Here is a 144,179-nt window from a genome sequence, read left to right as displayed (position 1 = left end):
ATATATATATATATATATATATATATATATATATATATATATATATATATATATATATATACACACACACACACACACAACTGGCTCTTTCTGCATCCTGGAATCATAAAGGAGTGATGCATAGGGGATAAACCCTCTTTGTGAGCTTAAGACACCTATTTATGTACATTAAAAGCAAAATACACCTTTCTGAATGAAGTATAGCTTCAACTGTAACTCAGTGAACATTTGGATTTTCAATTTAATCATTTTTGCTTAAGTTGATGTTTACAAAAGCCAAATTCTAAAATGAAGGACTGCTTGTTTTAGCGCTTGTCCCACCCGTGTGTATTGGAGTCTGTTGGCTTGGATGCATGTTCATGTTTGTGTGAGACCTCTCGAGACACATCAGACGTTTTTGAGAACAAGCTGTTAAAATAAAACAGGTTTAGCAGAGGAAACCTACAAAAGCAAAATCACATTTTAGTGTGTGAAGCACAACTTCAGGGACACTGTGCTGAACTTGCAGACGCTCTGTGAGTCCAAAAGATCCCACGAGCATTTTTATTCATCTTGGCATCCAGGAAGTTGATGTCTCGATTTTTCTTGGGTCCAGACTAATGCTGCACAGAACGCCGGTGTAGGCTCGTCTCTATTTTTAAAGGAAAGATTCCCATTTCAAGTTATATTCCAACAGGTTTCACAGAGCGAATGATACGTAGTGAAATGATGCATCAGGAATACATAAAGAAATACTGTGTATATAAAACCGAATGTAAAAATCAAATGAAAGTATTCATCAGAAATATGAGGAGGAGTAAAAAGAGAGACAACTGTCATAACCATAACTCTTCAAAGTGGAAGCAGCTTGTGGAAAAAATATGATGGCAACTTGCCAAAGAAGCCAGTCTGGCCAAGTTGTTTTATAGACAACCAGTGAAGGATGTATTTTAACCTGACACATGGACATGGCTAAGATGGACAAAGTGACTCAGGTGCCTCTTTTTTTTTTGGTACAGTTTACACCGTGTCCCCGGTGCTGGATAAGTGTGTGTGTGTGTGTGTGTGTGTTTGCATGCGAGTGTGTGTGCAAGTGAAGGGGAAATGAGACTGACAGAGAAAGTGAAAAGGGCAAAAAAGCAAGACAGGAGGAGAGAAATAACACGCGAGTCAAAGAAAATAAAAGTGGACGGGTGGTCAGACTGTCACGGCAGCCGGGTTATTGTCTGTGTGTGTACATACTGTATATACATCATATACTACGATGTACTTCAAGATGTGTTTGTAGGCTTGTGTGCATCACCATGACTGTTTGGTTGTGTTTCTTGGCCAAAGCTCCTGGCTGCGTGTGTGTGTGTGTGTGCGTGCGTACGTCTTAGGGCTGTGCCCTTTGGCTCCATCCTTTAGCTGCAGAGAAACTACACACATGGAACTTTTAAATCACTCACATACATTACAACAAAAATACCCTCAACTATGGGATACAGCAATGAAAGTAAGCTCGTGTATTTATACTATTGGGCCATATATCAATATTTAATCACAGTGTCTTCAGGTACATTTGAAAAAATCATGTCAGCTTAATTTGAGCCGATTAGTCCTGCGTCAAAATGAGAAGTGGGATTCAACTTTAACAAGTTTTTCCTTGACATTTTTATCATTTCATAAGTCACATGGGAGGATAAAAACGTCCTCTTTTTCTTTTAATATCATAATTTCAGGCGGTTATTCTTGTCCAGGTAGATCATCTGCCTCTGTGTTTTGGGGTTTGGTGTGGAAGGCAAGAAGAGTAGCTGACAGGTTGCATCAGTTAATGGAAATGGCAAAAGAAATCTTCATCTTGATGAAGGAATCCAGCCCATTTGAAGGTGAATTTGATTGAAATTTATATTTTACCTTTGTTCAAAATTATCTAATACATTGCAGTCCTCCATTTTCAGAATTTCTTTTGGAATTTCTTCTGTTGGCCATGATGATTGCGTGGTGAAAATTGTGGCAGCCCGTATGTCAATGTGTGTTTATGACTTAAATGGATTCAACACGCATTTCTCAGCTGCCTATAAGTGTGAGAATGTAACGGTCAACCATCAATACCTAATTGTTCCGAGGCTGCACATCATGCCTGAGATTACATGTCTTCACTACTTATTCTGGCTGTACAAAGGGAGCATTCCTCTCCTATCGTGCTCCACACAAGCTGTGAAGTAGCCCGGCCCGGCCCGTCTGCTCTCCATCACATCCCTGTCCCCCACAGTCGGCAGCTCCCAGCTCCTAATTTGTTGCCTGGAGTTAGCGGGCAGTGGTCTGGCTAGTGTTAAACCACTGAATGATAAGACCCAGGTCCTTGTCCACTCCCCCCCCACCCCCACCCAACATGAACCAATAAGCTCTTTTGTTTGAAACATAGTCAGATGACAGTTGGCAGACACGCACGGACATTGACGGATGCACTCATGCACGTCTGAAGACCCAGATACCAACACAGACCGGCCCTTAGAACCTCAGAAGACAGATGACTTGTCTTCAGTTTGGGAACTGTCGAGGTTCCTGCAGCAGGCATCAGAGTGGTTTACAGATGGTGTGTGTGTGTGTGTGTGTATTCTGAGCGTGGTTCAAGTATTCTGAGTGTGGTTCAAGGCTATGAGTTTTCAAGTAGATTTCCAGTACATCAACATGCACTGTCCCGCAAAGAAACTTTTCTCAACTCAACACCTTTGATTTCAAGTCTGATCTTCCAGCTCAAGTTTCTCTTACCTTCATATATTTGATTGTTTCAATCCCCTTTTATATTTAGGCAGGAACGACTTTTGTACCCCAATCTAACAAAACCCACGAAAGTTCAGACCCCGCAAACTTCAGGCATCGATTGCGATTAACAGATTGTTGATGGTTGTTGTGAGCTGGAGAGGAAGATGCTGCATTACTCTGGTTTCTGCTGTATTCTTTTTTGTTCTGACTGAACCTCAGTCATTGAATATCGCTATATAATGTATAAGAGATTACTATTACATAATACTGTTGTTTTCAGAAGGTGTGGGTTCAAAATAATAGTAAATGAAAGACTTTAGAAAAATGCTCACACGGGGTTGGAGTCCAAAAAGACAAAGTCCAGAAAGTGAAATCCAAACAACAGAGTCCTAATGATGAGGTTGAAGGCGGCTGGCAAAGTACAAGCTGGTACAAAGGACACACGAGGGCAGAAGACAAAATGAAACAGGACATAACAAAGACTCCAACAGAGAAAACCCCAGCAGGATACAACAGTGCATTGATTTGAAATCGGGCTAACTGATTGGTTCACAAGGGGAAAAGTTCAGACTCCCACCAATCAGCTGTTCATTCACTAATCAGTTCCCAGAGGAGAGAAAGTACATTTGAGCAAGATGAGATGGAGATGGAGCGAAAGATGCCTGCGGCAGCCCTGTCGCTCTCCTGCCGTCCTCCGACTGCACAATGTGAAAGATCTTTTTTTTTCTAAGGCTCTGACTGACAGATGACCAACTTTGTCTGCAACCTTGCAGGTGCTCGCCACTTCCACATTTCTCAGAGACCCATCACAATGACCTTCAAATTCAAACGCCAGACCAAAACTGCCTGAAAGCTTCCTTTTATCAGGTGCCAATCTCCCAGTATTCCCCCCTCAGAAAGCATAACAGGTCGGCGTGTTCACTGCGCCCATGAATCACTCTCTGCAGTAAAAGCCCATCTTTCATCCCTCGAGTTGTTTCATTACTGGCTGATGAAGTAGTCTAGCCTCGTGAAATGGGGGAATCTTGTTAAACTTGGCCAAGCCTCCTTTACCTCGTAAATTCATGAATACCATATGTAAAATCTTTCATATATCATAAATCCACCCAGAACTGTTTTTTTTTGTCATACTCTGAGCAAGAGCGAGTAGAGCAAAAATATGATAAACTTCCCATGTACGTGTACTCCTTTTTTTTTTTTTTGAAAGGAAGAATTGCTCTTATCACTGAAGGAGAAGCTCTCAAAGGAGTCGTAGAGGAGAGAACTATCTCAGAAATCTGAGCTCAAATAACCTCCAACAGTGACTGTCCTTCTGCTGACACACGTGTCTGTTCATATCCGTCTCCCCCGTCTATGTCCAACCAACTGTACGGCTCCACTGCTGCGGTTCGCGCTCGTTCTGTTCCGTCTGCCTGACTCTTCGCCTGCATTCCTGCCCTCCTCCCTCCATCCCTCCGCTCTCCCAGATCCAAACATGTCACTCCTCCACAATGAGTGTCCAGAGATACCCTTTGAGGTAACACTCCCAGGGCCTGTTTCATCTCCACACATGTCTCAGCTTGCTTGAAATCACATGAATGGGGGTGAGAATTGCTTCAAAATAAAAGCATCTACAGAAGTAGTGATTGTGGTATTATCAACCATTCGAACAGGCTCACACATCAAAAGCTGGGAAGAGGATTTATTTTCGTAATGAGATGGAGAGATGCCCCATGCATATCACAGCTTGGGCTTTGATTTATGCCACTGAATGAGGTGATGCCGTAATTTGTGCACGAGGGGAAAACACACACAGCCATTTAGTGATGGGATCCAGCTCTGTTCAGTGGCGCTCTCCCAGCCCATCTGGCTTCATTTACAATCCAGTTGGAGTCACACACGAACATTATACTTGGCTGTCTTCGTTTTTATTGGTCAGCCTTGATTTATGACCATCAAAGTGCAAAATAATTGGCTGACACTGGGTGTCTTTTATAAGTCGTGTTCAGGGGGCAAAGCTTCGGCGGCAAAAAATACTGGAAAATGAGGGAAAACAGAAGGAATGCATGACGTGATGCCTTGAGAAGGAGCAGCAGAGTCTCCCGAGCCGAGCTTCCACTTGTGTATTTTTATAACAGGCGCCTCCGTGGCCAGCTATGTATGGTTGTGCCAAATACATGTGTACACAGGGTTGGCCAGGTCATGTAACTTGTAGATGAAAAACATCTCTTCCAGGGTAAATCTAGTGACGAGCAGTAACACAGAAGTGCTGCAGAGCTTAAGGCAGAAACTCAGCGAGAAAGATCGTGAACTTTAAATCTGCTACATTATTAAGCTGATTGGAGATTAAGATCTGCCTAAAGGCCATTTAACGTGGATCTCTCCTTAAGCCTTTGCCTTTTATCAGCTAGTCCACCCACCTCCTCAGCATCCTGGGGACTGACAGAACCTGCATCTTTAAGTGGAAGTAACATCATTGTAAACCTCAGCAAACCATGACCATGACCTGACTGTTGTTGTTATATCAGAAGTGGTTTCAACTGACGTGTGGTCGGGAGTTGTGTATTTTGTTGAAATGTACCTGCTCTGTAATTGCGGTGTTGTTGGTGACATGCAGGTGAATTGCTCCCGTGCTGCTGGCGAAGGTCGCAGGGCGGTCTCAGAGAGCATCCATGAAATGACCACAACCTCCTTACGGGGTATTTTATGTAGTTGCGTGCCAACACCCCACCACGGAAACTGTATAAATCAATTATCCAACTACCCTTTTTCATAGCGGCCACGTGAGGGCAGGTCCAGGTTGGTTACCAGCCAAGTCAGAACACATTAACAACATGACCCTGATCGATTATCTTGACCTAAGCACGACCAAACGCTAACTGTGTTCATATCAATCAACAGCTTTATTTTCCAGCAGTAAATATTGTTTTTAGAAGCTGTTGTGACTGATCACATGCACAACTGATCATTACACCCACAATCCGATCTGATGCTGCTGGGCAGCTCCAATGGAGCAGTCGGGGTTAAGGGTGTTGCTCAAGGGTGATTCATCCTGCTGGTCCTGGGGATTGAACGGTCAACCTTTGGTCACAAGCTCACTAACCTTGAGGCTATAAAGCTTTCTAAACTATAAACTAAAAATGTAACCGTGTTGTGTTGTGCTAAGACTCACTGGTCATACATTGAACACATGAATATGTGGCCAGTAGCACGTAAGCCCAGCGAGCAGAGTGGCGTGCAGGCAAACCGCTTACATAGTTGCTGTGTTTTCCTCCTCAACTGAGGGTGGACATGAGCCATGTGCCTGGCGACAGCTGATGGTGGCGCTGATCAGCCGGATGCTGAGAACCAGAGCAGGCTTCTGTGGCCAGAACCCTACGACCAGTGTGGTTGTTGTCATGATAGTTACCTCAGTGCACATTGGTGCTGCATCCATGTTGATCAGTCTGATAACTTGCAGTGTAGAAAAGAAGATCCTTATTTGTATATCAAAGATTAGCAGGAAGGACAACTCGTCTTGCTCCAGAAATGAACTGTACAGCAGTTTTGATGTGCAACTTTACTCACACGGTCACTTTGAAGAGACAGTACCTTCCTCCCAAAAATATAAATTGTTTTTTCAATGAAAATAGACAGGATTTGTATTTCAGGATATGGTTTTAAAAATCTGTCTCCATTGTGATTACACAAAGAATGCCTGGATGGCTATTTTATCAAGTTTCCTGCAAAAACATCCTTGAAAACTCAAACTTTTGTAAATGAAAAGTCATAATTGTGTCTAACTTGAGAGTGGCAGAGAAGCTGGAATTACAAAAAAAAATGAAAAAACAAACAAAACAGAAACAGGTAATGCACCAAAAAATAATGAGAGTGGGTGAGGTGAGCCAGGCAGCCATGATTTTTTTTTCCCTTCTGCCTCCACCTTTTTTTTTTTTTAGTTTTTGGAAGGCAGCCTAAACGTGTGTCTGTCGCAGATGTTTGGACAGAAGGTGTTTGCATGCTGTTCATTTATACAATGCCATACGGGACACAGTATGACCACCACAATAACCAGTAAGTAACACTCTCCATGTGCACAACGCCTCGCCAACTTCTACCTTCTGTTTTTGGAGGGAACGCGTACCCCTGTGGATTGAGACGTACCTTCAAGCTCCAAACTTGCCCCATCGCCACTGATAATGAAGCTGGGACGGTAATAGATTTTGTGCTAGCGATTACTTCTCTAACCGTGTTTATAGGCTTTGACTACATGTGAATGTGCACACGTGTAAAATGCTGCAGACTGTGAAAACTCTCATGCATGCAAACTTCTCCATCATGGCACGGTTGCTTTTCTCTGCTAAGCTGTACTGCAGGAAGCTAACTGGCCCACCTGTCATTCTACACATGAAGGTGAACAGACTGCGAGTCTTAACCAGTTCCAACTTTCTTATGCTACCACTCCCACTGCATATTGCCAGGGTACTGCATCACTGTCACCGGCTTCCTGCTGCATATTCATCAGTTTGTCATCGTTCTAACCATCAACATTGCTTCCTCTCAAATTAGCCCAAATTAGAAACCTGTGACGCACAATGGAATATTAACAGGCCTCGCTTCAGTGTGTTTATCGTTCACACTAATGAGTGAGACGTTCAAGAATTAGAATTTCATTATTGAATGAAAGCCATCAGGGGCTGACTGTTGGATGTGGCTGTATTTGGAACTGATACGATTAAAAAAAAAAAAAAATCTAAATTTACAATCCAAGCTCCAGCACAAACCTGCTGCTGAACGTTGTTTAAGTGCATTGCTTAAATGATGCTGCTGATAATCGGCCAGGTGGATGATCGGACGACCCCTTTTTAAAAAAAGCATTGTGTATGGGACAAGAGTGCTCTTTGGTACGAACAGCGCCTCTGTGTCATCACATATTAAGATTTCACCTGTTTTTCTATGCACCTCATCGGCCCAGTCAGTTGACGAGGACCGGCTCCCCCGATCCTCAGCTGCAGTTTCCTCACTGAAATCTGGGATCATTTTACCATAAGAGATGATATTAAATCCATAGAGTCTCGTATCAAGGCAACAGTGCAACCCACCAATAGCACTTGTATAAGCGTCATTTTGGAGATACTGTATGAGAATAGACATTTCTATTCCGTGCAGCCTATTGTTCCAAATAACTAATCTACTGCCCCAATTCCACTGAGTGCAGAAGCCCAAAATCATGCAGCTGCATTAAAATAAATAAATCAAATTAACGTGTATGCATGAACCTGTAGTATCCTCGAAAACTCCAAACTCCTCGGGAAACATGTCTTGTGCACCGCCGGCGTGTAACAAAGACGGAGCTGGTGTAGCGATGTGCTGCTGGTGTATTATAGTTGTAACAGCTGGGATCTGTATCTGGTTTACTGTCAGCTTTGTTCGGTTTCTATGGCGATGCAATCTTCCTCATTGGAGACATTAGCACACCTTCTGCTATCCTGATTATTAAAGCCTCTCAAGTACACATCACATTTCCTCTAAATGATTTTTTCTTAATGTGCAATCATCTTAAATTAATTAAGATTCAAACCCAAACTTCACTAAAATGTAGTTACTACTTTGATCTGAAATGTAGACCTTTCCTGAAATACAGGCCTTTAATTAATTAATTGTTGAATTTAAAATGCGTATTCCAGTCTGAGGGTGATGGGCCTCAGTGGCTGATGCAAAGCTTTTTTTTCTTTCTTTTTTTTTCCACTCAAGCTCAGTTTTCTGTTTTTTATTAAAAAAAACAAAAGCAATTAAGATATTAATTTTTTTTTTTTTTAAGAGTAAAAACTAAAAGTTGTGGGTTGTTTTTTTTCCTCTGCCCTACCAATGTTTTAGTAACTTCCTGCATCTCTCTGAAGGTCTTAGATGTGGTCAAAAAAACTTCCCCTGAAAACCGAAACAGCCCAGAAACTGAGTGAAACTTTGAGGCGTCGCAAGGGACAAGAGAATTGATAATAACGGGGTATAAAAAGTTCATACCTCAATTCATTCATAGATGCAAACTTCGTAAATTGTTGCGTGCTGCTGTTCTTCTTCCACGTTTCTAGGACTTATAGCTGGTTTGTGTCATAAAAAGTAATTGTATAAAATATAAAGCTTCAGGAAATATTTTTAAAACACATGTTCAGCCTTTTTTTGGGGGGGGGGCGGTAAAAAAAACCACTTCCATCAAAACATTGATTGAAATGTTTTGCTTTAACTAATTTTTCAAAATGACATTAATCTTGATTTGAGTTCCTGTGTCATTTTTCTTTCATCATAGTCCTACTGGGCTGAACATTAAAGGGAGAAGAAAAAAAAAAACCAACCCTATTGTATGTAACTGAATAAGCTTTGCCCTGAATAACCACTGTAGAGTACTGTACGGCTGTGAATATGGATGGTTCTGTTTTTCAGTGGGAGCAAGTCCAAGAGGCAGTGAATAACACTCTTTGTTGACTCGGCCAAACCTCTCACAAAAATTCAATTTCGGAAACGACGTGAATGAAAGAACAGAAATGTGAAAGTCAGCCAGTCAACGTTAGTTTCAAGGCTATTTTTTTCATTACTCAGGCAGCAGAGGGAAAGGTTACTGTAAGTTTAACCCTTTGGTAGTATTTTAAGGTTCTTGTTGTCACTATTGAGCGAGTTTAACCCTTTGCTAGTGTTTTAAGATTCTTTTTGTCTCTATACATTTCTTAACTTCTTCTTGGAAAGTCGTACCGGAGACGCTTTTAACCTGAAGCAAACAACCACAAGAGGACACGATTTGGACTTTTTGGAACAATTTTGTCTTCCCCTCCGCTGTGTTTCCACTGGAAGATTAGAATTGGACACACTGCATATTTGTTTACCCCTACAGATTTCTCATTGACATGCAAATGCTCCCCCACTCTCGGAAAAAAAAAAAAAAAAGGAAAAGAAAATCAGTTATTAAAATTCAGGTAATGTATTCCTGTTTCTGAATTCTATTTGAGAAACGTTATTAATTTCATATATCAAGTTCGGAACGGCCATCTGTTCGCTGTGCACCGCTGCACCTCCCTCCATCTGCCCCTGAGTTCCCTGCACGCCATTCTGCTGCCACCGGCTCCAAGTTTTTATGCACTCTGGCTTTTTGATTTGTCACTCATCGCCACCTAGGCCCATGTGACCAGCTGAGCGCATTTGCTCCGAGATGGCAGGGGCCTGTCGGGGGCATCCGGCAGTATCACTGATGGTGACGTCTCCGGTGATTCAAGGCACAGATGAGGTTTAATAAGTGACTTTGACCAGCTGTAGCCTCGGTTGTCACCAGCTAGCTTTTCTTCTTCCTCTGGTATTCTTTCCACCTCTTCTCCGTCCTTTGCTTTTGTCTCCTGTCTACCTCCTCTTCTTCTCTCCCTCCTTTGTGTAACTCCCTCTCTCCCCTCTGTGTTTTCTCTCCTCCAGCTATAGCACCCTTTCCCTCCCTCCTTTCTGTAAGTGGAGGAAGCAGATTGCACAGTCGGCACAGTGCGACGTGTCCCTGCCACAGTTAATTTAGCATCTGTGCCTTCATGAATATGAATACATTTACACGTCCAGGATATAATTAGGTGTTGGAGTGTGGAGAGAGTTCACGACACTCCAGGTGGGTAGAGAGAGAGAGAGAGAGTGTGTATGTGGGGTGGGGGTGGGGGGTAGTGAAGGAAGAGAAACACACAAAAAAATGGAAGTGGTGAAGAGGAGCAGGTAGGGCTAAAACAATCTCCCAGGCACTGTGACCTCTGTCGCCCAGCTAAGCACTCACATCAATCACACAGAAATAGCTGGAACTGCAGGACGGGGGGGCAGTTAGATGCCTGGCGCAGAGACGGGGATGCAGATACCAAGTCAGGCTGCGAGGCCACTTAAGCTCACAGCAGAATCTGTAGTTGTGATGCCAGTAGATGATTGGCTGCAGACTGTGTGTCTGTGTGTGATTACACGTGTGTATAGGAAGGCTTATGTTACATGTGTTTAGGCTACCAGCACAAGTCTATCTAGAAGCTTCACAGGACCATTTAATGCCTTGGTTGTCGCACAGCGTCTGAGACCTTGTTTTCAGCCCACTGATAAGGCAGCTAAAAGGTTTGGCCAAGTTTACGTCTCAACATTTACCATGCAACAGTCAGCCTGTACCAGCCACCAAATGACTGCATCACTGACACGGTCTCAGTGTGTCTACCAACTCCTACGACTCAACTCTCCTCGTCACTGAACTGATGACAGACCAACTGTTAAACTGCTGGGAAGCACACGCGGCCACACAACAAAATGCGCCTTTTCAGTGGAGGCAGTGATGGACAAAATAAATGTCTGGAATTTTGGGGAAAGGAATATTTTGGAATTCTATACAGTCCACGACTATTGTGTATGTCTTTGGCGCAGAGACGTGGACACAGATGCTGAAGCAAGCTGTGCACAGTTGTAATAAGCAACCAGAAACAGATCGATGAACGGCATTGTACGTGTGAACATATACTGTACGTTCACATTGTGTAATTATGTGCTGTTTCTATTTAAGTTATATTTACTAACATGTTTTTGCCTCGGTTTGTAATGCAAATTATGCTCATTTTGTGTGCTGCTGTGTTTGTCACAGCAAAACATGGCTAAGTAGCTCAGCTTGGCATGCCAGTCTATAAGTCATTCACACTGCGTAATGGTTTATTTGCCAAGGCACTGTGCTATTTGGGCACAAGGGAGGCACAGGCTCCAAAATGTTTAATGTTGTGTAGTTTAGCCATATGCCACTGTTTTACAGCAAGCATAGCCTGTGTCATTACACCCCTACGAATTGGGCGCTTTTCATAATGGATCCATAACTAGAAGCTGCTGCAAATGAATTGCCAAACATCTTTGGGGATGTTGTTTTTTAACACAGGTGGTGGTGAAAATGTGGTGGTGAGATGCCTGATTAGTGGGTAAATTGCAGGGCAGTGTTTTTCGTGTGTGTGTGTGTGTGAAGGAGGTAGTTGTTTCTGTCTGCTCGGTTCATGCAAGGAATCAGCGAGGAGGGACGGCAGCGTGGGGGCTTAAGAAGTCAAGTTTTGCATTCATGTCTCATTTCTGTTCTATAACCTGACTGACATCAGAAAATCACTCCTTCTAACCAGCTTTCACAGCGAGTGATTTGAATGAAGGAATGTTTTGAAGACAGCCTCCTCATCCATAAAACACGACATCGCTCCGGTATCAGAGATGTCCTTCAAAGTGTAGAACAACATTGCCTTTAAGGTTAAAAGTTTGTGATAGAGCCTGCACACTGTGCCACTCTGTTCCTCGCCAAACGCTCGCCAGGGGAGCAAGCAAAGTAATTGATTTTGGATGCAGTCATGCAGGGGTAGTCCCAGCCGCCGTAGATAAGAAAGAATTTCAAATCAGAATTATGTCTGCACTATGCATATGAATCAGATCAGGCCTAATAAAATAAAGGTATTAGCGGCGAGGGAGGGAGAGAAGTAATTAAAGCAACTCACCAGGCGCCGCTCTTGCTTCGCTCTGGAGGACTCAGCACCTAGAGGTAAGTTAAAGAGCTCCTCACTTCTAACAGGAAGCTCAGAGGTCATCTGACTTTGACTTCATGCCAACTTTTCAAGGGGGTTTGGCGATAGGGTTCACTGGTGTGCATCTCCTATCACAAGTTTCCACCGTCAAACCAACCAGGGTGCTTTCACAGAACGACGCACCCACAGATGAATAAGGAGACACTTCATTTAGGTGCAGCTTGTTTGGGTTCTGCTCTTTATTTGTGATATTGAGACTGAGAGCTGCGCTCGTGAAACACACACCTGATGGAGGTGACAATAATAGTTCAGACTTCCAGAACAAAGGCGCGCGCACGTGTGTGTGTGTGTGTTCCTCTCCACAGGGAGGATAGAAGTCTAACTGTCATATAAAATCACCCCACAGTCCTTTTGGATTGATTATTTGCAAGAATCCAAGCAGGTCATCGAGGACATGAGTTCTCAGTAGTTTACACACTAGAAAGAGATTCGTTCTCATGGTGTTGCAGGGTTGAGTTTGACCTTAACAATCGGTCAATGGTCCCGCTGGGTCCGTTCGGCTGTGACACGCTGCAGGAAATTTATTTCCTTATGTCTGCGTCTGCATACAACCTGATGAAAGGCAGAATAAGTGACCAGCTCTTAAATATTGTCACCCAACACTCTGCTTTCCTTTCATTCATAATTCTGATGTCACTTCATTTGACCTTTGCCCCTGTCAAGGCTCCTGTTGCCGATCGTGCCATCGCTATTCGATCTTTCTTGTCTTGTAGAAATGACTTCCTCCTCTTGTAATTGGTTTGTTTGTCTGTCAGGTTTATTTAAAAAGAGAGGATTTTTTCACTGGACTCGGTGATTGGTTATACCATGATTGAGGTGGAATACACATTTGGGGAGATTTGTTTAATATAATGAAGAAAATAGCATATTTTTTTAAGCCTTTTTTTTTCATTGGGTTTGAATAGGGACGTCCTGGTGAAAGTACAAGCTGTCCGAGTGCCCTTTAGTTTATGATGTCATCAGCAACGCTCAGCAGCTTCATCATTCACTCAGGATTCTACTGACAGTCGTGGAGGGAAACCAGTGTGAAAGAAGCCCTCGATAGGCTGTGGAATACTTTGATTATTGCGTTAACTCAGTGTGCAAATTCGCTAATTTCTGTGTGGCTCACAGGCACCTTGAAACGAACAACTCATCAAGGGACTGTTGATTCTCTCCTATCGGACTCAAATCTCCCCATCACTCTCTCTCTCTCTGTGCGCCAGCCACTCCCACATATCCAATCCATGCAAGAACACACACACACACACACACACAAACAGATGCACGTGCACACATTCTCTCACTTCTATCAGCAATTGATTGACCAGTCATTCTCTTTGCCTGGATAGAAGTCATTCTCTTTGTCTGTGATTGTGAATTCTCTGGAGAAGAGGGATTATTCATCTCTCTCTCTCTCTCTCTCTCTCTCTCTCTCTCTCTCTCTCTCTCTCTCTCTCTCTCTCTCCCCCCCCACACCCCTCAGGGTTTGTCTTTGTGTGTGTGTCCCTCGATGTTTTTCTAGTAGCCTGCTTGATCTACACCCCTCTGCAGCCCCTCTCCCATTTGGCTTGTTTTTTTTTCTGTCATTTTCAAATATTTTTTCCAACTTTTCTCTTTTTTACATCCTCCCAGCCAATTCCTTCTCAAGTATTCCCTCTGTTTCCTTTTCACCCCCGCCCCCCATCTGACTGTGGCATGTTGTGCCTTGGGGGTAAACACTATTTCTAGACACTTATGCAGGTGATGAAGGCTTCAACAGGTGTAACAGGCCTGGCATGACTCTCCAGCCTTTCCAGCTGGAGGACACATGGTGGCGGGGCAGCAAGGCACGATGCAGGAATGTCTTTCATCACAGCAGCAAGTCCGGCATCATCCTCACTCAAGCCTCCCAACACACCCTTTAAAAAAAACAAACAAACAACAACAGGAGAAAAAGTCCGGCAACGTCACTAGAGAGCCACGTTAGTAAGTGTTTTGGGATGAAAACAGAGACCAAATAATGAGGCACAAATTATTAATAATCAACAAATGAGGGAGTTTTGTGTGTGTGTGTGTGTGTGTGTGTGTGTGTGTGTGTGTATTCATATGAATGTGTGTGTACATATACTGTACACACACATTCCTAACTTGTTTCATGTGACAGCCTAGACAGTCCTTTTATCCCAGCTGGATTTTATCTGCTTGCTCCAGAATCAGTCCAATCCAATTTATTCCGTCCTTCACCCTCGCCGAGTCATTTACGCCTACTCTAATTTCCGTATCATTTAATTCTGCTCCCTATCTTCATCACCCCCACCCATCACCCCCCTCCCCCATTTTCTCCTGACACCACACTCAGAGTTTTGATAAAGAAGAACTCGCCTGAAAAAGTTGACACACACACACACACACACACAGGCTGCACACTGGTTTGTGGAGGTGGAATGGATTAATGTATGTTTAGATGTCAAGACCACCGAAGGTCACCTTGTCGTGGGAGGATAGTTTACTGGCTATTTGCTGCATATTTAGTGATACGGCAGTTGCCAAATTGCTAAAATACTTTTTTCTTACCATCAAAATTATTTATCGTTCAAAAATATCATTTTTCTACATGTTTGATCGTCACCTCAAGAAGAATAATTGACTTGTTCCTTCACAAATGTAATGTCCTTCTCTTTACAAAGGGAATATTAACATATAATTTTGTCTGTAACCTGACACAACCCTCTGTATGACAACACACTGAGTAAGACAGCGGCACTTTCTGATGACCTTGAGGCAAATAAGGTCACAGTCCATGAAAGCAGTAAGTCTGATCTTAGTCTCATTGTTGGTGATTTGTTGACATCTATGCACCTTAATCCCACTGTGAAAGCTTACTGGGGTTTTGCATTTTGTAATGAATGCTCCAGCATTCAGGAGTTACAAATACTAGTAACACTGCCAGCATACGACTGGAAGTGTGCAGAAGCTGCAATTTTGACTCTTCCCCTCAGGCATTTGCACCTTAGTTGTATGTCTTTTTTTTTTTTTTTTTTTAATGTAGCTTGTACTGTCATATTTAAGATTTAGGACAGTCTAAGTATGACAGAACAAATACTTCCTCTTGCTAAATCCTTGAAAATGACAAATGAAAAGCCCCAGTTTGGTTAAAAGTACAGCTGGTCCAAGATCTCCGTAATGACCTCCAAAAGTTGCTCCTTTGTCCTGGGAGATAGTGGCGTGCCAAGTCCCCAGTCTGCGCGCCCTGCGAGCGAGTACGAGCCTGGCAGCGATGCCAGTCCTGAGACTGGTAGGAGTTCTGTAGGCCATCTGGGAAAGCTCCAGGAGGATGCTGGGAGAGCCTGCCACCTGAAAGTGCACCATAATCATAAACAGACACAAAGAGACTGACATTCATGTAAGTTACAAACACCAAAATACCAATATCTTCTCATGTTCTACACTGTAAGTGAGGATAACTCAATTACGCGTGTACCTTAGTCAGTGTTGGCACTGAAGTTTCAAATTGTGTGGTGTTTGATTCACCTTGAGAACGCATCAGTGAAGAAAACTCATTCCTGACTTTGGCCATCCAGACCTCTCTGACTGTGTTTGCTTACAGCTTAAACTTTCCCTCAATAGATTTATCCCATGAACATGATTCACAGGATGAAAGGGAATTTTTAAGATGCCAAACTCATTTTTTTTTCTCCTAATGGTCAATTTAAGCGGTACTTAAAGACCGCATTTGCTTTGAAGTCTTGGAAATTTTAATGATGACCTTGATTCTTGTGTGAATCAAATGCTTCAAAGGAGAGTCGAGTGCACATGAGTGTTTCTCACTCACGGTTAACAGCCCCACCACTGAAAGGACTAAAGTTTGGTTTGTCCAATAATGTCTCCAAGGACGTCAGCGGGTGGTGAATGTGGTAATTAATTACTCAGTGAGGATGTAAAGTTTCTTTTAGAAGTTGCCATTACACCAACTTTATATTTCATTTTGAAATAGTTAGTGCTGATATCTGAGTTGGATCCTCGATAATATCGTATAATCAGAGTCATAAAATAAGAGAAAAATATATACATGAAAGCCCCATTCTTTAAACTCGCAGCCTTTGGCGTCATTATCTATCAGACCAATTCATTGTTTCACTGATTGTCTTTTCCAAGAGCCCATCTCAGATTACTCATCTCTGCTCTTTCATCTCCCTCTAGTCCTCAAAGGGTCTATTGATCACACAGCGCTGTGGTCAATGTTACAACCAGCCCCCCACCATCTTTCCTTAATATAGTCAATTATCGTAATGGTGTGATCAGTGCGGCCCCCCGTGAAATGGCTGCACAGCTGGGATCACCTCATTTGACTGGTGGGAGATAGAAAAGAAGCGGGGAGGGAGAGGGGGAAAATAGGTGATGAATAGTTGTTGGGATTGATGGATGGAGGAATGGATGAGTGATGGAGTGAGTGTGCATGCATGGAAGCGTAAGATTTCATTGAGAAAAGTGTAGGGGAATAGAAATGTCACTGGTTTACAGTGTAACAGATGGGAGGATTGATGGAACGATTGGAGCCAAGAAGGGTAGAGAAAGAGGGGGGATGGAGGACTCTTAAAGTATAGCAGTATAGGCGTCCCACAAGCGGGAGATTAATGGCGTGTGCCTCTTCGTCACAGTGGCACTTTTCTGCCAGGCGCCCCCTCGTAAAGCACGCCCCGCACATCTGGCATGAACGTGGGGCCACGGGCCACCTCTCGGTTTGACATTTATGCTTCCCACGGAGGAAGGAAGCTCCTCGCGCACTGAAAATCTCCCCTAGTCTTACTTCTGTCCATCCAATTCCCATGTGTTCACCAAATATCTGTCAATTGAAGTACTTAGTAACCGCCCTGTTGGGCGTGATGCTCCATGGTACCCTCATGTACACAGGAATGCAATTATCCTGTTAGTCACTGATAGAATTACTCTCATATTAAATACAGCTGAATACAAACAAGTACATGGTTTAGGTCATACTAGTTACCGTTGTTACAAACCGTCAGCGTTCCTTCCCGGTAAGGTTGATTACATTGGATCGGACTTCAGGTTTCAGCAACTAAAACCGAGAGATTTTGTTGGCTGAAACAAGATTGAAATAAACATTAAGAATAAGTATGACTTCATTGTGACTTGTAAGTGAAAAGATCAAGATTAAAAAAACGGAATCAAAAATCAGCTGCCCGTCAACCCTGAACAGACAGGTTAAGGCTCGCCACTAAGACATGGAGGTCTAAACTTTGGTGTTGGGGTTTTCTCGGCCCACACTGGAATGCTTGGACATTTTTAATCGCAGTCACAATCATCAGTAAACTGGAATAGAAACAAAAAGTGGATGAGAGTGACTAAATATGACGACTTAAAACTAATAAGGATTGTGACGGAGGACTAAGTCTGCTAGCATACTGACTGTGAAAGCTGCCAGCCGCCGTACACGTAAATGTGTATGCGTTAAAACACACGTGTACCTGCCGAAGCATCTTACAATGATGTTCGGGCGCTAACAGAAAGGTACACTCATTTATTGATGAATCTGTAACAGACCTGGGTCGTGGTCTGTTCTCTATAACCTTAACTATGTGTTTGAGTTCCCAACAACATAGTCTTAAAATAGGGGCTCATGCTTTCACAAGAAGAAAACGTGTGACATCCACTGACGGGACAGTTGCAGACACATTTGCCATAAATGTTTTATTATTGTCATGGAACCCAGGAGCCAGATTTACTGTCGCAAATTCAATGAAACCCTGAGTTTGACACAAGCCACTTGTCACAGAGGTTTTGACTTAAACACTGTATGAGAGGTGTTGAAATGTGTGTGGTATTTGTGAGTCAAGTGCACACGTGTGTGTGTGTGTGTGTGTGTGTGTGTGTGTGTGTGTGTGTGTGTGGGAGGGTTGGGGGGTTTGCAGCACACAGCAAAAAGGGATGTAAGTGAGATCTGAATGTGTGCGCCCTCGTGGCCATGTGTGTGTAACCTATCTGAGGGTTGGAGGCGTCTGAGTCTCTGGTGGATTCCTGTCGGCGCTGGAGAGCGTGAGCGTTGACGGATCGGCCTCCCCCACGCTCGAGACACTACGTTCCTACACAGATGGCATAATTAAAGGGAGGCGAGCCAGGGAGGGAAATTTATCTTTGATCAGCACCTTCGCGCCAGATTGTCATCTATGTTAATATGATGATAGCATCAGTGCGCACGCGTGTACTCACACAGCAAGAGATGGATGGTGGGATAATAGTGCCTAGGCAGCAGTCAGCCCTGAGGATATAGGGTTATGTGTGCTGTCACACACACACACACACACACACACAGAGTCTCCTCCTAATCTTTTGTTCACTGTGTGGCACTGCACTCCCCCACTGTGAGGAGCGCTGCGATGATCTTTGGAGGATACCTCAGACGGAATCATGCATACACACAGCTGCATGTTTGAAGTCTGTATGCGACGATCAAGAATACTGCACTTCAAACTACTAGTACCCTTTGTCAGATAGTATGGCTGCTTCAAGCACTCTACGTATATACACAGACGTACCATATACCGTGTCAGCCTCTACAAACTAACGTGGTACAGTAAACCTTTTGGAGTTGAATGTATTGGTATTTATGTGTGTATGGCATGTTGTTGTTCTGAATAAGAAATAGTTTTGTAAGTTTTGCTCCAGGATGCAATGGTCTTTTCATCATGGCCTCTATCTCTTCTGGTCGAGGCAGATGGCCGCCCACTGGCCCGGCTCCCGTGTTTCTGACTGTTAAAAGGCAGTTTTTCATCCCCGCGATCAGCGAGTGTTTGCTCCTGGCTGAATGTTGGCTCTCTCCAAACGAAATGAAATGAAAAAATGTGGTTGTGGACCTGCTTTGTGAGGAAAATCAAAAGACAACAGCACTGTATGAATATGACTGTTGTGACTCCACCTTACCTCCGACTCAAGCTTCCTGTGCTGATAATCCAAACTCTAAAAGTCAACTTTAACACTTTTTGTTGTGAAGACAATAGCTGTTGCTGCCTCTGTGAATTTCAATGTCATCTTCGACCAAAAAAGATTACGTTTGTCCGGACATTGTGTGTCTAAAGGTGTGCAGATGATGTCCATGATTTGGAAAACCCAATTTAAATCTATTGCCCTCAAAATAATCTCTTAAACTTATATTCAGTAAAACACTGCGAATTACTGGATGCAGTTTCCTGAAATACAAATTCAGTTTCTAGCAAAATTTATTTCTGAAGAGAGGTGAGATTTAGAGAACCGATATAAAAGGGAATTTGTTGAGGAGAGACGATAGGATGGGTGGTAAGTTTGAGTAAATGAGAGGGGGTGGGAAGGTGAGCGTTTTCAACAAACTGACAGGCAGGAAGACAGAAAGCAGGAGAACAAAGGCTGCATTCCTCCACCTCTCTCTGCTGCTCCCCGTCCATCTGCTGCTGCTGCTCGCAGCCACCGATCTGTTTCACACTCATTTTCAGCATTCTCGCTCCTCTCCATCCTTTCCTCCCTCTCTCTTGGTGTCCACACCCATCTTGTTTTCATCACCGACTTAAACCACCCATCCTGTTCTCACCTTAGAACTTGAAGTAGCAACGTTTCGACCCTCAGCGTGTGATGCGTGGCACCCCTCTGCATCTGTAGGAGATGCTGCAGGCGGACCGTTCACTCGGGTGGAAAGCCTTGTCGTTATGAGACGTGTGAGCAGTGCATACATGACCTTAAAAGAGGTGTGTGTTTTAACTGCTGTGGCACCCCTGCCCTATTATTATTATTATTATTATTATTATTGTTACTATTTATTATTATTATTGGGTAAAGAAGCAGGTTGACGTTTCTGCAGCTTCCTCTCTGGTTCCGTCTCTTGTACGGAGCTACATTGATGTAGTTTGGTGTTGGTGTGCTCCTGATGTTCCGCCCTGCTTGGATGAATGACTGCTGGTGGAGACGTTGCTGCATATTTTGTCGTCAGTGTGTGTTTTGTTTCCCTTTTTTATAACTTTTTCAAATACAAAGTTTTTCATCATCCATAATAATATCACAGTTTAACATTTTCTTCATTACTTTGCTGCATTTATTTCATGTTGTTGTTATTATTGTTTGTTGTTCGTGATGATTGTATTGCCGATCTACCACAAGTGGAAAAAAAAACAACAAAACAAAACAAAAGGGCTTCCCCAGTGACAGCCCCTAATACAGTGTGTAATCGGGGATATTTGCTTTCATGAGATAAGCTCCGGGAATGTTTGGACCTCCCATTTAGACTCAACAGGAGTTTGGCAAAGACTCCACACAGGTGCAGAGTGATGGAGTGAGAGAGAGAGAGAGAGAGAGACTGGGCCCTGTAAACAAATTCAACATCTGTGTCAATGGCTGTTGCACAAATTTTTACTCATAAAAAGAAAAGCAAAGGAAAAGAAGATAGTCAAACAGAGAGGTTGGTAGGGGGGGTTGGATGTAAGGGGGGGGATAAAGAGTAAAGCTGAGATTCAACATCTGTCAGTGTGTGTTATGCTTTCTACTAAATTGAGAGCGAAACAGAGAGAAAAGGAGGCAGGAGCTTAAAATAGCCCACAGAGAAAGTTGGGGGCACGCCAAGCCTGGATGAAGCAATCCACCTCCAGCTGTTGTAGTGTGTGTGTGTGTGTGTGTGTGTGTGTGTGTGTGTGTGTGATAGAGAGAGAGAGAGAGAGAGAGGACAGAAGGGGAGGCAGAGAGGACAGGACAGTACCAGTGATGACCTGGGATGATGTTCATATTTCAACAAAACTGATACTCTTGTTGATGCATTTAGCAATAATTCTCGCATTTGTTGATAACGACATGTTTGCCTGTCTTAAGCGGCCTTGATTATTTTCAGACTACTTTTTTTTGGTCATTTTCACAGAAAGAGTTGAATAAACTAACAAAATGAATATCAACAATTTAGTTTTGCCAGGGGCAACAATAACATGAGTGTTTTGTAAAAAGAAATATGATGGATTGATAAATAAGCTATTGTGGCTACGTACCCTGGTTGGACCCTGACCTTGGTGATGGTGAACTTGCGTGTCCAATTGTTTCTGCCGCCGAGTCACTGAGCCTCTCTTCTGACAAATACTGAGAACTTGGTATATTTTCAGGTCGTCGAGGTGAAAAATGTCAGTAAAAGACAGCAGAAGAGCAGAAATACCACGAAGATGAAAGAGTTGTGAATTCTGAACAGAAATAAACAAATGTCTCACTCCGATAAAAGGAGCACAATCATGTCTATGTGGACTGAGCCGGGAACTCTTAACCCTGGACCGAGTCCAGTTTTTATTATAATTTTGCCTTTTTTCATGATGAAGATGATGATGATGATGATGAATATCGGTCCAAACTCTCCCGCTGGTTAGTTGGCGCTGGGATGTGGTGCCTGTGGGGCCGTGAGTCAACGCCAGTCACCCTGGAAGAAATGCTTCATCATGGGAGGAAAGTGATCAGTCAAAACAAACTTGTATTGATTTTTAATTACCTTCCCTCATGCCAGTGCCCCCCCCCCCCAAGCATAACACAGCCTCTCATTCCTCCAGTTAATTTGTCACATGTCTGTACTCATTTGTGGTTTGAGTCCTTTTTAACACCTTCTGTCAGTTGTATCTTGTTCTTTTATTCAATCCACATAAAAATGTGTGTCTTTGTATGTTTTTTGTTAACCACCCCCCAGGCATGGTGGGTGGATAAGCGGGAACCGTCACTTGTGCAAAAATCAACAGGCTAAATTGACAGGCATGAATCGGAAGTGAACAGGTGGAACGTGGTGCACTCTTGATGTGATTGCACGTGTCAGAATCGCACGCGAGCGTTTTTATGAAGGGCCAATTCATCTGAGATGTTTGATTTCACAGTCAAAAGCCTAAAATGAAGCAATTTAAAAGCTGAGTAGCCTTGAGGGACGGAGGAGGAGAGCCCTCGTGGGGGGCCCTAATGACACATCTTCCACATTTTTTTTTTAAATTTTTTTATTTATTTGCTTGCAAAATTTTTAACTGTATCACCCCAGCAGCTCAATACATCCGATGTTATGTCTGCTGCTCGGTTCAAACTATTGTCGTCTCCAACTCCTGGAGTTTCTTGGACTTATTTCAACACCCAGCCAGAGCTTTGTGTTTCGGTCTCAACTCACTGAACAATTTTCCCTCCTTTGAAACATCATGTATCAACAATACCAGTCAAGATTGCTTCCTGGCTCTCACCCATGCATAGAAAACGCAGTGGCAATGTTGTGCACTGCAGCCAATGCATAGAAAGTGGGTACGACTATTGTTATGTTTGGTGGCATGTTTCTGAATCTGTCAGTGCCGATGATGATGGCAGGCTTTTGTAGTTGAGGACAAAGTGTGTTTGTGTTTTTGAGAGAAAAATAGAAATCTTTTTGTTTGGATTTCATCTCCGTCTGTGGCAGATGAATATTTTTTCTTCTTTTTCCAGAGTTTGTGTTTTCACATTTAACGAGCAATAAAACTGCAGCGGCCGCTTTTTAACTAAGGCAGCATATTTGAACATTGTTGAAAATCAAAAAGTCACATGGATGGAGATTGGTTATTAGCTTGGACAGATTTATTTTAATTTCATGACTCTATACTGTATATGTTTTTGTGATTGAACTGAAGTCGTGTGTTGTGGAGTTAATGTACGTGTAATTGTGACCAGGTCAGTGGGGCTGGAAAATCGAATGTGCACCGTATGCATACGCAAATATACTCATACTCTGGACTGCTGTATAGTTCATCACATTACAACCGCAATGTCAGCCTCTGCAGTTTATAATTGGAACAAAAAATGCCAAGTTATTTTGTACAGTATTTCACAAATGTTGCAGAAATGGCTTTGTTTTAAAGGACATACTTCTTCCTATTGCTCAGCACGGTTAAGCAAAAATGACTGGTTTTGTATTTTTCATGGCAGTTTAGGTTTGTGTGATTGAGTTGAGAAATACTCGTTTCAAGAATATCCCTAATTTGAGTTTTTTTTTGTTTGGGGTTTTTTTTTGCGAAAGCAAGCAATACTGTATCATGATAGCATTTATTCTATGACAACAATAACAGACAAATGTTTTTCTCAGCAAATTGTGCAGCACTGTAGTTTACTATACACAACAACTGTACTAGGCTGCTGCCACTAACAACAACAATAATAATAATGATGATGATGGTGGTGACGTCAAATAAGCTAAAAAAAAAAGAAGTCAGTATAGCCCAGGAAGAGAAAGTTGTATTTGTGTATTTATGTTCTTTTGTCTTTTTTTTTCTTCTTATTGGTGTCTTTGCCGGGGCGGCACGGTGGTGCAGTGGTTAGGACTGTAGCCTCACAGCAAGAAGGTTTGGATCTTTCTGTGTGGAGTCTGCTTGTTCTCCCTGTTCCTGTGTGGGTTCTCTCTGGTACTTCAGCTTCCTCCCACAGTCCAAAGACATCAAGAGGGGACGAGGCTGATTGATACTCTAAATTGACCGTAGGTGTGGCTGTGAGTGTGAATGGTTGTCTGTCTCTATGTGTTGGCTCCAGCCTTAACAGGATAAGAGGTAGAAAATGGATGGATGGGTGGCTTTGCCTCCTGTTTGGCTGCACCCAGACCTGTTGGATGGTAGTTGGTCCATTGTGAATTATCCAGACCTGATGATGTCGTCTCACCTTGGTTGAGGTTTGCTCTCTCCCTGCCCTCCAGTATCATAGTGATTCAGGTAATAGAGTACCGCCTGGTAACCCCTCCAGCCTGCTGCCCATCTCCCCGCCTCAGTTTAGTAGAGCTGATCTTCATCATTGGAGGCTGACTTGTCCATGTAAACAAAAATACACAATTAAAGCCAATTGTGTGATGTCACTTATAACCATTCATTTGTTTAATAAATACATAAATAATATTTAATAACAGATCGAATTCAAAACAGCAACAAAAACAAGAGTGTCACCATTCATTAATTACCAGGAAAGAGAGGAGAAAGAGATGTGTGCAGGTGCGTGGAGATGATTTGTGCGAGCGCGCAGTAATAATGATTATGACATTTAACTTGAGTAGGAAACACGCAGGTAAACTAATGAATTTAGGTGAATAGTTGGTGACAACAGTCTGATGAGGAAACAGATGAACATGACAAACAAGGAAATGAAAGAGCGATGAGAGAAATATTGTGTCTGTGTGACCTCGTTTAAGTGTTCGTGTGTGTGGATTCATCTGTTTCCTATGAGTGGTAAGACGAGGCTGAAATGAAACGGTAACGTTAAAACAGAATTAGGAGTGCAGGAAGTTAACGAATTGACTTGAAATTGAACTGGGATCTACTGAAATATTATTGAAAGTGGTTGACAAGTCCATCAGTCAATGATGAGCAGCGCTGGATGAGAGTCGTACTGGCAGAAGTTGGATGAGCGTTTTTGTGTGGCTGGTATGTGTCTATAAATGCAACATCTGTATGCCATCTAAGGTTTTATTTGGCCAACAGCCATCGCTTCTCGACACCTTAAGAGACATGCTGGCAACAGACACCAGCACCCAGGGGTTTTAGCCTCCGTGGTAGCCTGCCCGGCTCAAATGCTGTGGTCGTGAGTTCAGACTGTGTTTTTTTTTTTCTACTTGATCCATTACAATACTGTAGAACTGTGTGAGAACCTTAAGTAGAATGTCACATATTTATTTTATTGTCAATGGAAATGTGATATTTCTAAGTAATTGTTACAAGAGTTAGGAACTGTTCACATTTGAATGATCAGCAGGACACAAACAGGCTCTCACAAGCGAGTCACATTCAATAAAAATCAGAAAGTCCTGCTCTTGTTCTCTCTCACAGTCTCCATGGTGCGTTAAGGGACTGAGCTTTGTTACTCTTGGATTTTATGTTAAACGGTCCCCTGTACTTTTAAGTGCATCACATTGGAACAACAGAGTTTGATACCCAACCTTTTTTACAGCGCTATGATTAAGAATAAAAATGAATTAAATAAACAACAACCGCAAAAAAGGCCCAGTTTGGTAACCAGAGCAACAGCTATAAATGGCCCAAAGTCATTGTGGTTTTGTTGCCAGAACAACAGCTTACAATATCTCCATGTCTTGCTAAGAAGACCTGGTTTTGTTGCCAGAACAACTTTTTAATATATTCCGTTGTCTTGCTAAAAACATCTGGTTTTGTTACCAACAAACCAGCTGAAAATGTCCTGTCTAACTTAAAACTCCCAGTTTTGTCACAAGGAGCACAACTGGAAATTTCCAGACGCGACCCTCCCGGCTCATGGTTACTGTATGTGTGTCATCGTGTTACATTTCTGACGTTAAACTACAGTACCAACAGTCAATAAGAACAGCCAGATGAAGGTTTTGTTCAGATAATCTGATTAACACGCACCAATGATAATTCTACTCATAGCCTCGTGTACTGTAAATTGTTTCTCAGACACTATCAAAGCTGTGCGCCTCCCTCTGTCTCTGTGCATCCTCTGTACTCTAGTAAAAAAAACACTGTTTTATTTGAATATGTCTCTTCATTAGGATGCGTAGAGGCACTAAAAATGCTCACACACACACACACACACACACTGATGCAGGTGATGCATGACACTTCTCCCAATTAATGAGATCAAGAGAGGCAGTGGTTGTCAATGCAGAGAACGTGTAGGGTTGATGCATTAAAACATGTAGAATCATACATCTCTCGATCATGCTGCTACATGTTTTAATGCTTGCTGAGTATACATCCACTGTTTCTTAACTCCTTTCTTCCACACATACACATGCAGATATGCTTTCAGACACACATGCTCCTGTCCTCTACACAGGCTATTATCCTGTCTGCTTTCTTCAGAATCTCTATAATTTGGCTGTCAATTATTGCAGTTCTACCTGTTGGGAAATGGCAAGAGAAAAAGTCTGCAGCATTCATTCTGGACCCCCAAAACTGCTACCACACAAGCTAATGTGCATGTGACTTTCTGGACGTGCTGCTGGTTTGATGTTTGCGAGGCCCGGCGCGCTGAAGGGAGTAATTTTATATGCAGTGATGAGGTGGACAGAAAGGAAGGGCTGGTGTTCACTTAACAGTGCAAATGTTGTAATGCTAAGCCAATAAATTAGCGACCACTTGTATTAATGAGGACAGATGGTGAATTCATATGCGGTATAAATGGAGCTTTGATATTTAAACAAAGACTGAGAGTTTCATTGAGTTGCACCTGAAACCAGGTTCAGCCAAGTGCAGTGCCAACGGACCTGTAGTTGTGAACCTTCAGTTCCACCTCTCTCTCTCCACACAGGCCTGAAGAATAACTCAAAGCACCAGCTGCTAGAATACTCAAATTGCCAGACTGACTAAAAAAGCCTACTAAAAATTAATTGGAGTTTTATGTTTTTCTGGCTTTGCAAAGGTGCATAAGATTGTGTCTTTTCAAATGTTTTCATTTTTCACGTCTTCATTTTATGTTTTGCTTTCATTGCATTTTCATAAAACACAAAATATTTTGTCGTTAAAAACAAACTAGAAAGCATTCAGAGCGCTGCTAAAGAGGCTACGTGGACACAAAATATGAACATCATATCATTATAATTTGTTCAATACTTTTTCCTCCCGGTCACCAGAAATAGGTCTTCTGGGTTACCAGTCCAGATCTCGATCAGGACCATGTCCAGGAGAGGTCTGTCCATGCTGCAGCTGACAATACTCAGATGTTTTGGCAATATTATACTGAAAAAAGGCTTTATGGATCACATATTTAGAACGCAATCAGAATTTGATCTAAAATTCAACTATGACATGTCAGAAGTAGCGCTAAACTATATATCCTGTCAGTGGCCTAGAACAGTGATCGGGATCCAGGATATACAATTGGATCCAGATCACCTTCAAGTTAGTTACCTGTTTCTTGTAATATCAGCAATCCTCTCCCAAAGTTGAACCCAAATCCCTCTATTAGTTTTTGAGAGATGCTGCTAAAATACAGACACACAGCAGTGACCATCTGTGGTGGAGGTAAACATTTTTGAAAAAGAAAAGATACACGACAAGGGAGAAAACATGGGTATGATCAAACGATGTATGCAGGAGTGTGTACTGTGTGTGTGTACGAACGTTTTTGTTTTGTGTGTGTATATCTATAAAATTACACCAAAAATAAAATGGAGTGATATTGGAAAAAAAAGGATGAACATTCCAGTCCTTCCTTTTGGGCTAATACGAACCATATAGTCTCCCGCGACAGCTCGCCAAGAACAAAATGGTAATGGTGGAACGTTGAGGGGGTGCACTTGATTATTTATTTGTGTTTCAACAGGGGAAACCGGAGCTCCGTCACCACTATGATGTTATGAGTCATAAAAGCCTGTTTATTTAGAAACCAGAACTTGCTGCTTGACAGGCTGTTACATCTGGTGGCAATTATATCATTCAGTTCTTCATCCCACATGCTGAATTCAAGTCATATGTGGGACTCGCGTCACATCAGAGTGTTTGTGTTGTACTGTATGTGTGAGCTCCACGGTTTTACTGGCCATCTGAATACAAAACAGGTTGTGAGTTCAGAGAGGAGTCACATTTCTACCTACTCATTAGTTTGCAAGTTATTTTCTGTCTGGTACTGGATTCAGACCCGTGAGAGTTGAGTCTTTGACCCCTGATGTGTCCACTGTGTCCTTCAGGTCAAGAATTTTTACATTTTAACACAGAAGAATGGAAATGTTTTCTATTGAGGCTTCTTTTCCCCCTGCAACAGCTGCTTCCCGCCTCCCTTTGGCCATTGAGGGTAAACATCTTGTTTCATTTTAGTTGCTATGTTGCTAAAGAACTCGCTCATCTGTCTGCCACTCACTGGCCGTCTTCTGTCAAGCTTCTCATCGGGGGTGAACTGGAAGGTGTGTGTTTTCTGTGTGTACCTGCGAGAGTTCTAAATGGACTCGGTTGTGTGTACATGTGTTTCCATGTGACTCAGTGTGTGCTCTGTTTAAATTCACTGTCTCCAAAGGCTTACCAGGCTCCCTGCGTAGAACTAGTAAGCTGTTACTTTCTGCTCGTTGCCTTTGACAGATATAAATCAGAGAGAAAAATTCAGACCTGCTGATAATGACAGCAACAATGGGTGCCTTATAGTTGTCAGCAATGAGAAGTCAGACATTACGAGGAGAGAGAGAGAGTTGAAACATCTTTGCACATCTGTAGGGTGATGAATGTTCATTTTGAGGTTACAAACCAGGTTTAAGAAGGAATGAAGTGTACAATTGAGGGCAAAAGCCGTGACCCCAGTTGGTAAAATGCTGATTGCTGGGTCAGTGAAAGCTGTATTCAGGTATACAGGAGGGCAACTCGGTGCAGTGGATATCGCGTCAGTGGGTGTTGGGGGTGTTTTGTTGTCAGAGAGACATAGACGCAGTTCTGTAAAACCGCCAACTAGCTCGCTAACGTTGCACACGGCCACAGCTACACTCTGTCATCACTGTTGCTCTGCTCTGCAGGTGTGCTCGCGAGGATGTGTGCTAGCTGCAGGCACGCAATGTAAAACTGTCACCTGTTGGCATTAAAATTGTTGAGCATTGTGAGGCTTGAACTTATGTGAAGTTGCACACTGTAGTTTCATATTAAGATGTAAATATACCAGAAAGGACTCAAGTAAACACGCAGGGTGGATGTGTGTCTGTCAGTCAACCATTTCTGACCCTGTGATAGACACATAGATAGTTGTGTAATGGCAGACCTCATCATGCTACCACACTGGTTGATTCAAATTACTCTGTGTGTGTTTCCATGTATGCAAACCCAATGGGGTGCGGTCTGCAGGGCGATGGCATTAATAATGTGTGTGATTTACCGTACATTACACAAGGGAGAGGGGAGTTATATTAGCACACAGCCCGCACACTTGAGCGGATCTACACACCGCTAATTAACCCGGTGCCTCTCACAGCTGCTGGCCCTGACTTTGCTCCTGCCAAGACGGACGTGGGTGGCTCCTCAACCTAAATCAATCTGCGCTAATTGCCGGTCTATGCTCCCCTGCTTCCATACCTTGCTGCCTGTCAGTGTCCTATCTACCTGTCTGATTTGACAGGTACCTCCCACATCTCCGGGCCACTGTGATCTCTCAGGAGGATTTTAATTTCGACACAGTGTCAAGACATTCTGGCGCTGAACGGTCTGCACTCTCATCTCTGATCTCTTACAGTCATGTAGTTGAATGAGATAATGTGGTTATATTCATGCAAAGCTCCTCTGTGAATCCTCAACTTGAAGTAGGTGAACTTTTTCACTTCACATTATCTACTTGCTGTGCAGTAATTTACACCAGGAGTTCATATTAAGGCTGCCTAAACTATTCACTGTATCAGGGCTGACAGAAAGCTTTTGTGGAGTATGTTTGAGGTTTGGAATGGTGGTTTGAATCGAGGTTTAGGTGACTCCTCTCTTGCAGCTTTCTGCCTCTTTTACAGCCTCTCTGGCACACCCTTCTTGTTGGAGATCCCCATGATCCGTTGCACCCACACCATCCACCACTTGCAAACCAACCAGGAATGGTCTTGTCATCAACAAGCATGTTGCCAGGAGCACAGGCTTGAGAGTGAACTCCAAGAATGGAGGTGGAGCAAACTGAATTTACATGTACTGAAGCCGAGCTCCACACAGCCACCAGAGCCTTAAAAGGGAAAAGGTATGAGGAGAAAATAGCTGTTCTGTGTCATTTCCACAAGAACAGACATTTGTCTTCTGTTGGCTTTGCTCCCCGTACTGATGGAGATGATGACTTTGCGTTGTATAAAGCAAGAGCACAACAGTGTCTGTCAACATCAATACTATGCTATAAATGAGCATGACTAAGACTAGAGAAGACAGGTCACCATATAAACTAGAGAGTTTAGCCGACTGATGTCATTATATCACAAAACCAGTTGTGCATAGAAAGTCTATTAATACATTTGAGATATGCGACTTTGACTTGGTATTAGTCACTTGAAACTAAATTTTCGGCTTACGGTAGATGTCTGGGAGGGACAATAAACATTTTCATTTCTGTAGAAGTTGACCTCGTCTGTTTTTTTAAAACTTGAGTAGCTCATTTGATTTCTAACATCGCACACAAACCTGGAAACCTAATAAGAAATTGCAGACAAGCAGAGAGCCAAGCTAATGCAAAAGGCAGCAATCATGGAAAGAGTCTGTCCAGAAATGGTGCAGTGGTTCACCTCACAGCGAGAAGATTCTGAATTCTAATCTGTTGACCAGCTGGAAGCTGCTTCTTGTGTCTTTGTCGGTTCTATCTGCGTGCTCCAACGTCCTCCCAAAGACCAGAAACAAGCAAGTCAGGTTGGTCGGAGACTACTGGCGCGCTGTTTCAGACAATCAGGGACTTCCCGATCCTCAGATTAAGACTTGAGACTTCTGCATTTTCCCTCCACCTTTTTAGAATACACCTCTTCTTACGACCACAATGAGCCCCCTTATTAGCTGAGGCCTCAGGTGAATGCAGTTGGCACAGAGGAGAGGGGGCTACATGAATGTGTGTGGCAGAAATCGGGGCCCCACGGCTCCCTCCACCTCTTCCTTCAGATGGAGCTGTACTTTAAACAGCTGGAGGGAGGTCATAGAGGGGCTACTGAGAAAAAAAAAAAGGCTCCAAAGAAAGGCGGGGCATTGCTGCACCTTTAACTGGAGCAGTTCTGCGAAACTATAAATCCATCAGCTATAGTGCTGTGAGGCTGGCAGCACTGAAAGACGCAGCCAGTGAATATTTTATTAAGTCTATGATGAACTCAGGGAAAGAAGACAAGGGGTATTGTGATGGTGTCACACCAGCCAGTAAAATGTGGTTGGCAGTTATGAGAGGAAGTGTCTGCGTGGAAGAAGACATTCTGTCGCCATCCCATAATTCCTATATTATGTATAATGCTGTAAAATGAGCTCATCTGGATTATAAGGAACCGTTCAACAGTTTCAAACAAGTCTAGTTTAGTTTGCCTGAGGAAGCAAAAACAACAGCATATTTTGAAAAAATAGCAGGAGAGATAACCAGAAAGCGGGGGGGGTATTTACAGCTCTCTGTCCTGATGTTGGCAAATTCCATTTATTCGAACGCTGAGGTGAAAACATCAAGATATTATTGTGATTTAAAAAAAAACAACACAATTCTGGATAGTGATTGGATTGAAGCCAAAGCCAGAAGAGCGTCAACATGTTTTTCATCTAGAAAATCTTTCTGTTTTCTGCTCCTCTTTCAAAGAGGAAATGCTCTCCTCTCCTTGCGGCACTGATGATAACCTTCACACAACGATCTTGCTATTGGTTCTCCTAAACCACACCCCCTTTCTCTTCCAAGGACATTGATTGGTGGTTGAAACCAAAACCCACATTGTAGCTTGAGCCCTGACATGATGGCTACTCACCTGACGCTGTGACAATAGTATCGGGTTTCTTTTTTGCATGTAGCAGCTTTAGGATCAAGCTGACCAGCCTGGAGTCAGCAGGTCATTCCTCATCCATCCATCCATCCATCCACCTTGAGGCTGTGGCAGAAACAAGTCAAGAGGACAGGGAGAACCAGGCTCATAGTTGGAGACCAACTCCAGAGGATGTCTGGTACACAGACTGCAAACCCAGATGGGCTTTGATAAACTTGGGCCCTTTTCATCTGATGTTATGGTGGCAGGACAGAAGTGGAGGGAGAGGGTGTGAGAAACGGGAGCAGGAAGGAGAGATTTTGAAGTGAATACGCTGGTATCGTGATCAAGGAACAGTGGAGCAAAGCTATGCTCTTCAGACTTGTCAACCACTGTTAAACTTGACTGAACATCTAGAACTTATCTACGGGAATAATTGAGCCCTTTAAAAATCAGAAGAGCAGCATGTCTTATCCAGTAAATCCTGAGATACGAATAATACTAAATACATAACTTCGGGTAATGCATTTGGAAATGTATGCGTTTTTACATGCGACGCCGTGTTTCTTTATATCACGTAGAGGAGCCCTCACGTGACTGAGGTCAAAGCATGTGTTAACATGAGTGTGTGTTACAGAGAGAGAGTACGGCGTGTGCTCTGACATCTGTTTCGGGTGAGGGATAAGTAAGTCCGTCCCAGGGTGAAAAAGAACTGGACTGTGTGACCGTTAAATCAGCCCACCTTAAAAGCTGCCATCTAAACTGAACTGTGAAGGTGTGTGTGTGTGTGTGTGTGTGTGTGTGTGTAAGTGTGTGTTTGCTTTTATCATAATGTGACTACCCACAAGAAATAGATGTGAAGTGTTGATATCAGAGACTGAGATCAAGTAAAAGCTATGCAACATAGGTTATATCAGTGTGATGTTCATGCTGTCCATGACAGTGGGATGTTGGGAATGTAACTCTTTTATTTTGGACTGCTGGCACCACCAGTAACACAGGCAGGTATTGTACAATACATTTGTTATACCTGTTTTACCAGAAGTCCAGTTTTGTCTGTCATACTTTTTTTTTTTTTTTTTTTTTTAAATTAGCTCATTGAGCGGTAAAACATTAGCAAGGAAGCTAATGTTACTGTATACTCCTTAAAGGGTTACTCCACCTCATGCCTGAAAACAAGGTGTCAGTCACCTTTGGCAACTTGGCATATCGAGTCTTCAGCGCACTCGGATTACTTCAGACAAGCAGTAAGGACGCAGTGTGTGGTTTTGCTATGTAGTTTTTATATATCTGAAAATTGTTCACCGCTTAAATTGTTTGAGAGATTACTGCAACACCTTTTCCCGTAAGACTCCACCAGTGATTTGAGGAGTGAAGAATGAGGTTGATTAAATAGTGACTGAATTTTCATTTTCTAAATATATAATCTTTAAAAGACCCCAAAAAATCTACAGTTGACAATTTAGCAACCTCCATTTACTGATGAAGTTTGGGCTTTGTAATTAAAATCCCGATCCTAAGGGGACATTTTAAGCGAAATACTGTACATTCATTATTGATTTTTTTATTTTATTTTACTGTAGGTATAACCCTGATATTAGATAAGCTCCTTTCAGCCTGAGTCTCCACAGTAGTGGGTGGCATGGATGCGTAAAACCGTACATGTTTGAGTAGCGAGAGCTCTGAGGAAAGATGAAAGATTAAGTCAAGAAAGTCGACAACCATTTTAAGGAATCTGCATCTCTCTGCTTGAGTAGCACTTCCCTCTCTCTTGTTTTCTCTCCTGTGTGCTCATTTTCGGTGGAAGCAGTAGTGACAGGAGAGAAAATGCAAGTTCCAGATGTGGAGTCGCTGCTGCAGATGTGCTCACTTCGAAGCCAAGAAACGCTAATATGCCAAACCGTGTACACACACACACACAGACACAGACACACACACACACACACACACACACACACATACAGAGTGAGTACACAGAGGAACTAAAGACACACTTTTAGAGACTGTTTCTTTATGTAAAAAAGAAGTACAAGGGACAAAATGCATCACTTAAATCTGCAGGAAAATCACTCTCCATCAAGGACTTTTAGTACAAAACCCCTTTTTTTTTTTGCGTTCTATTTTTATTCAGCAGTCACTATCTCCTCGCTACTTACTGACCCTATAACACACACATGCATGTACACCCAGCAAGGCTAATGGTTTTCAAAATGGTTTAAAATATTAATGTTTCCTCCATTCACTACTTACATGCCTTGTAGCCCATTATTATAGAAACAAGCTGCATTCAAGAGGCCACGGAACATCTTGTCCAAGGACTTGATGCTAATGAAATGACTGTGTGTGTGTGTGTGTGGGGGGGGTCCTGGTGTGTGTGTGTGTGTGTGTGTGGGGGGGGGGGCAGCGCTGAACCACTTGCATTAAGGCCATTAAGAGAAATAAAATAGAAGAACAGCCAGGTACAGGAATCCAATTCCCTCGCACAGTCTGCTCTGCTATCAGGCAGTGGACTTCAAATTACGCTTCATTCTATTACAGCACATTCACCTTTAAAACCTCGAAATGACTTTGAAAATTATCTCTACCTGTTTTCATAATGCTTTTGTGGGACAAAAAGAAGAATTTAGCAAAAGAAAGAACCAGGACTTGGCAAAGGATTGTTGGAGGGAAATGATGAAAGTGAATGTGTAAAGTGCCGACCACACCTTCGTTTTGACGTAATTTTAGGGTTACGATTTGAATTGGTGGTAGGTTCATTTGAAGGTGAGGTTTGGGGTTCTGCTTTAGTTTTCATGCTTTGTGGTCCTGCTTGTGTGCACGTGTCTGGGGGCTGTAGCTCTTTAACTGCCATCGGGCAATGTTCAGTATGGAAAGGGCAGCTAGAGGTTACAGCTTTCTTTTGCAAGGAAGGCAGAGAGGTTACTAAAGGGGCTCTTTTCTGTCTTACAGGCCCAGCAGCACAATCTGGGACTCCATCAACATGTTGGTGCTGGCTCCTGAGAAGCGGTCAGTGGTGCCGAGGTCCTGCAGCTGATGTACTTGGGACCGGTGCAGTAGTACTGTAAGTTATAGCTTTCCTCCTGGCTTACAAATGAAGGGCTGCAACGCCCTCTCAGTAGAGCGCTGACAGCAGGTTGAAAGCATCAGCAAAGTCAGATTTGGGTATTTCCGTAGCAGGCCGGTTGTTAGGACAACACGGATTAGAAGTCCAGTGAACAGATCAGTCAGGCTGTCAGGTCCATGGGTATTCCAGGAAAGGTGACATCATTTTCCAAGAGGATTGATTAATCATAGGTGGAGCTTTTACACATTTCCATCTTGTATCGAGTACATATCCTGCTCTAGAGCGGGTTAGGTTTGCATTATAAGTTACCATGGTGATGTAGCCTGGTGACAAGTGAACCACCTTTGAGGAGTCAAGCCGGATTGTTTTGATAGTGTCTGGAACACAGAAACCAGGATATGCAGCATGTGAAGTCCGTATCCAGGTGTTCTTACTGAGACACAGTTGGACACAGATGATTTGAATCTGGAACTTCAGGCTTGTAATCTCACTCTTAAAAATTCTTGGATGTGTTGAGGAAAGTGGACCCCAGAAGCTCAGTCTGTCAGTACAACTATACTTCGTTCATAAGCAAGATGTCGTTTCCTTCAAAGCAATTTTCTCCCCTGTGGAGAATCTCTTGTTAATAATCGCCGCTGGAGTACTTACAAGTCAGATCTCCACTGACTTGTTTATGCCTAAGAAAAAACAGAATCTACAGTATTTATTACATCTATTGAATCAGTTTCTTTCTCCCATTGTGGTCGGATGGTTACAGATAAAAACACACTATTCATGGTGTTGGTGCAGGATTTGGAATGCTGCCGGTTGGCGTGCAACACCGGCCTCCTGTTTGTTTTCTCTACAAGAGAAGATGAGTCAACTGATTGGCAGTCAGACGGCACGCTGGATGATAGCGCTAAACCTTGGCCCCGTCTAGCTGTTCAATTATTTACAGAAAGTGCAAGAAAGAGAAAGGAGAGGGAAAAAAGGGACGTGTCTGTGTGTGTGTGTGTGTGTGTGTGTGTGTGTGTGTGCGTGCAAGAAAATGAGAGACTGGGGAGAGAAACAGAGCAGTTCAAAGGCTGAGCATTACCTAATATTACCAATTGAAAAAGATGCCTCATTTTATCACCCACCTTCACTAGTGTGGCCTAATTCCTTAATCTAGCTGCTAGCCACTGCCACCCACCACAGTGTGAGACACAATAAAGTACCACTACCTCTGCCAACACACACTCAACCAAGACACACTCCAAGCGCTGCAGCATATGGGTCAGATCTAATCGCAATAATTTCATTTCCCCCCTCATCAGCTCCAAGCCAGATAGACTAAGTCCCATTTGTAACCACTGCAGCACTACTGGAAGGAAATATGACAGATAAGAGGACTCTTGTAATAAGCCGGCTGTGTGGATCTGATAAATGAAGAGAGCTTTTGCCAGTTAGCAGGAGAAATATATTACGGGATGGCGGAAACCCAAGTGTGGTAGCTTGAGGATTCATAAAAATAAATGGGGAAACAAATTAACTTTGTTGATTAGTGGCGAGATGGAGGAAGCTGCTTGGAAATGACTCGACGCCGCTTGGGAAATCTTGGGTGTGCGACGTAGCGTCCTGATATCAAGGAGAAAGGCAAAAACACAGATGCGTAAGATACTGTAAATCCTGGTAGGCATCTTTTCAACGACAAGTTACTCCTCGCTATTTCAGTAACAAATCTCTTTATCTCACATTAACACACACACACACACACTTTCTGTTTCAGCTGTTTCCTTTTTTAAGCGACAGATGTGCAGCGCTGCTTGTGACAGGAAGTGTAATGGCTGTTTAGAACAGGGGCCTGCATCATGCCCATATGGTTTTCAGTGGGAAAGGTGGAGTCGCTCAAGCTGAATCTAAAACAAAGGATTGTGGGAGGTGGTTAATTTCAGCTGCTTCCTTGGTAGGTAAGCTGCGACGCTGTGAAGTTTATCTCCGCACAGCATGGAAAATAATGGTTGACATGCTTTGATTTCTCAAATTTGCTTGGAAGAAGGTTTAGGAAAAATAAATATAATATATTACCTTAAAAATTGAATAGCAGGACTGCTTCAGTGGCTGTAATGTATTTATTTCAAAGTTCCTAAGAAGGCATTTGTCTTAAGTAAGATGTTTTCCGGTCTATATTAATAAAAACAGGTCAGAGGGAAGATTTGAGGTTGTTTCTCATGTGTCAGGCTCGCCCCAGCAGAAATGCTCTGGTGAATCTCGGACTCACCCATGCGAAACCCAACAACATAAACAGCAACCTTGTCAGTCAATCAGTGAGCCTGTAAAGCGCTGTTCAGCAAACAGCCTCCAAGCAGCCATCCAGTGAGCCAGTCACTGATCCCACTCTGGACCTTCTCCCCAAAACTCCTCTACACCAGCCGGGCTTCAAAGACCTGAACTACTCAGTTCAGACTCCACCCGCTTGAGGGAGTCACAGGTCAGGGTGGCTCCTCATCAGTTGGTCAGAAGTATTCCTGTATTCTCGATCTGCTGATGGTGCATTTGTCCACCGATCCACTGCCTTTGTTTTGCTTCTGGCCACATTTACACACCTGATATTCCTGAGATCTCCCTCATGGCGGATGTAGTTTGACATGGACTGGCATACACAGCTGATGTGGCCCACAGTCGAAGTGGACGAGGGGCCAAACCTGCCCCAGGAGTAGGATGTTGAAAGTATGTGGTTGTGGTTTGGCCCGTGCTAACCCTTTGAAATCATAAGATAAACCAGCTTTGCTATTGGTACCTGAATGTAGCTTTTGCATTTTCACTTGGTTTTGATGATTATTCTCCTTACCTGGATTCTTGCTGCGTTGTGAATTCTGCAAGGACGTGCTCGCTACTGCTACTGCTTGTTGTGGAGCTTTTCCCAGGCCACTTGATCAAGAAGAATTAGTTAAAAATAGACTAGAGCAGTGTTTGCGTTGTGTGACATCACATTACCGCGATGGTTGCTGGCTTCCCTCAAAAACTGGACTTTGTCGTGAGAGACAGCTGATTGATTCCCACAACCACAGCTCATCACTGTAAGGGCCACTTTAAGTTTCTAATGTGCAACAAGTCACTACTGTGGTTGATCGTTAGCAGTACATGCATTCACTTTTAATACAGATACTTGTTGTTGTTTTTTTTAATTGAATATTGATTGCAAGTGTCGCAGATGGAATTATCATCTTGGCTTGCTTGTGCTGAATCTGATTTATCGCAGCTCCTGATTTCAAAACAAAACCTCATGATTTAACATCCACTGTATCTTACCCACCAACATCAGTCTGCAATGCAATACAATAAACCAAACAGGAAGCTGTATCTGTATTATTTAAGGCTTTTCTGACTGTGTGTCAATTCAGGCTCAAAGAAAGAAGGAGAGAACTAGTTTCTGTCTCTTTTCTCCTCTGTTGAAAATTTTACTGTTCTCATGAGGCCACTGAATTGGCATAATTACATGGGTTTAAATGCAAATCCACAATGTGCTTATTAATTCTATTCTGCTCATTTCAAATGACTGACTGCACTTAATTAAATCAGATTGATTAGACCTTTTTAGACTTTCCTTTACAACCACATAATTATGACAAATAGAGCCACTTGACACCAAATGTACAGCAGAGGACTGAGTCTTTCTTCTCTCTGCCACTCACAGACTTTAAAGCCTTGTGCTGGATCTACACACCAGTCGGAGAAACGCCAAATGGGTCACCACATTATCCGGAGCCAATGCTGTTTATTTCTGTTCTGACCTCTTGTTCGTTTTTAACCTCAAATGGAAGATCAAGCATCTCCTCCACCCACACACACACACACACACACACACACACACACACACACACACACACACACACACACACACACACACACACACACACACACACACACACACACACACACTCTGTTCCAGACAGAACCCTGGACAGAGAGTGCTGGTTCCATTTCATAATCTTCCTCATCAGTGCATGTACTGAGGAACTGGGTGACCACACTGGTTCAAGGACTAATTGTATTGCAAAATTTTCAGCTGCCTAACTGGAGCCAGAGTGTATGAAATATTGAACCAGCTTCCTTTTAATTTGAAAAGATCTCAGCATGCGCGCATGTTCCCTCCATGACCTGCGCTGGTTGTATTTGGATGCACTTATCCAGGCTAATGAGCAAACATCACTTCTTGTTGTTGACAATGTCCTTCTCAGAGTGAAAGAACTACCTGAAGAAGAAAACAACCGAGCCAGCAGCCTCTCCGTCAGTGTGACCCTTTGTCTGGAGGCAAGGTCAAGCAAGAGAGAGGAAACGGGCGGGGAGGGGGGATTCAAAGCATAAAACTTTTTAATATTCTTTTGTCAGTGCAGGTACTCAGCTTGAATATTGATCAGTGCCAATGTTAATGATGAGAGGATGTGAAAGAGAAATAGGAATAACAATTAAGAGGGGAAACATTCAAATAAATGTAATATTTAAAAAGCAGCACCACAGGACCAGGTGAGTTAATGGCTGAAAAGGCTCCTGCTCCTCAAGTGTTTTTCTGAGCTTTGATTGCAATTTGGAGGAAGAATTATCTCATCGGGGTGCGTGGGTGGAGGGAGGTCGGATCTGGCTGTGAAGTGTTTGTCATTACCGAGGTCTCTCCCCTTCTATTTTCTCTTGTACCTTTTGTCTAACTCTTTTCCCCTCTCCCCTTTGTCTCACTCCTGCTGCAGATTGATGGTGTCAGAATTCTGCAACAACACAACACACATGGTACACAATTACCATTCATTGGTATTCAGCAATGTGCTGAAAAAGTTATATTTACAAGTTTATTAGCACGCCACACTAAAGGTGGCGGTGAGTGTTCAGTTGGAGCACAATCAGGAATTTAAATCAAGGTACCGCAATGTGTATTTGTAAATTTTGACACGAATTTTTCATTTTATTTTATATAAAGAGATGTCTCAGAGTGTGATGTCATGAGAATTTTCCTTTAATGTGTGGACATTTGGACATTTGTTCATGAAATGTCTTTTGGACCTGATTTCAGTAACCGACACCTGTTTTTAATGTATATATGTACATATACATACATACATATACATACACACACATATATATATATATACACATATGTATACATACACACATGTGTGTGTGTGTGTGTGTGTGTATATATATATATTATATATATACACATATACATACATACATATACATACACACACATATACATATATATACACATATGTATACATACACACATATATGTGTGTGTGTGTGTGTGTATATATATATATATATATATATATATATATATATATATATATATATATATATATATATATATATATATATATATATATATATACACGTGTGTGTGTGTAATTAGGACAGAACATTCTTCCTTCAAGGCTCTGAGGATGTTTTGATGAGGCCATTGAGCCTCCAGCAGATTATCAAGTGTTCAGAATTCAACAATGTCCCAAAGAATGTACTCAAAATGATACATTTAACACGTTTCGTCATATTAAACGTTTAACCATAAAGGAGCTTTATTTGAAATCGTTAAAATATTTGAACGAACACACACACACACACACACACACACACGTGCCCCTGCCTCTGTCTCCATCATGACAGGTTCATTCTCCACATTCTTCCCTCCTCCTTTTCTATTGATTTGAAAATCACTGTGTAATCTCAGGCTTATAAATTACTCTCTTTTTTTAATTGCTATGGGTACTCAGGCCAGGATATTTCTCTTTAATTACCCTGCCACATTATCAATACATATAAAGCACTTCCCACCTCTCTTGCACGTGTAATAATTATATTGTTGCGATTGCCATGACACCTCCTTTCATTAGCTTATGCACTTTGAGTGCGTATGTGTGCATGAGCAGGGAGAAAGGAGACAAAGACCAAGAGAGAAGGAAAAAAGTGAAATCAGATGCACATTCATCATTAAAGAGTAAACACACAAGTTCCACAAGCAAGGAATTAGAGCAACAATAGCAGAATAGATCATGTGAATGGATTTCTTAAAGGAGAAGTGACAGCTCTTTAGATTACATGCAGAACACTTGTGTGTATGAAAAACCTTGAGCTTCAACATGCCAGCGTCCTACAGTTTATCTCCTATTAACATTTTAAAAACAGCATTGTATTGCAGACAGGAAGCAATGGAATTCTGTCTCATGGTCATCAAAGTTATCAAGCGCTGCAATTATTATTATTATTTTTCTTCTAATCCAAATGCATTTAAGTGACAAACCTTATCTGTAACCAAAAGCAGAAGTATTCAGCCTTCTCTTTCCTGGTGCGCTATCACCGGTGTTCGTTGACTACCGGGGATGTTTAGAATACGTGGCATGACTGTCAGACTCTGAGCATCGACACCATTATTTCAAAAAAAATTTTTTTGTATTCAACTGTATTTCACACACTCGCATAGCAGCAAGTTTCAGGTTAGGTGGAATTGAAAGATTTCTCTCGTGTAGTTTAACTGCTGAATTTAGTTATGCGTTTGTTTGCAGGGAAAATAAATGCAATAAAGATGTCTGTCTACATATGTGTTTATTTCTCTAATTCATCTTAAACATGAATATGTGGATAAATGTGTGTAACAAAAACACATCTGTTTTTTTGTTGTTGTTGCTTTTTTATGAATTAGCTAAACTGATGAATTGTACCATTTGGAGCCACAAATTTAGAGTATTACTCACTATGTGCACAGTGTTTCCTTTAATTTGTTAAGTTGCCTCACCATGATAACTCGTGTTGGAAATAAAACAAATGTGTTGTTGGTATACAGTTAATAGCACACAGGTAGAATTTGCAAAAAAAAAAAAAAAAATCCAATTAAAATGTGTTTTATATTAATATTTATTCATACAGTACCTGCACTTTATCTGTTTAGCTTGAGATGAGACGTTGAAATTCACCAACTGAATCTGAGCTTTACCAAATAACCACGTAACGTGGTCTTTGCTTTCCACTTTAAACACCCTAAATTCCCACTAACACCTCATTTTACTTGTCACAGTGTTCACAAACCACTGTGAGGTCTGTTCCACCAGTTTTTAGTGTGGGATGGGGGGAAGGGCTCGGGACCGCGGTTCCACCAGGTGGGCTCTTTGCTAAATGGCCATCGCTCACCCAATGTGCCCATTAAAGGCAGTGAAGTGGCAACACTGCTGGCTACCCCTCTCCTGCGTGAACACTGTATGAACCCGGGTGTGTTCACATCAGCGGTCTCTATTCCTCCTTCTCCGCGGCTCTCTGTAGCTGCTACACACCAACAGCCTACTCTTTAAACACTTTGCGTTGACGCTCTGTGTCTAAGGAACATTTGTTTATGTGGTGGAGGGCAGAGGAGACATTTTAAAATTGTCTTTTAAATGAATAACATATATTTGTAACACTTGTGGATGTTATAATGTAAACATATCAGGTGTGCTTGGACTGATAAATATATATGCTGTGTGTATTTAGCTTTGTGCCATGAAGACAGCAAAAGGAAAAAAACTTAATTAGGTTTGGGTGTTTTGTGTTGAGACAGAAATCAGGAGGAGCAGAAAATCAGTGAATAGAAAAGCTTTCTTTTTGTGTTTTGTGTGGGAAGAGTTGAAGGTTAGAACCTTTACAGTCTTTGTTTATTATGTAAGCGAAATACATCTTATGTAAAATGAATACAGTTACTTTTCACATTAACTCTCTCTACATTTAGCTAATTTTGGGAACTTGATGGGGTGTATCTTCTCCTCGAGCATGTTTCCACAGGCATGTGCTATTGTTATACACATGCAATTTACAGTAGTAATAGAATTATGTAAGGGATAATCAACTTGTAGGTGTGCGTGAAACGGTTTTAAGGCACAATGTGGAGGCGAAGAACCACCCGGTGCTTGGTGGAGTGCCTTAAAACGGTTAAACATACACCTACAAGTTGATTATTGTTTTTATACTGAAGCATTGGCCTTTTTAACATTTGGCTATTTACCTTCAGTGGAAAATAGAAGCAGTTTTTGATGAGAGTATTGAACTCAGATCTAGAAATTCTCTGACACAAGCTTATTTTTGTTCAGACGTGAAGTAATTGGTCCCTTTTAGGACCGAGTTGTTTTGTTAATTGAGCTGCAAATTGCAATTCTACTTCATAGACATTTACTTGATTTTTTTATTTAAACTGATAAATTATCAGTTATGGGTTTACAAGGGAATTAATCGAGTTGATTGTTGTTTTTCATATAGAGTCACGCGTTGGTTAACTGACAGCAGACCAGGATTGGAGTTGTCATGTTAATGCTAGCCAAATTAGCCATTAGCTAAGCAGCTTTCCTATTAATCTAACATAACCAGATAACAGTGCAAGCTAGCATGCTAAAACCACTGTTGGGTGAAATACTACATTCCAGGTTCAAGATATTGTTTTGTCACTAATAGTAAAAGTCACGTCACTGCTGCTTCTACAAATATTAGTATTAGGTCTGTACTGTACACCTGTTTTGTTAAAGGCTAAGTGATGTTTATGTTGGTACCATAATAATATTATGAGTTTTAAAATGAAATACACTGTGGATTTCCACACATCTTTTACTGTACTAAAGAAATTCCTAAAGCCTTTATGCAGTATTTTATATGTATAATATTAGAACTGCAGGAATACAAATGTCTTAAATATCTTGCCAAATGTATGTCACAAAGACTTTCCAAATCAAACCTACGCTCCTGCATTCAGTCATATACAGTATGAATTACATTACAAGGTTTGTATTTGATTAAAATAACAGTCCCCAACATACATCTGCCAATACCTTAAATATCCAAATACTTTTGATACCCCATAGTACAGTTAGGGTTTTATCTTTGGGGAGAACAAAATTTATATATTTATGACAAATAAGCTTTATTAATTCATCAGAATGCTTTTACATCATCAGCAGGTGGCTAGTCTGAACTCATTTCCATTTATCCATAGGCTATTACTCTCTTTTGAAATGGGAAAATAGGGGTGTATAGCTCTTACTTATGTTACTATAGCGACCAAAGCACAGCTAACCATCCAAATGGTGTTCACATCACATGTACAGTATCATGAAGGCATTGGAACTAGCCAAGGTCACTTATAGGCACAATACCCTCCTAATATAATGCAAGACTTTGCCTGCAACTGCCTGCATGCTTGTAGAAGTGGATGCACTTCTTGACAGTGATGGGAACAAGATGGCTGAGGTGGGAGGCTGTTTCTGTTTGCCAGGCTGGTTGGATCAGTGTGTGGGCACACGTGTCCGTACGTTTGGAAGCAGCAAAACGAGGTGAAGTGAATACAAGCGCGTGGGGGGCCCTGCGCGCCTAAATATGACTTGTGTTGCTCTCAGCCTTTGATGACCTTTGCGTGTTGCTCCTGTGAGAAGAGTGACCCGGCTGTACTCATTAAAACCAATGGAACGGATCATTCCCCACTAATTGTTTTCCACTGACAAATGACTCCTCTGACTCCCGGAGACTGCTGCAGGGACCCTGCCTGCCTAGAGCACACCGACTCCACTAATGAGAACCGCCGCTCTGAGTGAGTGTGTGTGTGTGTGTGAGAGAGAGAGAGAGAGAGAGAGAGTGAGCATTGGTGTAAATATGTCTGAGAGAGTGTGCGTGTATGTGCATGCGAATTTGTGTATGCCGTATTTGTGCTGCTTGCCTCCCTCGCTGTGCACTGGCGTGTGTACAGTCGGAAACACTGCTACATTAGGCTCAACATAAGCCATTAAGGCATTTTTCTCTTGTCAATCAAACTAACACCAAGATATTGTTAACAAGTACTGTATCCCACTGCTTAAAAAAGTCAGTATTTGCAGCTGAAAAGATCCCTGTGTGTAGATGGCAATCCTTTAAGGGAGCTATTGGCCAAGTTGGCCTTATTTACACTGTAAGGTAAAATATAGACATGAGCTTTGGTGACTGCTATCATGAGAAATCGGGAATGAGACACAAATTCTGATTCTCCCTTCTCCGAAATAACCTCTTCTCTATCTCCCTCTGCATCAATGGTCAGACTTGCAATCGTACACCAGATCCATCCAGTCCACCCAGCATGTCTGCCCCCCAGTAGATTTGTGTTTTCCAAACTGGCCCCCGATCACCTTCACAAAGTCAAAGTTCCAGACGGAATTTATGTTGAAGTTTTACAAGGTTCAGTCTCTAAAACGACATCACTTGTTGTCACTCACTCTGGTGATGTCACTCATTAAACTGCTGGGCCTTGAATTATATACGTGTTGATTTTAATCTGCATATGAACCATGCTGGCTAAGAAGCCAGAGTCTGTATCTATATTATTTCCTACAGCATTATATAGTTTATTGCATTTCATGCTGCTGAATTCCTGAAAATGAAATACATTTTAATTGCAACTCGACTATTGTAGCACTGCAGGCAACTTAACCGTCACTAACCCCTATACCAGCCACTATTCAGTCCAACGTTAGCAACCGTAACCAAGCACAGAAGGACTGACAAGTTCACGGAACAAATGAAAACATGGAAACGGTATATCCAATTATTTGGATTAATATATTTTGTACTTTTTCACTGAAGCCAAAACGCTGGAACGGAATGAGGTGTCAGATTTGAGCCAACACTGTGGAAGCCTCATTCCACTGTTGCCCTCATCACCTCAGCAGCACACACCCACGCCAGCGTGCTCTTCACCGCCGATGATCCCTATCGACACCTTTGTTTGTATGCATCCTGCAGGTGTTGCAGAAGAGTTTGGTGTGCTTTACAGTCATTTTTAAGGGCTGAATCAACATAATTGGTAATCAGAACTCCTCTGGCTTGCAGTCGTGTGTACTCATCTTTACTTTTCTACCATGTCTGTACAGTAACTTTCACTTCTCATCCTATTGCATCCTTCCTTTCCCTGGTGTCCTGCTCTGCTTCCACCTTTTCTACGGTTGGCTTATTGACTGTGAATCCTTTTCTATGACACACCTCAGCTATATACCCCCCCCCCCCCCATGCTACACTACCTGGCACCAATCCATCAGAGGGGCAGTCAGGCTGCGCACCTCCTCGCCACCGTCCATCCCCGATACCCACCAGTGCCCAGTGTTGCAACAGGCCCCAGCTGGGGGACCGCCAAAGCTCGGTCATTATCAGATGACGGATAGCTTCATATCAGGTGTAAAGTGGGCGAGCGTCTGCAAGGGCCATCTGGACAATGATTTGGGGGAAGTTGGGGAGTCAGGTTTGCAGGCGAGGTAGAGCAAGGTGGGTGATGATGATGGATGGGGCCAAGGGCATCGCTGCCAATCACGGCAAACCTTGGCAGCCATTAGACATAGAAGAACAGTTTCACAACCACATAAAGATGCAGGCCATGTTGTACACCAGCGGCGGCTGATGGATGAGATACACTATGAAGCAAAGTTGTGAGCCCAAAAAATGCTGACAAGAATTTAAGTTTTTTATATATATATATATATAATATAAATTTTTTTTTTAAAGTGGTGGCATCTGCTGTGGGGAAACTCTTAATAACTCTGCACATCTCCATCTTTACTTTGCAGTTCATCTCCTGTTAGTTTACGGTAGGCCCACATTATATTTTGATTCTGTTTTCCACTTTAAGGTTAATTTATATGACATTATGTCATTGAGTCATTTTGTCCAAAGCAACTTAAAATTGCACATTTTGTCAAAAGTGGAACCAACTGTTGATCGTGTGCCTCATCATTTAGGACCTGGACAGTGACTCGGATGTTTACCTCCCAATCACCTCTTCCCCTTCGTCTGCCTTTTATCGCTCTTCTCACACCTTCCTGTCTCCTCTCTGTGCAGTACATTTCTGTCACTATTGTCAACTGGCAGCAGAATTTTAGAAAAGGGAAACTATTACATACTATTAAAACTACCATTATTATGAAATGGAAAAAAATTATCCCCCCTTTGCCGCCATTGCTGCAATGTTAGTAAATGTACTGTTTTTCACTGTATTGCTCACACATCAAAAGGTATTTAATGTGTCCTTGCAGGAGAAAATGTTTTCTTGAGACGTGTGAAACCAGCGAGTCAAGAACACACTCGAGACAAAGCAGCAACATTAGGTTGTTAATTACTTTCTGAGTTGACCGGGAGCCTCATCAATTGAACGCCACTGTACGTTTCACCGACATCAAGCGTCTCAGAGGATGATTCATCAAGCAAGTGACATTGCAACAAAGGGATTAGCACAGCTGTCGAATGGAAGAAATGGTAGAAATTACAAAACCTTCACAGAAAGGAAATGCATGTATTGCAATTTCAAAACTGTTGAGATGAGGGAACTTTTTTCACAGTTTTCTTATTTGTGCATATCTGGCGTCTTTATTTGACTCTCTTGAGTTTACTGTAAAGGTCTCACTGACTAAGTGCACTTCCGGTTGTTAAAACATGCTCCCATCTTGGCAAATTAATTCATTCCATCATCCCTGGTGTAAAATCAAGGCTCTACTTTCAGGTTCAGCTCACTTCGGAAAATCAAATCAAACATTCTCGCTGTCAAAGCGACTGATGAGGAAAGCAACAGAACATTTCTTGGTTCTTCTCTGTCGACTTCTCTTTTGTTTTCTGCGACCAGAGGGAACACAGAGCAGGTAGGTGGTGGTGGTGGTGGGTGGGGGCTGTGGGGCTAAGAGATGCAGCGCAGTGGTTGGCCAAGATGTGTTTTGCATGTATTGACATCAAATACATATAAAACTACAGCACCTCAAAGAATTATGGGATACCCTCCAGGCCTCAGCAGTGGAGCGTTGACAGGCATATATATATATATATATATATATATATATATATATATATATATATATATATATATATATATATATATATATATATATACCTGCCATGTTGAGGTTCGACGTACAAAAAGAGAATACAGTGGGGATATCCCTTTCTCCTTTCTGATGCACAGTTTTATTCATATATGGAAATATCTCATACATCACGTAGTCTTGCTACAAAGCACCAAAAATTGAATATAGAATATGCAGTTACTATCATCAAATCTCTTCATAAATGTTCTTCCCATCCACCAAATACAAGAGAAATAGTTCATAACATCTCCAGGAGCCTAAAGTGACACTGCACGTATATGAAAGCAGGAAGAAAATCATTTTTGGATGAAGTATTGCCGCAATACTCATCTGTCCAATTAAAATACAATGCATGGATGAAGTTCTTTTTGAGAATATGCTCAAATGTTTCAGTTAGATCAACCTTTATACCAGCAAGTAGCTTTAGAAACGATTAAGATGACTTCCAAGACTAAGGGAAGTTGATCAGAATTCATCTGACATGTCCAGACATATCGCTTATATCCTCCTAATGACCTGGAACAGTCTGCAGAATCCAGGATCCACGATTTGATCCAGTTCACCTCCAAAGATTGATCACTTGTTCAGTCATTTTACTTATTCATCCACTAAATTGAATCAAGATCCTTCCAGTAGGTTATGATATAACCTGCTAACAAACAACACCAGTGATCACATGATCTCCTTGGTAATCCATCCATCCATTTTCTTTACCACTTATCCGTCAAGGGTCACGCAGGCCTATCCCAGCTGACATAGGTGAGAGGCGGGGTTCACCCTGGACAGGTCACCAGTCCGTCGCAGGGCCATCAGGAGCAATTAGGGGCTCAGTATCTGGCTCAAGGATACTTGGACATGGTCACTGGGGGAAATAAGGATCAAACTAGCAACCCTTCGGCTGCTAGACGGCCACTCTACCCCTGAGCCATGCCGCCCCTCACCTTGTGGTATAATGTAATATATTCCTTTTAGGTGACATTCTATCAGCTTCATTGTTAATTTGTCACCCAGTTCACCCTTTAATTTACCACGACGTGGTAAGACATCATTAGCCGACACTGTGATTTCAGAGTTATTGTGAGCGTGTTGAGCCAGTCGTCTCTAGAAGTTGCAGAGACTCATTTACATTCTCGTGGAAGACGGCGAGGCTGTCAGTTTTCGCCCACTTAGTTCTTCTCCTTTGCTGAGAGCCAGACGGTGGGTTGAATTCCATAATACCCCAGTGAGTGAGAGAGATCCCTCTCCAGACACTGTACCTGCATGAGATGCTGCAGTGCAGCTGCTATATCATCATGCAGCTTTGTCTCCATTCCTCCATCCCACAGTCTCTCATTTCCTCTTCGTTAATTAATTTTTTTCCCGTCTTTTACAGTCTCCATCATCTCCTCTACCTCAACTTATTTGATTTTCCCTTTTTTTTTTTTTTTTTTTTCTTCCAGAATAGTCAATGATTGAATAAAGGGTCAAGCCTTGTGGCAGTAATATGTCTGGTGAAACAAAAATAATCCAAAATGTGCTGCAGTTAACAAAATCTCTGACTGTAACAATGTGCACATTCGAACCAATTAACCTTGTGAGGACGTTCAATAAAAGCCATGTTTTCCCCTTGACTGGCACTCCCTGTCTCCATCAATGCCACTTTCATTTCTTCTTATTTTTTTTCTACAACAGATTCATTAAGTATTCAGTGCTTGCTGAATCACTTGAGGATAATAAATTCCAAATGTTATTGTTACCTTGGGCATAAATCTCTGAAAAAAGGATTTACTTACTGGTGCTACCCAATTTTCTCTAAGTCACCCAAAACAATTCAATCTGCAGTAGAATTTTGCCATTCAAACCTGAACATCCTCAAAACCAGAGAGGTGATGTTTATACAGTTGGAAAAAATGGGTGTGTCTCAACAAAAGAATGTCCACGTTCTACAAAACCTCCGCTCTTATTCAGTGAAAAGGTTTCTATGCCCTGGTCCTTGTGTAAGCCTCGGCACTAGTGAAGGTCGGAGTATTACTTCCATCCGTCTGTCCGTCTCATTCCCGTTAGAACAGTATCACTGGAACATCTTAAGAGAACCCATGCAGAGTTTCCACAAACATCCACTGGGACTCAAGGATGAAGTGAAAAGATTTTGGTGGTCAAGGATCAAGGTCGCTGGGACGGACGTGCGTCACTGAAGCATACAGCCGCGGTGTGCTGTTTTTTTATGTTTTAAAATTTGTGCACATGACAACTGAGCTATGGTTCAGGTTGGAAAATTAAAACACGAGTACGCATAGAAAGATTTAAAATTTTGAATGCAATTTCAGATACACTCAACCACCCCAACCTGCACATTCTTCCTCTCTGCTCATCCAGCACATAAATTAACTTGCAGTACTTTACCATTTTGTGATACGCTGACTGAGCGTCTGCAGTGTGTGACTGTTCGGAGTTCTCAGATCGATGTATTTGATTGCGGAGCTTTTCTGTTTGATTGTGCATAGAAAGATAATGCGTTGTTCCACTTGAACTCGGAAGTCAGAATTTCTATGTCCCCAGTGGGGGGTTTCACTACCCAGAAAGATTAAAACGCCATATCTGCATTATCCCTGCTCTTGCAACATTCACCCATATAGCTTGACGTTGCATTCAAATCAGAAAATGAGGAACCAAGTTGATTGTCTTCCTCTCCTCTTCCTACCCTGCTGGTGTTGCTGTTGGTGGTGGGCTGCGTGGCCTCAGGCAGCACTGATCCCAGGCCAGATAATTACAGGGGTTTGAATGACACTTGTTTACTGTCAACTCCCAACTTATATTTGTCTCATTCAGTCTTTGTCCCAGTGAGGATAGTTAGTGTGTGTGTGTGTGTGTGTGTGTGTGTGTGTGTGTGTTACAGGTGGCCGCCCAGTAGGTGGGAAAATGCAGGAAGTCTGCTTGTCTGTGTGCACATGTATCAGACGCAGCATGTTTTTCCCTTTCAGAGGCGAGGTATCCTGTGTGTATGTGTGTGTGTGCGTGTGTGTGTGTGAGTATGTTGCTGATCACATTGGGCGGCTGACTTCCAGGAACCCCTGCAGCAAAAACAGGCACTGTGTGTTTCCTGCTCTCACACACCGTTATCACAGGACACACACACACACGGACACACACACACACACACACACACACACACACTGATCATTGCCCCATTCTCTTTTCCCTTGCAGGTTTCCTCAACGCCTATCCTTGTGCCTCCGGCCGTCAAGATGTTTCGCTGTGATTGTCATGAGAGAACTTGCTCTCAGAGAACAAACTAAAAGGACACAAATAGGCGAAGAGTGACGGCATCCTCACGGCCGCGCTGACTTTTCTGACGACATCAGGTTGGTCTCTGCACTCATCCCTGGGCTTTCTCATGTCAGCGACCTCTCCTCAAATCGATTCCACCAAAAAACTTCTAATCTTGTCATGTCTCTTATCATCAAATGTGTCCTCCCTTTCCATCCCACACCCTCTCGCTCTGTATCTATTCACACATCCTGAGTGGCCCACTGCCTTTGTCAAATACTGACAAAGGGCTCCAGACTGGAAAATGGAGGTAGATCGGTGCAGAGCCCTTGCCTGAAGATATCCATACATATTCCCTTTGAGAATGAACCCACCGGTGAAGCAATCCAGACAACACGCAGAGAGACGAAGAGGAAAAAAGAAATGCACAATTGAACTGTTGCAAACAATTGCCACTAATGGCATCATCCTGTCCCCACTGAGGGAACAATGAGCTCCACGGCGATGCTACACTAAAAATTCACAGGATGTTTTATAGACACAACATGACAGACACATGAAGTAAGTGTTTCTTTACTGTAGGTCAATAAACAGACTGATTTGTTTGAACTTACTGCAAATATTCTTGATAAGGAGGCACCGATAAGGACGTTTGGACCGATACCAATGGCTGAGACTGGCCGATAGCCGACAATCACTCCTGCTGATCTGATCTGTATAAAAATGAGCTTCCATGATAGTTACATTATCTGCATACTGAACATCTAGACATTTTGGATTTGAAAAATTAATTCTAAAATGCTTGGAGAAGCCCATAAATCACACTTGACATGACATTGTTCCCTGTAAACAAGTTACAGCTCCACCTTAAAAACCCAGTAGCTGACAGCGTTTGTTGCATCTGCCAAGCAGGTGTGTTTTTGGTGGCTTTTCTTTGGTTGTCATTGCGCAAAACCTACAAGGGGAATTTTTACCGAATTTGGTGGCCGGCTACAGCACGGGCCAAGGAAGGATCGTTGAAATTTGGGGCAGGTTAGTCGTAGCGCCACACAGTGGCAACAGGAAAATACATGCTTTTTTGCATTTTGATGTCTTTACCGATCAAACAAATCCATCTCAAATTTGGTCAGAAAGGTTTTAAGAACCTGGTGATAAGTTAGTGGGAACACTATAGATTAGTCTGTTCCTTCATCAAGAACCCAAACTGTGACACACTGGTGTGTGCAGTCGTGCGAGGTGTGCGAGGCCGACTCATCGCTGCTCCATTTTCCTTGGGTTTGGCTCACCTGGGGGGACGTATGCGCTCCACACCACACCAGCCCTCTAGTTTTATGGTACTTTGACAACTTGTAGAAAATGCATGATGTAATAAAAAAAAAAAAAAGTTGACTCAAATAACAAAAAAAGAAAAAAATTAGATCATAAATGAAAGTGTCTTGAAAACATTTAATTATTAATCAGGCTAATCGAACCACCCTAGTCACTGGTGTCTATTCTAGACCACTTCCACTTGCCTCTATGAAACTGAAACACGAACACACAGAGACACACATAATGCCAGCAAGGTGAAATAATCTTTTTATATATATATATATATATATATATATATATATATATATATATATATATATATATATATATATATATATATATAATATATTGGACCGGTGTTGCTTGGTACGGATATGAATGCTGATATATCAACTAATTCCAGCATGAGCTACACCTGCAAAACAAGTTCAGGGAAGTTTATTCATTTTTTAATATTAAATATCCTGTCCTCCGGCAAGACTGAGCAGAAGAAGAGAATAGATTTATGAGATGATATGAACAGGCTATGGTGCATGACTTGTTCAACCATGCAGTTCAAGTGGACTGTTTGTTATCACCAAGTTGTAAACGTAGCTTCTGCTCTGTGCTTTCCCTGACTCTGCAGGCGAGATGACTTCCAGATGGTCCAGGGAAAGTGTTTGCCTTGGGTTACTGCAGGCCAGCCTGTGCCTTCTTCCACTGACAAAGAGAAAGAGAGAGAGAGAGAGAGAGAGCAGAACTCATACTTTTTTTTGCTCACAGGAGAACCAAAAAGGCCATCAAGTTCTCAGCTGGCTGCGGTCTGAGATGCAGGTTGCCTGTAATGACTGATAACTCTGCACATGAACACAAATCGAACTGAACTGAACATATGATGACAAACGTGCATCCAATTCAAAACTGGGAGCGCTTGAACCTTCAGCTGCCAGTGTGTTACAGTAGAAAACATCTTTTTTCCAACCTGTTTTAGGACACAGATGCTGGCTGCTGCCCAGTCACCCCCCCCCCCCCACCAAAACCACCATCTCCTCCTCCTCCTCCCCTCATTCCTCCCTCCTCCTCCTCCTCCTCCTCAGCAGCGCTTCAGCCCCGCCCACCGCCACCTGGCTCCGCTGCGCACCGCCGACTGGAGGCAGAGCGCTGCTACTCTCTTCCCCACGCCAACGGAGAAAGACGACAACAAGGGAGCTGAGACCCACAGAGTGCGTGAATCCTCTATTAAAAGAAAGAAAGATAGAGAGAGAGAAAAAAGAAAAGAAAACGAGTCCTCGATCTAAACCGACGGTTTAAGGATACTGGAGGAAAGTGCAAGGTAGAAACTAGACGGGTGCCCTGCGCACTACAGCATCCTCCCTCTCCATCTCCTCCAATTCTCTGCGCTTTCTCAAGGCTTCTGGCTCTTTCATCCTCAGTGACTGATCACTTCTTACAAGCTGCCCCCCCTCCCCTCCCCCTCCCTTTTTTTTCTTCTCTTTATCGGAGTTTAAACCACGTTTCCCGAGCTGCTGGAAGTACACCGCCAGAGCCCCTGAGTGCTGGCTGGACTCTGTAGCCTTTGTGTTCCCGACACAAGCGGATCATCGAGGGGACCCTGCGCGGAGTCTGGAAATTATTTAGCCCTCTCACACCAACGTACCGCATGGTGGGAATTTCTGACTCTTTTCAGTGTAAGTGGCCTTTTATCCTTACCTGCCTCTCTCATGCTCACAGCCTATAAGCACCAATTACGCGTTGGCTGAGCGTTTAGTGCCACAAATGCGGCTATCATAGAATATCGCTTTTATAGTTTGATTTGTGCAGTATTTCTCTTCATTCTGAGCAATTGTGGCGCTTCAGACGTGGAGTGAAAACAACAACAACAACAACAACAACATCAACAACAACAACACATTGTTATTCCAGCTTGACATTATTTCATGAAATATTCAATCAGATGTTTATTCTATTTTTCATGACTTGGACACCATGTAAGACCCAATCAGCACGTGTCCCTGCAGAATGTCATCAACTTGTATATCAGCTCTGTATCCTAACTTACACTATTGACATCCACTTGCTTAAAAGAAAGAATACACTATATATATATATATATATATATATATATATATATATATATATATATATATATATATATATAATATATATATAATATATATATATATATATATATATACACACACACACACACACATAATATTAATTGGTTTTATTTTTGAAAAACAAGCATTTATAGCGAGCAAATGGTTTCTCAAAAAATACCATCAGCAGAATATCTGTGTCTGTGTGCTGGAAGCCGGGATGAAGGCTTGTATTCGGCCAAAGAGTTCAAGTCTAATGGCTCCCTGTCGACTTGTCACGACACTTGTGTAAGAATAGCCTGGCTTCAGCTGACAGACCCTCGTCCTACTGACATGTCACCGCTTCTCTACATGTCGGAATTCAGAGGAAAATGCACGTTTATTTTTTTAAATTTGATTCATTTTCATTGTGTGTCTCGGATCATAAGCTCAAAACATTAGGAAAGCAGCACCAATAAAATGATAGTTGTTTTGTGTTTCGTTTTTTTTAATCCAAATTCTATCAATGCTGGTGCAAATATTTTGGCTGCAGCTCATCCCGCTCCGCTCGTACCCGCTCGCCTCCACTCGGGCGTCCTGGAAAGCGTTTCCACTCTTTGGATATTTACATTCTAAAAAACAAACAAACAAAAATCCTCCGTGTCACTAATGTCAAACCTATCGCCTCAAATCCATGCGAAGTTTCCATCTCGACTTTGTCCATCAGCACTCAAGAACCGGAAGCGCAAAAAATTTAAAAAAAAAAACTGCCTCTTTTTGGAACGGAGTTGCGTAGGTTTGAAATTAAAGGGTTCGGGTTATATTTTATTCCAGTGGGACTCTTTTCCACCGACTGCGGGTTTGGGAGGGAGGCTACTTGGGACACAACTCGATGCCAGACAGATCCGATTAGAGAAGGAGGAAAACATCTCTTAGGAACAGAGTTTGGGATTTTTATTTTTATTTTTATTTTTTGCGCTTGCCATAAAAGTCCAGATGAAAGCGGATGAAGTGATCGTTCAGAAATATGAGAAGCGTGCAGATGCGTCTCATAGGTCCAGGCTTAAAGCCCCGTTGATGTGGGCCATGACTGTCACAGAGGAGAGAGTGTTCCTGATGGATTTTTGGTTTTGTGTTTTACCTATAATTGATGAGATAAGATTCAGAATCAGCAGTTTTCCTTCGTCCAGCAATCACACTGTTCAAATGACCAATGACAATCACGTGACCGTCATCTTCTTTGTTGTCGATTGTTGTGATTTTCATTGTTTAACAACTGGGACTTGCATTTAAGTAGTGACTTGATTGAAAAGACCATTACCTGGAGAGAGTGTGTTTACAGAGATAAAGAGAGAGAGAGAGAGAGAGAGAGAGAGAGAGAGAGAGAGAGAGAGAGAGAGCGAGCAGGGACAGTAAATGAAAGGTAAACAAAGATGGTGATGAGGGGAGACTAAATTATAAGTGCTGTTTGCAGGTTATCACTGTGATTGCATGTGTGTGTTTGCTGTACACACACACACACACACACACACACACACACACACACACACACTCATGTTTGCACACTTTATAAACAGGCTTGCATTAGTTGTCGCTCTGTGGTCCAGGCTCTGCAGCATCAGCTAGCACTTCCAGGGGCCATCTGCCCAGCCACCAGCCTGCCTCACACCTGTTCTCTCTCCCCCCCCACCTCTCCCTCCTCCTCCTCCTCCCCCCTCATTCCACCCAGCTCTCAGGCCAGAGGGTCAAATGCATCAGACCGCTGCTCACACACACACACACACACACACACACACACACACACACACACACTCACACACACACACACACAGTCGTAGCCTTGCAAAAATGATGGCAGCCATTTTATTCTCACCTTCACATAGTCGCACAAACATGCATGTATCCCTGGCTTTGGAAGCGATGCTGAAAAAGACGTGTGTTTTGTGTGTGTGTGTGTGTGTGTGTGTGTGTGTGTGTGTGTGTGTGTGTGTGTGTTTCAACTGCTCAGTGCCACACGCTAACACACACACACACACACGTGCGCGCACAAATGACTTTGGTTTGATTATTTTCAGTAGAGTGCTTTTTGATGAGAACCACAGTTAATAGCTTTCTTGTGGTTTATACTGCATCCAAACACAGCTTTCAGATCACAAACTCAAACAATGAAATTATTGATATTTGAAGGAGAGAAGCCCTCAGATTGTCCATTTAGCAAAGCCATGTTGAGCCTCCGTGTCTGTGATGTCATTACAAAGCACTTCTTTTAACACTTTGGATTCGGTCCAGGTTTGATTGGCTATACAGTGAATGAGCGATGATGACTCATCAGAGTTGATATCCAGAGAACATCATGAACCCCCTTTGGTGTGTTTTCCTATTATCTGTAAGGATTAACGTTCTCTCAGCTGCACGTAGATGTTAGATATTCCCTCCGAAGGCCTGGTGAATCCGGGAGAATCTCACCTTGATTGTTTGAGTGTTTGATTTTAAGGAATTAGGAAGTCTATCAACGGACTGTCGCTCCAGGACACGAAAACTTACAATAGTTGTCATTTTTTTACTTGTTGTTGTGGAGTACATTTTGCACTCTCACTGTTGCCGCAAAACAAAAATATAAGAGAGAATGTTTTGTTTTTGAAGGCGTGTTGTCAGGCAGCAAAAGTCAGCGGCAGGAACGCTGTTCCACACACTCTTTTAAGATGTATGGATCCCCTCGCATTATTCAGAGCCGTCTGTTACCAAGTACCAGAGTGAATTATAGATGGAATTGGGAGTGTGTGTGTGTGTGTGTGTGTCTACCTACCCACTCACACACACACACACACACACACACACACACGCCTTTGTCGATCGATGGGCCCATTGATGGTTATCAGCGAGAGGGCCGTTCTCTTCACTGCTTATTGAATTTCATCACCCATGAAAGAGCAGCAGTCGTATAAAGGGGCTTGTGCGAGTTCCTGCGTTATGCATTTGAGTGCAAGCACGAGTGTGTCAGTGCGTGCTCCCACAAGCAAGGGGGTCTTTGTTTTATTGTAGCTGTGATTTGGCCTTTACAGGGGCTTATTTAATGCCAACTGAAACTGATTTGTTGGCTTGTTTGTGCTTTATTTCAGATAACATGAAGCCAGAGGGCTGACAATTAATCAAGTTTCACGGACGTAGTTAATTCGTCACATAGGAGCCAACATATCAAGCCATGTAGGAGACCAGTACTGACAAAGATTGATAACTGTGAGGTTCTGGAAGAGAATATTCCATTCGTTTTCTCAGTGGAAGAGTTGATTGTTAGCCGTAATGTCATTACCATCCAAGAAGACTGCAAAATAAGGGTAAATGCTCCTGGAAACCTTGGGGTTGATATCAACCTCACCGTAAGGAAAACATGTTTTATTTGCAGTATTACTGTACCCCTAATCCTTGAGTGTAAGAGCAACAACTTTTGAGTTTAATTAGTTTTCTCACTGTCCTTCAAAAGCAACCTGGCTGCAGAAACGCCAGCATGCAACTGCTTCAGGTTTGAGCTTCATGTTTTCTCAGGCCAGTGTGCAACAGGCTTTTACATACGTTCTCTCCCATTTGGTGGGAGTGTCAGTGGTGACACCCAATCAGCAGACGTTTGATCCAAGCGACATCAAACATTCAACTGTGGTGTTCTACAGGTACATCCAGGGCAGCCTGTTACAGTTGCAGTACTGCGTCACTCAACAGGGTGTTCACCACACCACCGCTGCTGTTTAAATCAAGATTTATTATGTTTGTTGGGGCTGAATGCAGCCCAGATTTCACTTTGGGATTCTAAAGATCCAATATTTTGATATCATACATTTACTGGCATCAGCGACAAGTTATCTACCACGGCCACAGCAACGAAAACGGTCAGTTGGTTATGAAAAGTAGCAGAAATGGCTGATGGGGTGAGAAGTTCCTGAATCTACAGTCTCCTTGTTATGCTCCCATATCATTGCTCGCTGGTTGACTTGGTTCCAGGTTTAAAACTCCTCTGGGTTGAGCTTGATAGACAGGTTCAAACTTTTATTATAATGCGGAGATGTCTGTTTGGACTGCATCTATCACATAGTTCGGGGTTAGGAAAGGACACACACACTCTCTCACACACACCCTCCCCATCCTCTGTATATAGACTGGGATTGAGTTGCTAATTAACTTCACTTTCTCTTAACTGTATCGCACACAGTCAGTCTGCCACACACACACACACACACACACACACACACACACACACACACAAACACCCTCGCGCATGCACACACACACACACACACACACACACAATCTCTCTCTTAGGCTCCCTCGCATGATGTCTGTCCCCTTGCTCTCTCGCTCTCTGTCTCTCTCTCTCTCTCTCCCACTGTTTATTTTCCTGCCTCCATCTGGAGTCTGCTGATATTGTAATCGCCCTAATGCACATTGCCTTCCCCTCACACACACACACACACACACACACACACACACACACACACACACACACACACACACACACACACACACATATTCATACAATGTGCCATCCTGACGAGCCCCTTTTCTTATTCCAAAAGATAAGCCACTGGATGTGATTCTGTGACTGTGTGTGTGTGTGTGTGTGTGTGTGTGTGTGTGTGTGTGTGTGTGTGAGAGTGTAAGTAAGTGCAGATGCAGGTGTCTATACAGTGTGTCTAATGAATACAAAAGGACACTCTCAAAAAAGTGTGTTTCTCCCAGCACTCGGTGAAAGGTAACGAGATTGAATAGGTGCCTCTTTGTGATGTGGAGCAGCGATAGTGCAGCCAAGTGAAGATGTTAGCTGTTATCTCTCCCCTCCTCGACATTCACCTGTCACCCAATTTACATTTAAAGATTATTATCCACAGATTTAAAGACAGTGGAGGAGAATTCAGGGATGCAGGGGAAGTGTGTGTGTGAACGCTGGTGTGTGTGTGTTATGTGTTTGTGTGTTTTGAAAAAGGAAAAGTGCATGGAGATAGATCACCATCCTGCCATCTCTAATAGCTTTTGTTTCGTGAAAGCTTTGGGATGTTGGTTGGACTGTATACTTGCGTGCACACACACACACACACACACACACACACACACACACACACACACACTTGAACACACAAATGCTGAAGACACACACAGACAGGTTTGATTGATGGTGAGTATGAGCTGTGAAACTGTGTGATTATGAGCCTTCTTCTTAGGACAATTGCAGAAGAATGGACTACTTGCTTTGCTACCAGTCCATAAAACCTGACCATAAAATTTGTTTTTGTCCTTTGTGTGTGTGTGTGCGTGTGTGTGTGTGTGTGTGTGTCTGGGTGTGTGTGTGTGTGTGTGTTTCTGAGAGGGAGAGATGAAGGGGCGGGCACAGACAGACAGCTTTAAAAACAAACAAACAGGCAGGCAGAAAATCAGACAAATTGAGAAAGAAAGACAAAAAAGAAAGAGGAAGCAGAAAGAAGGATGGAGGGAGAGAGGGAGGGAGACCTCACTTCAGCCCCGTCACGCTTTGGCAGTTTTAATCACCTAAAACTGAGGTCGCCTCCTCCATAAAACATTGTTAACCTGAATCAGCGTGTGAAAATAATTCTGGAAAAAAAATTAAAAGAGAGGATAATTTACGGTCTCCCTCCCAGTGTATCTGCTTGAATATTTGATTTACAGCTCCGTTGTCTCTCATTAATTTTGATGTATGGATTTGAACGGTGCACTTTATAAAAAGGGCAGAGAGGAGCAATGGCTAGCCTGGTAAAAAGAAGTGTAATTAAGATCAGCAGACAGGGAGCGAGAGAAAGAGAGAAGTGCGGATCAATACGTGCAGACAGTGGACCCTCTGTTTTTTTCCCTCCGAGTATTGACAGGTTCGGTCAATTACAGCTGGAGAGACGCAGGAGAGAAGAAATGTAGGAAGCACATACACTCGATGTGTCTGTGTGAAAATGTGTGTGTGTGTGTGTGAACACGCATCTGCACTTAAGATGTTTCTTTAATAATCTTAATAAGATACAGTCGACAAGTGCAGAGCAGATGCATGTTGTTTTAGCAGCCTTTTTATCTCCCATCAGCTGATTCAACAAAATCATTGTTTCCTCTTTTTTCCTGGTTAAAATTACACCACTGCAACCAAATAATGGGTCCTATTACTTTTGTGGTTGGATTTGCCTTGCATGATGAGTATTTCAGCAGAGGGCTTCCAGCTGTTGTGGTTAGTGTCACAAACAAACGGCGAGATGGCACAATGGGACGACAGTCGCTCGCTCCGTCCGATTATCTTGTTGTCAAACCAGCAGCAGGTGCCTCAAATGATAAACACCAAGTGTCAATTATTTCTAGAAAGGGCCATTATTGAAATTGGTTTAAGGAAAGAGAGGGAAAGGGAGGGAGAGGAGACAGTGGGGGTTACATAAAGAAATGGATGGAGCTGGTCAATTTTCTCAAATGGGGCCAAGTAAAAGCCCTATTTTGTTTAACTTCTGAAGCATCCTGTCCTCCTCCAGTATTTTGCTCCCTGCACGCCCCCTCCCCCAAAGCCTGTCCAACCTTGAATAGCCTGAATTGTTGCTAGCCACCCCGCTAAGTGTTACACGCTAAGTGCTCACAGTCGATAGTCTTCGGTAGAAACAAAATTAGTGCATTTCATCTTGACAAAATTGATGTTTGGTGGCATTTCCAGCTTCAAAAAATAGATTCTACTGTGAATATTCTGACTCACTGGGAGTTGTTTTTCTTGAATTAGGTTAGAAAAAAAATCTTGGTTTTTTTGCTAAAATGTTTGCTAAGCAAAAGCTCTGTCTATCTATCTATCTATCTATCTATCTATCTATCTATCTATCTATCTATCATCTATCATCTATCTATCATCTATCTATCTATCTATCTATCTATCTATCTATCTATCTATCTATCTATCTATCCATCTATCTATCTATCTATCTATCTATCTATCTATCTATCTATCTATCATCTATCTATCTATCTATCATCTATCTATCTATCTATCTATCTATCATCTATCTATCTATCTATCATCTATCTATCTATCTATCTATCTATCTATCATCTATCATCTATCTATCATCTATCTATCTATCTATCTATCTATCTATCTATCTATCTATCTATCTATCTATCTATCTATCTATCTATCATCTATCTATCTATCTATCTATCTATCTATCTATCTATCTATCTATCATCTATCTATCTATCTATCATCTATCTATCTATCTATCTATCTATCATCTATCTATCTATCTATCATCTATCTATCTATCTATCTATCTATCTATCTATCTATCTATCTATCTATCTATCTATCTATCTATCCTCAGCTGCCTGTGGAATAGCATAGATCATGTGTCTCCATGGTAACCAAATTCTGGTTAAATTATGTGTTCGGTCCCACATGGACAGAATGTACACACACACACACACACACACACACACACACACACACAGACACCCACTCGTACCTGTATTGCAATGTACCTCAACATTTATAGAGTTTCGTATCAGGTTAGGTGTCGTGATGCTGGACTTGTGCATGCAGCCTTGATGCCGCTGCTGTCTGTTTTAAGTTTTATGGCTCCTTCAGTGTACAGACATGTTTGTCTTCTCTACACGATAAAGCCATTTGTGGAAGAATCGAGGCCTTCTCCAGGATATAAACAGCTCCAGAGTGCGATTTAATCCTGGTAACACCGAGAGAAGGTTAGAGCAAAGGATGGCGAATGGCTCTCACGGAGCAATAAAAATCCAGGGGAGCATAAATCCATCTCCCCTTGTAAGCTCTGAAATTTTTTTGCAGATGTTTCAAGATGTTTGGCCCATGTGATGGTAATTTCTTGCCCATCTGTCTTTTCTCCTCCCCCTATGTCTCTTTATCAACATCTGGTTTTCGGTGCGGCAGGGAAACAAGTATCCTTTATAAGCCAAGGGTTCCCAGTTCCCGCTCTGCTTGTGCTATTAACTAAGCCTCAACTACTGCGCTCTCTCTCTGCACACATTTTCACATATGCTAGCCATTAGAAAGTCATACCATTCAGAAAATGTAATAACTTTCAGTTAGAGGGGGAGATAAAGTATTTTGCTTTTTTTTTGTTCTCTCTTCACTTTTTCCATAACTGCAAAGAATTTTAGGGCTGTGGTTTTATGCCTCCCCTGTGAGAGGACAAATGACTACCTAGATGTTAGTTTGAGGATGCTTTAGTGAGAGGAAAGCCCCTTCGCTTTAACTGTTTTGAGTTGGACCCTTGGGTTTTTGTCTGCACCTCTGCTAGCCATCGAGGAGTAAAGAACATAAAGCTGCTGCTCAGGCTGAATGAAGCAGAAGAGGATGTTTATCAGGCACTGTGTCTTTAAATACAAACAACAAAGATTTTAATTTATGATTTCCTACTTTCACTGACTTAAATTGTCCACATAATAATTCACAGCTGTGCACGGATTGTGAATTGTGGTGCAGCTGCAACTTTATGTTTGCAAATTTAACCGTCTCGCACACACAGCCGAAGCGCAAATCATATGTGCGCACATACATCAGAAAACACACAGGTGTGCATTCATCAAATCGCTCTCTCACAGTTGAAGTTGAACATGCAGACAAAACACTCCGCTCGGCACCATATGGCAGAGTTGTCAGTCTAAAGTGAAGGCATATTAACACACATATGCACATACACACAAGTTCACAAATATGCCCTTGATTTCTGCATCTGCTCCTCGTGTGCACAATCACAACATTCACACACTCCTACTCCAACCCACACCCCTTTTTTTTTGTCATTTAGCCACCCAACAAAAGCATGCTGAGCTCATTCTTGCTGCCAATTATGTTCTATTGAACCAGTGTTTTTACTGTAGCACAACATAGAATCGTGTAAAATGAACATTAACCCTGAAATGCAACATCAAATTAAAAAAAAACAAAAAACCATAACGTGCCATTTTTTCACTGGCTGATCAAAGAGTAATGGAACAAGTCTAATTCACTGTTAACTGCACAACTTGTTTGGTTGCAAACCCTTATCAGTTAGTTAAACTACACACACACACACACACACACACACACACACACACACACACACACATGCACAGGGTCTTTGGATAATACAAAGACATTGGTTTTGCCATTTTGCCCAAGGCTACAAGACACAATCACACAAAAACATGTACCCACACATGACAGATGCGACCTAACTGCCAAAGACACTAATGCATTAGTCGTGCTCTGCCCCGGGCTTTTGCCTGCTAGGACAATAACAAGACTGAGTCACCAGCTGATCAGGGGTGCAGGACACACACACACATACACACACAGTGTGTGTGTTTGTCCTGATTCCGTGTTTGTTTACCATTACCATTTAAAAAGGATTACACTTGTGGCTGAATCTGTTCAATTTGGTTTTAATTATTCAGTGAAGGCCCCTGAAAGGACACTGTTGTCTGATTCCATCCAGCTCTTCTCTATTGCAGCCTGAAATGTTTGACTACGTCATTAAATGAAGTGGGTTCAGTTCAAGTATCAAGTGTGAGTGTGTGTGTGTGTGTGTGTGTGTGTGTGTGTGTTGTAGGATCAACTCTGGTAACGATTATCAATGTGCATGAATTTGGAGTGAATGACGATGCATAGATTTATTCAATTCATCATTCAGTCTTTTTTTCAAACAAATAATGTCAAATGTTTGCTGATGAGAGACTCTTAAACTGAAGGATTTACTGCTTTGTTGTCATTTATGACAAAAAAGGAAAAGTCTTTGGGTTTTTGCACTGATGGATGACAAAAGAAGCAATCTGATTATGTCACTTTCAGGACATTGTGACGAGCATTGCTCAACATTACTTGACAATTTATTGACTGAAGATTATTCAGTGTTGAAAATGATTTATAGTTGCTGCCCCTTTGATCTTTTTCTAAATATTCTGGCTTTTACTTGAGTTGCTTGTTGAAAGTTCTATTCATACAGAAATTAATGATCGAAGATGCCTCTCCGTCATACTGTGCTATTTTTTTTTTCTTCTCGTGTGTTCTTGCTAATTATGCAACATAAGCTGAGTTTGCAACACTTGCTGGAGGTGTCATGAAGCAGTTTGACTGCGACATGTGTTGCAAAAATGCTGCCAAAACCCCAGTTAATGTGTATATATGCTGTATTTACAAGCCACTCCACTCATGTGAAATAGGAAAACTCTCCGTGTCTTGGTTGGATTATTGCTTTGACCTAATGCAGGTTAAGATCATCGGAGAATTCTTTTTACGCGCTCCACTAGGTTAATCAGGTTAACGTCGGAATATTGGAGTCCGTGTAAATGTGCCACTAATAAACCACCAAAAAAAAAAGTTACCAAAAATCAGGAGTAGAGTTTCATGCAAGTAGTAATAATGAGGTTAAAGTTGGCTGTTTCTGTCTGTAGAGATGTCCGTCTACCCTTTGAAGTGTGTGTGTGTGTGTGTGTGTGTGTGTGTGTGTGTGTGTGTGTGTTGGCGTGGTGGGAATTTCATGGAGAATTGATTTATAAGGGATAGATTGAGATTGTATCACCTTGAAACAGACCATATTTCTGGGACCACCTCTATCTGCCTATTGGAGACTTGTACCAGTTTCCTTTGACCAGTGGGAACAATCCAAAATGTGATTCTAGTGTGTTGGAATGAAAGCCAGATTATTAGGCAGGGGTGAGTGAGGTTGTGTGTTTATGTAAGTCAGTTTGCTGGTGCCAGTTGGAGGACAAGCCAGTGCAAAGTGGGGAAACAGAGAAAAGGCAAGTGGGACATATTTGCGAACGACTGTAAACCACCGGGGACCGACGCCAGAGTCCACAGAGTCAAGCAACAGAGATGGAGGTAGAGAGAGACCACAGAACGACAGGGAGAGATGATTTTAAACAACAGTTCCCCGAGCTCAGATATTAGCATCAGACCTCTAGCGTACCCAGACTCCCTGCTGCTCTTTTATCCAGCCACTAGCCTCGAATCTGGAAGCGTTTCCCCATTCGGAGAAAAATAACACATGAAATCTGTCAACCTATATTTAAGTAGCACATGCCAAGAAGTTCACACAGCCAGTCTTAACCACAGCTACATGCTGGCCACAGTGTACACTATATATAGCTGCTCTACTGTAATAGAAAATTATAGTGTAACTGGGGATGAAGAGGTTGGGGAAAACGCTGCGATCATGGCGTGTGGAAGGAAGCTTGTAAAATATGACATTGCCTCCGGCGAAAAGAACTTCTCAGACGATTGCCTTTTTGATGCCATTTTAATTTCATGAAAATGGATAGATAGAGTGGCATTGTGGTTGTTTTTCTGAATAAGAGAGAAGACAAAACAACTCTGCTGCGAGCCGAGCAATTTTAAATTTATTGCTTCATCCCCTTTGAAACGTGTTTTCATTCGCACGCTGCAAATTGAATCAGAATATGGAATATGAATGTGACTGAACATCACATGGAAAAAATATTGCACGAATTGAAATGACATTTTTTATTTCATATATTTCCATGAATGCATCTTGTGTACAGATGCGGATCTTGTGTAACTCCCTACATGGCTGTAAATGATGGAGGCATACACATAAAAACCATCAAATCTAATAGTGCTGATTGGTTTAGATGTAGCGAAGGCCTTTTCTGTGTCAGTGAAGCTTCTCAGTCTTTCTCTCTCTAGTATCTGAGAGCAGCTGTAATGGTGCATTTGTGCCGGAGGAAAAGGCAAGGACACAGTGTTTTACTTTACCAGCCAGGCACACGGAAGGTCTGGTTCTGAGAGGTGAAGATTTTGAGAGAGGAGATGCATCTGCGTTCAATTTCTATATTTTCTTTTTACGATGACAGCAGGTTTTAGCACTTTTTTTTTGTAGCGACTGCCTCTCTGCGCGCTCAGACTTTGTGTTCATATGTGTGCGCGTTCTTTTAGAGACCTTATTTCCTGCACATGTTGTCATGGAAACAGACGGCCAGGTGTGTTTGTATTTTACTAAAGAATCCAAAATGGTTTGATCAGGAGGTTCAGTGCCACATCCAGGCCTCTCTCTCTTGTTTAAGTCCTCTCCTTCATGTTCTAGTTCCTCTCCCATCATTAACTTCATAGGCCTGTTTTGACTCACTGTTTGATGCCCCAGGCAGCGTCTGAGGAAGCCTGATAGGACGGTCCACTTACCCAGGGCAGGAGCCAGGACAGTGGGGTCAGGCCCGGGGCCAACAGTCCCATAACCGCCCTCCACCCTCCCCTTCCCTACACCATGCTCTGGCCTACATCCGCCTTCCATCCCACAATTGCCTTTCCAACTTTAATTACCTTAAAACGAGCAAAAACATCCTGGCTCCGGAGAGAGAGAGAGACAGAGACAGAGTGATAGAGAGAGAGAGCAAGAGAGCGAGCTACTGAATGAGTCGGTAACGTCTGTATGTGTTGCTGTGTGTGCAGGTTTGAGCATTTGTTCACATGGGACACACAACATTGTCCCCCTCACACACATCCTGACCCTGACCAGCCAACCATCCCCACCCTTTCTCGCCTCCCTCGCTCCCATCCTCTTGTGACAGCCCCCCCCCCCCCCCCCCCACTCTTGGCTCCCCACCCCCACCAAGGTTCCTTCTGGTTCCTCTTCTGGTTCCTGACTAGCAGGGCTATCTCGGGATGGCCAGCGGTTCCTCTCATTCTGCTGGTCCATTGTGTGGTGTATCGGGCTGGGTTCAGGGCCCCGGGGTCTGTGACGGGAGTCAGGAATGGTCTGGTTCCTGTTGCTCTATCAGTTGAAGGAACTGTTTCCATTAGTCCATCATAACGTCTGTGACGCCGAGTGTAGGGCTATTTTTGAAAACGCATCCCTTGAAGTAACTTTGAGTGTGATAGTTTAATAACATTCCAGGTTTCTCAGTAGTTGTGGGGTAAAATCTGAGCTTTGCAGTAAGAATGTGTGACCCATTAATGACCTGACACCAAATATTAAGAGATAAAGAAAGTAATTTTACATTGAAATCTGAAAATTACATATAGATTTTACAGGATGAAAATAAATTTATCAAAATAAGTGGATATTTTCCAAAAAAATACAACATCAATGTGCTTTTTCAAATTTTAAAGATTACACATTCATCACTGAATACAAAATATTTAGTTTGTCCAGCAGTTATTCCAGTAATGCTTTGAGGAAATTTCCTCAAATTTGGTGCAAGTCATCTGTGGGATTCAAGGAAGAACTGATTAAGTTTTGGGGGTCAAGTTACGAAGGTTACTGTGATTGCACAAAACATGTTTTTGGCCATTTCACATTCTGATTATGAGAGAAAAAAACCCTGCAAAAATCTCTAATAGAATGAAGTAATGACATGTATTCAATGTGACATCATCGTGTTGTGCAGAAACACTCAGGTCTTTATTGAGACAGCGTTCCATCAAGACCTGAGGGAGAAATGCTGCGCATCCCCATATTATCAATGTTTAACCTGCGATAACAGTCGTACCACCATACTACGACTCTACCACAGTCGCTGTATTAAAAGGGAAGGAGACTTGACTTACATTTTTTTCAACATCCAAAAGAAGTATCCATATATGGAACCAGTTTATGGATGTTTTATCGTAGGATATATGGTATATTGCAGCAATGATGCTGTGTCCCACAACTAAACACGGGTGACTGCAGCCGGACTGCAGATGCACACTAAATCATTTCATACTTGACTGCAATCAGCAGCAAATATCCTTTTTTTCCTCATCCTTCACCGCGGCTTGAGGAACCGTAACTGCGTATCATTTTGAGTACACGATTCCGCAGGTGCGCGTGTGCTTCAGACCTGATCGCACCTGTTAATGACGGAACGCTCAGGTGCTTACAAAGGCAACTGAGTGCAGGTCTAGTTGATCCTGATCTGGATGAATCTGGCACACATTCTAATTCGGTCTGGCAACTTTTACTGGGAGTTCAGTCCTCTTTGTGCCTGGGGGGTCCGCAAGCTCACTATGATGTGTTGCTAGCTGGTGTCGTTTGGTAATTATGAGTCAAGCTGTCACAGGGATTCACTATTAGAAACGAAGGAAAGAGAGTTGGCAGGTATGCAGATGTATCCGTAGCGCCACCTAGTGAGACAAACACAACAAAGTAGCAGCTCCTCAAGATGGATTTGAAGAGGAGATGATTTTGACAAATCTATCACTCTGTCTATCTGTCTGTTCCTCTCAGATGTCTCCTTTCCTCCTCCCTCCCCTCTCTACACCTTCAATCTTTCAACACCTCAGAATTCCCTGTTCTTCAAGTTTTCTTTTCTTTTTTTTTCTTCTCTTGCTGTCACCGCTTCTCTTGCTGATGTCAGTTGCACTGTTAAAAGAAATCAAACGCAACATTCGTCTGGTGTCATCGTTGTTATAGACCTGGAAATGGCTCCTCTCCCTCTTCTGGGTCCATTGACAGCCGCCTCTCCACTTCAACGCGGCAAAGCCAATCAGATTGGATGTCTGCCAAGTCACTCGATGCTGGATAAATGGAAGGTGGCCATGAGTGAGGGTTTCTAGAGTTGGTCGAGGGTGCTCAAGCTGTAATTAAATAAGGCATTATCCTATTGTGATTATTTTTTATCATAGATCCTTCACGCACTGTGGGTAATGTATTCAAATTACCTATATTTTGTTTAAGAAGTGTAATTGGATATCTAGATGACATTAGAACCATTGGAATGGAGGATCGTTGTGCCGAGGCATCAGATCATGTGCCGGTAATCTGCAACTATTTTGAGCCTTCAGGTGTGAAAACAAAACCGTTTCCTGCGTGACCAACAGCACAGCTTACAGCAGTTAAGTGAGAGGTTTGGTAGTGAGCCACTGAGACAGGAAGAATTCTGCATCCTATCCACCCACCCAGACACACACACACACACACACACACACACACACACACACACACACACACACACACACACACACACACACACACACACACCCCTCGCAAAAAAGTCATTTGTTCTACCTCATTAGCATGTATTGTGGCAAAAGGGAGTAACACACTGAAAGGTGAAATGGGTCCGCCATGAATAGTACACCAGTCGGTAGAGGAAGGGGGGTGGGGGTGGGGGGTGGTGAGGGGGGTGAGGAGAGTGTCCAGATGGCTGGGGACCTGCCGCACACATGGGGAGTCTCTCGCTTGCTTTTTTTTCCCCTTCCTCTGATTGCACCATTTCGACTACACTCACTTTCACTTGCTCTCTTTCTGCAGCTCCCTCTTTTTCTTATTTCCATCAAAACACACACACACACACTCACACACACACACACAAACACACAAAAGCCCATATGTAACCTCCCTTCCTTTAGAATTGTTGCTCACTTGCAGCCCCATGCATGCACGCGCACGCACACATGCGCACGCACACACGCGCACGCACACACACCGTCACACAGGCAAGTGCGTGACCAGGAGGAGGAGTGCAGTTGTGTGCACTGCCTGATGTGGCCCATTACATTTTACTCAAGCTGTTTTTTCTTTCCTCCTTTGTGTCTTTTTCAAACGTCTCCTGCTCTTGCCTCTCCCACCCTGCTGCCTGCCACCTTGTCCTCTGACATTCTTTCTCTATAGGAATGAAGGGGACCTATTATGCTTTTCTTTATTTTTCTGTTGTTTTTTTTTCTGAAATGCTGGGGGTGGGGGTGGGGGGGGGGTATTCAAAATAGAAAATCATCCAAACACAAGGATCCAAAATTTCAAGCCACACCCCTGCTTTGATTATTTCCTTTCTTTTCATGATGAGCTGACGCAGGATTGGGGGAATCATGGGAAATCACATGTCCAGCAATCTAATTGATATCAGTCCTGCATAGTTTTGAGAAGCGCGATACAATGAACTGTCAAAACATTCTGAAAACACTTCATGGAAAATCTTACCATTTAATTTTTCAGCTCTGATTTGCACAGCAATATTACACAATATTAGACCTCGATGGATTGCCCAGTTCTAAGCTGATGTCATGTTTCGGCATGCTACATCGTCTCCTCCGTGCACCTCACGCCCAAAAAATAGAAGCTTCCACCCAGTCAGTCCGATGTTCTTTGACCCCACTGATCGAGCGTTCTAAGGTTGTTCGTTTTGCTTTTCTACACCTCATCTGCACTGCCCCTCCGCAGACTCAGCAGCTAATGAGGAGATTTCAAGGAGGCGGGCTAATTAAATAGACAGGAGCTAAAACTGCTTGTTTCAGGCAGATTGTGTGAGATAAATAAACATTTTCCTGTAGAAAACGCAACATGACGCTGACAGATGTGGAGAAAGGAATCCTTTTAAAAAGTAGACCAGGCTGACGGTAGCTCAGTTTACATGACAGTCAATGGAGCACTGAGTGAGCGCACTCTGCACTTGAAAGCTGATTTTAATCAAAAATCATAAATCCTCTCACAATGAGGACAACGTGATCCGACGGATGGAAATTTATCTCCATTTCAATATTCTTCTATATTTGCCTGTGAAGTTTGGAATCTGTCGTACTCAGAGAACGTTGTTTTTGGTTTAGATTTGTCAGGGCTTCCTCTAGAGTTGGAGTGATGTCGCACACTGAGATTCTGAAGTAGAATTGCTGTGTCTCTCTGCTCATTTGTGAAATATTTTGAAAAAAATACACGTATAAATTCTGCAAATCTGACAGTTATCAAGCAAAATGTCTGTAAGCCGCCGAGCAGCAATTTCTGATGATTTAAGTATGAAGGAGTCGACAACTGGCAAAAAAAAAATGCAGAGGAATAAAGTGGAAATAAAGTTTAGAATCACATCAATTTTTTTTTATGAATTATGCAAAGCTACTTGAGTGCAACACAGGGCTTTTAAATCCTCGTCCGCCTCTCCACTCTTCTTCTCTCCTCACTTGAGCTGATCCATTAATCTATAAATTCACAGAGCTGATACATAGTCAGTCATGTACTTTTAATTAATGACCTACCTGGACACTAATTGTCCTCCCAATAGTCCAACACATTTTGGACAACGCTCACACATCCTCCCCTTTGAGTTTGATGACTGATGTATGACTACGTTATGTTTGATATGCACTTTTGAGACTCTGTTTCTGGCGAGTTACATCAGATTGCACTAAAGCTGAGGCCATCTTTGCTCGATCCTTTGACTGTGAAAGAGGAGCGAGGCAGTCACAGAGAGGAAGACTACTAACGTTTGGCCTGATGTTCCCTTTCCTTTTCTCTCAGTGTTGCAGTAGCTCTGCCAGAATACTCCTTCATTTATCTTCCATCTGTCTGTAAATTAGTTTGTCACTGACTTTCTTTCTCTGATTCTGTCTGGCCATCCATCCCTCTCTCCATTACACTTTTGCTTCTTTTCCTGTGTGTGTGTGTGTGTCTGTGTGTGTGTGTGTCTGTGTGTGTGTGTCTCCCCCTCTCTCTCTCTCTCGCTCTCTCTGTCGTCTCAGTGTGTCAGAGTAGAGAATCACTAATGGTCTCCACTGGGGTGTAAGCTGTGTTTACACTCATACACATCAAATATAGACAAGCAGGGTTAGTGGTCAAAGAGACACAAAAGGGAATAGAGGAGGAGAGGCAGACCTGTCGAGTGTGTGCTGATGTGGTGTCACTCCCAACACAACCCTGTATTTACATCCTTTTTCCATCCGGCTTATAGGTAGCTCTCCTCCTGCATCCCTTCCTCTTTTTCTGTCATACATCCTCAATGTTCCATTAAACCTACACATCTAATCGAGTTTCTGTCTCACAGGACTTCTGTGTGTGTGTGTGTGTGTGTGTGTGTGTGTGTGTGTGTGTTGTAGAGAGGGAGAAAGAGAGAGCGAGAGAGAAACAGAGAAAGACCATTTTTTTTCTCACTCCATCACCCCCACTATTCAAGTCCACCTCATTGACTCATCATTGAGTGGGCCCTTCAAATCCCTATTGAGTTTATCAAGTCTTCCACAAAAAGTCACCCCCCCCCATTCTTTTTTATTCAAGCCAGCTACCCCCCCTCCACACACACACACGCGCACACCCACACACACACACACACACACTAAACAGCCGCTGTGCCGTATTGAAATCTCCTCAACAAAACGTTTTCTCCTCATAAGCATTGTGACCGTTCATTTTGTTAAAGGCTTTTATTTGACTGTCTTGAATTTAAGCACATATATTAACCCGTAAACTGGGAATGAGTCTTTAACAGCCTGAATAGGAGGTGAGGGGTGGAGGGCCAGAAGTGGGAGATGAGTGAGATCCATGTTTTAAATGCAGCGAGCTAACTTAGCACGGAGACAACACTGGGGACTCAATGCTTGAATAAAGTTGGTCCCTGAGAGAAAAGTGTCATTTAACACAGCATGTGATTGTAAATGTGTGGAATGTGGGCGCATGGAACGTGTTGTGAATGCTTCAGTAACAAAAAGGTGAAATTACAGGATAGCAAATGGTATCAAAGCTAAACAATCAGAGTCTGGCAGCGAAGCTTTTCGAGAATAATTTTTGGCGAGCTAAAGTATTTGTTTGCCTGCTGACGTCTGCGGTGATTATTACGCGTGTTAGTAGCGGATGAGTTGGTGAACGTTGGACTGGTTCCAGACAATCGCAAGCAGAAGAGGGAGAACAAATGACAGAAGCGGGAACGCTGTGCTCAGGCAGTTGTCATTCACTCTTTGTGCTATAATTCCTATGTAACCAGGTGCCAGAAGTTAGACATTTACAGCCGTTTTTTAAATGTATTTACTACCATCGCCGCACAAGTCATCTTTCTGGTGTTTGACTTTGAGCAGGATCTCAAACTATGAAGCCGCATCTCACCAGAGGTGTTGCACACAGGCGAGGGGAGACACTGTCGAGGTTTCCACCCTAGTTTGTCCTCTAGTTTGTATTTAAAGCAACCCACCTTACCCACCTTAACCGCAGCGTTGTCTGAACTATTAATATGTTGCGTTTCCCACTGAGAATTAGAGAAATGTTCAGGTTCTCACTGCAGGGCTTTTTGCACATAACTTTTCACTTGTTTCATGAGAACACGTTACAGTGTTTCCACACGTGAAATGATTTCACTCTTTCTGCAATCAAATGATTCCATATCAGGTAAAATGCTTCCACCATGATGACATCGTTTGACTGGCATCAGCTGGTTAGCGTGGCCGGCCTTCCTGGCACTGAAAGTAATCAATAACAGATCTCTGATTACAATAACTGGAAGGTGGGATATGAAGTTAAGCTCCCAGCTGCTGTTTATTGAATGAAGTAAATCCCTTGTATCAGTGTCTGCTTGTGAAAGGAAACACGAGCTTAAAGAGAGACTATGTGAGTGTAATTTTAGGGGGCGACTCGTCTCTCGTGGGAGCGAGTGGAGATATTGCTGTTGTTTACAAGTACATACACATTTTCTCTCTCATCCGTCTCCTCGCGCTCGCTCTTATTATATTTCTGTCTCCCTCTCTCCTCCATTACTGGCATTTCAAGCAGCTCACTAGGGAACAGGAGGTTTGTTGGCTTGCAATAATTTTAAGATGCTTTGTCTCTCATCCTCACTGTCAGGGACACACCCGTAAACACACACAGGGAAGTCAACGCAGTCAAAGGAGGCTATAGATATGGCGCAGAAGACTGTGTGAACATGTGTGGGTGTGCATGTGTGCAGATGCCTGCAAGCTGACAAGGAGTGAAAGCTCAGACATATGTTAATCAGATGTTGTGATGATGGCAGAGCAGAAGGAGTAGCGAGGAAGGGAGCAAAGCACCGGAGGGAGGAATGAGGGGTGAAAAAAGGTTTAAAGTGACAGAGAGAGACAGAGAGAGAGAGGAGACAAAAAGGAGCCGAGGAGGAAGAAGAGTAGCGGGATGTGGAGGGAAGAAATCAGGAGGAAAATGACAGGAAGTGGTGCAGGGATTCATTTTATAACTGCAAAAAGCCACTGGTGAGAATCGATCCAAGCCATTAGTTTAACTGAATGGACCCACGCTATACGTTTGAGGTCACTGAACAAAAATGATAAATGTTTCCTGTAGCTACTTTAGTCTGGATAAAAGTCCTTGATATTCAGTTATCCAGAGAGCAGCAGCTGATGTCTGCTCGGGCTGCATGATTTCTGAAAACCATCCAATTGACCGATTGGGATATGATTTTGTGTGTCATTTTCATTTAAAAACCCATTAAATTGTTTATGGTGTGAATGTTTTGTGGAGATCTGTATGAAGCCAAGATGTTTTCTCAAAGCCGTAGAACACCCTGCGTAGGAGTACAATGACTCCCGGACAAATATTGCTCCTTCCTGTGATTTTAAAATCACTGTAGATGTTGAGAGTAATTTTGCGGCTCTGTTGTTTAACGTTCAAACCAGTTAAAATAGTCAGTCATAACCGACTTTCATTCAAAAATGATTGCAATGACTTTTATTTTGTATCGAATCCTGTTTTCAGAATCTTTGGTGCATGTTTGAATGAAGTGATGGTTTCATATGACTAGTCTCTAGGGACGGTCGATAATATCAGGAGGTTATTGGCAGATATTGGCCACTTTTGAAACGTATCTGGTGACAATCTGCCAGTCGTCTTGCTCATATCTCTTCACGTTGATTTATGGGTGTCTTGGAATGTTTTGCAAACAAACAAAATCTCTCTTTCCAATTCAGAGTGATTACGTGTGTAAATATTCAGTAGTGATAGTCGCGGTTACAACTATGGCGGTGGATGAAGCTGAAGGAACCGGGAGGTGGGGAACTGCAGGCGCTGAGAAACAGAAAATAGATGGGAATGATTAGAAAAAAATGGGAAATCGGGGAGAGAGATGGAAAGAGGACAAATGTGGGACACTTCGACTCAAGAGAGTTCCGAGGGGGCCAAGGAAGCAGCAGACGGCTGCTCCAAATGGGTTTTCCTTGTTTGTAATGAGGCTACTTCTGCCGCTGCTGTAGCATGTGTTGATTTTAGGGTATGTGGATGAGGAGAGGGATGGAGAGAAGCACAGAGATGGAGGAGGTTGAGAGGTGAAAATGGTTAGAAGTGGTAAAAAAAAAGAAAGCAAGAGGGTGGTTGTGCTGTGAGGAGGTGGCGGTTGAATGAAAGAGGCTGTGGAGAGTAAAGATAATAGGAGTTGCCGGAGGGAGGGGTGAGCGAGGAAAGAATAGATGTTAGAAGAACCAATCAGTTACTGCAGGTAGTGGAGAAATAAATGGAGCGAGGAAGAGGAAGATAGAAGAGATTTGTGATTGAAAATATTGCAGCTGTTTTGTTGCCGAGGAAAAAAGTGTTATTCAAAAACTCAAGCTGTTAAACTGTGATGTAGAAATAAAAATCTTGAGATAAATGGAACAGCATCTGGAACATTGCTGCGCTCTGCAGATGAGCTAATTGCCTAAAGTTACACGAGAACAAGCACGACAACAACAACAAAAAAAGCCTGGTGTCTCTCCTCGGCCTCTCTGTTTTGTGAAGCTCAGAGGGTTTAAACGAGAAACATATGTGCGAGCGCTTCAACCAAGGCTAAACCTGGGTGAGGAAAGTGACCTGTTTTAGCTTGTCTTTGATGTGAATGCCGCGGCTCTGAACCCATATTACCTTCCCACTTCTCTTCTCCTCCCTTTTTATTTTCCTCTCTCCCCTTTTATAAATTCAAACTGCTGTTGTCACTCGGTTCCTCTCTCGACATTCAATTTTCACTCGGAACATTGTGCAGGACGAGATGAAGGGATTTTTTTTTTTTTTCCCGCTCTCGACCTTGGATCTTTTGAACTTGCATCATCTTTATGGTTTCCATAAATCCAGGTCTATGAAAGTGTATTTGTGTATGGTTCCAAACTGCATCCACAATATGACCAAACATCTCACTGTACATACTCTCAAGAAACGAAGTTACAATTTTTCCTTCATAACCCGACGAATGCAGCGAGAACCTCAAGCAGAATGCCAGATATTCGCATTGGAAAATGGAATATTTAAAGATAGTTGTGCCGACGCTGTGGTTGAAGTCTGGTTAAAATCATGGTTAAAATACAAACTAAAAATTGCTAAAGTGCAATTTTTGCTATGTTAAATATATCTGCTCCAAAATTCTGTGGGTTCTTCCTTGGCGCGTGCTTCCCCCCTTTACTGAGTTAAGTCAAATTCAGCCTCTGTTTTTTTTTTTTGCATTACATGATTATGTGAGTTATGTACAGATTATAGTGCTTGACTCTTCAAAGTTAAGAATGAATGTTAACAGTCTGACATGAGGATGAAGCCGCATTCACAGGGACGTGTCAGTATCGTAGCAAAAATTAACCCGCCATTATGATGATGCTTTGCTTCTCTAGACAGAACCAAACAACACCGGCATCATTCTGCTCCTACACGAGGATCTAAACAGCATTCGGCGACATAGGCACACAACGTAAACCTGACAGCCTGTATTTTGAATGAGTTGTTCCCCTCGACATCTCCCCTGCCATTCCACCTCTGAGTACTTTCACACAGATGACGAGGTGTAACAGTGGCGCTGTATTCCTTTCCTTGAAAAGGCTACAGCAAAAGAGGAAAAGGAGCTTTAGAAGAGAGATTCGGTGTAGCCTGTCAGCAAACAACACATCTTAATTTTAAATGTCACGATATGAAAAATACATATAAAGTGTCAATACACAGGTGGTCATGGCATAACACGGGAATCTGTAGTTTGGCATTTACCCCAATATGAAGAGACATGATGGGAGAATGTGTGGATGGGAGGAGGGGGACCGAGAGTTTATGAAAGCAAAAACAAGGGCAGAGAACGAAGCAGAGGGAGAAGTCAGAGGCAGTGCACAGATGGTGAGCTGTCAGCGTCCAACTGTGTGTGTGCCTATGTATGTGTGTGTGTGTGTTTGTGTGTGCGATGTTTATATCATGCATGCTGCATGTATGTGGCGTGCGCGTCTGCCCTTGCTTTGTGCATCCATGCATGTGTGTGTGTGTCTGTGCCCTCTGAGCTGAGGAGAGGTACTGTATGTGCGTAGAGCTGTTCTTCCCAGATGGCACTGGCAAACAGACACTGCAAGGCTGGCAGAGTTGGCACAGCTACCAGTGCACAGTTGGCACTGCCAGCCACCATGCCCCCCCCCCATGGACCGGAGCGGGTACCTGCTGCCAGCCGCGTAAGCTCATTGACTGACTGGCAGCGGGTCTACCAACTGACTTATTGAGCTGGTAAAGTTTCCGCGTTTTCGTTTGATCCTGTAGCGTCGATTCACCTGAAATGAATCTGGGACCTGCTGTCTGTTGTTCAGAAGCATCACTTCATGAATCTGCTCATAAGGAAAGCCAGAGCGGAGGCATGAAGCAACTTCAGATCGCCTGTCACAAGAATTCACGTCACACCTCAAGTATTTTAAAGCGTTTCAACCACACACAGCTGCATTCCAATTACACTCTGTTGATTCTATTGTTCCAGCAAGAGCTTTCATGTCTTAATTTCATTGTCAAATCATTAAAGAGTGATGTGTCTTAACACACTCCTATGATCATGCTGATCTATAGGCCTCGGCTGGCAGGTTGCCAGTGCTGGAGGCTTTCCAATTGAATGGCTTGATGTTTTCTCTCTGTGTGCCGAGAAAACAAGGTGACACACGCAAGGTTGAATAGCTAAAGCAGATAAAGCAACATATTAGCACGATTATGTGTGTGTTTGTGTGACAGATACTGAGGAATGCATATGTCTGTCTGTGTGTGGGAGTGATGATGGTGGTGTTGTGTGTGTGTGTGTGTCTGTGTGTGTGTCTGTGTGTCGGTGTGTGTCGTTGTAGACTTCATACTTAAACAGGAAGTGTAAATCTAGCACAGATGTGTGTTTGTGTGTGTGTTTGTAACTTCAATCCACTGCTGAGTGTAAGCTGCATGTGTCAGTGTGTAGAACTGTGTGCGCCTCTGAGGAAGCAGCTGTGCCGGTCGGGAACACTTAAAGCAGGACTGAGACTCACTGCGTGTGTTTGTGTGTGTGTGTGTGTGTGTGTGTGTGTGTGTGTGTGTGTGTGTGTGTGTGTGTGTGTGTGTGTGTTTCTATTCTGGAGCATATGTGTGTGCACGTGTTAGTGTGTGATGTGACTTGTGTGGTGTGGGATTGTGTGTGTATGTTAGTGTGTGTAAGGGGGTATTTTGGCCACCCATCTGTGCTAGGCTATTTCGCCACTGTTTCTGCAGGCACACACACACACACACACATACACACATGCAGAGTTAGAGTACTGTGCCAGGCAAGCTGTTCACTAGCTGGCGCTGGCAACGCTCCAGAGAGAGTGGTGGCATCCATCTGTAGCGCTGGAGAGCGGTTAGGCTGTGCATCTGAGTCTGTGTATGTGTGTATGTGTGTGTGTCTGTGTCTGTGTCTGTGTCTGTGTGTGTGTGTGTGTGTGTGTGTGTGTGTGCCTGCATGAGTTTGTGTTTATGACAGAGAAAAACAAAAACAGTGGGATTGTCGTGATGCTCATAGTGGTATCAGTGGTGGGTGTGGGGACGTAGTTCAGACCTGCGCTGGTACAAAGCAGCTTTCATTTGATGTGCAGTGGGAGGTGGGAAGAGCAGGAAGCTGAAGCTGAACAAGGACTGCAACATGTGTCCTGGAGAGTCAACTTTCATCAGGTTTCACAGTTTATTACTGGGGACTGTGGCTAATTAGGACCCAGACAACAACCGGTGCAATGGCTATTGTTGTCACTTTGATCCTATGTCCTTCTGACTGTCATGCCAGACCCCCGCCCATCAGCCCCAAGAGCATGAAGCTTAGCTATACACTTCCTTGAAGCACCAGTAATGCTAAGTTTGATGTGTTTGACAGAGATGTAAATCATTTTATTTGATCATCCGTACAACATTCATCACGCAGGAGCGGCTCATCTATTTCTAATCCTACTGAAGTGATTTCAAAAGAAGCAAAGAAAAATGCATTTTAGTTCAGATACCTGATCAGGTTGTTCACCCATTCAACAATTGCCTACAAAACAAAATAAAAATACAAACCAATAATATTATGACATCCACCTGTCAATCAATCCTCAACCTTGAGTGACATGAAACACTACAGTACAGTAGGTCCGCAATCTAAGCTACATTAGTTCGCGAGCTAGCAATGTCTGTGAGATTATGACTGTTTGTTAACTCAAACCCTGTTGTCTTTCCCCCAAATACTGTTGCTACAGGTCCTCCAGCACAATATTTCCTAGGTGCATTGTTATGTTATGATACACTTGGGATCCGCCCACATTTCAGCTTTCCAATCGAATTCCTCGCAACATCATTTCCAGCCTTTTTCTCCTACTAACCTTAGAAATCCCAATACAGCAGTTATGCACCGCAAAATGCTTCATCAGCTGGACTTGAAGATGGATTTTATGATCAAAACCTTAATGCTGTGTTCAGAAAGCTGTTATATTTGCTGATGGTTGATGATACTGTTCTCTGTACACTGTGTCATGTTGCAGTCAAGATGGTTCTTAAAGAGAGAACGTGAAGTTTATGTGCCCGAGCCGCATAAAGCATGAAGCAGTGAATGTAAATCTGTCATATTTGAGCAGAAATTGTATGTCTCAGCCTTTATTTTCACCCTGTCATTTTCCTAAATTATACGATACACTGTTTATAGCACCTATATCTTAGCTAGAGTACCAAATTTTGGATCCCTCTCACTCTTCTCGTCTGTCATTAATGTCTCAGGGGTCATATGTCAGCGCTTTGCTGCAAACTGCTATTATTCCCCATTTCGAGACCCTCTCTCCTTATTTGTCTCAGGACTCAGATGCCTATTGGCTGACAAGGAGGTGAGACAGTAAAAGGTGAAGCGATGAGAGGAGAGAGGCGAGGAAATAGTGTGTAACAGCGAGATGAAAGGAGACAAAGACACATCGCTGACCCGGAATGGTCGCGATGGTGCTGCAGGTGTGTGTATGTGCGTGACCAGAGACCCTCCCTCTGCTGCCTTGGCCTCTAGCCATCTTCAGCCTCTTAGAACCATCAGGAAAGCCTGGTCACCACATCACACACAAACAAAAACACACTCACACACACACACACACACACACACACACACACACACACACACACACACACACACACACACACACACACACACACACACCATGTAAGGCTGGAAATGCCCTGATGTGAGGTCACACCAGCCTCAACTCTCCAGCTCCCTGTTCACCAGATGTGACTAAGACCCGTTTTTATACATCTTCCCCTGCAGGGGAGACGAGGGAGGAGGGAGCGCGAAAAGAAAAGAAAGTAGCGGTTTTCAGAGAAGGGGCGCTAAAGGGTAAAGGGGTTCTTTCTGTTCAGGAAATCTGGTTCTACTTAGCCGGCCCTGGAACACATTTCATAAATTGAAATCTATTTTTTCAGAGCGGTTTTTGGGAAGATAGTTAACCAGCAGTAATTTCCAACACATGGCAGCCGTCATGTGAGAACCGCCCCCCCCCCCCACATACTGTTAGCCTCTGTCCTCCTGCTTCTCACGTCTGATTTCCCCATCTGTCTCTCATAGGCGCTTAATGTTATCTCTCGATTCCAGTCCGTCTGATGTCTCCCATCTTTCTTTCCACACGTCTCCACCTTTTTTCTCTGGGTCCTCCTTCTCTCTAGAACTTTCCACATCTGGTTCTTTCAGCTTTCGCTTGGGTTTTTTTTTCTTACCGTGACACATAACACACAGTAATCTGCACGCTCACGTAGCCAGCGATGTATATCACTCCAACCTCCCACCCGGATGCCTGCGCGCTTCTCTCCCTTCACATAGTAAAACATAACTGTCATGTAAAACATGACAGACTTTATCGTCTGCTGAAAATTGATTTTGCTCCTGAAGACAGGGATATTATTCCCTTTAGTCTGGACACTCATTGCGCAAGTTGCTGCAGAAGTTTCATGCAGCTTGGGGGGGGGGGGGGTAGAATGACAGAACTGTCAACTGGTTGTGAGTTGATTTGTGTTTAGATTGGAAGTGGGTCCATCCCTGCCTTTAACTTATACTGCGAGAGTCACAAAGAGTCTACGTGCATGTGTGGTCTCTTGGTTCACTTTATGACCTTTTTTTTTGCTTATAAACCTAAAAATGCAAAAATTCATTTTATATACAGCAACAAGAGCTGCACATCAGATTATTCACACCTAAAATTCAAGAAGTGTGTGTGAAACTTTGAAGCAAGAGGGTGTGTGTTTTCCGTGAGTCTTGCTCGGGAAAACCCCCAGATTCACTGGGCCCCTATTTGAAGACGGTATAAATGAATGAATGTTGTTTCAGGGGTGTGAAACAAAGACGCCCTAAGTTCCTTAAATATGCATTGAGCGGCACGGTGGCTAAGTGGTTTCACACTTTTGCCCCCAGCAAGAAGGTCCCACATCCTCCGTGTGTGGAGTTTACATGTTCTCCCTGTGGGTTTCCTCTGGGTGCTCCAGTTTCCCTTCCAACGTAGCCGTGTGTGTTTGGTTAATAGTCCTGTCAGCGCTCCTGACCAAGACACTGGCAGAAAGATCTGGAGTTGGAGTGCCTCACATGGCCATTCATCCTTCCGCAGAGGATGAGCTGAATGCCAGCAGGGGGCGAACTCACTCATGACACATAGCAATTGTAACTTAAGCAAAAATAGCATATCATTCTTGCCCCCTTCTAGCAACATTTAATGACAATTTGAAAGTCCTGACCCTGCAATCCTGCAAACAGAGGTCCAACTGTATAGAAGTCGATAAGGGAACCCAAAATTTCACTTGACATACAACCTCAGCCAACGTTTTTTTTAAGGAGTTCATCGTCTCAGTTGCTAATTTCATGTCTTCAGTACGTCATGATGTTTATTTTGTGAATTATTTAGATTAAACTAGACAACAACACATACATGTCTGGTCCCCGTTTGTTACAGCCCCACTCAGTTCTGCTCAGGAAAATTTGTCTGATGGCTGCTCCTTCTGTCGTTCAGTCATTCTGATAACACCCCTTTTCTTTCCCTACTTCACCTTCTTCGCCCCCCCCCCCCACCACCACCACCACCACCCATACCTGTCTCTCTTTTACTACACCCTGTAGTTCAGTTCAGCCTGGCAGCACGATGTGGCAAGGAATCGGTTTGATTTGAGGAGGCGCGTAACAAGAACTGTGAATCATTTTTATTGTTCCTTAACACGTTCTTCCTCTCGTGCTTTCTCCACTTTATATCAACAGATGGGTAAAACAGACATTGCTGTAAATCTATTTCCTGAAAAACAAGAGAGGACTACTGATGTTATACACTGCATATGTTTTATTGTCCAGCACCTACACGTTTGTGTGTGTGTGTGTGTGTGTGTGTGTGTGTGTGTGTGTGTGTAGTCTGATGTGTTTTGCAGGATATGTGTGTGTGTGTTGATGTGATTTTTGTGTTTGTGTGTGGCGCGTGGTAATATTTGTGCGATGGAACAGATGGTGTTCAGACCTTTGTGTGCAACTGAGAAATCTCCGTATGTCTTTGCTGGCTTGACAAACACACAATGTTATGCTGAGAGAAAAATACAGATCAGGAGTGGATGTGTTTGCAACGCTTTCATCACTTTTACTCAGTTTGTGTTTATTATATGAGGGAAAATAGCATCATAATAACCACACCACCCTTTGTACAATAAGGAAGAGAGGAGAACAAACCAGGCTGCTCTCATCCGCACGTCGTACCTATGAAGACCTATCAGAAATCCTCTTGACATTTGCAGCCACTCTGCCGCTAAAATCTGCTGTTTTAGCGAGACATCAGGACATCTGGAACCATTACTCTGGCAACAAAACCGGTTGTTTTATGCGAGAGATCGTCAGTACACTTGAAGCATTTTTACCACCAAAATCAGGCATTCTTTTGAGAGATGTTGGCACATTTGCAGCAACTGTTCTGGCCACAATCTCAAGCGTACTTAACGAGACGTCAAGACGCTTGCAGCTGTTGTCCTACCTAAAAATTAGGGTTGTTTTTTGAGAGTTTGTGAAATTTTCAGTTGTTTTGTATTGTATTTTTATTTCAACCCAAACCATGAATTTTCACTTACCAAGTGCTTTTTGTGCTTTAACCTAAGCAGATCTTAACCACAGCAATTTCACGTCAATCTTAAAATATTGCATTTATCAAATGAGAATTAGAGGAACGTCAGGCGCACTGACCATTCTTTGTAAAGTATAGCAATGAAGGATGGAAAGCATTATTTTAGGTGATGAAAATTCCATGTACCAACTCTGGCCTGGTAAAACTAGATCATTCTTTGGCCAAAACCTTTGCATCATTAATGTTTCTGGGAGAAGCGGCAGCCGCTTCTGAACAAGAGCCTACTGGAAGAATGTGTGTTCATCGGTGATCGTTCACAGAAGGGAGGAGACGATAGAGAGGAAAAAGGAAAAAAGGATGGAAAGAACATAGAGCAGAGGTGAAGAGGAAAAAAGAGGGTGAAATGATGGTGGTTTCTCTTGTGCATCCTGCATCTGCTGGCGAGGGAAATAAATAAGATGGAAATCTGTGTGTGTGTGTATGTGTGTGTAAATTGTGATCTGCCTGCTGTGTGTGCATGCACCCTTGCAGCTGTGTGTTTGTGTGTTTGAGGGCTTGCGGTAGGGCGTTGCATCCATACATCTTCTTGACAAGCGGGTGGAGTTTGATGGGACATGTTCTGCATACTGCTCCATCTGGCTGCAGACAACTGTGTGTGTGCTTGTATGTGTGTGTGTGTGTGTGTGCCAGGTCCAAAGGACAAGAAGGATGGCAAGAGAAGAGGGGTTACTACACTTGCATACCGATAGATTTCTCCGTGTGTACTCCAGCTGAATCTCAATCTATTCACCTGTCCCTCAACACACCCATCCTCTCATTCTCTCCGTTTTTATCTCTCCTGTTTCCCTTCCTCCACCCAGCACACAGAGTAATCACCACAAGCCACTATCACACCATCTCTGCATCACTTCATCTATTCCATTACCTATCTGTCCTGTTCCCTCTCTCCACATGTTACTGTTTGTGTATGTGTGTTAGTAGAACCCACCCAGAGGCAACATTTTGCACAGACAGTGATGTGTTTTGGACATTAGTGCTCAATTCACTGGCGTCCTGCAGCTGCGCAGTTATTACATCAGTCCTGTCAAATCAATATGTGTACTGAAGGTATTATGTCGCGTTTGGGTCTGGATGCTGCATTTGTGTGTGCAGACCAGAAGTGGGTCAGTCTCAATGACACCTGCAGGTTGACAATATGTATAAAGCATAAAATTGTGGACCCAGGAAAGGTAGAAGAACCAAGGGGACCTTGCCAGGTAGTTTGAACGGTGACTCGACAGATCCAGCATGTCGCTTATTACTGCTTTCAAATACTACGCGATCATGCTCCCCCTGCTATTAATAGCAGTGGAGAACACTGAGATTACCACTCAGGCTAAATCTCAATAAATCAATGTAACGGACTCATTTTTCTGGTCTTGGTCTACAATTATTGATCCCGTCAACCGCATTCACGTTTGCTGAAATGAAGAACATTCTTTTTATTGTAATGTTTCAAAAGGTTGGGTGTAGATCTTGGTAGTTCCAAGGGAGCAAACTGAAAACAAACTACTGATTCACATTACGTCGTTTGGTGCCAGGTGCCCAGGTGGTGCAGAGGTTTACTGTGTCACATACCAAGATGCAGGCCACTGGCTCGGTTCCCTGTGTTTCCTGTAGTTTGGTTGGTCGCTGTAGAGTGTCAGTCAGTCTTGTGTGCAGGTGGGAAGCCCAGTGAGGGTAGATTTCCAGGTGTCTAGCACCTCCTGTGGTGGGTCCAAGCAACTGTTCTGCAGTGAGGGAATAGCACGATCCTCCTGATTAAACTCCTGACCGTCAGGTGAAAAGATGCGACCAACGAATCTGCGTTTGGCGGTGGAACTGTGTGGCAGGTCGTGGTGCTACCCAGAATATGCAGGACAAGACAAAGAAAAGAATGAGCACCAATGTTGCAAAGGAAAAAAAAATTGCATCACTAACATATCTTGTCTCGTCAAAGTTATTTGATTTCGTCAGCCAAAGGTGACTTTGATATTCGAAACAGTAGGAATTACTAGATGGCCGCTTTACTGCCTGAGCCACTCTGCCTCCAAGCAGTTTATGGTTATAGTTTTGGTGACTGCAGAGAGAGATGTACCCAAAATTGAACCGAATGTGATTGATACCCAACCCTACACTCCATCCATCCATCCATCCATTTTCTACTGCTTATCCTGTTAAGGCTTGCAGGGGGGCTTGGGCCTATCCCAGCGTCCTTCGGGTGAGAGGCGGGGTTCACCCTGGACGGGTTGAACCCTCCACACTCTGTGTGGAAATATGCAGAATAACTTCTACGGGGACCCACAGATAGTCCTAGTAGTGAACCAACACTGTCATTCTTCAGACCTACTGTCAATCATCTTTACATAAACAGACAAGGATGTGCAGAATTGATTCAGAATGGCAAAGAATTGCTTCAAAACCTGGGTCAGAGGGTCTCTTGGTACAAACCAAACCCAGATTCCAGCCCATAAAACCTCTGTAGCCATTTTCAGTTTGGCCCTTGGGGTTTAGTGCAGTTTCTCTTTGCTGCATGCAGTCTAGTAATCAATTGTTAAATGTGACATACACGGTTTAAATCCATGCATGTCGCTTTTGTGGATTTGTTATTATGCCCTGCTTCATCTCCTTAAATGGACGAGCTGCCCCTGGTCAGTCTGTACGCATGTTTCCATTTAACTCCATAATGATGACATCTTATGTCTGACTAACACAATCTTGTCACACAGGCACCAGCCGCTGTAAATTGTTTATGTCACAGCCGCCAGCTCTCAAAAATTCGCCCAGCGTGATTGAAAACCATTGTTGTTTTGAAGAATGGGATTTGCCTGTGTGAAGCACTCTCGAGAGGCATATTACTGCCACTGTTATCACATCATTTTCTGGGTCTCCAACTGTACCATCACAGGACACACATACATGCAGGCAAACACAGACGCATACCAAGGCAATTCTAGCTTATGAAGTGTGTAATGGAGATTGTTTGACTCCGTCTCCTGATGATGTACTTTAAAGCCTTCATGAATAATCGAAAACATCAAGGTTAGGCAATGTTCTCAACATTTTGTAACGTGATTAGTTGTCAAAATGACCTCATAGTTTGTGCGCGTGATGATGAAATGTATACGGTGAGTTGGTGGGTCCTTTCTTTAACATATTGAACTGTTTCTCTGGGTTCCTTCTAGATATCGTTCATTGCAACAACCTTGTTTTAGGCGAGTGATGTAACTTGCATGTAACCTTAGAAAAGGCATGTATCGCAAGTCAGCAGGGGGATAAAAATCTCCTTTCTTTGAGCTTGGCTGAAAGAGAGAGAGAGAAACAGGGAGAGAGAGAGAGAGAGAGAGAGAGAGGAAGGCAGCAGGAAGACAGAGAGAGTTTGCAAACATTGATGATCACGTAATCATGGACGATGCAAACGGGTGATGCAAGCCTGAAGACATCCCTGTGAGTGGCAGGTAGCTGTCCACGTTCCTGTCTCATTTCTAGGATTGAACTCTGCATCAGACGGATTGTTAAGAGATTATAGAAGAAATGAACTGCTACAATTCAACTTTTCCTTTGTCATTTTAATATAAAAGCTTTTTTGTATGAGAAGTTATTAAAATAATAACCAAGGCTGCACACAGTAAAGCCTGTAATTTGGTTGTGTATACTTCCAGATTGTGCACATAATGGTTGTGTTGTCAGTATAATCCTGACTTTGTTTAGTCTCTCCCTGAAGCCAATAATTCAGATTACCTTTGACACATATGTGGAAAACAATACACTCAATACATTTAATGAAGTACCTCTACAGCTTTAATGTTCTCACGGGGGTTTAGTCTCATTCAGAGCATTTGTAATAGAAATATTTGCACTGAGAGCTCTGTATGGTGCTTTAGATCCAACTGAGTGGCTGTCGAAGCATCTATAAGCATGGGCATCAATAGGTCTGGCACATGCGTACAAGTGAATAAATACACATTTGAGAGGCTCCATCTCTTCTTTTATAGCTAATGGTCGTCCACATCCTCTTCATTCCATTAATCCCCGAACAACAGCACTTCTGAGAAGTCGTAAACAGAGTTAGAGAAAGTCAAAGCACTCATCACCCTTTTCCATTAAAGCTCCGCACATCAATACCTGTCCAGCACCAATACATCCATCCGCTGGCCACAGAGCTGCCCTGCCCACAATATGCAACTGGCGGGGCAGTAACAGGCCTAATAAATGGACAATAGATGAGCATTAAGTTCAGTCATTAAGGTTTAACAGATGTATTAGGCCGGAGGAGATGCCCACGTTTGTTTTCAAGGTTGTTTAAGAATGCTTAAGGTGGTGCTTTGAATTAAATTATGCATAAGGATGATTCAGCCTTGCTGTTACGCAGTGATAAAATGTGGACTCGTCTGATGGTTGTCTGGACAGATAAGATAAGATAAGATAAAAATAATCCTTTATTAGCAGCACAGACGGGGAAAGTGTTGCAGAAGAAAAGGGATAGAAACATAGAGCATCGGAACATTATGAATAATAAATAAGCATAAGATAAGATAATCCTTTGAGTCCCACCATGGGGAAATTTTTACTGTTAAATAAAGTAAAATAAACAAGAGAAACGCGACAAATGTAAAATGAAAAGAAGGACAATATATGCGATGTCAAAGAAGGCTCACAATTGAACTATCGCACTGATATTGCACTGCTGAAATGAAATAAAACTCCATTGTTCCATTATACAAACCATATTTGTTCATGAAGATGGATAGCACTCTGTTTTCATTAGTGTGCTTCGGTTGTAAGATGCATTTTTACTTTTCCCAAAGACAGAATAAATCACCCAGCGAGGGGAGTATTGCTATTGATTTCAGTGGCATGGTAATTGCTGAGTGAATGGTTGGGTGCAGCCCTTGTTGGTTAGCATGAAACCATTGATTTTATTCTGCTTATATGCTTTACAGTGCTCTCAATCAAATCAGAAACAGAGACGGTGCTACTGCTAAATCACAGAAGTGTGTGTGTGTGTGTGTGTGTGTGTGAGAGAGAGAGAGAGAGTGAGTGACTGAGTGAGTGTGAACGCCCGGATGCATCTGTATCTGCTGCGTGCATGGATTCCTCACTAATTCATTCTTTATCCTTTATCTTCCTCACCTGAGGGACTGCGGATGAGTTTCAAAATGCTTTCAGGGTTTATGTTTCTCTCATTGCCGCCCAGCAACTCCCATCCAATCATAACGCTGACCCAAGTGTTAATCCCCAATTACAAGCCTGTAACCAAACTCATCTTTTCATAGCACCGCGGGGCAGGTTCAGGTGGATCTTCAGTCCAGGTTTTTTTTCTACTCCCCTTACACTGGATATTGTGCTTCAAACCAACTTTTCGAGTTTTTATTGAGTTTTGTTTTTTTTTTTACTTTTAAATAATTAAATCCTAATAAATGGCATCCCAATCATCTCTTAAATCACTTCCCTTTGCTGTAAATTGGAGAGAAAATAATGATACTGTATATTTGCACTCAGGGGAGCAGTGTTTCAAATTGCTCCGCGGTGAGTCACACCCATCTATCTATTCACACAGATGATGTGATGATTATTTGCATCCTAATTTGGTGTCCTACTCAACAATATTCAATGAACTCACCAGAAATTACCACGCAATTAGAAGAGCCAATAAACAGAATGATGGAAAGCTCAAAGATGAATAAACAGGGTAAGTACAACCACGTGTGATGTGGCTCGTTACGTATACACTCGTGAGGTCTCAGTGTTTGACTGGAGAATGATGAATTACCTCGGGTTCCGTCACCCAGCCGTCTTATTAATGATCTTGTATTTTTGTAGATCATATTTTAGGTCAGCATACCGGATATGAAAGCTGGCAGCCAGAAGTAAGAGTGTATGTTTCCATGAAGTATGCTGCTCTATCCTGAGTTTATAAAATAAATCATCAGACCCAGACATTTGAGTGTGGTGAAATTAGAGGAGTAAACCCTCCTCAGTCTGGACAGGTTGGGAGGACGGAGGGAGAGTGTGTGCATGTGTGTATGCAGAGTGCAAGGGCAGCACAGTGAATAGGCAGTTAAAGTCTTGGATCGTCTCTTCTTCGTGTCTTCTTTTCATATTGACTCCTCTTTCACCTCTATTCTCTGCTTTCCTAATCACTCCACTTTTTCCAACTAATCCCTCCTTTGCTTCCATTCCAGTGTCTCTCCTTCACTTTATCCTTTTTTCAATCCCCACATTTCAGTTGATTTCTTGAGCAAAACAGTATTTTATAGTATTATAATAATACGCTTCACAAACCTTAAGCCTAACATTTGATCCAAACTGGATCCAAGTCTGTCCCAAAGGGTTTATGTACAAACCTTTTATATCTTCATTCCCAGTCTCTACCAGTACACTAAAACATGTTCCTGCAGTTTGAGGACACGAGTCCCGGAACCGCATCTCGAGGACCCTGTTTTCGCAACACTTTTACATGGACTGCAATAATCTGACTTCCTCTAAATATGACATTTTGACTATGTTGTTTACATGAGTTGTTTACTGAATATTCCATTGTGCACCCACATGACAGCCCTTCATGCTATTTAGGAGTTTTCCTCCAAAGTTTCACCTGAATCCTTTCTGTAACATTGCTACTGGGGTCTATTTTGAGTTTTTTTTTTCTTTTTCTTGTTGATTATGCAAAACAAATTTGTGTTTTCAGCCAAGTTTGCAGGAAGCTGGAGCTGCATCATCAAACATTTCAGTTGAATTCATTTTTTTGGATTCCCAACGCAACAGGTAGCTGTTGTCCCAAAAGCTAGAAATGCAGCCGGATATAGGACGACGTTTGTGGCCTCCTTGAGTGCGACAACATGCTACTCACCCTATCAGAAGCCAAGTTAAAAGTGCCGATGTGCTGGGATAAATGCAGCCTTCCCAATCACTTTTAAAAGAGTGAGAGATTAGTGGCTTGTAGTTTGGATTGTGACAAGAAGGGAGTGTCCGTATAACGTGTTGGTTTTCAAACATGCTTGAATCGTCTTGGAGTGGTGATGGGAGGAAAGTCCCCGGAGGCAACTGGTGCTTCCTAGGAAAACCGCTTCATGAAATTAATCTTCTCTTTCTTAGATGCCACGGAACGTCACATTAAAGGCTTAGGGATTCTCACAATGACCAAACCCTCTGGTGGTCATGACACTCCATGATGTCATCACTGTGTTTTTACAGGATCTCTGTAGCGTGATTGTTTCATTTATCATGTTCCTCATTTTTAGACAGTCAACATATAGAATGAATAAATAGACCTCATTGAACATTCTCTGTTTAGAATTTCAGTGACATCCCCATCTCTCACTCGCCTGCCTGTTGAAGCCGAGCTGGCGTGACTAAAATACTTAGTCACAGTGCACCTCAGCAGCAGCGAGAGACCTACTGAGGCTCAGGCCTGGCTAACAGGCTTAGGCTATCCTGTCTCTTCCGTATCACTATTTCTCTTTCATTTCACTTACATTTACACTATGGATCCAAACACTCGGCACACAGGAACTCTTTTGCTTTTACTTGAATACAGAAACATATGGAAGGATATGCAAACATAGCGAGTAACATTTAAGATGATACAACTGCATGTATATTCATCATACAATTCCCAACATCACACCTCGGTTTCTCCAGCAACTTCTCCCTCCTCTCTGTGTCTGTCCCTCTCCAGCTCATTTTCTCTCATTCCCTTCTTCATAATCTTTCACAACATGCCACAGAGAGCGCTGATGACGAACTGTTGACTCTGTGATAGGTTTGTTACTGCTGTTGCTGGGAGAAGCTGCGTATCTCCTCCTGCAGGCCTGGAACCAACACAGGACTCTGTTCACGTCTGGTCGTTCACTGATGATGCAGTCAGTTGTGGAATTTGGTGTAAATAAGCATGAAAAAAACATGTTTTTTAAAGTTTTTTTTTTCAGAAAAGGGATTTATCGAACTTTTGTATTATGAGGACAGAAAGTCAAGAGGTTCAGTTGGAAGAAATTTGATTGGAATGCTGTAAAGTGGGCATATCCAGAGCGTGTCATAACATAATGTTAGGTGGGCCATGACACACTGATGGGATAGGACTATTCATCAGAGAGAGAGAGAGAGAGAGAGAGAGAGAGAGCTCCATATAGCTGATGAAACTGTAAAATTCTCTGTTCATAATCTGCAACCGATCCGGCGTTCCTCAACATGACTAAATGGGAGCCAGCAGGCACATCACCGCAATATTTTGGAGGAAGGAAAACAAGCTTTGAGGTGGCAAACAATTAGCAGCAACATCACATTTTAGCTAGCCAGCTAACAGATGTATTTCAGCTCCTGGATCTGTATACAGGCCAAGAATGATTGGCGGGTGGGTGATATCGCTGGTTGAAACTGATTACCACATGGATATGTAAAAAACGTGTCACAAATTGTCTTACAGGGAGGGGGGAAAAGACTGGTTTTAGATCCATCTGGTTGATCTTTTGTGACCAAAGATCTGAAATAAAAGGCTTAGAGACATTTTTATTTCACTTCAACCTGAATGTGAATGTTGTGCAGCCGTAATTTCCAGTTGTGATGCATATCATAGAATATAACAGACAGAGAAATTAAGAATGGAAGGCATCAGCACTGATATTTTTGCAACCTTAATGAGCTTGTTCAGTATTTGCTCGTCGTCTGTTACCCTCCTGAACAGATGTGAATATAGTATCCAGAGATACAAGCATTAGGAGAGTGTGTGTGCGTGGGGGTGTTTGTGCATGTGTGTAATGAGCACTGCAGTTGTTAGCAGGGGTGGGGAGGGCACTATGTTGCCATTCTGTGCAGCGGGCACGCAGGACGGCACAGATGGCGGTGGAATGAGAGCCGTTCTCGCCGCAGAATTACGCTGCTCTGGTTTCTCATATGACAGTCGGAGCATATGCATCAGTGTCACTGTGGCAAGACACCCAGACGCGTGATGTGGTGAGCCATCTATTTCCAGATCGAGTGTGTCTGGTGTACCTCACAGGCACTTTGTTACCAATTTAAATCTGTTTATGTGCAAATTATGATATAGTTCCTTCTGAGGCACACAGATGTGGGCTGCGCTCATCTGAACTGCAGTTTATTTCCTGTTACTCTATCAGCATGTTATGGTTTTATAATCTCCTCCTTCTTCATCTTCCTTCCAGATCGCACTGGGAAGCGCTCCACCATGCCCGACTCACCTGCGGACGTCAAGACACAGTCCAGGTTGACCCCCCCTACCATGCCACCCCCACCCAGCACACAAGGAGCACCCCGCAACAGCTCCTACACCCCCACCACATGTGAGTACAGCAGGATGTATACTAATACTGCCTGAGAGCATGTCTGCTACACAATAGTACACAAAAACCGTCACCACACGTGTAATTATAAGTACTTCACTATCGCTGTGCAGACTGGAAGTGCTGTGATGGTCAACAGGTTCCATTGTTGTGAAAATTGTTTCCATAAAGAAGAATCAGAACGTGTCAACAACATTTACTCTATGGAGCAGAGCCAATTCCATCAGAAACATCTGCTTACTTAGATTGTTGCTCTGTGCCACACAGTGAACTAGAAAACACTCAGACAAGAGTACTACATGAATACTGAGTGTGAAAATAGTATTATCAAAAATAAATGTACTCCCAAACCGCCTAGAATCACCGATCCAGAACAGGATCCATACCATCTCTGAGAGCTTAAAGCTATGGTATGTAACTATTATCTCTTGCTCTGTGTGTGTGTGTGTGTGTGTGTGTGTGTGTGTGTGTGTGTGTGTGTGTGTGTGTGTGTGTATCACATCTGGCAGTGTAAACTCTTTTTCAGCTGGTGCAGAGTTAGAGTTGGTGTTGGGTATATTTTTGGTAATCTGAGAGGCACAACAGTTATTCATGTTCTCAGTGTCACCACAGAATTTAAAAACTCCATACAATGTGAAATGCAGAGAGATTTTCCAGGCGGTGGTAAGCTTGTTGAGAATTTGTGTGATCTCATTTGCAGAGGGCTTAAATATAAGGGACATTCATTTATGTGTAAAAGCTGCACAATACAGCTTCTAAAATACCTTTCCAAACGTCGTCATAGGCTCATTTTTCCTTTCCACCAAACGTTAATCAAAAATCGGTCCATTATTATAACAAACAAACACAGGTCGAGGTTATAACAGGATACCAAACTGAAAGTGTGCAGATCCACCTGCATTCTCATATGCGAAGACACATAAGAAAGCACCTCCCTCACCTCCTCACCCCCTCCCCCCAAAAATACCGTCAGCATCACGAGGCGCTCTTAACAACATGCACTGAGCTTTATCAACTGCAACGACTTCCCGAGCAAGTTCATTCACACCCACGTGTACATATTTATATATAAAACAAAAACGCATCTTTATGAGCAAATTACACCCTTGTATTCACTTCGAAGTGCATACTTTACCACTTGGATGAAGAGCTCTTAAATCAAAGAATCAAAGGTTCAAAAAGCTCCGAACCCTCAAGTCTGTGTCGGCAGCTCAGGTTCTCTTCAAGAGGCATTATTTAGTCCTCTTTCAATCACATGCTCTCACTTTCTCTGCGTCTGTATTTACTTTCTCCCTCTTTCTTTGGATCCATATGTCTCGTCGCTTTCCCTCTGTTGCAAACACTCCACAATTAACGTCGGGGCTTCCTTTCGATGAGGGAGGAAAGGCCCAACTCTCTCATTACGCACGCCGAAGGTTTTAACAAAGTGGTATGCTTTGATTTCCACCCGACGTAATTGTTGCCAGATGCAGTTTGAGTACCTCCTCACTCTCTCTCTCTCTCTCTCTCTCTCTCTCTCTCTCTCTCTCTCTGTCTCGCTCTCTCTGTACAGTGGCGGCTTTGGACGGCGGCCAGAGGGGGAGTGAGTGAATCGCCAGTCAAAACCTAATCTCATTAGAGAGAAAGCTTTACGCCGCCTTGTATCTCTTTGTGCACCAACACACATACACAAACATACGCGCGCACACAGACACACGCAGACACGCAACCAGCTCTTGTGCTCCGGCGCGACGGGGGGTCACGCTGTCCCTTCTTGTTTAGACTGCTGGGAGGAAAGCAAGGGGAGGAGGCAACATGTCTCCAAATACAAAAAATATGTTTTGTATGTGAAGATGCCGCAAAGGATCAAACACGCTGCCGTGACTGGAAACAAATGTGGAGGATTGTGAATGTTTTCAGGCGAATGTAAATCATTTCAAATCAGTGGTTAGGTCTCCATGAAGCCGACCTGCGTTGTTTGATTTGTTGCTGTTTGGTAAAAGCACACTCAGGCTGGTGGGGGGGGGGGGGGGGGGGGGGTCCCAGAGCCCTGCACTGACAAGGAGGTAATACGATCACTGGTGTGTGTCTGCTTGTATTGTTTGTTTGTTTCTTAGCTGGATGGCACCAAAAACAATGAATGGATTTTCATCAGATTTGGAGGAGAGATTACAAGGAACATGTGATCAACTTTTGTGGCCGATCTGAATCGAACTGTGGATCCTGAAAGCTGTTGTAGGCAATTAGCATCAGACAGCTATCAGCGCTATTACTGGACTTGATAGATCAAACCAGATTCCTTGGTGAATACGGAACTAATTTTTGTTATTGGGGTAAATAAACTGTATGGATGGATTTTGATGATACTTGGACTGCACAAACCCACGATGGCTCACTACAATTTTCAATTTGCAGGAGGGCACAGTCCTTGTTAAAGGCTAATTGTGTATCAAAACCCAAATTTAAATTAGAAATTGTGGTAGCGCAGAGGTGTGCTGTCTACACATCGTATCCTGCAGTCTCCATCTCAGTGATACACATCTCAGTGAAAATCACGGCACCGTCCCTGGCGTGGGTTTATCAATCAAAATGAGACTAAGGATGTAAACGTTAACGTTCCCTCTGATATTGCCACTCAAATTACAATTGCAGAATCAGACAAAGTCATTGCAGTTGTATGTCTGTTCAAAATTGAGCAGCTCTACAATATCTTCCCAAAATGTCTGACCACACCTCCGCCAGGGGTTTAAATACTGTTACATTTTTTTGTGTGTATCTTCTGAAATGTTTTCTCTGTCTTTGCCCCAGTAACCAACGGCAGCAGCCACTCTCCTACGGCGCTCAACGGTGCTCCATCACCTCCGAACGGCTACAGTAATGGTCCAAGCTCCTCCTCTTCCTCTTCGCTGGCCAACCAGCAGCTCCCGCCAGCCTGCGGCGCCCGGCAGCTTAGCAAGCTCAAACGTTTCCTCACAACGCTGCAGCAGTTTGGCAACGACATTTCACCTGAAATCGGCGAGAGGGTCCGCACGCTAGTGCTGGGGCTAGTGGTGAGTACTGGGCGTTACAGCAGAAGCAATAGAGAGCTGAGGGAATGTCCCAGAAACCCAGAAATTAGCATCGCCATGGTTACCCTCAACCAAAAGTCAATAGAATTTCTACTTTAGATTATTGCTGAAAATACGCTGTGTGGCAAAAAAAAAGTTTATGGGACATGTCCTTTTCATAATCTTTAAAAATGAACACCACTTCTGTGATTTTTGAAGCATTAATTGCAGTCGTTAGGAGCACAAAGTTGACATTAAGCCATGCAGCAAATTTACTGCTTGACACCTGGCTTCAGCATCACCACGACTTGATTCCCACTTCTTCTTTTGGTGTGACGATGTTTCTTATGGGTTTTTTTTAGCCACTTGTTAGGAACTGCTCTTTTTAAAGCGCGCACACACAAAAAAAAAATCGATTCAAAACACTCTTAAGACTTTGAAACGAGGCCACTGGACATCCAACAATGTTAACTTACTTCTGGGGTTTGGGACTCATTCCTCTTCCTCGCCGTGATGGAATTAGTGGTTACCAAATCCCCCTGGGATATTATTTGAGGATGTTTTAGCCTGCACCACGGCAGTGTGTAACCATTTTGGGGAAAAAAACCCAAATGGTACTGGTTCTGTCTGCACCAGATCTACAACTGCATTTCATTCATTTAGATTAAATACAAAATAGCGTATGCAGTTCTCATGATCCACATTCATTCCTGAGGTTGTTTTTATAGATGACAATCTTACGTGGCTCCACTGAGAAGACAGATTTGTTTCTCTAGCTTAGCTGACATGGTTGTGTCAAGGCTATATCGAGAGCATTTGGTATAAAATACATGTGCAAATCTACAGATTTATCACACTTCCATGTGATCTGAGAATAACGAGCAGGGGAATACAGAAATAGTGATTGAATGTTGTGCAGAAAGGAGGAGGCGGAGGAGATGGAGGGAGGAATTTTTTTAATTAGCCACACAGAGCATAGCCTCCTTTTGGCTTCCCTGTGTTTATTTGTCTCAGCGTCTGCATGCACATGCCTCTCCTGTGTCCTTTTGGCTTGTATACCTCCCCCCATATCTCCCTCCCCTCCCTTCCTCTCTCACTTACTGTCTCTCTGTCCCTCCCCCTGCCTTATTGAAAAGAGTGACACCGTTAATTAGCTAGTTTTGTGTTGGGGAGAAGGAGAGCGGGAGACTCAGGAGGCTTCAGTAGCTGTCAAGAACAGCCCCTACGCAATCTGGGCGAACAGATGTAAGGCTGAATGTAACAAAATTCAGGTCTGGGAAATAACACCAAGTGTGAGGAGGAAAATAATATCTTTTGCCTTTTTATGTTCTCTGTCTCGTTGGGTTGTTATGGGTTTTTTCTGTATTTTTGCTTGTTATGTGCTCACCTCTCTCCCCCTTCCTTCCCTCCCTCCCTCCCTCCTGCTCTGCTTTTTGGGAATACTTCATGTTGATGATTAAAAATAGTGTCACAACTGTCTTGTCAGCCATCAATGCAAGTCACAGGAGAGAGAAATTGTTTGGATGAGGAGGGCTGACAAACGGAAATACATAACCCACTTTTGACCCCCCCCCTCCCCGCACCATCACACACACACACATACACACGCACGCACACACGCACGCACACTCCTCATGTTTGTAACTATAAAACATAAAAAGTAGTAAATATCAAATCCCAGCCTGATCATTTGCCTCCTGCTACTGTATATTGGGCACCTTGCAAAGGAAAGCCAAAGTGATATCATCAAAGACAAGAAGAAATGTGCATATTAGGCTGAATTTCAACTAAATTGTTGTTTGTCAGAGGTTTAATGTCTCAATATTGTTTACAAAACCAAACAAAATGCTCCCATCATCTCCCATCAAACTGTAATGTCCTACAGATAGTTTTTTTTTCACCTGCTGCTGGTCATGAGAATGAGCACAGGTCACAACAATGGTTTGGCCCGGCTCAGCTATTGTCAGGGTTTAAGAGGGGCAGTCAAAATTAGCACTGGAGAGGAATGGACTGATTTATTTTTATTTTTTTGCAATTGACCGTATTGCATTTTTTTAGGATTAAACATTTGAGGGTAAAAATAACAGTCAGGAAAAATAAATGCATTACATGATATTATTAAGAGGTTTTGGGGGGCCAATTCACTGCTAATTGCACCTCTGTTTTACACTGAATAAACATCTTGTTTTAAGAGTGACCTCTGAAACTGCAACTGCTATGTCAGCTGCCTTACTAAACCCCCGTTTAGTCGGTAACCTGAACACTGGGTGCCTTGCCCACCTGCTACGCTAACCCAGCTTAGATTAAGCTACATAATAAATAAAAAGATTTGGAAAAGTAAGCCTCAGCTTCGGCCTGCACCTTTCCAGACAATACTTTCCTCCTTCAGTGTAATGCATGATTGCACATTCATTATTAAGACGAACTAGTACTACGACTACCGCTGCTACTACTAAGTGATCCTGGTCTGGGTAGATTGTTGTGATCAGTATCATGAACTGGCTGCACCTGCGTTCCTAAACTTGTATCTTTTCTAAACGCTTCTCTGTTTTTAGATTGTGATCTCGTGCAAATTAGCACTACCTAGTAAATCAATCCTCGTGTATCTGAGCTGTAAAACCAACTGAAACGTCTTTAAACTATTACACAGATCCTCCTCCAGATAAATATCTCGCTGGCTGGTTGTTCAGATGACCTAGAAATGATCAAAATCATGAAACTCGAGAAAATCCATGGCTCAAAAAAAGAGCACCAGAAAAATAAACACATTTGTCCCCGTTGCTGCGTATTTATTGGTCACATGACTCAAAGTCCGACATGTGTATTTGTTTTGTTAATTAAAGTGTCTTTGTTTCTGGGGCTCTTTCAGCCCATATGCTTCCTATTAGAAAACAAGAAACACTCACTGCAGGCCAGCCTATTGCTCAGCTTCCAATAAGTAATATTATCACATAATGCCTTCCACATGGATTCATGTGTTTTCTCTCTTGTCTCTCTCTCTCACTCTCTCTCCGCTCCAGAATTCAACACTAACCATCGAAGAATTTCACTCCAAGCTCCAAGAAGCCACCAACTTCCCTCTGCGACCTTTTGTCATACCCTTCCTGAAGGTAGATGTTCAAATATATAATTACTGCGGAAGGTTTGCCTGCTTAACTCTGATCCACCAAAATCTGGAAAGCATTTATTCAGCTCCGACCCAGATGTGCATATTTATGTTTATGTCATGATATTTCTTGGGTTTTGTGGTCTCTTTGCTTTTTCTATATCTCTGTGTTCTATCTAATCTTCACCAGTTTCTCTCTTGTTTTCTCTCTGTCACATCATCTGTTGCTCAGTTTTTCATTCCTACAAATTAAGCAAGTCATTTCGGTAGATTTCTTCCTCTTTTTAGATCAATTTTATTTACAGTAAGCCGTAATTTAGTTTATTTTGTTTTTGAAAGGTTTAGTTTAGTTTTTTTTTTAAAGATTGCCTTACGTGCTGGAACGGACTACAACAGAGTTACTTGGCGTCGTCTATTCTGCAGCCTCCTACCCTGCTCTCTCTCTGTCTCTCTCTCTCTCTCTCTCTCTCTCTCTCTCCCTCTCTGCTCTCTCTCTCTGTCTCTCTCTGTCTCTCTCTCTCTCTCCCTCTCTGCTCTCTCTCTCTGTCTCTCTCTCTCTCTCTGCTCTCTCTCTCTCTATCTCTCTCTCTGCTCCCTCTCTCCCTCTCTTCTCTCTCTCTCTCTCCCTCTCTGCTCTCTCTCTCTGCTCTCTCTCTCCCCCTCTCTGCTCTCTCTCTCTGCTATCTCTCTCCCCCTCTCTGCTCTCTCTCTCTCGCTCTGCTCTCTCTCACTCTCTCTCTCCCTCTCTGCTCTCTCTCTCTCTCTCTCTCTCTCTCCCTCTCTGCTCTCTCTCTCTCCCCCTCTCTGCTCTCTCTCTCTCTCTCTCCCTCTCTGCTCTCTCTCTCTCCCTCTCTGCTCTCTCTCTCTCCCCCTCTCTCTCTCTCTCTAAAGGCTTGTTTTGTTATCGATTGTTCATCCTGCTAAGCAACATTTTCAAGTATTTCCTATTTTCAACCATTAGCATTGTATTGCCAGTGGAAGGAGCACTTTTCTCTCTTAAGCCTCCAGCCATCTTTTTTATGCTTTCACTTCAGCAGTCGCCTTGATTCAGTCACAATCTCTCATCATAAAAATGAAGAATGGCGGTCTTTTTCTGGCCATTTATGCACTCTGGTGTCAGATAGGTGCATATTCCGGATTTGTTCAAGCCTTTTTGAGGGGAGAGAGGTGGTCAAAGATGATGAATGAGAGTGGGGTTTATATTGAGGGCTGGATTGCCCATTTGTGGGGTCTAGATGAAGCTGAGATCAATACCATAGCTGTATAGAGAGATGGAGAACAGGGATAACCTCAGCGTTTGAAGACCAAGCTCATTTTTTTCTATTATACACCTTTAGAAGCTCATGTTTTCTCCACCTCCTCTGACGCTCCCTCCATTCTCTGTGTGAGTGACGGGCGTGGGGTAAATGTGGTCTGACATTCACAAGCCTATATTGTCCATGTTGGTCATGAACCGTGGAAACTAGTCCCACGACAACTGGCTGTTAATGACACAAACAGGAGTAGGTTTTCCTCATCTTCTTTCTTTTCATTCAGCTTCTCATTTGATCGCTCTCCATATCTTTATTGCTCGCTTCCCTCGCTCTGTTTATCTACTATTCTCCATCCTCCGTCTGCATCCTCCAGTCCCTCCTTCCCTTCTCCTCTCCTCGCCAGATGGTTAGTGCATCACTGGGATGGCTGCGGAATCAAAGATGCAACCCCCCCCCCCCCTCCATTGCTACTTCTCTTCTCTCTCTGACTGTCTGTCTGTCTCTCTCTCTCCCTCTCTCTCTTTTTCCTCTCTCCCTGGTCTAATTTTAGTGTCTTCCCACTGCGGGGCCTTAAATGCCAGCTACCATATGGTAGCAGTGAGCAGTTGGAGGTGTGGGGGAGCTTTTATAGGTGCATAGAAGCACAGCTGCAACAATGCGCATCAGGGCACAGAGTATTTCATTATGCTAATGCTAGACCAAGCTGACCCTTGCAACCCCCTCCCCGGCCAAACCCACTCCACTCTTTTCCCCTTCTCTTAATACTAAACCACAAATTGGTTGTTGTGACTCTTTACTGGAAGGAGGCAATCATAAACCACACAGCGCCAGTGACGTGATGTGCCGGCGGGACGCCTGCCACACGAGACAACAGGCTTGCGAGGCAGCAATGTTCCTCTGTTTTTAAGTCAAAGTTGAGCCCTTTTTAACTTCGCTTCCATCTGAGATGTTTTGTTTTTCTTGCGTGGCACTGAAGTGACAGAGCTGCTGTGAGACGGAACCGCAGGAACAAACAGATTTACGCACACAGAGAGGGAGAGAGAGACATGATTGGAAGTAATTGAATTGGGACAATGCAGACATACAGACGAAGTCACCTAGCTTTACCTCTAAGAGAAAATTACACAGAAAGCCAATGAAGTGGCAGCTTATCCTGAATGCGGCTTTTTATTTTTTATTTTCATGTTTGGCACATTTTGATAAATTGACAGATTTTTTTTTTGTTTATTTTTTCAAAAATAAATCCTCCTGGCTGGGTTTTAGCTGTGGCTGCTACTTGAAATTTTCCTCCAATGGAAGTGCAGATGTTAGTTTCCGTAACAAGCAAATGCTACATTTGAGTATGAAAAATGATCCAGTCCCTTCACTGGTCTACGTTTATTGATTCAGTCTTTTTGTTAATGCATCCCACATCTCTGGCAATTAGGATGACCTCTAATAAATGAAAGATGAGTTCACCGAGGTCAAAGCAATCTATTTTATGCTCTTTTTCAGAGGGTAATTACGATCATAAGCTATTAACGGACCATTAACTCAGGCAGGTAAAGCGAAGGCCGGTGCTTGGCATTTCTTTCACTACAACCAATTAGCGCTCATGAAAAATATATATCTCTTACAAAATCATGCTTTTGTTTTGCAAGTGTTATCTCTTTGTGCAGTTGGAGATTGAAAGAAGCAAATCCGACGGTCAATGCAAGGCAGGAAATATAAAAGAGAGAGGATTATAAGAAAGGAACGAGAAAACAAAGAGACAGATTAAGTTATTCAGGACAAAACAAAGATTAAGAGAAAATGTATAAAGATGGCTGCTCTGAAGTCTCCTGTGATGTTCTTCACCAGAATAGGCCTCACTCTCATCATCGCTGATGCAACACTTTCATCTTCTTGCCTCAAAATGCGCCCCATCAGATGTCTTTGAAGTTGACGCTCACATACCTGCGTGACCTTGTACCTCCACTAGAAAGACGACCCCTCGTTATGTCAAAAGAATTGAAAATAGCTGCTTTTTCTAGGATAATGTATATGCCATCAAAAAAAAAAATAGTGGGTTGTAAATGTTTTTCAGCTGGTGGCGAGTCAGTGGCAACAAGTAAACAGAGGTTAGATGGAAGAAATTTAAGGGGAAAAGTCATTGTACCATCATCTTTGGTTATTTTTGTTATGAAATACTCAAGGCTGTTTCGGTAGTTTTTATATTTTGTTCCAGATCAAGGAGCTGTATCCTTTCATTTAGCCTTACTTTGATGTAAAAAAGAACAAACATAATAACATAATATTTTGAAATTTCAATATTCCAACTGCATATTTCCTTTCATCTTAAGTTGTTGTTCTCTGAAGTGTGTTTTCATGACAGTACATATCTTTTTTTTTAAGACACACAGCTTAACTCAGACTAGTTATGCTTCTTTCAAAGAAGAAAGAGGTGCTCTTTGATAGTCAAAGGTTAAAAAAAGAAAGGTCCGAGGAACTCTTCTTGAAAATGTAATGAGATATTTTATTCAGATGGATCTTTCATGGTGGAAGTCCCCAAAATATGTACAGTTGTTTACATGCTAAGATGGAAAAACATAGCGGCTCAAACAGCTTCTTCCGGGTGTGGCTGTTGTTACTGTGTCTGGAAATAAACAAAAAAAAAAGACAACAAAGAGCTAAATTTTGCTTTTTTATCTTTCTGACAGGCAAAAAGGCAGATGTGATCTTTATATAATTGGTCTGGAAATTTCATCCAATTGGTAAATTTCCTCTGCTGTTTCCTCCGGCAGGCCAACCTGCCTCTCCTCCAGCGGGAGCTCCTCCACTGCGCCAGGCTGGCCAAGCAGAACCCGGCTCAGTACCTGGCCCAGCATGAGCAGCTGCTGTTGGACACCAGCACCACCTCCCCAGTGGACTCCTCCGAACTCCTGCTGGATGTCAACGAGAACGGCAAAAGAAGGACGCCAGACAGGTGGGTGAATCAGATGGATTCGATGAGATTTGAAATGAGGTTTCGAAATTTTTGTGAAGCAAAAAACATTGCGTGATTCCGTGGGTGAGAATGTAGCCTTTGTACGTTTGTCAGCTCCAAATAATAAAGCTGCGAAGGCTTTTTACTCCTCCATTATTTGATCTCATGCATAAATCCCTTTGAGTCTGCCTGCATCCCCATGTACCCATACATTACTCCACAGACACAAGCTGAGCCAATGCGATGCAATCTTGTGATGTGTTAATATATGTATGGGAAGTGTCTGTCAGTGCGCCACCGGGCCTCATGACGTGCTCCATTGGACATCTCAGCTCACGGCTCCTGCTCTTAATGGGCCAGAACTGAGGAGAGGAAGTGATGGGAGCTGCAGACCTGGCTCCACCCAGACACATCCTGAGGACAGCCTAGGAAGGAAGGCTGCTGTGCCTTAATGAAAAGTGTGGATCTGTCAGAGAATGTGTGAATACACGGTTTATCATTTACTCCCATGCTTGATTGGGAATGTAAATAGAACACAGTGTGTCCCTGCGTGTTTTTCTCATCTCTGCATCAACCCCCAACCCAGCTAAATCATTACATCCATTTGTTGTCACGGACTTCAGTAATGACTCAATGTTCCCTGCCCTAATGGACGAGCACTGAGACGTGCCATCCAGGAACATGCAGGACTGTAAAAACCTACAGTCCTCTCTCCAACTCGGCCCAGAGCAACAAGCATGAAACCCGTCCAGGCTTCAGCGAGCATATGTGCATGTTTACGACTGTAGCGATAAAGTTGCTCTCATACAATAGAACTACATTAAAACTAAAACATTAGGGTCAACTTCAGGTGTGTGGTTGTGTGTGGGGGCTTGTGTTCTCCCGAAATTCCTTTTTTTTTCTTTCTTTTTTCTAATCAGAACATTAATTAAGACCAGTCAGGCTTCATCAGAAACTGTTTCATCAAACACTATCAAGCATTTTAAATTCTTGGAAAGATGTTTGTGAGTGTTTGTACTTTGTTCAGAGTTTTTTGCAATGTGTGCATGGTCCTTTTTAAACTCCCCGGGGTCCGAGATTGTTAATACAGACAGGGAATAGGAAAATGTACTTTTTATATTTGCTGAGGGACAAAACTGCTGAATGGAATATTAATAATTCCCACCTTCCAGTCAGCGAGGCAGACTTTTTCTGTTATACCTGCATATTCGCAGGCTGTCTGGTGCATCGGCGAGTGAGGGTATAGAGGAGAAGGTGTGCGTGCGTGTAAGTGTGTGAGAGAGAAAAACGAGGAGGAAAAAAGTGTGAGAATGGTTAATGTATGTACACCCCAGTATAGGTGTGTGTATGTGTGTGTGTGTGTGTGTGTGCCTAGGGAGATGGGCTGATAACACATACAGATGAGGCTCCAGCACCAATACGGCTGGCTAAGCACCTCTTGTTTCTGCTTACCTCTGCTCTGTATCCCGCCCTATTGGAGCCCTCTGTTGGAATATTGGAATTTGAATGGGAATCCTTAATTACAGACAACAAGGTGCTATCCATTCATCCTGATTAAGGAGCCAGAGCGGGAATATCATCCGCACAAAAAAAAGAAACATACAACAGACTCTCTTACAGCCGCTTTTATTCAAGCAACAGCTAGGAGGTGTAAAATTACCAGTACAGTACCTGCACTATAATGGCTTTCATGGTAATTTTAGTACAATTCAGCATCTTTGCATTGATTTCATGAATGCTGCACGATGCAGTACAATTACACGAAACTGAAAACTGCAGGTTTTTAGAATCCTTCATCTTCATATAAGATGTCGTTTAAGGGAAATCAAGGTTGACCTTTGAGGTGCCGGTGAAGGTTTTAACAGGAAGCAGAAGCAGATTTGTAAGGATAAAGGAGTGTGCAGGGGATGGATGTGGCATCGTGTGTTCATAGTTACTTGAAATGAAAGGGAAAGTACTTGAGTTATGCTTATATTAATATGTATTTATGTATATTTCTCTATGTACTCCATTGTCTTTTAAAGACTGATTGTGTATGAGCTCACGAATGAAAAAGGAGCAGAACAGGAAATGTTGAAGCTGTATAGAGAAAAAAGGAGCTGATCACAAAACCAGGAGGAATTTTTTTTTTTTTTTTACCAAAATGTGATTAAATCAAATAAACAGCAGGTCACATGCATCTGTTCTCATCCACATATCACCTCCTATCAGCTGCATATGAAAATAGCAGGAAGTATTTAAAATGCCCCCCCCATGTTCATTCTGCTCGCTTGCTGTTGCTTTTTTTTCCCTCTAATATCATTTTCTCATAAATAGTAAAGGTTTCTTTTTGAAAATGTTGCTTATCCTTGTTACTCCTGGCATGTGTTTTGCACATGCATATTATCCATTTCCATAAAAAAGCTACAAGAATCATGAAAGCAAAATTAGACCTTGTACTGCAAATTTTCACCATCTTTCGCAAATTAGGACTCAAAAATCAGATTTTTTTTTCTTCTTTTTTTTTTTTTTGCCTTTATCTGCTATGCTGCTGATTTGGATTCTGCTGCGGGCGCTGTACTCACCCCATAAAAGAAAAGACTCAGGAATAATAAAGTCTGCTCAAACACCAGAAATTAATCATAGAAATATGTTCACAAATGGACCCTGCTGTCTTGATATTAGGTGAAACAACAACTGTAAAATCTGCTTTTCATAAAAGCCACCCTGAAATGTTCCTCTGGTTCTTCAGTGCGGAATGTGTGAGTGTGTTACTGCTCAAAATGTGAAAACTCAATTGCTTTATTGTGGAAGAGCGGGAGTCCGGACATCACTTAATATTTATGTTTGCCTGAATACAATTTTTAAAAAATGAAGGAAGTGTATTAAAATGTGAGTGTGTCGGTCCACATGTGAAAGGAAACTGGGCATACAGGGTAAATTATATGCACACACACTGTATAGGAGACACGTGTGCACTCCAGTGCCTGTAGATATAAACATTGTTGCAGCAGGAAGGCCGGGGAGATAAGAGTGTGGCTGGGGGGAAAGAAGAATGGATGGATGAGTCGAGGGAGGCAGAGAGAGAGAGACGGAGGGATGGAGGGAAAGAGCATATGGAGAGCTGTGGATGAGCATTAGGATCCCATAAAAACAGCTCATTAAGAAGTTCAATCTGTTCATCGGAGAGAGAGAGAGAGAGAGAGAGAGAGAGAACAGGAGAGACAGAGAAAAAGAGCGTGTGTGTGTGTGTGTGTGTGTGTGTGTGTGAATGTGTGGAAACTGAAGGATTGCAGATAACGCGGGGGGGGGTTGGCGAGATGTAACTGTGAACTGATGAAGCTGAGAACACACACACACACGCACACACACACACACACCCGTGCTTTCAAACAGACAAATGCACCTGGCTGCATTAATCTGCAGTAGCAGGCTAACAAAAATCCACCTGATCCCATTTGTGTGAGTATGTGTGTGTCTGTAATTTTTGTTCGAGCCTAAGTTTTGTGTGTGTGTGTGTGTGTGTGTGTGTGTTAGGTTTCTTTGTCTGTGAGCAGTAAACCATTACTACATGAAGGGGTGGGACTGTCGTGATAATATGTTTGGCTCCTGTGTGCAAACACATATTAAAGCACATATTTTTACAAACTTGGTCTTTATGTTTACAGCAAAATGATTTCCGCTGGTTTATTTCATTTATTTCCTCGACCTTTGTTCTCCTTGTCTGCTCCTCTTGTCTTACTGAGGTATAGCCATGACAGTGAAAGCCTCAATTCTGTTGTGCTGCGTTCAACAATTTCAACAGGTGAAACATTAGGAAGTATTATATTTGTCATTTTAGGATCATTGCAAAAGAGCCGATGTCCATTAAAAACTTACTAGATGCAAAACCAGAGGGTGCATGGCTGCTGGTGGGAGCAAATCTGTTTTTGAGTTATCCTGCTAACAGATGAACCAGCACCTCCTTGGTAGAGGTAAAAATACTCACTAATCCTGCTGAGACGGAACACTTCAAGTTCTCCATCTGCCTCCTCCTAGAACCAAAGAGAACGGCTTTGAGCGAGATGGTGCCCTGCACCCAGATGTTCATCCCAGTAAGCGGCCCTGCACCATAAGCCCCGCCCAGCGTTTCAGCCCGTCGAATGGGCTGTCCTACCAACCCAACGGCCTGCCTCACCCGGGTCCGCTCCCCCCGCAGCACTACCGCCTGGACGACATGGCCATCGCCCATCACTACCGCGACACCTACAGACACCCTGCATCAAATCATCGGGAGATCCGTGAGAGAGCCCGGCCCATCGGTGAGCACCGGGATGCACAGAACTGCTACTTGTCGTACTTTTACAGCTTTTACTCTGTAGTCGTACCAGGAAGAACAAAAGTGGATTTCATTTATAAAACAGTTACAATAGTTGCATCATCTTAGCATCATCTCTCAGACCTCTTTATATACCACTAAGATCAGTATTTTACTGGTAATGATCATCACACAGTGTCAACATCAGCCTAGTGGATGCCTGTTAGTACTGCGGATTGACAGTCTCTCGGACCACGCGCCCCGCCACCCCAGTGAGAACAAACCAAAGTTGAGGCCTCGGGACACTGTATTGATGAAGCTGTAATGAGGGCTCGGTTCTAAAAATAGAGGAGAAATTTACGATGTTTTATTTTGTGATGGATGTTTGTTGGACCAGAAGTTCAGTCACTTGATCTTGCCCTCAGGATGGGAGAGAGATATGGAGACAGCAAAGAAAGAGTGCAACGAGGGAGGGGTGGGGTGTCAACCCAGTGAAGGATAGATGAAGGGGAGAGTAAGGGCGTGATGAAGTAATCTTAAAGTATATTGATCCTTTTTGTCATGCTAACTGGCCCATTTGTCATCCCTCTGTCTGTCTTTCTGTCTCCCTGTTAAAGGTATGCATACAGGGGCCAGGCAGGAGGAAGTGATCGACCACCGGCTGACAGACCGAGAGTGGGCTGAGGAGTGGAAGCACCTTGACCATGTAAGAAAAGTAATAACATTTTTATATTACTCTACTCTACAATCCTTTCTCTGTGAGGAACGGTGCTTAGACAAGTATTAACTCAGTTGATTTTAAATTGTAACATTGAGCTAAATTGTAGATTTATTTTTAAGAGATATTTTTTCGTTGACTTTTATACACAACAGAACATCTAAGAAACTATTAGCAATGTTGTGGCACCAATTTAACAAAGCCAGCACCACACAGCACAGTACAGTATTTTTCTGGTCACTTCACATAATTCTTGCGATCACTTTGGTGTTCAAACTGTTCATAAACACAACCTTTAAAATCAGAAATAAGATTTTACTTTAAGTCACATATACATTGTAATCTTACGTTTTCCAGTCTTTGTCATGTTGATGTGTGTTGATGTTTGCATGTAAGTGTCCTATGCTTGAGTTGTAACATACAATACAAACATTCATGCACTGTTTTTTAAGTCTTGATCATCAGTTTCTCCACTGCCGTTTATCCAGTGTCACATGTGTGATGCTGCTTCATCGTATTAATGTTGGTGTAAGCAAAACAAAATCAGACATAGAAGACAAACTTATCTTTAAATGAATAAGACAACCAATAATGCACGCACCTCTGTAAAATGACACTGACTGATTTAGAGCACCACCCTCCACAACTCAACTCTATACGTAGTCTATGGATATCTATGTGTAAACTCAGAGCCTTGTCCGCTCCTTGTAATCTCCAGCTGCTAAACTGTATCATGGACATGGTGGAGAAGACGAGGCGCTCGCTGACGGTATTGCGGCGATGCCAGGAGGCCGATCGCGAGGAGCTCAACTACTGGATCCGACGATACAGTGACGCTGAAGAGCTGAAGAAAGGTGCCACTAGTGGGCAGTCCAGGCAGCAAAGCCCTGCAGCACAGGAAAACGCAACATCAGGTAGAGTGTAACACATATAAGATGCATTACTAGCAAATGAATTAGCAGCTGCTAAATGGTCATGTTCTGGTCATTTTCACCGGGAGGGTCTCTGAACCTCTGTATCGTAAGATAAATTTTCTGCTTTGGAGGAAACTTGACAGTTGACATCCTGCCCTTTAATCCAGGATTACTCAGCTGGTTTGCATTCTACATAAAAGCGATGGTGTTTCTATGTCAACAATGTGAATGTGGAATGCCTCAGGGGTCAATTCTTGGTCCTTAACTGTCATATTTCTATATGCTGCCACAAGGAAATACATGTTTTCATTATTATCCTGATAATAACAATTATTCATACTCTTGTATGACCACTTTTTTTTCCTGAGTGATAGTGAATCTCTGCATGACTGCATAAGTGTATAATATGATCACGTTTTATTTGATTACTTCATCATTTTTTGAAATTTGCTCTAGATTCATCGGTACTTATTGATTTTTAATTTCTGTACCTTTGTGTTCCCATAGAAATTCATAGGGAGCTTCTGCACCGACCTGTGTCTGGTTATGTTCCAGAAGAAATCTGGAAGAAAGCTGGTGAGCAGAACATCCACATCTGTCATCAACACACAGACATAGCATTTCTCGTCAGATTTATAAGCCATTTTGCTTTGTAGACATCAAGGCCACCTTTTGAGATGACTCTGAGCTGCAGGCGAAGGAGAAACCCTTTATAAAATCGCTTCTTTTTCACATCTATGCGGTCAGAATATCCTTGTCTCAGACTTGATTTGATGCGTCATACTTGATACTCTACCACATCACTGTGCACACCCCAAACACAGTGTCAGAGCAAAAAACAATTTCATACCGCACAAGACAAATAAGGGCTATCATTTGCTTTTATGGTCATTTCAGTGGTTCTGCTGTTAAAAGTTCAGTGGATTTTATATCGTTTTGCTCTTGGCATTTTTCTAATCCCTTTAGACGCAGACATTACAGCCGGAATTGTTATAAAAGCAAAAGTCATTCATTATCTACACTGTGTTTTTGTGTCCATTTAACCTAACTCGCATGTACGAAACTAGTAAAATCATAAATGCAATTTGCAGTAGCTCATCGCTTTTCATTATTTACATTGTGCTTGTGTGTGTGTGTGTGTGTGTGTGTGTGTGTGTGTCTGTGTGTGTGTGGGTGGGTGGGTGGGTGGGTACACAAACATCATTGTTTAAACTCACGCCATCACCCTTTTCACTGTCCTGCAAAATTGAAATAATTTTCCATTGAGGCTTCAACGCTCGAGGAATCCACTTTGTATTCGCCGTCAGTGATACAGTATATCTGCTTTTTAAACCCCTTGGAGAAAAGAAATTGTCCCCTTGCTTGACCAAGCATGATGTGCGAGATACTCAGAACAAGTAATATGCATTTAAATTGAATTGAGTATCACCATCGGGACACTGCTCTGCCTGCTCTCCAGTATTCTCCTCCCCTCACCAGCTTTGATCGATCTTCCATCTGAGGCATTTGGTGTGTAATCACAATTCCATGCACGAGGCATATATCACACGGCACCGGGGCAATTTCCATGACTCCCGGCAGCACAGTAGGTTAAAGACAAAACCACCCTGTTATAAAAATTTAGCTCTATCACAAAGAAGAGAAAATGTCTCTGTCTATAGAAAAGCAAAATTCTGTTTGACATTGAAAACAGATTTTACATTTGTAATACAAGTGCAATATGTAAGGAAATTAAGTAAAGTGAGGCAAATTTGTCGAAGCTGCGTTTATCTTTTGTCTGTAGGATAAATGGTGACGTCTATTTTTCATTCTCTCTGCATTCTTCTCTGTATTTCCATTATCCTTTTCACTTCAGCTGCATACATTCTAGCTGAGGAGATTTAAATGTGACCCAGGGAGGATTGCAAAATAGGAATTTTAACACAATAGAGCACGGCAGTGAATACATCTGTTTGAAATGGGCAAGATGTTTACAGTTGGTGATAAATATTCAAGCACCTTGCACAGTGTCCTACTGGTTTCCCACTTCCCCTCACCGAGTGGGCCTCTGGGATCACAATGGAAATGCATAATTTAAATATAAATTGCCTGATTTGCATACACAATTAGTCAAGTTACTGGCTTGATGGGAGCAAACAAAAAGCCCTCCTTTTGCTTTGACGTTCAGTTTGAATTCCAGTGCTTAACAATCGCGTGGCAAGGTTATTCACTCCACAAAACAATTTTAAAATAGCACATTGCTCCAGATCAGAAGCTGATTCTGTGAGTGATTACCTGGGATTAATGGGATTTCAAGCTGTTGTCTGAAGGATATTTTTCAAATTAAAGGCAAATTATATTTTTTGTTTATCACCAAATAAGATTTAAGACAAAGAATATGGCTTTAAAAAAAAAAAGAAAAAAAAAAGATCCGACCCACATTAATCCATAAAAGCAAAAGTGCTCAAAATTCTTCACTCATCCCAGCTGTAATCGAGTTTTTGTCATGTTAAATTTCGCACCAGCTAGAAATTAAATTTAACTGAAAAATAAAGCCAGAAGACAAGAAGGTAAAATAGTCAGTAAATCAGCTGGAGTGGGTACAGACGATGTGCTATGTAAAGTAAAGTATACCCAGTATATCAAAGCAATTTGAATCCATTTGCTGAGTGTAACGTTTAGTCTGCTTTTTTCTTTGTACACGTTTGCATAAACACAAAGGTCTCTATCACGAGAGTAAACACAATGGCATCAATTGCTGACAAGATAACGTCAGCAATCGCAGCTAGCACTGACAAATATAACTGAGTCCCATGTCCAAACCAGTCATTGCTGGGAAAGTTGCTCAGTGGTGTAGAACACCCAAAAAATAAAATAAAATAAAATGAAAATAAGCTTTGATTTAAGGGTGCAGTCTTCTTCTGGTTGGTCAGGAGAACAAAAACTCTACAGACTTCCTCCAGCTGAGCCGGTGCAGTCGAAGATTTAATGTTATTGTTCTAATTATGGCGGCACGGTGGTGCAGTGGTCAGCACTGTCGCCTCACAGCAAGAAGGTTCTGGGTTTGAGTCCCGGCTCCAGCACAGGATCTTTCTGTGTGGAGTCTCCATGTTCTCCCTGTTCCTGCGTGGGTTCTCTCTGGTACTCCAGCTTCCTCCCACAGTCCAAAGACATCAAGAGGGGACGAGGCTGATTGATACTCTAAATTGACTGTAGGTGTGGCTGTGAGTGTGAATGGTTGTCTGTCTCTATGTGTTGGCCCTGTGATGGACTGGTGACCTGTCCAGGGTGAACCTGAAGGCTGCTGGGATAGGCTCCAGCCCCCCCCCCCCCCCCCCCCGTGACCCTTAACTGGATAAGCTGTAGAAAATGGATGGATGGATGGATGTTGTAATTATGATTAAAATAGTCATTTTAATGAGGGATTATTACCCTAAAACATATTTTATAATGTAATCTGGGGCAGTCCTTGATGTAACTGAATTAAATGCACGATTTGGCCGCTATGTCAAACTGCCATGAACGCTCAGCTCTAATCCTCGTTCGAAACATCATCTTTTGAGAGTCTTTTGAGAGAAAGAAAAATGATTTGGACTAATCTCAGTATCAGCATCGCTGCTTTTGTAAGAAAGCCCTCCAGTTTGTTCGCTTTCGAGCTTTGTCGCTGAGCGCCGCAGCACATTCCAGAGGACCTCGGTGAAGCCAACATGTACAAACCCGTACTTGTATGTTCATGTCGACATCATGCATGTGATAGAATACACAAATCAAACATCTAAGCATTGTTATGCATTTTCAATTGGTAATCTAATAAATCCCTTTTTCAGACCCTGAGTTTGGGAAAGATGGCAGCTACCCACAGCCACTGCTAAAAGAATGTCATGATTTGATGGGAATGCTGTACAAGTATGCAGCATTAACAGCCTTTAGATTTGATGCCTGGTGTGGAAGCTCAAACTATGCTGAGGGCTGATATTGGGGAAAAAAAATCAATCAGCTGAAATATTCTTGTTATCTCTGGAACCAGAGCGTATTTTTTCAGCTTGTGTCCTCAAAAAAAGAAAAAAAAAGGGCGAAATCAACTTTTACAGTGAATATTTTAGGAAACACAATCTTACCTCCGCAGTTCCACAACAATTCTCTGAAAGAAAAAGTGTTTAGAATGGGAGTCACATAACGATGTAGAAGGTTACTGAATGGATTACACAAAATCCTCGTGTTGGAGTCTAAATACTAAAGAATCTCATACTCTGTACAGTCAAGAATGGTAAAAACAAAAGTGATAACATCATTTGTATTCCTCAGTATTCTCAAAAACAGGATAATACATTGCTAACTACATTGCAGGTACGGGAGGCTTGACTTCCTCTGTCTCCACACTCTTTCCAGAAGAGGCCGTGAATGAGGTGAAGCGGCAGGCCATGTCAGAGCTACAGAAGGCCGTGTCAGAGGCAGAGCGAAAGGCTCACGAGATGATCAGCAGCGAACGGGCCAAGATGGAGCGCACGGTAGCCGAGGCCAAGCGTCAGGCGGCCGAGGATGCGCTTTCCATAATCAACCAACAGGAAGACTCCAGCGAGGTAGGAACACATTTTATACACTATCATCCTGGTAGTTCTGGCGTCATGTCTTTCTTTGTCACTTAAAAATGAGAAGCAGTAGGCTGTTTGAGAGACGGCCTTTCAAAGAAGTAGAAGTTACATCACAGTCAGGGGATAGTGGGAGAGAGACCAAAATAAATTCCTCTCACATCCCTCCGTCCTCTCTTTTTCCAACAAACTACCAATTCAGCTGAGAAGAAATGAGGCTAGGAGCTTTAATTTGCTAATCACCACTGGAGACTTTGACGTTTAATCAGTTAAGGGAAAGGGAAATATGCCTCACATCTGACATTAATTGCAGGAGTGATGTTTATGAGAGAGAAGCGCCCCTGAGGAGAACTTTCAAAAGCTGTTTGTAACCTTGTTCTCCTGTTTCCTGTGGATATACAACATCCCTGACATGCTCTGCCTGTGGTTTCTAAGATATATAAGAGGCCCTAAGTGTAATAAGAGATGGGTATTTGATCTGTCTGAGGTTTGATTTCAGCTTAAGTGTTGGACTGTAAAAGCTCGTTCGTTTAATGTGCAGACTGGAGCACTGTTGCTAATCTCATTTAAGTATATGTAAATCTGTAAATAGAGGCTGAAAGTAAAACTTCAAAAAAGTAGCCATGGTAGCTATATCAATTATCACTGTTTTATTGTTTTGTGTTAGTTAAATGTGTCTCTATCTATCTGTCAGAGCTGCTGGAACTGCGGCCGCAAGGCCAGTGAGACATGCAGCGGCTGTAACACAGCACGCTACTGCGGCTCCTTCTGCCAGCATAAGGACTGGGAGAAGCACCACCATGTCTGCGGTCAGACCCTGCAGGCCCAGCAGCAGCAGGCCAGCCAGCAGCAGGGAGGCGTCCCAGGGTCAGAGACCCCTGCTCCCATCAGCTCCTCTGCCTGCACCCCGAGCAGCGGAACTGGGAGTCCGGCTGCTACCCCGCCTGCTGCTACCCCTCGTTCATCCACCCCCAGCACCCCGTCCTCTTCTGCCCTGGATGGCACGCCACGCTAAGACACTAACACTGAGGACGAGGGCAAAGGCCTCCAGGGCTTCACCGCAAGCACCCGAGCCCACAAACAGCATGACTGTCTACATTGCCTTGCAAATATTCTAAGCTAACGTGGCTAACAGAAAGAGATGGCATTGCTTCTGTCTATCTTGCAGTGTAGTCATAGAAGGAGGAAGAGGAGGAGGAAGAGGAGGAGGAGGAGGAGGTCCATAATCAGGTCATATTGACTTGTCACGACTTTAAAGAAACACAAAGATATTCTTTGTTTTGAATGAATGAATTTAAATATTGACATCCTTTTATCGTTACACTTGCTATTCTTGTTGTTCGTTTGTCGTTGTGCCTGTTGTTGTTAATGCTGTTGTCATTGTAGCTTATCTTATTTTTTCTTGTAAATATGAAGAGACTGAGCGGAGAAAGACATGCGTCACTCCCCGGTGTGAGTCACACACGTGTGAGAGAATTTCCGCCGTTTTGCACTGCTGCTTCTCGGTTCACAGTGGGGTCATGACGGATTATTTCAAATTTAATGGATTAGATAGGTTTCATGTGAGTAATCCCTGCTGGTCTCAGCACAGGGGGAACACAGGAACACTAAATGAACTACCAATGCTAGCCTTTGCCTTTATTTCTGCTATAGAATGGGGTTTTGTTTTTTTTTGGTCTGGTTTTTTAAAGGCAGACAGTCCAATAAATAGAATGTTTAATTTCCAAAAGTCAGAGTGTTATAGCAGCAATTCATAGAAATCACAAAACACAGTAACGACATCACCGCGGTTTACCAGCATTGCTCTTGTTTAAATTAGCAGTGAGCTTGGTTAATTGTAAGCTGCATACTTCCCATTATGATATACAATTATTTCTGTTCTGACGCTGGCGAAACTGAGAGTAGCTGCCCAAGATGGCCGTCCTTCTCTGAGGCATGCTTTCACACCTGACTCGGATCACGGAGTGACACCGTGAACTCGAAAAAAGTATATCTGACCTCCCCTTTTTTAAATGTTTTAATTTTCCATTTGTGAATTTATGCTTATTTCCTTCCTGTACCTTGGACTAGTCAACCTCAAGAACATATTTCACCAAACAACAACCACCGGGGCAACAACGAGCTAGCGGAGGGACCGAGGTCGCCGATTGTATAGACAGATATTGGATTCCTATACGCGGAATGAGATCCTGATGGATGGAAACACAAGTTTGCTGCCTGAAGACGGGAGAGGAATGGACTGAATCTCTGGCCCACAGAGCGACCGCCACGAGAGGCAGATGTTCGGCAGATTGCAAGCCGAGCCAGCTGTTCCACCGATGTTATTTCCTCTCACTTGTGATAATATCCAGGTCAGTGGGCTGGGAAATACAAATCCATCTCCCTGAAGGGTGTAAAAGAAAGAATTCTTGGACGAGATACAAAACGTTGCCCACTGCACATGTGGAGGATGTACTGACTACAATTCACACGTGTGTGCTCGGTGGGTCACTGAAGCTATCAAACAGGAAGTGAAGTCATCATCCCATCGGTGAGACTGTCACCAGGGCAGCCGCCCAAGCTGAAAACAGTTGGAAGCTCATTCTGCGCCCCCTCATGCTGTCTCAAAAACACCTCTCCTCACGTTCTTGTTTTTCTGTAGATGTTAAAGACTTCTGTCCTGTGGTGTCGCCAATGGTTATTTATTGTATATGTGTTGGACAAACGTGACAATGCATAGTACTTCAACCAGTCACAAGTCCTTCATAACTCTCTCTCTCTCTCTCTCTCTCTCTCTCTCTCTCTCTCTCTCTCTCTCTCTCTCTCTAGCTGGTGCAAAAAGATAAAAAAAAAGAAGTGTTATCTTTTTTTTTTTTTTCCACGCTGCTTTTCTATTCTGTGTAAGTGGTAGATCACCCGTAGCTCTATAAATTTGACTTCCCTTCGCCCTCAAGAAAAGACACAAGCTATATCTCAGAGCTGCTACTTGAGTCCGAGCCAGAACTTTTCTGAGAACTAGCATGTTGCGCGGAATGCTAACCTAAATGTTTTGTACAAGGGACATACATAAATGTATTTGCACTGTCACGGACGTTATTTCAGCATGCTTCTTTTCAGCATACTTGTGTTGTCGGTATAGAGCCATAATTCATCAAGCATTTTGTAAGTAGTGGTTAGCCGTTTTTTTGGGGGGGTGATGGTGGTGGTGGGGGGTGGGGAGGGTGTTGGGGAAAATGTAAAATCACCGAACACTTTTTTTTTTTCTCCTTCTTCTTCTCAACATGCTAGCAAAAGTGGCCATTACATTTCTTGAATAGTTACAGACAGTGCATGCACATTAACTGATCGTTTGTTAAATATTTGTTATTTTTTAGAAAAAAAAACTGAAAAACTACCAAAAAAATAAAAAATAAATCTAACAAACTAACTTTCCAAATGCAGAGGTGTAGACTCCCATTGACAGCTTTAACACTGCAAAAGCACCAGGTAACACACAGTATTAACACAAGAGATAGACAAAACACACCAAAAACAGCCAAAGACTGACACCAAGGACCAAAATCCTAAAAGATCTTCAGAAGAGGTTTGTTCACAGAAACATCTGGTTATTTATTTCTGCAGTTTTGTTCTCACGTTCATGGAACAAACGACTTTTTAGTGTCATAAAAGATGTTTATTTGAGTCTGGATTGAGCAAAGCAGTGGCGCTCGTCTTGCATTGTGAAATGAGAAGATGTGAGCATGAGGAACATTTCACGGCAGTTTTACATTTGAACTGGAGCAATAATTAACAATGTGACATTTTGGAGACATTTTTTAAAGATTTTATTCGCGTTGGTGCATTTTCTCATTACACAAAGATCAGATGAAGTGCCCGTTTCAGCTTTAAGCAGTTCAGTTTTTGATCCTTACAGAGTTTAAATGTGAGACTGGGCTTTCACACCAATGCCATTTGCGGTTATTTATTTACTATGTATTTCTTTTATTTTCTTTTGGGACAGGTAATCAGTCACAGCTTTGTTATAAACCTTCGATGTAAATCAAACAAACCTCTCAGTGGCAGTAAGAGAGCACTTATCCTGACGCACACAAAGGCTCTTCATCCCAAACACCTTGGTGCTACACAGAAGCGCGTTACAAATTGTGACCTCAAGGAACAAGTGGAGGCCCACTTCAGTTCTGGGCCGTTTGCTCCCTCCCCTCACCTCCCCCCTTCTTGTCTAAATAAAATACACACCTGTATTCTTGACTCGAAAGGTCCCCAAATAAAAAAAAAAAAAAGGTGTCTGACACCTGACTAGCGACTCCTCGGAAGCTGTGAAGAAACAGCCAAGCTGTTTTAACGCTAGTGTTTTTGAAAGTATACAAAAAATAATGTGTGTTCATCCTTATCAGGGCCAAACCTGGGTTAAAAAAAAAAAAAAACACTCTTGCTCAATGATTCTTTGAGAAGCTCTATTTCTTTCTTTCTTCCCTTCTTTATGTGTGTTTTGCTACAAATTCCTCGGTGGCAAACAAGTCTCACTCTACCTCTTACAGCACGATAAGAGCATCAGTCGCGGCGCTGATACTGGTCTAGTCGAAACCAAATGGGCACAAGAGAACAGGAAAATAAAAAAATCCAAAGTCAAAGCTCATACAGCTGCAAAACCATATCACTACTTGGTAACAATGCAGACCTCATGAATAAATAAAACATACGTGAATAGAAATGAGAAAAAAAAAAAAACGGAAGAAATTGTTTTCTTTTGTTAAGTTCTGTTTTGCCTGTGGCGTTTCTAGAGTACATCAAGAGTTTGAATTGTTTGAACAGATTTTAAAAATTGTGCTAATTTTAAATGAAAGTGTTGTCGATTCCTATTTTGATGATACAGGCGAAGGTCACAGGTAAGAAATGTCGTTTCTTGCACTTCTCTTTCCCCTCCACCTTTTTTTCCTCTCTTCTCTGTTGTGAAGACACGCTAAAGTGCTTGTCGACTTCTTAGCTGGAGTAAATTCAAACGGGGGAATATTACGTGAGGCAAAGCTTGTAAAAATTAAAAAATGTAGGCATGCCTGTTTTTCACAATAGGGGGAATTGTTATTAAAAATTTCCTACTTCTAAAGAAACTGGGGCCACTAGTGAACAGCGAAGGCCGTAGCATCGATCTGGGGGAGTGAGTTGAACTTCGCGGGTGGGAGGGGTTTCGTTTTTTTTTTTTTGTTTGGTTGTTTTTTTTAGGGGTTTTTTTTGTTTGTTTTTTTTGCGTTCTTGAGAAAATTACTTGTGAAAAAAAAAAGAGCTCAAATGGTTTGAAGTTGTTGTGCAATACTTAATTGAGACATGAAAACCACAGGTTAGTGGTAGGCTGACACTGGGCGGTCTCTCCATCGCTTAGAGTCAGTGTCCTCTAGAGAGCTTTCCAGTCTACTATGTCAGAACTGTGGTTTCTTGTTGATTTTTTTTCTTTTTGTTTCTTTTTTTATTCTTTTTTTGGGCTGTAAACTATGGTCTGTCAGTCTGTGAATCTTTGCAGTATAATTCTGGTATTGATGTTCTCTTTACGGTGTAATAAATATGTTAATACCTGCCTCCGAGACTTTAGTTCTTTTGTTGCAAACTGAGACGAGCATCAGCGCAGCCAATACTAACGTTCATGTCCGCCCAAGGAAGACATCACGAAGGACTGATCAAAAAAAAGAAAAGAATGAGCTGTTGCCATCGAAGGGCAAGGGGTGGTATGGAGTGTAGAAGCTGAAGAAGTTATAGTCCAAGAAATAAAAGTTACTGCAGGAAATAAAGTACCAGCTGTGCAACTGTGATGCTATAATGCGGAATGGAGTTTTCGGAAGAATCTGTCCGCCAACACACATCTGTCATGGCCATTTCTGCCTGAGACCTTCCCGATGTCAGTCCACCCCATTAGCTAGTATAACGTATAGGTACTGTAGCACACACACACACACACACACACACACACACACACACACACGCCAGATGTTGAATTTCTGCAGCTGTTAGCGGTAGAGTAGTAGTCCAGACACTGAGATGTGGAAAATCAGTTGATGTTGATGAAAGTACGTGAAACCCTAAACATGATTGTTAAGCACATTAAGTGCTTCTTCATTTTTCCACATTGTTGGTGATATTTCCTGTTTCCAAGTTTTAGAACTCCCTTTATTTTAACTCGGGAGCTCTGCTGTTGGTGCGATACATTTTCACCGGGGGAAATGTTAAATGACCTGCCTTCTGTTTCAGAACTTGAGAGGGTGTTTTTGTCTTCTCCTTTCAGTTAAGACTCTCACACTGACGCCAGAGGGCTGTCACAGGTTGAGATTTTTCACAGTTATTGTGGCCAAAATTCAAAATAACAAAATTATCCCTTCATTAGAACAAAAACCTCAGTTAGATTCATGTTCAGATGTGTTAGTTATGTGTTTTATCTCTTTTCTGCCAAAGTAATTACACTCAAAATTCAATATTTGATCCAGATAGCGCTAGATTTTTGATCACATTTATATTACGAATCCAAAATTGCCATACACTGTTTTGAAATGTGACATTTATTGTTAATACTAAGTATTATTGTGCAGTAAGTCTGATTCTCATGGTAAAATAACTGAAATTATTTCCAGGTTAATTCAATCACGGTCTGATGGTTCGGGAGAGATTCTCTGTCCACTTGCAGTACAACATGAACAGCGTAGTAACCATTACTGCAGAAGTACCTGCATGATGGAATCGTTGCAAAAGTACATGGAAGGTTTCAAAGTGGTAGGGTGCACAGTTGTGGATGATGTGCACTGCTTTTACTTCTCAGGAAAAACTGCCTCATAATTCTAAATTAACAACTTAAAAAAAAAAAAAAAAGAACAGGTGTTTCTGCCTCCGCACATGGACTCTTAGAACATTCGGTCCGGTTCTCTCGGTACTGTCAGGAACCCTCTGTATTTACCAGTTACATGCAAATACTGAGGTTAAATGCTTGTGTGCCATTGCGATGTGGTTGCGTTGTATCACAACCGGAACAAACAACATCTACAGTCATTTGGGTTTGAGGGTGAAGAAATTCAGTGGGTGATTTTTGAGGACAAAAAGCAGCTTCAGGTGTTGCAGTTCTAGGAGGCGCTCGCTCGTGCTCGCACTGATCGGGAGGAAGATCAAGAATATGCTCGTTAATGTTTCCGGGAGAGACATAAGTGCTCACTTATATAATATCATCAAATAAGTCTAATAATTACTGATCAGTATGTGAGATAAGTAGCATCTAAGTGCAACAACATTTCCATTAATAACGTCACCAAGCTTGGCACCTGGCTGGCGGCCATTGTTGTTATTTCCACAGAGTAGCTAAGACTTGAGTGAGTGAGTGAGGGAGCTGTTGCTGCTCTAACACCAGTACAATTAACCTCCTCACTAACCTCAGGTTTTGGCCCGGCAAGGCGAGCGATCGGCTGCCTCTCATTGTTGAACTGCTTTGAGTAGATAAAAGCTCGGGGATGAGTTGGACTGCTGTGATATTCCTGCCACATTCTTCTACACAAAGTTCATTTTGACCAGGACTCTTTTCTTCTCCCCTCCCTCATCTCCCTCTCTTTTCTCCCACTCTCTTATCAAGGCAGGCAGAAGCAGACAGCGACTTGAATTAAGTGTTGGTTGGAAGTAGTGTGTGTGTGTGTGTGTGTGTGTCTGTATGTGTGTTGGGGGGGGGGGGGGGGTACTGCTTGGAGCAGATAACAATACAAAATGGATTTTCTCAAACAGAGAAAAACAGCTGTCTCCATTATTTGAATGCTTCACCTTTCCCCGCTCCATTAATTGGCTCTTTGATCACAGGCAGAGGTGCGCGGTGACTGATAAGGAACAGGTTATTAGTAAAGTAGCCTGGAGGGGCGAGAGGCGGCCGGCCGCACCGGGCTGCAGGAGATGAGATAAAGGCGTGCTAATGCTGGTGTGAGAGAGTGCCGGTGAGTGATACGGCCATGCTGTCTGGCCCTCTCGCTCCTGCTTGGCTCACATGGCTCACTCGCGGCGGGAAAAAGAGCAGCAGCAGGACGAAGTGTGATATAGCAGCTAATACAGGATTGTAGGGATAAAGTCTGGGATCTGATTCCATAACGGCTTGCTCCTTTAAGTTGTGGTGGATCTCTCTCTCTCTCTCTCACACACACACACACACACACACACACACTCATCCACTCTTACAAAATCAAACTGTGTGACAGGAAATTTCCCCTGTGCCTTTCATATTGGCCTGATATGTGGTAAATGTGAGCCCGCAAGGAAGGAGGGGGAGAATGTGGGGCTTTTAAAAGATGGGCGGCTCCTTTGATGTTGCACTGAACTAAATTCGCTGCATTAAATCTGATGGAATTTTCACTATAAGCCTGTTTATGTATTTTTTCACATCCATGGACAAGGGCCGATTTGCCACACTTCTCAGCGGAGGAAAGGACTCTTCAAGAAGTCACTATCTTGTAATCCTCTCTCTCTCTCTCTCTCTCTCTCTCTCCTGCTCTCTCTCCCACTGTCTTTCTCTCTCTCTTCCTCTCTCTCTCTTCAAGAAACAGGGCCGGAGGGGACAAGCAGGGTATTTGTGTGTTGTAAAGCGTGGTAAGAAAAGAGGGGAAGTGTTGATATTAAATTACCGAACACAAGGTTATCTAGTTCCTGCACATGGCTCGGCTGCCCTGGGCCAAGGGTAATCTGCTAATAGCGTTCACACCGAATGACATTATTAAGGAACTGGGCCCATGTGTCAGGACTCTCTGTCTCTTTCTCTATCTGTCTCTCTCTCTCTCCCCCCTCCCTCCCTCTCTCTCTCTCTCTCTCTCTCTCTCTTGCACACATACAAGGAACAGTAGAGATGAAGAGAAATCGGAAAAAGGACAGGAGGCGCAGAGATTAATGAGGAGAGCTGGAGGAAGAGATAGGAGTCCGAGAGAGAGAGAGAGAGAGAGAGAGAGAGAGAGAGAGAGAGAGAGAGAGAGAGAGAGAGAGAAGTGTCTGGGCAGAAATTCTCTTTATCATTGGCATTTGTTAAAAATGCCCTGCAAATATCAGGTTGGGAATACTTTATAGGTGAAAGCAAATGACAAACACCAGGGAATTGTGGCCAACAACTGAAGAAGATTACATTCGGGGGGCGTTAGTTAGGTCTTCATAATTTGACAACACAGGATGGAGGGAGGACGTCTAATAAGAGAATGTAATTGTGTGTGTAGTATACAGGCCAAGGACAAAAGCCCATGTAGCTATCAATGTCAAGTAATGGCCTCCATACACTGCCCAGCAGGTGAGAGGAGAGAAAAATACACAATGCTTCCTTTCACCCCCTGGGGAGTAGTGAACAATCTCCAATAGGAGTCAACAGGATTTTTTTCTTCTTTTCTTTACACCTCCCTCCCTCCTCCCCTCCCTCCACCTCCTCTAAACTCACACTCAGCCATGGCAGCATCCTGTAATCCAGCGTGCAGTTGAAACAGCCACACTTGCTTCACACAGATGGAAATGCACATTCAAGGAGTCAAAGATTTGTTCAGTGTTAAGTAATGAACCTTAAACAGGACTGTGACTCAAGGCGTGCCTCATATGTGTCTTTATCTTGTTTTTATTTAACAATGTGACATTTTCTGAAGCCGCGTCGCAATTTATAGATTTAACCGATCACTCTATATCTCCAGAACCGTTTCAAAATGTAAAAGGCTGCTCTTTGCAGCAACAAAGGACATTTTCAACTGCTTCGCAAGAAGACCATATTTGCAGATGGAAATCAGTTGGAAATGAAGTCTGACAAATGTTGTCCACAAAATTGTCTTGCAGTGGTATGCAAGCATTCATAAGAACACATCAGGTCTTATAAATATGGCCGGTAATAATTTAGTAACCTTGGTGAGTAAAGACTTTTAACGTCAAGGACAGTAGCCTGGCTTCAGCCTCTGAATCTGAATTCTCAAATCTGCCAAAAGTAATTCAGGGTGTGGAAAGACTCGTCGAGAGCGTCTGCAAACGCTGGGAGTCCAATAAGCCAGTTGACTCCTCCTTTGTTCTTGCTATTGAAGCTCGTTTTAAATGGCAGCAAATTTTTCCAGCGAGGGAATGATTTTGATGCTGTTGCTGACCGCAGTTAGCATGCTAGCTAATCGCCTCGCGAGCTGGGACTCACCACTCACCTGCAACCAGGTGACTGACGGTGAGGATCCCCGGCCAAGAGCAGCCTTCCGTGGGTGAGTCATATTGAGGTGAAAATATGAGGTCTTGCAAGAGTGATACACTTCAGTTGTTACATCAACTTTTTCTCCTCCTGGTTTGTGCGAGCCGACCAGAATCACTCGCCACAAACGTCAAATGCTGTGATTGGTCGACGATGAGGACTCCCTCTTTGGCAACACTGACCTCAGAAAAAGGGTTTCAGTGGGAGCGTGGTCAGACTGAAGAATGGAGTGAAATAAGATGCCATTCAGCTGAGTGGGAGCCTACAAGGGCAGACCCTGAAATCTTAAATCATCGGCTCTGGTTCTGTTTCTTTCCTGCTTGGCGGTACCGGTGTTTACGTGGTGGAGGTTCTCCCGTTGCTCTGGACCGGTGGGTGAAAGGCGTTGACAGCTGTGAAGAGCGCTACCACTTATAACCTCTGCAAGAGAGCGTCGCTCTCAAACTCCCAAGACCGCCTTCATGTGGAGATCAAGTGTATATTTTCACTGCTGTGCATGTGCGCACATGTTTGGGTGTTAATGTGAACATCTTGGTGGGAGGTAAAGTGAGGGGGGGTCTCTTCCCAAGCAGGAAGCCAGAGGAGAGAGGATGTGATTGATGGCTAATGGGAGCTGAATGAGGAGCCAAACACACTGTATACTGCCTACTGTGGCTTTACTGTATGATGGATGGCATGACAGGAGCCACACATAGACATGATATCTCTATGAAACTGCTGACACGCATAAGACATGAATATAGGGAAACCTTTATTTACAGTCTGAGTCCCACAATGATTGATATACATATATATATATACACATACATATATGTATGTATATCAATATGTGTAGCAGTATGTCCATGGTTTACCAGGTAATACATTTCACTGACTCACATTAGCTGACTGGCGTCTGTCTTTACCATCCGTACTGTAATTTTAGAGCCTCCGTTGTATGTTCTTGCTCCAGCCATTCTATTTCCTCTAAACCTAATGAGCCAAATCACATCCACCATGATACACAGTGGGACATCACACTCCATCAGTCATCCTGAACCCCACTGCTTCCTGCACAGCGGATCCGTCTCATGACGTTCAGGTTCTCCTATAGACACTGCACGAGACTCCACATAAACCCTGCAACGCATGGATGGAAGGCAAATCCTATTTCATCTTAAAGATGAGTTCAGCCGGTGAGAGGAGTCCGTATGTGTAGCCCGACTGAATTGCACGTCAACATTTCAACATCAGGGTGTTATAGTTGATGACATAAAGAATTAAGCTCATTATATATTCATATAAATGTCTGTTAATTGTACCAAATATATTTCTCTCAAGAAATAACTCTTTTTTTTTTTTCTTGCCTTGAATAAATTGAACTGAATGCCATTATTCATGCACGCATTATTACACTGTTATATGTAGGGCTGCAACAATTAATTCATAAATCAGTTCGTCAAAAAGAAGTAATTACCACTACGTTGATAATCGATTGTTGTTTCTTTTTTCTTTTCAGATGTACAGTCCCCAGAAAAGGAGGATTTTCTGTTTTCTGTGACATAAAACCAAGAGTCTTTACGAGAAGATGAAAGACGCCATTTACAGTAAACGCATCGCTTTGCCCTCTGGAAATTTGCGATGAGCATTTTTCAAAATTTTTCTTGACAGCGAATGATCGATTGATTAATCATGAGAATAATCAGCACATTAATCAATGGTGAAAATAATCATTCGTCACAGTGCTGATTAAAAATGATTGATCAAGATGAAGTCCAGTGTTGTTTTCTCCGTCTGTGACCTCTCATGATTTTATTTCATTCTCCCCTCAGATATTATGCAAGATATTTAATATTTCTGCCTGCATTCTGAACAACAACAGCAACCGGGAGCCAGGAGAGTTGCGACCTGGGAGGTGAGAGAACGCACTGAACGCACCCAACAGGAACACCCCTCTAGAAAAACGGTTGGACATCGCTTGGCACAGACGCGGTTGTGGTAAAGAGGAAAAACAAAGACGTACTCATGAGTGCAGGTGGCTGTGGTGACGAACGATGTACTTAAGGGTTTATTTTCATGCATCTATCCTGGTTATGTTGCTAGTTTTAACGTCACGAATGGCGACGAGGGTGATGACAAGTCACTGACAGCTACTTTGTAACAGCAGGAAAAGTTCAGATTCCCTGGGATGACCATGTTACCTGTTGAATGCAGGAAAAATGCTGCCTTAATGCAACAATAGATCAGTAGAAAACTTTTCTCAGCCCAGCACTCTCTGAATAGCCCTGTCTACATTTTCTCTCTGTCTATAACTGCCCCCCCCCCCCATCCACTCCTTTCCATCAATAGACAGTAATTGAACCGAGTGGGGTTTCAGCTCCGAGTCAAACCCAGTAACAGCAGCGACCTTGTGTATTTGATCTGGCTGGATGTGACAGCAAGATACAGCTGGGTTCACCACGACGGCAACACCCAAGCTCAGGACCGGTGTTTTTAATTTATAGCTTCTTCCCGAGCTTCCTCTACACCCCCCACCCACACTGGCGTGGTCCCCCGTCTGTCCCGTTCCTCCTCACAACCAGTACCCTCCCCCAGGCGTCCACAGCTGTTCTGCACCTGGATGTTGGCCTCGGAGAGGGATGGGGGTACGCCGTCATCCATCTCTCTCTGAGGGGGCACGTGAGGTGTGCATGTATGTGTGCGTGTGCAGATGGAGCTGGTGGGATCTTTACAGTTTTTCTCCATAGCTTTAGTTCATTTTTCAAATCGTCCTTGACATATGCGAAGCAGGAAGTGCATTTCTCAAAATGATTTGTGTACACAGAACCACACAATAGATTGACCGCAAAGGCCATAACTGCTCAGTCTCATCTTTTATCTCTTAAAAGCAAATGTGTACATCGGGGATTGACATCGCTGTGCCTTTTTCAATGAATGAAATTCAAATGCAGCGCTGCTCATTTTGTGACATTTCATACGATGGATGCCTATTTCAACTGGAGCGTGGTTGATAGCAGGAGACTGAACGGGATTCACTAGTAGGCAAACAGACCTCATCTGTAGGTGAAACATTAAAATGGGATTTTGTAAGTAATGCTCATCCAGTATGGGTGCCAAATGAATCCAAAATGTCCCTCTTGTTGTACAGTAAACTTGAAAATGAATCCGGTCCATCGAGGAATATAAGTACAGAGCGAGAAAAATAAAGATGACATGCCAGTCTGAAGTCACGTTTACTCATCGGAGCATTGATATCTGTCACCAAGAGGTTCCAATGTGATGATTTAAAAAAAAAATGAAACAATAAAAAAAGTGAAGTGGATTAATTGTACACTGTAGTTAATGCAGTTTTTTTTCTTTTCCGGTTTTCCTCACTTGTTTCTTGCTGTCTGAAAAAGAAGCACATTCACAGTAGCGACACATTCCCCAGTCAATCATTCTCCAGTGTGTTCTTCTGGTTTTACGTTTGTCCTGATTGGTTAAAAAAATAGGTTTCAAATATTAACAAGTGGAAGAAAGTTAAAACCAAAAAAAAAAGTATGAAAGGAACAGTGAAATATTTATCGTGTTGTATTTCATCCCTTTGGAAAATATGGAATCATCCATCAATTCTATGAAAGAAGCACCGCGGGAGCATCAAGCCATCATCTTGATTAAAAGCTATTTATTGGTCCGTGTTTTGTTTGTGAAATCAATTTTTCATTTTAAATGTCATATTTATCTGAGTTTTGCAATGCAGATCAGCTGAGATATTTTTCTGAAATATACATGGGATTTCTCCGCGCTCCCATGGCACACAAATTTGATTGGTGTGTGTGTGTTGTGTGTGTGTGTGTGTGTGTGTGGGGGGGGGGGGGGGGGGAAGATGGATGAATATTGTCCAGGGCTGGTTGTCAGGGGACCAAGGGAGGTTGCAACTTTGTTCATTCTGCATGAAATGTCTCATATCAGAAATGGCAGCTCCCATATGGGTTCCAAATCTGACAAAATCTGCATAATGATAAACAAATGGCACACAGAAAGAGACGTACACACATTTATAGAAATAAAGTGGGACAAAGTAGACACTTTAACACATTCAACAATGAATCCCAAATTACGCTGAATGATGTGTCTGTCGCAGCTCGGACAATAGATGTGTTGCTTATTATGGCAACAATGAAGATGGCAGCGTTAGCTGATGTGTAGTTGTGACATCAGAGGATTAAAAAAAAGTGACAAAAAACAAATTGTTCATGTAGACGAAACGATACAAGGCTCAGTCACTCCGTTACCCACAATTCCTCCCTCCCGCTTCTGCTTCCTCCAGCAGCTCCGACTGATGGACAGCATCACGTGACACAGAGCGACGCCGTTAACCGTGAATGGAGCAGTAACAGGGTTGCTTGCGGCACAGAAATTGATCAAAGCTCACAAAGGCAGTTCAGTATGATTGCAGTTTCAGTGAGCTCCTGAGTGGGATGTGTTCACGCCAGACCAGATTTCCAGGAGCTTTTTTATGTATATAAATCTGTATGTATATAAAGCCGTTAGTCTATTTCAACATAAAGCTGTATGGAATAACTTAAGGGTTAATATTGGAAGTAATGTGTTACTAGACACAGTGCTTAAAAGTACTGGCAGGCGTTACAGTGATCATTCGACATGATAGTCATGTTCTCTGATTTCTATGAATGAAATGAGTTTAGAGAGATTTAGAAAAGACTTTTTTTTACTTTGTGTCTTTTTCTGTATATCACAAAGGTTGCCATGTCAGTAAGGACAGGTTTGTTTGGGTTTTTTATGCCAAACCTACTTAAGGCACTCAAAAACATATTCCCAAACTCTACGGTTTTTTGAGGGAGTTTCTCTTGAAAATATTATTAGTATACAAATATACTTTAACTATGGTTTGTCATTGGTAAGAGACAGCACTCATCCTACATGCCAGTTAGCCTGCACCTCAAGGTTTGCTTAATGAGACTTGAACCCCCCCAAAAACACACACACACACACACACACACACACAAACACACACACACACACACACACACACACCGCATACCGTTCCCATCATCATTTAAGATCACATCAGTATACAGCTTCAACTTCCCCATCCATCCATCCATCCATTGTCTTCCGCTTATTCCTATTAAGGGTCATGGGGGGTGGAGCCTACGGGTGAGAGGCGGGGTTCACCCTGGACGGGTCACCAGTCCATCACAGGGCCAACACATAGAGACAGACAACCATTCACACTCACAGTCACACCTACGGTCAATTTAGAGTATCAATCAGCCTCGTCCCCTCTTGATGTCTTCGGACTGTGGGAAGAACCCGGAACCTTGTTGCTGTGAGGCGACAGTGCTAACCACTACACCACCGTGCAGCCCGCCTCAACGTTCCCTCCAAATGGTAATATCTGGAGAACAAGGGAGATTAAATGAGTCCTGGCTACTGCTCATCTCCATCACTGAGAGTGGAGTCCATCACTGCTGAGCGACATTAGGTCTAACAGCTACTGAAAGACAATCATGGGACTATTTTCTCTCCATTACACCTCCCACCCTTTCTTTCCTCCACTGATGTCTTGGAGTCACCTTTCATCTCCTCCCATATTAGCTTCTTTCTACTGCATAATCCATAATTTATCAAATATATTCGCAATCACTTCTTCTTTACTGTGCATTTAACAGTAAGTCAGTGTCTATGACATGCTGGGCTCATATCCATCGTCACTTCATCGTTCGCCGTCTTGCCATCTCTCTTAGATCTACAGCAAATGTTTGACCAAGCTGTTCCTCACTGTATTATTCAGTGCTGGGTGTCATCAGACATGTATGCCCGACGTGATGCATTGGCTCTGTTTAATTATAGAGATGCTGAATAAATATTTACAGATGGCCGACCCGTCTTCTCCTGGCCAAGCTCACAAGTGTGATTAATGAACCGTCCGTTAATGTGGAAGAAGCGGCTGCCATTGTTTCTGTACAGAAGCTGACGCTACATACGTGTACTCTACAGCTGGATGGGACGTGTTATAGCTGGGGTATTAGCTTGAGAACTGCCCGGTCCTACAGGGTTGGTGGGTGTAGGTAAAGAGAATATATTAAAATGGATCAACTCAATCCTGACATAACCTCATTTGACCAGGTGTGAGTCTTAATCCAACCTGTGCTGAACTCAACCTTATTAATGTCTTACTTGCTGCAGAGTTGGTTATCAGAGACAAACTTAAATATCAAGAATAGGGGGGGGGGGGGGGATGAATAAGATTAAGCCTGACCTAATTCAAGCCAGAAGGAATTAGACTGTGAATGAAGCCAAACCCAGAGAGTCGGGCTAATCAGGTTTGGGCTGAGATTCAAAGCTCTAGATTAGCAACCCTTCAATACAAAGCAGGCTGCAGCAACGTGGGCGGATGTGGAAACATCGGAGATGCAATCCTGGTTATGATTACCTACTGGTATGCAAATGCAAAACCAATACATAGTGTATTCTTGAAGTACTTAACATGACTTAAAGCTGTGAGGGAGGGGCCCTTGTTTCCTGTTTGTTTGATCAAAATGATCAACAGGACCAAAGTTATTTGAGTTGTAGCAAAAAGAGAATGCTACGACCTGCAACCGCTGCAGTTTAAGGTTCCAGGCTAATTGCCCCGGCCACTAAGCGTGCTCGTTTTTGTCAATGACAGCATCAAATATTCACTCATGTGGCCAGAATAAACTGGAGGAGACAGTCAAGACCAGAGGGATCATGGGGAATTATCCATTAAGTTTTAAATCGAAGAAGTTGAAGAGAAACCTCTTTCCCGCTGTAGACACCCATGTACACACAGGGTTTTAGACCTAGGGAAACCCACGAATACACGCTGATGAGGCAGTGCTATCAGAGCTGCTGCCGAGTGGAGCATCTTGGACTCCACTCGGTGTACCATCTTCAGTAGCAGTAATAAAAACTGCATTGCAAGAGAAGATTGTATGCCTGAATTGTTGCTGTTTTGCTTTGTTTTGCTCTTTTTGCTCATGGCTTTTTCTTTTAAGCTGGACACCAAATGAACAATGTTAGCAGTTGAACACAGACAGGTTGAATTTGAAGCTGAAGTGGCAAAACTTTGTAGAAGCTACAGATGGAGGGGACAGGCTTTCACCGCCTATCCGCAGGCTGATACTGGATCGCGGCGCTTTGACCCCCTGTTGTATATGTGTTTGAGACTGGAGGTACCAGAGGCCCGTTGTGTTCCGATAAATGCTGGGTTTCTTGCTGCTGGTTCATTTGAATCAGGGGTGAATCCCAATTTAACCATTTTCCAGTGTCAGCAGATGATTTTGGCCCGTGGGAAGGAGGTTTATCTGTGAAGAAGTTCTTTTACTGGGTGGACTTTGGCATAGATAGTTGCCTCGTACGCGAGGTAAAGTCATATCCTGTCATAGTGTTGAGTAGATGACAAAATATTAGTCCTTTCAATCATTTTGACCAAAACACATTGAAAAATTAAGCACAGGTTGAAAAATGCCAGTATTTCCCAATGACCACTTTAATGTTTTTTTTAGACTGGTTGAATGCGTGTACACAATAAAATAAAACTGCTCCTGCAAATTGTTTAGACTTAGTTTGTGTGGAATTTGTCGGTACACATTCATTCATGTGTGTACACCATAGTATGATTGTACTACAATGGCTCAAGTGTGTCATATTCTAGGAAAAACATAATTTCCTTGTTTGCAATATCTTTCCAGACCATAAACAACTGTTTAGAGCTTGACTGACATGCCAAAGCATTTATTTAAGTATCCCATAAACTCAAGAAAATTCATCCTGATCCAGTCCAGCTCTAGACTTTATGAGTGACATTTATGTGAGCTCTGAGGTGGAGTGAGTTGTATATCGCTGGGCTGTGCAAGACTTCAATTTATAGTGAGAGAAATACAGTAAAACCACATCAAGCATTTCACATCCAAACTCACTGGAGGGCTGCAATGTTCCCTAATGCTCTCATTTTTATTGCACACAACAGAGAGTCTGTGTGTGTGGTTGTGTAGATGCGAGAGAGTCCATGCAAGAGTGTGTGAGAGTGTGTGTAAGTGCATCTGCCTGCTGGTGCTCCTCACCCATCTGGTATCTGGTCAGTCTCACAAGGGCACCTGGCCAGCAGCTTGCTCACTTGGCTCTGTTCACCCCTGTCCACCAAGCACACCTGTCCTGGCCCCCACACAGGGAAGGAGAACAGATTGCACAGTGCAATCAAAAGAAGCAGCATTGCAGCATGAAATCATTCTGTCATACAAGATCCATGCGCTGCTCCGTGTTCGAAAAGTTGCAAGGAATGTGCATTACATTTAACATGCAATCTGCACTTGTACAAGTCACCAAAGAGATTACGGCGCTTTCGGAAACAAAACTCTACTCATCATTTGTCAAGATATTCCATAATGAGCGGTGTTGTCTTCTGCTGCATCTGTCCCTAACAGTCTGTGCCAACCCATCCATTTAGCATACCACGCACTTCCTTCCTGCAGGTTGTCCTCTGCCATCAATTACACTCTCCTCTCCCTGCAAGAAAGTTGCTCTTTGTCCTTCTTCTGCACACACACACGCACACACACACACACACACACACACACACACACACACACACACACACACTGACGTGGTGCGCACATACTGGACGCAGAGGGACAGACACCTGCAGAGTGTTTGTCACCTCTTCTGTTGGCATCTGCGACTGCATGGCATTGTGGGAGAGACAGCCATCTGTTGTCGGCGAGGCTGGACTGGAAGGGGGCAAACAGGCCCGAATCTGCTGTGTGAATTATTGTATCTGTGTTGTGAATTGTTGTATCTGTGTTGTGAATTGTTGTTTCTGTGTTGTGAATTGTTGTATCTGTGCTGTGAATTGTTCTTTCTGTGTTGTGAATTGTTGTTTCTGTGTTGTGAATTGTTGTATCTGTGCTGTGAATTGTTCTTTCTGTGTTGTGAATTGTTGTATCTGTGTTGTGAATTGTTGTTTCTGTGTTGTGAATTGTTGTATCTGTGCTGTGAATTGTTCTTTCTGTGTTGTGAATTGTTGTATCTGTGCTGTGAATTGTTTTATCTGTGTTGTGAATTGTTGTGTCTGTGTTGTGAATTGTTGTTTCTGTGTTGTGAATTGTTGTATCTGTGTTGTGAATTGTTGTATCTGTGTTGTGAATTGTTGTATCTGTGTTGTGAATTGTTCTTTCTGTGTTGTGAATTGTTGTATCTGCTGTGTGAATTGTTGTATCTGCTGTGTGAATTGTTGTGTCTGTGTTGTGAATTGTTGTGTCTGTGTTGTGAATTGTTGTATCTGTGTTGTGAATTGTTGTTTCTGTGTTGTGAATTGTTGTATCTGTGTTGTGAATAGTTGTATCTGTGTTGTGAATTGTTCTTTCTGTGTTGTGAATTGTTGTATCTGCTGTGTGAATTGTTGTATCTGCTGTGTGAATTGTTGTGTCTGTGTTGTGAATTGTTGTGTCTGTGTTGTGAATTGTTGTATCTGTGTTGTGAATTGTTGTTTCTGTGTTGTGAATTGTTGTATCTGTGTTGTGAATTGTTGTATCTGTGTTGTGAATTGTTGTATCTGTGTTGTGAATTGTTGTATCTGCTGTGTGAATTGTTGTGTCTGTGTTGTGAATTGTTGTGTCTGTGTTGTGAATTGTTGTGTCTGTGTTGTGAATTGTTGTGTCTGTGTTGTGAATTGTTCTTTCTGTGTTGTGAATTGTTGTATCTGTGTTGTGAATTGTTGTATCTGTGTTGTGAATTGTTCTTTCTGTGTTGTGAATGGTTGTATCTGCTGTGTGAATTGTTGTATCTGTGTTGTGAATTGTTCTTTCTGTGTTGTGAATTGTTGTATCTGCTGTGTGAATTGTTGTGTCTGTGTTGTGAATTGTTGTGTCTGTGTTGTTAATTGTTGTGTCTGTGTTGTGAATTGTTCTTTCTGTGTTGTGAATTGTTGTATCTGTGTTGTGAATTGTTGTATCTGTGTTGTGAATTGTTGTATCTGTGTTGTGAATTGTTCTTTCTGTGTTGTGAATTGTTGTATCTGCTGTGTGAATTGTTGTGTCTGTGTTGTGAATTGTTGTGTCTGTGTTGTTAATTGTTGTGTCTGTGTTGTGAATTGTTCTTTCTGTGTTGTGAATTGTTGTATCTGTGTTGTGAATTGTTGTATCTGTGTTGTGAATTGTTGTATCTGTGTTGTGAATTGTTCTTTCTGTGTTGTGAATTGTTGTATCTGCTGTGTGAATTGTTGTGTCTGTGTTGTGAATTGTTGTGTCTGTGTTGTTAATTGTTGTGTCTGTGTTGTGAATTGTTCTTTCTGTGTTGTGAATTGTTGTATCTGTGTTGTGAATTGTTGTATCTGTGTTGTGAATTGTTGTATCTGTGTTGTGAATTGTTGTATCTGTGTTGTGAATTGTTCTTTCTGTGTTGTGAATTGTTGTATCTGTTTTGTTTTCACTGTTGCATTTGGCTAAAATAATACAGCAACAGGAAAGAAAAGCAAATTTTTCTCTAAATAAGCTAAACATTGTAAAAAAAAAAAAAAGTAATTGTAGCACATCTTGAGGCTTTTTGTTTTTGGTAAATTCAACATATGTGCTAATTACATAAAAGCAATGACCCATACAGAATGTGTTGGGTTATTAAACCAAACACAAATGGCTGTTTTTTTTTTATAAAATTGATATCTTTTCCAATTATCTCACAAAAAAAATGTTCCCATCTTCACAGGGACGCAGCATGAATGCTTGACTGACATGAGAGTTTATTCAATCATCTTTGCAAGGTTATGATTGCTGCCTCTTTTATTCACAAATCTTTCAACCATCTCTGGTTTGATTGCAATGTAAATATGGATATTTGGATTCTGTAAATCAGTGTGATTAAATCAAATTAGTTTTGTCTTGTGTCATTATGAGGTTGATTTTTTTTCATTTTGAGTAAAAAGTCTCGGCATCTCAGTCATTGAATTTTATACAAAGATTCCTCTTCACTCTCTCATGAGTTGTGCGTTAATGATACTAACACCATTTAGATCAAATTGTCCCCTTTAAAGTATTTAGTAACACATACCTGCGATACTGGACAAATCCACCCAAATAAATTCTAATTATACATACACACACATCATTTTTTTCTTCCTTGGTGGTACTCCATAGTACTTCAAAATCACCCATCCACACGCCGGTGATGGAGGCTGCCATGTCAGGCACCAACCTAGACATCTGAAGCAATTCGGGGTTCAGTATCTTGGTCATGAATACTTTGAAATTATCTCCAGGGGAAATGGGGATCAAACTAGCAACCCCCTCAATTACCACCACTCTTCCTCCAGAGCCGCACCTCCCCAAGTGCGCATGCATACCGATGCAACTGTGTCCACACTTCGTCAGATGTTCTTGGCTAAAATGTTTGTGTGCTTGGCCAAAAAAAACTAGTTGAGCAAAATAGATTGAGCAACAAAAGCATTTTTTTTTTAATTTTTGATAGATTTGAGGTTACAAATAAAAGACATATGTGGCATCATGACTACAGACGATGACAACGCAACCTTTTTTCCGCAGAAGAAGAAGAAATGACAACAGCTGCATTAAAAACATGCAAGCACAGGCGGTCATATTGAGATAACTAGAGATATTAACCCAAATATTCCTGAAGGACGTTCATTTGTGCAGGACATTTATTTGGCTGGCTGGTTGGGTTGTGGATCTGTTCATGCAGCCAGCCTGCACATCACGGACAGATGTTCTGCCAGCCAAGCCTGCAGTGCCACAGGCAGTGCGTGCTCTAGAAAAACCCGCAGACCAGATGCTGCTATCTGGTGTCCCTCTCGCCTGCTGCTCCGCTGTACTGGGCATGCTCCAGTAGCCATCACATGACCTCAAAGTGGAGATTGTATGCCGTCGATAATATTGATAATTGAAAAGAGTGGAGTCACAACTGAAAGACTTTGCGGTGTTGACTCAGCAGGTTTGCCACCCTGTATCAGACCGGCTAAATTTATACGCCAGACTGCAAATAATGAATGCAGCTATGTGAAAGACTGAAACATCTGAGTGTAGATAAATCAGCCAGGTCCAGTTTTACACTGAGAAGGCAAATACAGAGCGAGGAGAATAAAAGCACCTCATATCATGAAATAAAAAGCTAATTGGGATAAAATGACAGCGTTAAAACACAACACAGGCACAAGGCATCCTGCTGTGAGAAGCAACATCAAAAGATACGTTGCAGCATCTGCATCTTTTCCAGCCTCTTCTCCTTCCAGCTGTAGATAGTTACTCTTCCCCAAACAAACAGAAGCATAGATTCCCTGTTATTACCAAACCCAAGGAAACTTTCAGGGAGATTCACTCCAGATTAAAGACACATTTGTTCTTTTGAAGTTCAAGTAGTGTTTTTGTCTCATAATGCTTTGACAAACGCAGTGTGGTAATAGTGTTTTTTGCAGTTTGGTGGGTGCTGACCCAGAACTGCCAGAGAGAGGTTGCTGGCCTGACGACCAGGCTCTGTCTGGATCTCTCCTAATGAGGAATGCCTCAGTAATGGGATCGCTTCTGTGCAACCTCAAAAGACAGACAGTTTACTCTCTGGCTTCAGACTGTTCTTTATATTTATAAATCATGTTGTAGTATTAAAAAAAAAAGATGGAGCAGGCGGTCTTAGAATGTGTTCACTGATGATTTGATAGCACCGTTTTGTTTTGCACACCTGGTGTCTGGTTTGCTGTGAATATGCATCAATGACTGTAAACAAATTTTCACGTTTCTAATGTTTGGTTGCACTTATTCGATTTCCCAGTCACGCACGTGTTCTGGTAATGCAAATAACAGCTCATTGTTCCCGTTTATTAGCTCTCCTATCTCTCACATCCATCAGCCATATCCCTGCATGCTCCTGTGCATCTCCACATCTCTTACTTCATCTGCTTAAGAGGCAGCAGAGAATCATACTGCCCCCTAGTGCTCAGAGTAATTAGTAACCTGAAAGAATTGAAGACGCAAGCCCTCCACCAGACAATACGCTGGTGCTGTGCCAGTGGCATCTTACCAAGATCTGTCATGGGCAGCGATGCATGACAATAGATTCTCCTGATTGGAGTGCTACACACTCCTGGCTGTGACACCGGCACACCGCCCGCAACTGAATCTTTTTCTCTCTCCATGCACAAGGCCCCTAATTTAGCAATCAATGCTACTCATTCTAATTCTAATAGGGGAAGAGAAGAGGAGGAATCAGGGTGAGACAGTGTCAAATCATGTTTCTGAGGTGAAGAGCACAATCAGGGCTTCATGACAGGGCTGCACTGATGTACTGGAACCAGCTGCTGGAACCAAAAATCCTTAAAGGTGTGGATTTCCGGATCGTGTAAGAGATTATTATCATGGTGAGATTTGCAGCAGTGAGTTTACAGATAACCATGCTAATGATACATTCAATTAAAAACATTTAGCACCTCTCTCCAAATTTGCCAGTGAACTTAGTCACCTCAGTGTGTGTCTCCATGAACTACTTCTCAAATTCTGATATTTAAAATGTATGAACTATTGAACTTGCTTTTACCTCCAAAATGAAGAGGGAACTTTTTCACAAATGTTTTTATTATAACTGCTTGAAACGTTCAACAAAAAGCTATAACCTTCCATGGGTTTTTCCTGAATTGATTTGAAAATCACGAAGCTAAGATATTCAGGTTCCAGCATGCATGGTTCAGCAATTTTTACAGAATAGAAATATAAAATGTAGATTGTTTATTAATGGCAATGGAAATTAGAGAAGCACTTAATTACATTCTCTATCAAAAAAAAAATTAATAGACAGTCACATAATCGTTTCAAGCAAAAATGGCAAACATTTTCTGGTTCCAGACACTTGAAAAAAAGAATTTGACAGAAAATTAAGATTCTTACGGTTTCGGACAGGTTTCAAATTTTCTTAGCATTTTAGAAACGAAATGATAAACCAGTTACGACACAAGAGGCTTCATGCTAAACATGTCCTGTTGTTATATGCAACATATACATTCCCTAGCAGATAAGATGCAATATGAGCTTGAGCAGCCAGAGGGAGGAAGTGTCCCATATGACAAGAGCGACTAAATACTGTAGAACAAACGATACAAGACTGCAGAAAACACTTTAACAAAGGCACTATATAATGAACCTGAGGTGCCTTCTCTCCAATACATCATTCTGAATGAATTTGCCAGCATCACTCTCTTTACCTCCAAGCATGGTAAATGAAAATTTATGCAGCTGCTACTTTATCATTCTTTACTTTCTTTTTTTCTTCATCCTCCCCCCGATGTAGCCATGCCATACGAGACAGATATTTCCACCAAAGGCAATATCCCCTCGCAGTAATTATATCAGAGCGAGAGAATGGCTCATTAACATATGCTAGGCATGTCAGGAATTTACAAGCGCCTTTTGTAGATGCCTCTCATCAGTGTGCTGCTCCCATCCGTATGGTGTCTCCTTTGAGGATGCAACCTCCTCATTTCCATACATGTCAATCAAGCTGCTCGTGGTTTTTAGGAATAGTCTGGGCAAAAACACGGCGCTCTCTGAATATGGCAATCATAAAGGACAAGTCAGTGATATGGAAAAAGGGTGGCCAGGCATGTGTGTGAGAGGGTGTGGCTCTCTGTGTGTTGAAACAAAATGATCCTGATATATATAGATATATATATGCAGAGAGTAAGAGTGTGTGAATATGTGTTTCTGCAGTGTATCAAAGAGGCGTGTGACTATGTGTGAATAGATACAGACACCAGACTGACTAACAGGCGAGTCCTGAGGCTACTGTGCTAGTGGCGCCACCGCCGCTGCTCCACTGCTCCAGGACCCAACATCTGCTGCTACTAGGAAGGCACGTACCGTTGGCCTTTCACCCGCTTGTGGGGGTGCCAGCCGAATGGAATGACCTACATATCAGCCATGGTCACATCCACATAATGAAAACACATTGAATTTACATTGTGATGTCATTAAGTAAATTTAGTAGATATTTAGATATCTATTTATGGTCAAAGTAACCCGAGAGCAAAACGATGTCTGCGTAATCTAGCTAAATTTAAAAAGGTGGTAGATGTGCGAACATGCAGCTCTCTTCCTGTGCCAGAGGCACTCGAGCAAAGTCTGCAGCGAGCTGAAATTAAATGTGGAATTCTGTCTATTTATAATAAGTTGAACTTAACGGGCCAATTCAACTATAATATTTGTAGGTTAATGAATGGTTGCACCACTTTTCAAAAATTATTGGTGTAAACAGCGCAGTGGAATGCAAGTTGTGTTATGTGTCTTCAGCAGGGGTGCACGCCAACGTCACCACGTCATCAGTGTAAGAAGATATACATCCTTTTTCCACATTTATCAAGTCTCTTGTTAGTTGTAAACTACACCTGATATAGCAAATGTGTGATTTGTAGGTTTTTCCAAATGTTTTGGAAGTAGAGAAAAAAAAACGACTTTTTTCGTGAACATGTGTTTTACAGAATGTACAAAAATGTGAATATCATCTCACCTTCTTTTTACACAGACAATATCAACTGTGGTAAATACTGCAAAAAAAATCCAATATTATTCCACCCTGGTCTTCACTCTGCATCCTGTTGAGGCCTGGCCATGCTGATAAAAAAGGAAATAAAGAGTAAATTTAGTCAGCCAAACAGAGCTGTCCATGGATATAGGAGCAAGTATTTACTGTAATCACGCCGTCTCTCTGCAGAGCTTACAAACATAGTTTTTGCTTATTTGTTTTTAGGTTGTTTTTTTTCATCACTTTTGACGATGTATTACTGTCAAAATCATGAAGCCTTACCGGCGATCTAAAAATGCAAATGAAAATAAAAGCATATGAATTCTCCACCAGTTGCTTCTCTTTGTCTGGTCTTGGCCTGACCCCCAGGCTTGGTCCGGTCCACACCAACAAGGCCAAGACAGACAAACTGGTGTAGTGCTTAGTTCCACTACATCAGTTGACTTGGCCCACTGCCTTCACTAACCAGGCTAACAGCAGCAGCAGCAGGACTCAGGCTTTACTGAGAGTAGACGGAAGCCCCCTGATGGCTTTTCTGGTCTGTAACTGGACAGAAGCTTGGACTTTGACTTTAAAATGAGAGGAGTTGAAGAAAAGGAAGTATTTTAAAACGATATGGATCCATTGGCTGGCAATGAGAGGTGGCCAGTGGTGAAACAGGAGTTTGACAGAGTCATTCTGAGTCTGAATGAGTCCCGTTTGCCTCAGCAAATGTCAATGCGGTGACGGAGGACTCAGTGTCCATTTCCATCACCGACTGCTCTCTCTATCTGCCTCTCTCTCTTTCTTTCTCATTCATTGTCATTGCCTTTTCCCTTTAAGTGCACTTTCGCCCACACCACTTGGAAATTGATTGAAACAAAATGTCACAATTATGCCCTGTAGCTCGCCGCTTCAATTATTCATCAATTAGGGGCTAGGCTCCTTTTTTTCTCTCCTCTGAGCTGATTTTTCATTCAGTTTGCTCGAGATGTATGGCTCCCCTGCTGTTAACCAGTCCAAAGTCATTAGTTTCTGGGTTTGCAATTAAATCGGATGCATTATGCATGAGGCTTCGACTCAGTAGACACATGCAGCAGCGGCCACAGCAGCTAGAGAAGGAGCTCACAAGCTTTGGAAGCGTGGATGGGAAATTAATTTGCTAGAAATAAAGTTCTCTCTCTTTCTCTCTCTCTCTATCTCTCACCCTCTCTTTCGCTCTATCACTCTCTCCTCTGGCAGAGTGGAACAGATGCCAGTGCCTGGAGATGGAGATTGAGATGGGGCAGCTAGATCAGCACTGATGAGGGATAGATAGATAGATAGATAGATAGATAGATAGATAGATAGATAGATAGATAGATAGATAGATAGATAGATAGATAGATAGATAGATGGATAGATGGATGGATGATGGATGATAGATAGATAGATGGATAGATAGATGATAGATAGATAGATGATAGATAGATAGATAGATAGATAGATAGATAGATAGATAGATAGATAGATAGATAGATAGATAGATAGATAGATAGATAGATAGATAGATAGATAGATAGATAGATAGATAGATAGATAATACATGATAACATTACATTTACAAATTTACAATGTTTACAAATGTGAGCGTTTCATAAACTTGTTTTTGTTCTGGCCATATTGGCAATGAGATTTAAAGATTCCAAGAATGGGACTGATCAAACTCGATATGTGTAAATAATCGTGCACGTGACTTCATCAGTTACCCAAAAGTGAGCTATCATACAGTTTAACAGAGGCAGGTAGGATTGTTAAATGACAGGATGTATATTTCAGCAAAGATTTATTCCTGTATTTGATTTCTAGAATTTTTCACCACACGTGTATGTATTTATGAATACAAGCAAATATGTAAAGCAAATTTACATAAACATACAGTGGGTTAAATAATGTTAAACCAAGTTTTTTTTTTTTTACAAAATGCTACATATAGAAGTGTTGCTTTCTTTATTTATCCCTGGCGGTTCTACTGGGGTAAGACATGGAACGCACTACAGGATATCAGTTGCAGCACAGACGCGAGCGACGCTACATGTACAACTTTTACTGTTCATTTGCTGCCACCTACTGACACTAGAATCAAACACACAGGAGTTTCAACATTGATGCACAGTGTTTATCACAAATTAACATCTACAGCATAGAGAACATCATCTAGTTCCTGTCTGTAGTGTTTTACAGCTCAGGGACTGAACCACATGTATTTATTCTGAAGCAACTCCATAGTACGAGTGTCCCTCTGTGTTAAAGCACTTGTATGAGCAGAGGAGCGTGCGTACTGGGATGGTCAGCGAACTCCTCATATTCATGTCCTGGAAAAACACACATGTAAACATCAACACATTAGAGCTGCATGTTATCATGATTTCTGGGTTCAAGCCCCGGCTCCAGCACGGGGTCTTGTTCTCCCTGTTCCTGTGTGGGTTCTCTCTGGTACTCCAGCTTCCTCCCACAGTCCAAAGACATCAAGAGGGGACGAGGCTGATTGATACTCTAAATTGACTGTAGGTGTGACTGTGAGTGTGAATGGTTGTCTGTCTCTATGTGTTGGCCCTGAGATGGACTGGTGACCCGTCCAGGGTGAACCCCGCCTCTCACCCAAAGGCTGCTGGGATAGGCTCCACCCCCACCCCCACAACCTTAAACAAGATAAGCAGTGGAAAATTAATGGATGAATGGATGCATGGATGGATATAATCATGATCTTATATTCATGGTTTGTTGCCCCTCTTAATACTTAGTTCTATCTTTTTGTGCAACATTAGGGCTCAACATCCTTCACCCAACCTTCTTCAGACTGATGAAGTGCACACACTCCAGCCAGGTGGTGAGGAAAGGGTTGAGACACAGGGTGCAGCAGCTGCTGTCAGCCAGCAGGGCGGTCAGACGAGGGTAGGAGGGGAGCATCGAGTGGACCAGAGAGGAAGAGCTCCTGTCCTCCCTCAAGACGAATCTGGCAACCAGTTCCTAATGAAACGCAGGGAAGAAAAGAGAGCAATTAGGTGTAAAAGCACCATTAGGGATAGTCTAGGGAACGACACCAAGCTTCATCATGTGACTTCTACTACGTAATGGAAATTAAGGAGTGAAAAAATGCACTGTGCATGAACAAGACTTCATTCATATAAGTTCTTAAGACAAAAAGATGCTGCTGTCTGCAGAAAAAGGCTGTTACAGCAAATGAAAACATTGCTAATTTGTTGTTTGTATGTTTTTTGCTATTACCTGTGGATATTTATGTAGTTGATACTTTTTTTTGCTCATAGCAAATAAGGGACATACCATCAATAGCATTAGCGATGAGTAAATCTTCATTTTACGTTACCTTTACCAAAAAACACACACACACACACACACACACACACACACACAAGCCTGCATCAGTCGAGGGTGAACAGTAAGTATATTACATATAATTGTATTCACCTTTAATGTCAGCACCTCCTTGGCCTGCTCAGCCGACATCGGCTCACATCGCACAAACCTGTTGCCTTCACAGTAGAGCTCCTTCAGGGGCAGCAGGGGAAACTAGAAAGTGTTGCCAAAGTTTAATACCTTTTTCTTTTTTTGGTTTCCCAACAGTGAAACGGTGCAGTATATTGTACCTCAACGGGGAACATGGACAGCTTGTTCCCAGCCACATCCAGAACTTGGAGTTGTTCCAGTGCCCCGATTCCCTGAGTGAAGTGTCAAGAAAAAGATTGAACACAGCAGCAAAAAATGATTTCATTCAGAAAGTGCTTTTCTAGTCTACTGACCACTGTGAAATACAGTCACACACTGATGGCAAAGTTATTAGATAGTCTTTGAAGAAGCCAGGGATCAAACCTGGAACCTTCCAATTACTAGCCGACCTCCTGAGCTTCAACTATAACTAAAACTAGCGTCTTGCTGGATGTTAGCTGTACCTGTGCTTCACACAGGTGTTTGCTGTTTGGTTTTCATGAGTCCCCAACACCATCTTGTTGATTGGCAGAGTGACCATGTGGTGTTTTTATGTCTCTGTGTTGGGTTTCATTCTTCTTAATGTGACATCTCAAGAACGACTCAAGGGAATGTCTTGAAATTTGGCACAAACATCCACTGAGACCAAAGGTCAAAGGTCAAGTCCTTATGACAGACACTCATCCAACTGTGAAGTGGCTTTTCTAGTGTTTGGTGAAGTCTGGTCCACCGGTGGGACCAGACTTCACCAAACACTAAACCAATGAGGAAAACAGTGGTGTGTTAACAGTTTGTGGTCCTTCAGTGCCCTCCATCGGTGGACTGGTGTTAATCTAATTACCATCAAAGAAGCCAAATGGTTCGGGTGCATACAGGCATGTAGCTGCCGTGAGCAGAGACCAGATGGTCCAATACCCAGCAGACACACATTCCAGTTTCTATTCTGTTTATTGCAGTTCTCCATCAGCTACAAGTCAGCGTGCTGGAGACAGAATGAAATGCCTTCGTGAGAGTTTAACCTGACATCAGAGAAGTGAAAACCCACCTCTGGTAGGCTTGTCAGCTGATTTCTGGCAACATACACCTTGGTCAGGTTTGTACACCGGTACAACTGCTGAGGAAGCTGAGACAACTGGTTGGAGGTCAGATTTATCTCAGACAGTCGGGTGAGACGGCCGATCTCATCTGGAACCTCCTCCAAGTTATTGTCCAGCACACTGAGGTGCTGAAGCTCCTGCAAGCTGAGAGGAAACGCGTTGGTTTCATGGAGGATAAAACATCAGTGTGTGATGCATGTTTATTCCCAGAGGTAAAGATAGATTGAGCACTTTATGGCAAATTTCCTTTGAGAAAGAATAAAAATACCAGGGGCTTCCTGAAGAAGAACTTTTAATGCAAAATTATTGAGGGAGCCTCACCTTCTAATCTCTGGTGGGAGTCTTCTAATCTGGTTGTGGTTCAGATTGAGCACAAGAAGGTTCTGTAAACCACCTGCAGGGTATGAATATGTCAATAAGAACAACATTTTTAAACTAATCTGAGGTGCAGATGGTGCAAACAGTGAGAACCCACCCATCGCCTCAGGTGGCACTGCTGTAATCTGGTTGCTGAACAAATACAGTTTTTTCAAGGACTTCAGATGCCCCAGAACAGCAGGAAACTCCTTCAAGGCATTATTCCCCAAATTCAGCTCAGCAAGCTTGCAGGCAGCACAAAGGGAAACACGTCTAATTACGAAGCTGCGTGATGTTGCAGGTAGATGAGTAAACTTACATGTTGTAGAGAGAGCAGCTGGTCAGGCAGGTGACTGATGGAGTTGTTGTTCAGTAAGAGGACCGACAGGT

The 144,179-nt window shown here is 42.6% G+C and overlaps 1 protein-coding gene across 5 annotated transcripts; it reads left to right on the top strand.

The window, feature by feature from the left end:
* Positions 1 to 53,183: 53,183 nt before the first annotated feature.
* On the top strand, positions 53,184 to 118,735 carry runx1t1 (RUNX1 partner transcriptional co-repressor 1). Of its 5 annotated transcripts, none has more exons than XM_086193163.1 (11): positions 53,184 to 53,720; positions 92,244 to 92,381; positions 95,169 to 95,410; positions 98,428 to 98,517; positions 102,529 to 102,710; positions 106,728 to 106,990; positions 107,604 to 107,692; positions 108,423 to 108,618; positions 109,126 to 109,194; positions 112,987 to 113,177; positions 113,881 to 118,735. In XM_086193163.1, exons 1-11 carry the CDS (start codon positions 53,693 to 53,695, stop codon positions 114,199 to 114,201), a joined length of 1,809 nt encoding a protein of 602 aa, XP_086049289.1. In that variant the 5' UTR covers positions 53,184 to 53,692; the 3' UTR covers positions 114,202 to 118,735. The 5 variants fall into 5 exon arrangements, with proteins under 5 accessions (XP_086049289.1, XP_086049285.1, XP_086049288.1 ...); XM_086193159.1 differs by having other exon boundaries at positions 112,945 to 113,177; XM_086193162.1 differs by having other exon boundaries at positions 107,604 to 107,701; positions 112,990 to 113,177.
* The last annotated feature ends 25,444 nt before the right edge of the window (positions 118,736 to 144,179 follow it).

Source organism: Aulostomus chinensis, chromosome 22 (assembly GCF_037954235.1).
Source record: "Aulostomus chinensis isolate RoL2024-O1b breed Wild chromosome 22, RoL_Achi_v1.0, whole genome shotgun sequence".
In the NCBI taxonomy this organism is placed as follows: Eukaryota; Metazoa; Chordata; class Actinopteri; order Syngnathiformes; family Aulostomidae; genus Aulostomus; species Aulostomus chinensis.
The sequence above is the reverse complement of the archived record's forward strand: the minus strand, read 5'-3'. Positions and strand labels throughout refer to the sequence as shown.

Bases quoted from the DNA above. Each gene is read 5' to 3' on its own strand.
- runx1t1 (XM_086193158.1), top strand. From the start codon at position 53,693: ATGGTGGGAATTTCTGACTCTTTTCAGT. The intron at 98,518-102,528 runs GTAGATGTTCAA...TTCCTCCGGCAG, and splicing joins TTGTCATACCCTTCCTGAAG to GCCAACCTGCCTCTCCTCCA. The intron at 109,195-112,944 runs GTGAGCAGAACA...ACTACATTGCAG, and splicing joins AGAAATCTGGAAGAAAGCTG to GTACGGGAGGCTTGACTTCC.